Below are 144,179 nucleotides of genomic sequence, written 5' to 3' on the forward strand. Positions count from 1 at the left end.
GTTCCGGTGGCAAAAACTTGTGCTTTGTATGCACCGCGACACCCGTTTTCGGAATGAGTGACGTGCGGCAACGAAATTGCGCGAAACCACCTCAAACATGAGTTTTGGACCTAAAGTAGTGGATTGGGCATGTTCGTTGCGAAAACGAAGAAATGGTTCCAGTGGCAAAAACTCGTGCTTGTATGCACCCCGACACCCATTTTCGGAATGGGTGACGTGCGGCAAGGAAATTGCGCGAAACCACCCCAAACATGTGTTTTGGACCTAAAGTAGTGGATTGGGCTTGTTCGTTGCGAAAAACGAAGAAATGGTTCCGGTGGCAAAAACTCGTGCTTTGTATGCACAGCGACACCCGTTTTTGGAATGAGTGACGTGCGGCAACGAAATTGCGCGAAACCACCCCAAACATTAGTTTTGTACCTAAAGTAGTGGATTGGGCATGTTCGTTGTGAAAAACAAAGAAATGGTTCCGGTGGCAAAAACTCGTTCTTGTATGCACCCCGACACCCGTTTTCGGAATGGGTGACGTGCGGCAACGAAATTGCGCGAAACCACTCCAAACATGTGTTTTGGACCTAAAGTAGTGGATTGTGAGTGTTCGTTGCGAAAAACGAAGAAATGGTTCCGGTGGCAAAAACTCGTTCTTGTATGCACCCGTTTTCGGAATGGGTGACGTGCGGCAACGAAATTGCGCGAAACCACCCCAAACATGTGTTTTGGACCTAAAGTAGTGGATTGGGCATGTTTGTTGCGAAAAACGAAGAAATGGTTCCGGTGGCAAAAACTCTTGCTTTGTATGCAACCCGACACCCGTTTTCGGAATGAGTGACGTGCGGCAACGAAATTGCGCGAAACCACCCTAAACATGAGTTTTGGACCTAAAGTAGTGGATTGGGCATGTTCGTTCCGAAAAACGAAGAAATGGTTCCGGTGGCAAAAACTCGTGCTTGTATGCACCCCGACACCCGTTTTCGGAATGGGTGACGTGCGACAACGAAATTGCGCGAAACCACCCCAAACATGAGTTTTAGACCTAAAGTTGTGGATTGGGCATGTTCGTTGCGAAAAACGAAGAAATGGTTCCGGTGACAAAAACTCGTGCTTGTATGCACCCGACACCCGTTTTCAGAATAGGTGATGATGTAGCTGAGGTGCCCGATCTTTCGGCGAGTAGAGATAATTCCGATTTGGCGGAAGATGACCCTTGCGATCCGACTACGACGAGCAAGCCCGAGGCGCCAATGCAATCGCTGAACCAACTCCCTGTGGTTACCGACCTTGCTGATGCGAGATCGGCCTGATCACGAAGATCGTTTCCTGTGCGCAATCGAAGAACGAACAAGAAAAAGATGCGAGCAATCTAATCTATTACTCGAGGGTGGAGTTCTGGATACACGAAGACAGCGCAGATTTGCGCGTGTTCGAGAGTAGCTAAGGCTAACGTAAAACAAAACTCGGGAAATAAAGGAGGCGCAGCTCCTGAATAAATAGAGAGGGGGCGCAGCCCCTAGGGGCGGCCAACCCTAGGTCGTCCATTATGGGCCGCAATTGGGCTGGTCGTCTATTCTTCCGGGCCTTCGTTCTTTAACAACATGATGTAGTTCAATTCTCTTGCACGGGCCCGAGTCACTGGCCCAGGTGGAAGGGGTGGCGCCTGGGCTAGAGAAGGTGCTGCTGGTGTAGATGTGCTCGTGTTGGTGTTGATGTCCGCATCATCCTCCCCTTCTTGAACTGAAGTCGTCCTCGACGGCAACTCCTCATCTTCTCCCGCATACGGTTTCAAATCTGCAACATTAAAACTAGTGGAAACACCAAAATCCGCAGGTAGGTCGAGGGTATAAGCATTATCATTAATCTTGGTTAGTATCTTAAAAGGACCAGCAGCACGAGGCATCAATTTAGAACGGCGCAAAGTAGGAAAACGATCCTTTCTCAAATGCAACCAAACCATATCACCAGGTTCAAAAGTAACATGTTTTCTTCCTTTACTACCAGCAACCTGATTTTTTGCATTAGTAGCAGCAATGTTCTGTTTCGTTTGTTCATGTATGGTAATCATTTGTTCAACATGTGCAGAAGCATCTACATGTGGGGCGTTCGCAGCATTAAGTGAAATCAAATCAATAGGTGCCCTAGGAATGTAACCATAAACAATCTGGAAAGGGCACATCTTTGTAGAAGAATGCGTGGCATGATTGTAAGCAAATTCAACATGAGGCAAGCAATCCTCCCAACGTCTCAAATTCTTGTCTAAAACAGCCCTAAGCATGGTAGATAAAGTTCTATTTACTACCTCAGTTTGTCCATCAGTCTGAGGGTGACAAGTAGTGCTAAACAACAATTTAGTTCCCAATTTATTCCAAAGAGATCTCCAAAAATGGCTTAGAAACTTAGCATCGCGATCAGAGACTATTGTTTTTGGAATACCATGTAAACGAATAATTTCTCTAAAGAACAATTCAGCAACAATGCTAGCATCATCAGTTTTATGACAAGGTATAAAGTGAGCCATTTTAGAGAATCTATCAACAACCACAAAAATACTATCCCTCCCCTTCTTAGTTCTAGGCAAGCCCAAAACAAAGTCCATAGAGATATCAAGCCAAGGAGAAGAAGGGACAGGCAAAGGCATATACAAACCATGGTTGTTCAACCGTGACTTAGCTTTCTGACAAGTAGTGCAGCGTGCAACAAGGCGCTCCACATCAGCGCGCATCCGAGGCCAAAAGAAGTGGGCAGCCAACACCTCATGTGTCTTGTAGACGCCAAAATGCCCCATGAGACCGCCTCCATGCGCTTCCTGTAACAACAAAAGACGAACCGAGCTAGCTGGAACACACAGCTTGTTAGCGCGAAACAGGAACCCATCCTGTATGTGAAATTTGCCCCATGGTTTCCCATTAATACAATGGCCGAAAGCATCTTTAAAATCAGCATCGTCAACATATTGATCCTTCACAGTGTCCAAACCAAAGATTTTAAAATCTAACTGTGACAGCATGGTATAGCGACGAGACAAAGCATCAGCAATAACATTGTCCTTCCCGTTCTTGTGTTTAATAATGTAAGGAAAGGACTCAATGAATTCTACCCATTTAGCATGACGACGGTTCAGATTTGTTTGGGTACGAATATGTTTTAAAGCCTCATGATCAGAATGGATTATAAACTCACGATGCCAAAGATAGTGCTGCCATGTATGCAAAGTGCGCACTAAAGCGTAAAGCTCCTTATCATAAGTAGAATATTTCAGACTAGCACCGCTTATTTTTTCACTAAAATAAGCAACTGGTTTTCCTTCTTGTAACAAAACAGCACCTAGCCCAATACCGCTAGCATCGCATTCAAGCTCAAACACTTTATTAAAATCAGGCAATTGCAATAGGGGAGCTTGGGTTAACTTATCTTTCAAAGTGCTGAACGCTACCTCCTGCGAATCACTCCAAGCAAACGGCACATCTTTCTTTGTAAGCTCATGTAGAGGCGCTGCAATGGAGCTAAAATCACGAACAAATCTGCGGTAGAAACCGGCAAGTCCAAGAAAGCTCCGAATTTGTGTGACCGTCGTCGGTGTAGGCCACTCCCGAATGGCAGCAATCTTGATGCTATCCACCTCAATGCCCTGCGGAGTAACCACATAACCAAGAAACGAGACACGTTGCGTGCAAAATGTGCACTTTTCCATGTTACCAAACAAGCGAGCAGCACGCAAAGCGTCAAAAACAGCACGCAAATGTTCTAAATGCTCCTCTATAGACTTGCTGTAAATAAGGATATCATCGAAATAAACAACAACAAACAAACCTATGAAGGCCCGTAGAACTTCGTTCATTAAACGCATAAAGGTGCTGGGAGCATTAGTCAATCCAAATGGCATAACCAACCATTCATATAAACCAAATTTCGTTTTAAAAGCCGTTTTCCATTCATCACCGAGTTTCATTCTAATCTGATGGTAACCGCTACGCAAATCAACCTTAGAGAAAATAACGGCACCACTAAGCTCATCTAGCATATCATCAAGGCGTGGAATAGGATATCGATAACGAACTGTGATGTTATTAATAGCACGACAATCTACGCACATACGCCATGACCCATCTTTCTTTGGAACGAGTAAAACAGGAACCGAGCAAGGGCTAAGAGACTCACGAATGTAACCCTTATCAAGCAGCGTCTGCACCTGGCGCTGGATCTCCTTCGTCTCATCTGGATTTGTACGGTACGGGGCGCGGTTCGGAAGAGAAGCGCCGGGGATGAGATCGATCTGATGCTCAATGCCACGGAGGGGAGGAAGACCCGGTGGTAAGTCCGTAGGATAAACATCAGCATACTCCTGCAAAAGGTTAACAACAGCAGGGGGTATATCCAAAGACGGTGCATCATCAAGCGGAACAAGCATTCGCGAGCATACAAGTGCATAACAGGGCATATGAGCTTCATGGAGATCATTAAAATCAGCACGTGTAGCAAGTAAAACAGGAGAGTGCAACTTGATTTTAGATTTAATAGGTGCGGCTGATGTCGATTTGACTTGTTGTGCAGTTTTAGCAGCCCTAGTAAGATCATCTTTCAAAATTTGGTCAGGGGTCATTGGATGTATAATTATTTTCTGGCCTTTAAACATGAAAGAATAATGATTTGAACGACCATGATGTAAACTATCAGTATCATATTGCCAAGGTCGACCTAATAACAAAGAGCATGCTTCCATAGGAATAACATCGCAATCTGCATAATCAGAATAAGAACCCAGCGAAAAGGGGACACGTACCGAACGTGTTACCTTTATTTTACCACCATCATTAAGCCATTGAATGTGATACGGATGTGGATGTGTGCGAGTGGGCAAGGATAATTTCTCTACCAACGCTGTACTTGCCAAATTGTTGCAGCTGCCACTATCGATGATGATGCGAATCGACCGTTCGTGCACGACGCCCTTGGTATGGAATAGAGTGTGTCGCTGATTTTTTTCGGCCTGTGCAACCTGTGTGCTGAGAACACGCTGCACAACAAGACTCTCATACCTATCGGCGTCGATGGGATCAACGTGGACTTCCTCATTTTCTGCATGGTTAGTGGCAATCATAGCATGACTAGTTTCCTCAGAATCACTGGCTGAAGAGTACTCACCATTGTCACGTATAAGCAAGGTACACTTGTTTGGGCAGTCCCGAATCATGTGCCCAAACCCTCTGCAACGATGGCACTGAATATCCCGTGTACGTCCTATGGAAGAAGCGGCGCCTTTGGCAGGGGGCGCCACTGGCTTGGTCGGCCCTGTGCGCGATGTAGTGCTAGGCGTAGGAGGTGCAGGGCTGGAAGGAGTTGAGCTGTGTGTTGGACCCCGGCCTGCAAAAGAGTTAGTATATGTCTTTGATCGTCGTCCCTGCACTTCACGTTCAGCTTTGCAAGCATATTCAAACAATGTGGTTATATCAAAATAATCCTTATAATCAAGTATATCCTGAATTTCCCTGTTCAAACCACCACGAAAACGCGCCATAGCAGCGTCATCTGACTCAACCAAACCACAACGAAGCATACCCTTTTGTAACTCCTGGTAATATTCCTCAACAGATTGTGAACCTTGTTGAAAACGCTGCATTTTGTTAAGCAAATCACGAGCATAATAGAAAGGAACAAATCTGTGGCGCATGGCAGTTTTTAATTGGGTCCAAGTAATGACACTGTTAATGGGAAGTTTTTGTTTATACTCACGCCACCAAATTAAAGCAAAATCAGTAAATTCACTAATGGCAGCCTTCACTTGGCTATTAGCAGGAATATCATGGCATGAAAATTTCTGTTCTACCTCTAATTCCCAATCAAGATATGCAGCAGGATCATATTTACCATTAAAAGATGGAATTTTAAATTTAATCTTAGAAAATAAGTCATTAGGGGGATGACGAACCACACGACGTGCACGACCACGGCGATCTCCATCGTCCTGCTCAGTGTCACCGCCGTATTCTTGCTCCATCTTTGTGGTCAATGCATCAAGGCGTGCCAGGATGGTGTCGAGTGTGGTGCGAGTCGCTGTTTGAGCAAGGTCAAGTTGGTTGAAACGCTCGGTCGTCGAAGTGATCGTTGAATCAAGTCGTTCATGCATCGTCCTAATGTCGGCAGCAAGTCCATCAACTTGTCCCCTTACTTCCTACAACTGGGCATCCACCATGTCGTGTGCTCCTGCCATAGTTAGCGCAAACACCAAAAGGAGAAAAACCAACGACAAAAACAGGGGTGTACTGCTCACAAGGCGCTCACACTAGTGCTGTTATCAAGTTCTTATCCGTTCTTACCAAGCCACAGTGGTGAACCGCAATCAACAGGTGGAACCGGTGAAAGATTGGATGAGCGATTGCGTGGAGAAACAGAAACCTGCTCGTCGTAGAAATATGTGGAGTTGTGGGTAGGTTGCACTCAAGTCAAGGATTAGCACGATCAAACAATAATGCAAAGTTGAATTATAGTGCAAAACACGAAACTATATTGCTGGCCACAGGTGCAAAAGATGGATGGAACTAGTAGAATGGCAGTACCGTAAATATTGTACTAGTGATGCCAAAAAGGCACTAGTAGAAATCACAGGTGATTTTGTTTTTCTTTTTTGTATGATTTTTTTGATATTTTTCTCAGCACAAGAAGCAACAAGATAGGAGCTAGACGAAGTTTTACCTAAAACAGAGATCAGATGTGGTCTACAGAAAATCAGGAAGTTCTCTGAAAAGCGTGCGAGAACTTTGACGGATTTTTTTCTTTATTTTCCTGAATTTTTTTGACAATTTTGTCGAACCCAAACAGACCAAAGGTGAGTTTGGCCGGGCTCAGAATGGTGTCAACAAGCTCCTGTAAAAATTTCAGATTTTTTGGACACCCGAGCGAAAAGTTATGCCCGTTTTACGGAAGGTGCCTCAAGTTATGTTCTAAAAACGACCGGGATGAAAAACAACCGTATCCTTTCTCCTTCGTTATCTTTTTTTTCTGTTTTTTTTTACGTAACCGAAGGAGAAAAATAAGGAAGCGGTCGTTGACTCGGTTTGTTTTTTTTCTGTTTTTTTTTCGTAACCGAAGGAGAAAATCAAGGAAACGGCCGTTGACTCGGTTTGTTTTTTCTGTTTTTTTTTGACGTAACCGAAGGAGAAAAATAAGGAAACGATGTTGACTCGGTTTGTGGCGTGATCAAACGGGAGATGGTGGCGGCGCTAGGGTTTGAATGGTGGAAGAACACAATGCAACCAGCAACAAATGACGCGAAAGCACACAAATTCAACAATGTAGATTATTGAAAGAAAGTGCGAGGCTCAAAAGGGTGCCTGGGTAAGATCTAACCTGAATTTTTATGTGGTTTTGTGGACTGTAGGAAAAAAAACGCTCGATAAACTCACCGATCAACCTGGAAATCTGATACCAATTGATGTAGCTGAGGTGCCCGATCTTTCGGCGAGTAGAGATAATTCCGATTTGGCGGAAGATGACCCTTGCGATCCGACTACGACGAGCAAGCCCGAGGCGCCAATGCAATCGCTGAACCAACTCCCTGTGGTTACCGACCTTGCTGATGCGAGATCGGCCTGATCACGAAGATCGTTTCCTGTGCGCAATCGAAGAACGAACAAGAAAAAGATGCGAGCAATCTAATCTATTACTCGAGGGTGGAGTTCTGGATACACGAAGACAGCGCAGATTTGCGCGTGTTCGAGAGTAGCTAAGGCTAACGTAAAACAAAACTCGGGAAATAAAGGAGGCGCAGCTCCTGAATAAATAGAGAGGGGGCGCAGCCCCTAGGGGCGGCCAACCCTAGGTCGTCCATTATGGGCCGCAATTGGGCTGGTCGTCTATTCTTCCGGGCCTTCGTTCTTTAACAACATGATGTAGTTCAATTCTCTTGCACGGGCCCGAGTCACTGGCCCAGGTGGAAGGGGTGGCGCCTGGGCTAGAGAAGGTGCTGCTGGTGTAGATGTGCTCGTGTTGGTGTTGATGTCCGCATCAGGTGACGTGCGACAACGAAATTGCGCGAAACCACCCCAAACATGAGTTTTGGACCTAAAGTAGTGGATTGGGCATGTTCGTTGCGAAAAACGAAGAAATGGTTCCGGTGGCAAAAACTCGTTCTTTGTATGCACCCCGACACCCGTTTTCGGAATTGGTGACGTGCGGCAATGAAATTGCGCGAAACCACCCCAAACATGTGCTTTGGACCTAAAGTAGAGGATTGGGCATGTTCATTGCGAAAAACAAAGAAATAGTTTCGGTGGCAAAAACTCGTGCTTGTATGCACCCCGACATCCGTTTTCGGAATGGGTGACGTGCGGCAACGAAATTGCGCAAAACCACCCCAAACATTAGTTTTGGACCTAAAGTAGATTGGGCATGTTCGTTGCAAAAAACGAAGAAATGGTTCCGGTGGCAAAAACTCGTGCTTGTATGCACCTGTTTTCGGAATGAGTGACGTGCGACAACAAAATTGCGCGAAACCACCCCAAACATGAGTTTTGGACCTAAATTAGTGGATTGGGCATGTTCGTTGTGAAAAACGAAGAAATGGATCCGGTGGCAAAAACTCGTGCTTTGAATGCAACTCGACACCCGTTTTCGGAATGGGTGACGTGCGGCAACGAAATTGCGCGAAACCACCCCAAACTTGTGTTTTGGACCTAAAGTAGTGGATTGGGCATGTTTGTTGCGAAAAACGAAGAAATGGTTCCGGTGGCAAAAACTCATGCTTTGTATGCACCCCGACACCCGTTTTCGGAATGGGTGACGTGCGGCAACGAAATTGCGCGAAACCACCCCAAACATGTGTTTTGGACCTAAAGTAGTGGATTGGGAATGTTCGTTGCGAAAAACGAAGAAAGTGATCCGGTTGCAAAAACTCGTGCCTTGTATACAACCCGACACCCATTTTCGGAATGGGTGACGTGCGGCAACAAAATTGCGCGAAACCACACCAAACATGAGTTTTGGACCTAAAGTAGTGGATTGAGCATGTTCGTTGCGAAAAACGAAGAAATGGTTCCGGTGGCAAGAACTCATGCTTTGTATGCACCCCGACACCCGTTTTCGGAATGGATGACGTGTGGCAACGAAATTGCGCGAAACCACCCCAAACATGTGTTTTGGACCTAAAGTAGTGGATTGGGCATGTTTGTTGCGAAAAACGAAGAAATGGTTCCGGTGGCAAAAACTTGTGCTTTGTATGCACCGCGACACCCGTTTTCGGAATGAGTGACGTGCGGCAACGAAATTGCGCGAAACCACCCCAAACATGAGTTTTGGACCTAAAGTAGTGGATTGGGCATGTTCGTTGCGAAAACGAAGAAATGGTTCCAGTGGCAAAAACTCGTGCTTGTATGCACCCCGACACCCATTTTCGGAATGGGTGACGTGCGGCAAGGAAATTGCGCGAAACCACCCCAAACATGTGTTTTGGACCTAAAGTAGTGGATTGGGCTTGTTCGTTGCGAAAAACGAAGAAATGGTTCCGGTGGCAAAAACTCGTGCTTTGTATGCACAGCGACACCCGTTTTCGGAATGGGTGACGTGGGACAACGAAATTGCGCGAAACCACCCCAAACATGTGTTTTGGACCTAAAGTAGTGGATTGGGAATGTTCGTTGCGAAAAACGAAAAAATGGTCCCGGTGGCAAAAACTCGTGCTTGTATGCACCCCGACACCCGTTTTCGGAAAGGTGACGTGCGACAACGAAATTACGCGAAACCACCCCAAACATGAGTTTTGGACCTAAAGTATTGGATTGGGCATGTTCGTTGCGAAAAACGAAGAAATGGTTCTGGTGGCAAAAACTCGTGCTTTTTGTATGCACCCCGACACCCGTTTTCGGAATGGGTGACATGCGGCAATGAAATTGCGCGAAACCACCCCAAACATGTGTTTTGGACCTAAAGTAGAGGATTGGGCATGTTCGTTGCGAAAAACGAAGAAATGGTTTCGGTGGCAAAAACTCGTGCTTATATGCACCCCGACATCCGTTTTCGGAATGGGTGACGTGCGGCAACGAAATTGCGCGAAACCACCCCAAACATTAGTTTTTGACCTAAAGTAGTGGATTGGGCATGTTCGTTGCGAAAAACGAAGAAATGGTTCCGGTGGCAAAAACTCGTGCTTGTATGCACCCCGACACCCGTTTTCGGAATGGGTGACGTGTGGCAACGAAATTGCGCGAAACCACCCCAAACATGAGTTATGGACTTAAAGTAGTGGATTGGGCATGTTCGTTGCGAAAAACGAAGAAATGGTTCCGGTGGCAAAAACTCGTGCTTGTATGCACCCCGACACCCGTTTTCGGAATGGGTGACGTGCGGCAACGAAATTGCGCGAAACCACCCCAAACATGAGTTTTGGACCCAAAGTATTGGATTGGGCATGTTTTTTGCGAAAAACGAAGAAATGGTTGCGGTGGCAAAAACTCATGCTTTGTATGCACCCCGACACCCGTTTTCGGAATGGGTGACGTGCGGCAACGAAATTGCGCGAAACCACCCCAAACATGTGTTTTGGACCTAAAGTAGTGGATTGGGCATGTTCGTTGCGAAAAACGAAGAAATGGTTCCGGTGGCAAAAACACATGCTTTGTATGCACCCCGACACCCGGTTTCGGAATGGGTGACGTGCGGCAACGAAATTGCACGAAACCACCCTAAACATGAGTTTTGGACCTAAAGTAGTGGATTGGGCATGTTCGTTCCGAAAAACGAAGAAATGGTTCCGGTGGCAAAAACTCGTGCTTGTATGCACCCCGACACCCGTTTTCGGAATGGGTGACGTGCGGCAACGAAATTGCGCGAAACCACCCCAAACATGAGTTTTAGACCTAAAGTAGTGGATTGAGAATGTTCGTTGCGAAAAATGAAGAAATTGTTCCGGTGGCAAAAACTCGTGCTTGTATGCACCCCGACACCCGTTTTCGGAATAGGTGACGTGCGACAACGAAATTACGCGAAACCACCCTAAACATGAGTTCTGGACCTAAAGTAGTGGATTGGGCATGTTCGTTGCGAAAACGAAGAAATGGTTCCGGTGGCAAAAACTCGTGCTTGTATGCACCCCGACACCCATTTTCGGAATGGGTGACGTGCGGCAAGGAAATTGCGCGAAACCACCCCAAACATGTGTTTTGGACCTAAAGTAGTGGATTGGGCATGTTTGTTGCGAAAAACGAAGAAATGATTCTGGTGGCAAAAACTCGTGCTTTGTATGCACAGCGACACCCGTTTTCGGAATGAGTGACGTGCGGCAACGAAATTGCGTGAAACCACCCCAAACATTAGTTTTGTACCTAAAGTAGTGGATTGGGCATGTTCGTTGTGAAAAACGAAGAAATGGTTCCGGTGGCAAAAACTCGTGCTTGTATGCACCCCGACACCCATTTTCGGAATGGGTGACGTGCGGCAACGAAATTGCGCGAAACCACCCCAAACATGAGTTTTGGACCTAAAGTAGTGGATTGGGCATGTTCGTTGCGAAAAACGAAGAAATAGTTCCGGTGGCAAAAACTCGTGCTTGTATGCACCCCGACACCTGTTTTCGGAATGGGTGACGTGCGACAACGAAATTGCGCGAAACCACCCCAAACATGTGTTTTGACCTAAAGTAGTGGATTGAGAATATTCGTTGCGAAAAACGAAGTAATGGTTCCGGTGGCAAAAACTCGTTCTTGGATGCACCCCGACACCCGTTTTCGGAATGGGTGACGTGCGGCAACGAAATTGCGCGAAACCACCCCAAACATGTGTTTTGGACCTAAAGTAGTGGATTGGGCATGTTCGTTGCGAAAAACGAAGAAATGGTTCCGGTGGCAAAAACTCGTGCTTTGTATGCACCGCGACACCCGCTTTCGGAATGAGTGACGTGCGACAACAAAATTGCGCGAAACCACCCCAAACATGAGTTTTGGAACTAAAGTAGTGGATTGGGCATGTTCGTTGCGAAAAACGAAGAAATGGTTCCGGTGGCAAAAACTCGTGCTTTGAATGCAATCCAACACCCGTTTTCGGAATGGGTGACGTGCGACAACGAAATTGCACGAAACCACCCAAAACATAAGTTTTGGACCTAAATTAGTAGATTGGGCATGTTCGTTGCGAAAAACGAAGAAATGGTTCCGGTGGCAAAAACTCGTGCTTGTATGCACCCCGACACCCGTTTTCGGAATGGGTGACGTGCGGCAACGAAATTGCGCGAAACCACCCCAAACATGTGTTTTGGACCTAAAGTAGTGAATTGTGAGTGTTCGTTGCGAAAAACGAAGAAATGGTTCCGGTGGCAAAAACTTGTACTTGTATGCACCCCGACACCCGTTTTCGGAATAAGTGACGTGCAACAACGAAATTGCGCAAAACCACCCTAAACATGAGTTTTGGACCTAAAGTAGTGGATTGGGCATGTTCGTTGCGAAAAACGAAGAAATTGATCCGGTGGCAAAAACTCGTGCTTTGTATGCAACCCGACACCCGTTTTCGGAATGGGTGACGTGCGGCAACGAAATTGCGCGAAACCACCCCAAACATGAGTTTTGGATCTAAAGTAGTGGATTGGGCATGTTCGTTGTGAAAAACGAAGAAATGGTTCTGGTGGCAAAAACTCATGCTTTGTATGCACCCCGACACCCATTTTCGGAATGGGTGACGTGCGGCAACGAAATTGCGCGAAACCACCCCAAACATGTGTTTTGGACCTAAAGTAGTGGATTGGGCATGTTCGTTGCGAAAATCGAAGAAATGGTTTAGGTGGCAAAAACTCGTGCTTTGTATGCACCGCGACACCCGTTTTCGGAATGAGTGACGTGCGCCAACAAAATTGCGCGAAACTACCCCAAACATGAGTTTTGGACCTAAAGTAGTGGATTGAGCATGTTCGTTGCGAGAAATGAAGAAATGGTTCCGGTGGCAAAAACTCGTGCTTTGAATGCAATCCAACACCCATTTTCGGAATGGGTGACGTGCGGCAACGAAATTGCGCGAAACCACCCCAAACATAAGTTTTGGACCTCAATTAGTGGATTGGGCATGTTCGTTGCGAAAAACGAAGAAATGGTTCCGGTGGTAAAAACTCGTGCTTGTATGCACCCCGACACCCATTTTCGGAATGGGTGACGTGCGGCAACGAAATTGCGCGAAACCACCCCAAACATGAGTTTTAGACCTAAAGTAGTGGATTGGGCATGTTCGTTGCGAAAAACGAAGAAATGGTTCCGGTGACAAAAACTCGTGCTTGTATGCACCCCGACACCCGTTTTCGGAATGGGTGACGTGCGACAACGAAATTGCGCGAAACCACCCCAAACATGTGTTTTGGACCTAAAGTAGTGGATTGAGAATGTTCGTTGCGAAAAATGAAGAAATGGTTCCGGTGGCAAAAACTCGTCCTTGTATGCACCCGACACCCGTTTTCAGAATAGGTGACGTGCGACAACGAAATTGCGCGAAACCACCCCAAACATGAGTTTTGGACCTAAAGTAGTGGATTGGGCATGTTCGTTGCGAAAAACGTAGAAATGGTTCCGGTGGCAAAAACTCGTGCTTTGTATGCACCCCGACACCCGTTTTCGGAATGGGTGACGTGCGGCAATGAAATTGCGCGAAACCACCCCAAACATGTGTTTTGGACCTAAAGTAGAGGATTGGGCATGTTCGTTGCGAAAAACAAAGAAATGGTTTCGGTGGCAAAAACTCGTGCTTGTATGCACCCCGACATCCGTTTTCGGAATGGGTGACGTGCGGCAACGAAATTACGCAAAACCACCCCAAACATTAGTTTTGGACCTAAAGTAGTGGATTGGGCATGTTCGTTGCAAAAAACGAAGAAATGGTTCCGGTGGCAAAAACTCGTGCTTGTATGCACCCGTTTTCGGAATGAGTGACGTGCGACAACAAAATTGCGCGAAACCACCCCAAACATGAGTTTTGGACCTAAATTAGTGGATTGGGCATGTTCGTTGTGAAAAACGAAGAAATGGATCCGGTGGCAAGCTTTGAATGCAACTCGACACCCGTTTTCGGAATGGGTGACGTGCGGCAACGAAATTGCGCGAAACCACCCCAAACATGTGTTTTGGACCTAAAGTAGTGGATTGGGCATGTTTGTTGCGAAAAACGAAGAAATGGTTCCGGTGGCAAAAACTCATGCTTTGTATGCACCCCGACACCCGTTTTCGGAATGGGTGACGTGCGGCAACGAAATTGCGCGAAACCACCCCAAACATGTGTTTTGGACCTAATGTAGTGGATTGGGCATGTTCGTTGCGAAAAACGAAGAAATGGTTCCGGTGGCAAAAACACATGCTTTGTATGCACCCCGACACCCGGTTTCGGAATGGGTGACGTGCGGCAACGAAATTGCGCGAAACCACCCCAAACATGTGTTCTGGACCTAAAGTAGTGGATTGGGCATGTTCGTTGCGAAAAACGAAGAAATGGTTCCGTTGGCAAAAACTCTTGCTTTGTATGCACCCCGACACCTATTTTCGGAATGAGTGATGTGCGGCAACGAAATTGCGCAAAACCACCCGAAACATGAGTTTTGGACCTAAAGTAGTGGATTGGGCATGTTCGTTCCGAAAAACGAAGAAATGGTTCCGGTGGCAAAAACTCGTGCTTGTATGCACCCCGACACCCGTTTTCGGAATGGGTGACGTGCGGCAACGAAATTGCGCGAAACCACCCCAAACATGAGTTTTAGACCTAAAGTAGTGGATTGAGAATGTTCGTTGCGAAAAATGAAGAAATGGTTCCGGTGGCAAAAACTCGTGCTTGTATGCACCCCGACACACGTTTTCGGAATAGGTGACGTGCGACAACGAAATTACGCGAAACCACCCTAAACATGAGTTCTGGACCTAAAGTAGTGGATTGGGCATGTTCGTTGCGAAAACGAAGAAATGGTTCCGGTGGCAAAAACTCGTGCTTGTATGCACCCCGACACCCATTTTCGGAATGGGTGACGTGCGGCAAGGAAATTGCGCGAAACCACCCCAAACATGTGTTTTGGACCTAAAGTAGTGGATTGGGCATGTTCGTTGCGAAAAACGAAGAAATGGTTCTGGTGGCAAAAACTCGTGCTTTCTATGCACAGCGACACCCGTTTTCGGAATGAGTGACGTGCAGCAACGAAATTGCGCGAAACCACCCCAAACATTAGTTTTGTACCTAAAGTAGTGGATTGGGCATGTTCGTTGTGAAAAACGAAGAAATGGTTCCGGTGGCAAAAACTCGTGCTTGTATGCACCCCGACACCCATTTTCGGAATGGGTGACGTGCGGCAACGAAATTGCGCGAAACCACCCCAAACATGAGTTTTGGACCTAAAGTAGTGGATTGGGCATGTTCGTTGCGAAAAACGAACAAATGGTTCCGGTGGCAAAAACTCGTGCTTTGTATGCACCGCGACACCCGTTTTCGGAATGAGTGTCGTGCGACAACAAAATTGCGCGAAACCACCCCAAACATGAGTTTTGGAACTAAAGTAGTGGATTGGGCATGTTCGTTGCGAAAAACGAAGAAATGGTTCCGGTGGCAAAAATTCGTGCTTTGAATGCAATCCAACACCCGTTTTCGGAATGGGTGACGTGCGACAACGAAATTGCACGAAACCACCCAAAACATAAGTTTTGGACCTAAATTAGTAGATTGGGCATGTTCGTTGCGAAAAACGAAGAAATGGTTCCGGTGGCAAAAACTCGTGCTTGTATGCACCCCGACACCCGTTTTCGGAATGGGTGACGTGCGACAACGAAATTGCGCGAAACCACCCCAAACATGTGTTTTGGACCTAAAGTAGTGAATTGTGAGTGTTCGTTGCGAAAAACGAAGAAATGGTTCCGGTGGCAAAAACTTGTGCTTGTATGCACCCCGACACCCGTTTTCGGAATAAGTGACGTGCAACAACGAAATTGCGCGAAACCACCCTAAACATGAGTTTTGGACCTAAAGTAGTGGATTGGGCATGTTCGTTGCGAAAAACGAAGAAATTGATCCGGTGGCAAAAACTTGTGCTTTGTATGCAACCCGACACCCGTTTTCGGAATGGGTGACGTGCGGCAACGAAATTGCGCGAAACCACCCCAAACATGAGTTTTGGATCTAAAGTAGTGGATTGGGCATGTTCGTTGTGAAAAACGAAGAAATGGTTCTGGTGGCAAAAACTCATGCTTTGTATGCACCCCGACACCCATTTTCGGAATGGGTGACGTGCGGCAACGAAATTGCGCGAAACCACCCCAAACATGTGTTTTGGACCTAAAGTAGTGAATTGTGAGTGTTCGTTGCGAAAAACGAAGAAATGGTTCCGGTGGCAAAAACTTGTACTTGTATGCACCCCGACACCCGTTTTCGGAATAAGTGACGTGCAACAACGAAATTGCGCAAAACCACCCTAAACATGAGTTTTGGACCTAAAGTAGTGGATTGGGCATGTTCGTTGCGAAAAACGAAGAAATTGATCCGGTGGCAAAAACTCGTGCTTTGTATGCAACCCGACACCCGTTTTCGGAATGGGTGACGTGCGGCAACGAAATTGCGCGAAACCACCCCAAACATGAGTTTTGGATCTAAAGTAGTGGATTGGGCATGTTCGTTGTGAAAAACGAAGAAATGGTTCTGGTGGCAAAAACTCATGCTTTGTATGCACCCCGACACCCATTTTCGGAATGGGTGACGTGCGGCAACGAAATTGCGCGAAACCACCCCAAACATGTGTTTTGGACCTAAAGTAGTGGATTGGGCATGTTCGTTGCGAAAATCGAAGAAATGGTTTCGGTGGCAAAAACTCGTGCTTTGTATGCACCGCGACACCCGTTTTCGGAATGAGTGACGTGCGCCAACAAAATTGCGCGAAACTACCCCAAACATGAGTTTTGGACCTAAAGTAGTGGATTGAGCATGTTCGTTGCGAGAAATGAAGAAATGGTTCCGGTGGCAAAAACTCGTGCTTTGAATGCAATCCAACACCCATTTTCGGAATGGGTGACGTGCGGCAACGAAATTGCGCGAAACCACCCCAAACATAAGTTTTGGACCTCAATTAGTGGATTGGGCATGTTCGTTGCGAAAAACGAAGAAACGGTTCCGGTGGTAAAAACTCGTGCTTGTATGCACCCCGACACCCATTTTCGGAATGGGTGACGTGCGGCAACGAAATTGCGTGAAACCACCCCAAACATGAGTTTTAGACCTAAAGTAGTGGATTGGGCATGTTCGTTGCGAAAAACGAAGAAATGGTTCCGGTGACAAAAACTCGTGCTTGTATGCACCCCGACACCCGTTTTCGGAATGGGTGACGTGTGACAACGAAATTGCGCGAAACCACCCCAAACATGTGTTTTGGACCTAAAGTAGTGGATTGAGAATGTTCGTTGCGAAAAATGAAGAAATGGTTCCGGTGGCAAAAACTCGTCCTTGTATGCACCCGACACCCGTTTTCAGAATAGGTGACGTGCGACAACGAAATTGCGCGAAACCACCCCAAACATGAGTTTTGGACCTAAAGTAGTGGATTGGGCATGTTCGTTGCGAAAAACGTAGAAATGGTTCCGGTGGCAAAAACTCGTGCTTTGTATGCACCCCGACACCCGTTTTCGGAATGGGTGACGTGCGGCAATGAAATTGCGCGAAACCACCCCAAACATGTGTTTTGGACCTAAAGTAGAGGATTGGGCATGTTCGTTGCGAAAAACAAAGAAATGGTTTCGGTGGCAAAAACTCGTGCTTGTATGCACCCCGACATCCGTTTTCGGAATGGGTGACGTGCGGCAACGAAATTACGCAAAACCACCCCAAACATTAGTTTTGGACCTAAAGTAGTGGATTGGGCATGTTCGTTGCAAAAAACGAAGAAATGGTTCCGGTGGCAAAAACTCGTGCTTGTATGCACCCGTTTTCGGAATGAGTGACGTGCGACAACAAAATTGCGCGAAACCACCCCAAACATGAGTTTTGGACCTAAATTAGTGGATTGGGCATGTTCGTTGTGAAAAACGAAGAAATGGATCCGGTGGCAAAAACTCGTGCTTTGAATGCAACTCGACACCCGTTTTCGGAATGGGTGACGTGCGGCAACGAAATTGCGCGAAACCACCCCAAACATGTGTTTTGGACCTAAAGTAGTGGATTGGGCATGTTTGTTGCGAAAAACGAAGAAATGGTTCCGGTGGCAAAAACTCATGCTTTGTATGCACCCCGACACCCGTTTTCGGAATGGGTGACGTGCGGCAACGAAATTGCGCGAAACCACCCCAAACATGTGTTTTGGACCTAAAGTAGTGGATTGGGCATGTTTGTTGCGAAAAACGAAGAAATGGTTCCGGTGGCAAAAACTCATGCTTTGTATGCACCCCGACACCCGTTTTCGGAATGGGTGACGTGCGGCAACGAAATTGCGCGAAACCACCCCAAACATGTGTTCTGGACCTAAAGTAGTGGATTGGGCATGTTCGTTGCGAAAAACGAAGAAATGGTTCCGTTGGCAAAAACTCTTGCTTTGTATGCACCCCGACACCTATTTTCGGAATGAGTGATGTGCGGCAACGAAATTGCGCAAAACCACCCGAAACATGAGTTTTGGACCTAAAGTAGTGGATTGGGCATGTTCGTTCCGAAAAACGAAGAAATGGTTCCGGTGGCAAAAACTCGTGCTTGTATGCACCCCGACACCCGTTTTCGGAATGGGTGACGTGCGGCAACGAAATTGCGCGAAACCACCCCAAACATGAGTTTTAGACCTAAAGTAGTGGATTGAGAATGTTCGTTGCGAAAAATGAAGAAATGGTTCCGGTGGCAAAAACTCGTGCTTGTATGCACCCCGACACACGTTTTCGGAATAGGTGACGTGCGACAACGAAATTACGCGAAACCACCCTAAACATGAGTTCTGGACCTAAAGTAGTGGATTGGGCATGTTCGTTGCGAAAACGAAGAAATGGTTCCGGTGGCAAAAACTCGTGCTTGTATGCACCCCGACACCCATTTTTGGAATGGGTGACGTGCGGCAAGGAAATTGCGCGAAACCACCCCAAACATGTGTTTTGGACCTAAAGTAGTGGATTGGGCATGTTCGTTGCGAAAAACGAAGAAATGGTTCTGGTGGCAAAAACTCGTGCTTTCTATGCACAGCGACACCCGTTTTCGGAATGAGTGACGTGCGGCAACGAAATTGCGCGAAACCATCCCAAACATTAGTTTTGTACCTAAAGTAGTGGATTGGGCATGTTCGTTGTGAAAAACGAAGAAATGGTTCCGGTGGCAAAAACTCGTGCTTGTATGCACCCCGACACCCATTTTCGGAATGGGTGACGTGCGGCAACGAAATTGCGCGAAACCACCCCAAACATGAGTTTTGGACCTAAAGTAGTGGATTGGGCATGTTCGTTGCGAAAAACGAACAAATGGTTCCGGTGGCAAAAACTCGTGCTTTGTATGCACCGCGACACCCGTTTTCGGAATGAGTGTCGTGCGACAACAAAATTGCGCGAAACCACCCCAAACATGAGTTTTGGAACTAAAGTAGTGGATTGGGCATGTTCGTTGCGAAAAACGAAGAAATGGTTCCGGTGGCAAAAATTCGTGCTTTGAATGCAATCCAACACCCGTTTTCGGAATGGGTGACGTGCGACAACGAAATTGCACGAAACCACCCAAAACATAAGTTTTGGACCTAAATTAGTAGATTGGGCATGTTCGTTGCGAAAAACGAAGAAATGGTTCCGGTGGCAAAAACTCGTGCTTGTATGCACCCCGACACCCGTTTTCGGAATGGGTGACGTGCGACAACGAAATTGCGCGAAACCACCCCAAACATGTGTTTTGGACCTAAAGTAGTGAATTGTGAGTGTTCGTTGCGAAAAACGAAGAAATGGTTCCGGTGGCAAAAACTTGTGCTTGTATGCACCCCGACACCCGTTTTCGGAATAAGTGACGTGCAACAACGAAATTGCGCGAAACCACCCTAAACATGAGTTTTGGACCTAAAGTAGTGGATTGGGCATGTTCGTTGCGAAAAACGAAGAAATTGATCCGGTGGCAAAAACTTGTGCTTTGTATGCAACCCGACACCCGTTTTCGGAATGGGTGACGTGCGGCAACGAAATTGCGCGAAACCACCCCAAACATGAGTTTTGGATCTAAAGTAGTGGATTGGGCATGTTCGTTGTGAAAAACGAAGAAATGGTTCTGGTGGCAAAAACTCATGCTTTGTATGCACCCCGACACCCATTTTCGGAATGGGTGACGTGCGGCAACGAAATTGCGCGAAACCACCCCAAACATGTGTTTTGGACCTAAAGTAGTGGATTGGGCATGTTCGTTGCGAAAATCGAAGAAATGGTTTCGATGGCAAAAACTCGTGCTTTGTATGCACCGCGACACCCGTTTTCGGAATGAGTGACGTGCGGCAACAAAATTGCGCGAAACTACCCCAAACATGAGTTTTGGACCTAAAGTAGTGGATTGGGCATGTTCGTTGCGAAAAACGAAGAAATGGTTCCGGTGGCAAAAACTCGTGCTTTGAATGCAATCCAACACCCATTTTCGGAATGGGTGACGTGCGGCAACGAAATTGCGCGAAACCACCCCAAACATAAGTTTTGGACCTCAATTAGTGGATTGGGCATGTTCGTTGTGAAAAACGAAGAAATGGTTCCGGTGGTAAAAACTCGTGCTTGTATGCACCCCGACACCCATTTTCGGAATGGGTGACGTGCGGCAACGAAATTGCGCGAAACCACCCCAAACATGTGTTTTGGACCTAAAGTAGTGGATTGGGCATTTTCGTTGCGAAAAACAAAGAAATGGTTCCGGTGGCCAAAACTCGTGTTTTGTATGCACTGCGACACCCGTTTTTGGAATGAGTGACGTGCGACAACGAAATTGCGCGAAACCACCCCAAACATGAATTTTGGACCTAAAGTAGTGGATTGGGCATGTTCGTTGCGAAAAACGAACAAATGGTTCCGGTGGCAAAAACTCGTGCTTTGAATGCAACCCAACACCCATTTTCGGAATGAGTGACGTGCGGCAACGAAATTGCGCGAAACCACCCCAAACATGAGTTTTGGACCTAAAGTAGTGGATTGGGCATGTTCGTTGCGAAAAACGAAGAAATTGATCCGGTTGCAAAAACTCGTGCCTTATACGCAACCCGACACCCGTTTTTGGAATGGGTGACGTGCGGCAACGAAATTGCGCGAAACCACCCCAAACATGAGTTTTGGACCTAAAGTAGTGGATTGAGCATGTTCATTGCGAAAAACGAAGAAATGGTTCCGGTGGCAAAAACTCATGCTTTGTATGCACCCCGACACCCGTTTTCGGAATGGGTGACGTGCGGCAACGAAATTGCGCGAAACCACCCCAAACATGTGTTTTGGACTTAAAGTAGTGGATTGGGCATGTTCGTTGCGAAAAACGAAGAAATGGTTCTGGTGGCAAAAACTTGTGCTTTGTATGCACCGCGACACCCGTTTTCGGAATGCGTGACGTGCGGCAACGAAATTGCGCGAAACCACCCCAAACATGAGTTTTAGACCTAAAGTAGTGGATTGAGAATGTTCGTTGCGAAAAACGAAGAAATGGTTCCGGTGGCAAAAACTCGTGCTTTGTATGCACCGCGACACCCGTTTTCGGAATGGGTGACGTGCGACAACGAAATTGCGCGAAACCACCCCAAACATGAGTTTTGGACCTAAATTACTGGATTGGGCATATTCGTTGCGAAAAACGAAGAAATGGTTCCGGTGGCAAAAACTCGTGCTTTGTATGCACCCTGACACCCTTTTTCGGAAAGGGTGACGTGCGGCAACGAAATTGCGCGAAACCGACATGAGTTTTGGACCTAAAGTAGTGGATTGGGCATGTTCGTTGCGAAAAACGAAGAAATGGTTCTGGTGGCAAAAACTCGTGCTTGTATGCACCCCGACACCCGTTTTCGGAATGGGTGACGTGCGACAACGAAATTGCGCGAAACCACCCCAAACATGTGTTTTGGACCTAAAGTAGTGGATTGGGAATGTTCGTTGCAAAAAACGAAAAAATGGTTCCGGTGGCAAAAACTCGTGCTTGTATGCACCCCGACACCCGCTTTCGGAATAGGTGACGTGCGACAACGAAATTGCGCGAAATCACCCCAAACATGACTTTTGAACCTAAAGTAGTGGATTGGGCATGTTCGTTGCGAAAAACGAAGAAATGGTTCCGGTGGCAAAAACTCGTGCTTTGTATGCACCACGACACCCGTTTTCGGAATGGGTGACGTGCGGCAATGAAATTGCACGAAACCACCCCAAACATGTGTTTTGGACCTAAAGTAGAGGATTGGACATGTTCGTTGCGAAAAACGAAGAAATGGTTTCGGTGGCAAAAACTCGTGCTTGTATGAACCCCGACACCCGTTTTCGGAATGGGTGACGTGCGGCAACGAAATTGCGCGAACCCACCCCAAACATTAGTTTTGGACCTAAAGTAGTGGATTGGGCATGTTCGTTGCGAAAAACGAAAAAATGGTTCCGGTGGCAAAAACTCGTGCTTCTATGCACCCCGACACCCGTTTTCGGAATGGGTGACGTGCGGCAACAAAATTGCACGAAACCACCCCAAACATGTGTTTTGGACCTAAAGTAGTGGATTGTGAATGTTCGTTGCGAAAAACGAAGAAATGGTTCCGGTGGCAAAAACTCGTGCTTGTATGCACCCCGACACCCGTTTTCGGAATAGGTGACGTGCGGCAACGAAATTGCGCGAAACCACCCCAAACATGAGTTTTGGACCTAAAGTAGTGGATTGGGCATGTTCGTTGCGAAAACAAAGAAATGGTTCCGGTGGCAAAAACTCGTGCTTGTATGCACCCCAACACCCATTTTCGGAATGGGTGACGTGCGGCAACGAAATTGCAAGAAACCACCCCAAACATGAGTTTTGGACCTAAAGTAGTTGATTGGGCATGTTCGTTGCGAAAAACGAAGAAATTGATCCGGTGGCAAAAACTCGTGCTTTGTATGCAACCCGACACCCGTTTTTGGAATGGGTGACGTGCGGCAACGAAATTGCGCGAAACCACCCCAAACATGAGTTTTGGACCTAAAGTAGTGGATTGGTAGTGGGTTGGGCATGTTCGTTGTGAAAACGAAGAAATGGTTCCGGTGGAAAAAAACTCAAGCTTTGTATGCACCCCGACACCCGTTTTCGGAATGGGTGACGTGCGGCAACGAAATTGCGCGAAACCACCCCAAACATGTGTTTTGGACCTAAAGTAGTGGATTGGGCATGTCCGTTGCGAAAAACGAATAAATGGTTCCGGTGGCAAAAACTCGTGCTTTATATGCACCGCGACACCCGTTTTCGGAATGAGCGACGTGCGGCAACAAAATTGCGCGAAACCACCCCAATCATGAGTTTTGGACCTAAAGTAGTGGATTGGGCATGTTCGTTGCGAAAAACGAAGAAATGGTTCCGGTGGCAAAAACTCGAGCTTGTATGCACCCCGACACCCGTTTTCGGAATGTGATGAGGACATCAACACCAACACGAGTACATCTACACCAGCAGCACCTTCTCCAGCCCAGGCACCATCTTCCCCAGTCCAGGCGCCACCCCTTCCACCTGGGCCAGTGACTCGGGCCCGTGCAAGAGAATTGAACTACATCATGTTGTTAAAGAACGAAGGCCCAGAAGAATAGACGACCAGCCCAATTGCGGCCCATAATGGACGACCTAGGGTTGGCCGCCCCTAGGGGCTGCGCCCCCTCTCTATTTATACAGGAGCTGCGCCTCCTTTATTTTCCGAGTTTTGTTTTACGTTAGCCTTAGCTACTCTCGAACACGCGCAAATCTGCGCTGTCTTCGTGTATTCAGAACTCCACCCTCGAGTAATAGATTAGATTGCTCGCATCTTGTTCTTGTTCGTTCTTCGATTGCGCACAGGAAACGATCTTCGTGATCAGGCCGATCTCGCATCAGCAAGGTCGGTAACCACAGGGAGTTGGTTCAGCGATTGCATTGGCGCCTCGGGCTTGCTCGTCGTAGTCGGATCGCAAGGGTCATCTTCCGCCAAATCGGAATTATCTCTACTCGCCGAAAGATCGGGCACCTCAGCTACATCAATTGGTATCAGATTTCCAGGTTGATCGGTGAGTTTATCGAGTTTTTTTTTCCTACAGTCCACAAAACCACATAAAAATTCAGGTTATACCTTATCCCAGCACCCTTTTGAGCCTCGCACTTTCTTTCAATAATCTGCATTGTTGAATTTGTGTGCTTTCGCGTCATTTGTTGCTGGTTGCATTGTGTTCTTCCACCATTCAAATCCTAGCGCCGCCACCATCTCCCCTTTGATCACGCCACAAACCGAGTCAACATTGTTTCCTTGTTTTTCTCCTTCGGTTACGTCAAAAAAAACAGAAAAAACAAACCGAGTCAACATTGTTTCCTTGTTTTTCTCCTTCGGTTACGTCAAAAAAAAACAGAAAAAAAAAACCGAGTCAACATCGTTTCCTTGTTTTTCTCCTTCGGTTACGTCAAAAAAAACAGAAACAAAAAACAACGAAGGAGAAAGGATACAGTTGTTTCATCCCGGTCGTTTGAAAACATAATTTGAGGTACCTTCCTTAAACCGGGCATAACTTTTCGCTCGGGTGTCCAAAAAATCTGAAATTTTTACAGGAGCTAGTTGACACCATTCTGAGGCCGGCCAAACTGACCTTTGGTCTGTTTGGGTTCGACAAAATTGTCAAAAAAATTCAGGAAAATAAAGAAAAAATCCGTCAAAGTTCTCGCACGCTTTTCAGAGAACTTCCTGATTTTCTGTAGACCACATTTGAACTCTGTTTGAGGTGAAACTTCGTGTAGCTCCTATTTTGTTGCTTCTTGTGCTGAGAAAAATATCAAAAAAATCATACAAAAAAGAAAAACAAAATCACTTGTGATTCCTACTAGTGGCCTCGCTAGTACAATATTTACGGTACTGCCATTCTGCTAGTTCCATCCGTCCTTTGCACTTGTGGCCAGCAATATAGTTTCGTGTTTTGCACTATAATTCAACTTTGCATTATTGTTTGGTCGTGCTAATCCTTGACTTGAGTGCAGCCTACCCAGAACTCCACATATTTCTACGACGAGTAGGTTTCTGTTTCTCCAGGCAATCGCTCATCCAATCTTTCACCGGTTCCACCTGTTGGTTGCAGTTCACCACTGTGGCTTGGTAAGAACGGATAAGAATTTGATAACAGCACTAGTGTGAGCGCCTTGTGAGCAGTACACCCCTGTTTTTGTCGTTTTTTTGGTGTTTTGGTGTTTGCGCTAACTATGGCAGGAGCACATGACACGGTGGATGCCCAGTTGCTGGAAGTAAAGGGACAAGTTGATGGACTTGCTGATGACATTAGGACGATGCATGAACGGCTTGATTCAACGGTCACTTCGATGACCGAGCGTTTCAACCAGCTTGACCTTGCTCAAATGGCGACTCGCACCACACTCGACACCATCCTGGCACGCCTTGATGCGTTGACCACAAAGATGGAGCAGGACTACGGCGGTGACACTGAGTGGGACGATGGAGATCGCCGTGGTCGTGCACGCCGTGTGGTTCGTCATCCCCCTAATGACTTATTTTCTAAGATTAAATTTAAAATTCCACCTTTTAATGGCAAATATGATCCTGCTGCATATCTTGATTGGGAGTTAGAGGTTGAACAAAAATTTTCATGCCATGATATTGCTGCACATTCTCAGGTTAAAGCTGCTATTAGTGAATTTACTGATTTTGCTTTAATTTGGTGGCGTGAGTTTAAAATAAAACATCCCACTACCATTCCAACCACTTGGGATCAGTTGAAAGCTGCGATGCGACATCGATTTGTGCCTTCGTATTATGCTCGTGATTTGCTTAATAAAATGCAGCGTTTTCAGCAAGGTTCTCAATCTGTTGAGGACTATTTCCAGGAGTTACAGAAAGGTATGATTCGTTGTGGGATATTGGAGGACAACGACGCTGCTATGGCACGTTTTCGTGGTGGTTTAAACCGCGAAATCCAAGATATACTTGATTATAAGGAATATTATGATATGACTACTTTATTTGAATATGCTTGCAAAGCTGAACGTGAAGTGCAGGGACGCCGCTCGAAGCCATATTCTAACCCTTTTGCAGGACGAAGCTCGACATCCACCTCAGCACCAGTTCCCCCTGCGCCATCCACGTCCACCACTACTCCACGCGAGAAGACGACCAAACCAGCCAGCACTGCCCCACCCATAGGTCGTACACGGGATATTCAGTGTCAGCGCACTTTACTCATTCGTGACGATGGTGAGTACTCTTCCGCTAGTGATTCTGAAGAAATTGAACATGCACTACTTGCCACTGACCATGCAGCTAAGGCGGAGGTACATGTCAACCCGAGCGACGCTGATAGGTATGAAAGTCTTGTTGTGCAGCGTGTTCTCAGTACACAGGTCGCTTTGCCCGAGAAGAATCAGCGACACACTCTGTTCCATACAAAGGGTGTTGTGCAGGAGCGGTCAATTCGCATCATTATCGACAGCGGCAGTTGCAACAATTTGGCGAGTACCATGCTGGTCGAAAAGTTGTCGTTACCCACTCGTAAGCATCCAAACCCATATCACATTCAATGGCTTAATGATGGTGGTAAAATAAAAATCACGCGTTCCGTGCGAGTTCCTTTCTCCATGGGTGCTTATTCTGATTTTGTTGATTGTGATGTTATTCCCATGGAAGCATGCTCTTTGTTACTTGGTCGACCTTGGCAATATGATACCGATAGCTTGCATCATGGTCGTTCGAATCATTATTCTTTCATTTTTAAGGGTCAGAAAATAATTATACATCCAATGACACCTGAACAAATTGTTAAAGATGATCTTGCCCGAGCTGCTATAACTGCTAAACAACTTGATCGATCGCCCTCTGTTCCTTCTGAAATTAAGTTGAAGGCTCCTGTTTTACTTGCTACACGTGCTGATTTTGCTGATCTACACGGTGCTCATTTGCCATGCTATGCACTGGTATGCTCTAGTGTCCTCATTTCACTTGATGATGCACCATCTTTGGCTATTCCCCCTATGGTTGCTAACCTTTTGCAGGAGTACGCTGATGTCTTTCCCAAAGACTTACCACCGGGTCTCCCACCGCTTCGTGGCATTGAGCACCAGATCGACCTCATTCCCGGTGCACAGCTTCCGAACCGCGCACCATACCGTACAAATCCGGATGAGACGAAGGAGATTCAGCGCCAGGTACAGGCGTTGCTTGACAAAGGATACATTCGTGAGTCTCTTAGCCCTTGCTCTGTTCCTGTGTTACTTGTTCCCAAGAAGGATGGGTCATGGCGTATGTGTGTAGACTGTCGTGTTATTAATAACATCACTATTCGTTATCGCTATCCTATACCACGCCTTGATGATATGCTAGATGAGCTTAGTGGTGCCATTATTTTCACTAAGATTGATTTGCGTAGTGGTTACCACCAGATTAGAATGAAACTAGGTGATGAATGGAAAACAGCCTTCAAAACGAAATTTGGTTTATATGAATGGTTGGTTATGCCGTTTGGATTGACTAATGCTCCCAGCACTTTTATGCGAGTGATGAATGAAGTTCTGAGGCCCTTCATAGGATTGTTTGTGGTTGTTTATTTCGATGATATCCTTATTTACAGCAAATCTAAGAAAGAGCATTTGGAACATTTAAGTGCTGTTTTTGATGCATTGCGTGCCGCCCAGTTATTCGCTAACATGGAAAAATGCATCTTTTGCACACGACGTGTCTCGTTTCTTGGTTATGTTGTTACTCCACAGGGCATTGAGGTGGATAGCAGCAAGATTGCTGCCATTCGGGAGTGGCCTACACCGACGACGGTCACACAAATTCGGAGCTTTCTTGGACTTGCCGGTTTCTACCGCAGATTTGTTCGTGATTTTAGCTCCATTGCAGCGCCTCTACATGAGCTTACAAAGAAAGATGTGCCGTTTGCTTGGAGTGATTCGCAGGAGGAAGCGTTCAGCACTTTGAAAGATAAGTTAACCCAAGCTCCCCTATTGCAATTGCCTGATTTTAATAAAGTATTTGAGCTTGAATGCGATGCTAGCGGTATTGGGCTAGGTGCTGTTTTATTACAAGAAGGAAAACCAGTTGCTTATTTTAGTGAAAAATTAAGCGGTGCTAGTCTGAAATATTCTACTTATGATAAGGAGCTTTACGCGTTAGTGCGCACTTTACATACATGGCAGCACTATCTTTGGCATCGTGAGTTCATAATTCATTCTGATCATGAGGCTTTAAAACATATTCGTACCCAAACAAATCTGAACCGTCGTCATGCTAAATGGGTAGAATTCATTGAGTCTTTTCCTTACATTATTAAACACAAGAACGGGAAGGACAATGTTATTGCTCATGCTTTGTCTCGTCGCTATACCATGCTGTCACAGTTAGATTTTAAAATCTTTGGTTTGCACACTGTAAAAGATCAATATGTTGACGATGCTGTTTTTAAAGATGCTTTCGGCCATTGTATTAATGGGAAACTATGGGGCAAATTTCACATACAGGATGGGTTCCTGTTTCGCGCTAACAAGCTGTGTGTTCCAGCTAGCTCGGTTCGTCTTTTGTTGTTACAGGAAGCACATGGAGGCGGTCTCATGGGGCACTTTGGCGTCTACAAGACACATGAGGTGTTGGCTGCCCACTTCTTTTGGCCTCGGATGCGCGCTGATGTTGAGCGCCTTGTTGCACGCTGCACTACTTGTCAGAAAGCTAAGTCACGGTTGAACAACCATGGTTTGTATATGCCTTTGCCTGTTCCTACTTCCCCTTGGATTGATATTTCGATGGATTTTGTTTTGGGATTGCCTAGAACTAAGAAGGGGAGGGATAGCATTTTTGTGGTTGTTGATCGATTCTCCAAAATGGCTCATTTCATACCTTGTCATAAGACTGATGATGCTAGCAATGTTGCTGAATTGTTTTTTAGAGAGATTATTCGTTTGCACGGTATTCCCAATACAATAGTCTCGGATCGTGATGCCAAGTTTCTGAGTCATTTTTGGAGATCTCTGTGGAATAAATTAGGAACTAAATTGCTGTTTAGCACCACTTGTCACCCTCAGACTGATGGTCAAACTGAGGTAGTTAATCGAACTTTGTCTACCATGCTTAGGGCTGTTTTAGACAAAAATTTGAAACGTTGGGAGGATTGCTTACCTCATGTTGAGTTTGCTTATAATCATGCAACACATTCTTCTACAAAGATGTGCCCTTTTCAAATTGTTTATGGTTACATTCCTAGGGCGCCTATTGCTTTGTTTTCGCTTGATGCTACGGACGCCCCACACATAGATGCTCTTGCACATGTTGAACAAATGATTAATCTCCATGAACAAACTCAACAAAACATTGCTGTTGCTAATGCTAAATATCAGATTACTGGTAGTAAAGGCCGGAAACTAGTTAATTTTGAACCTGGTGATATGGTTTGGTTGCATTTGAGAAAGGATCGTTTTCCTACTTTGCGCCGTTCTAAATTGATGCCTCGTGCTGCTGGTCCTTTTAAGGTACTAACCAAGATTAATGATAATGCTTATATCCTTGACCTACCTGCGGAGTTTGGTGTTTCCACTAGTTTTAATGTTGCAGATTTGAAACCGTATGCGGGAGAAGATGAGGAGTTGCCGTCGAGGACGACTTCAGTTCAAGAAGGGGAGGATGATGAGGACATCAACACCAACACGAGTACATCTACACCAGCAGCACCTTCTCCAGCCCAGGCACCATCTTCCCCAGTCCAGGCGCCACCCCTTCCACCTGGGCCAGTGACTCGGGCCCGTGCAAGAGAATTGAACTACATCATGTTGTTAAAGAACGAAGGCCCGGAAGAATAGACGACCAGCCCAATTGCGGCCCATAATGGACGACCTAGGGTTGGCCGCCCCTAGGGGCTGCGCCCCCTCTCTATTTATACAGGAGCTGCGCCTCCTTTATTTTCCGAGTTTTGTTTTACGTTAGCCTTAGCTACTCTCGAACACGCGCAAATCTGCGCTGTCTTCGTGTATTCAGAACTCCACCCTCGAGTAATAGATTAGATTGCTCGCATCTTGTTCTTGTTCGTTCTTCGATTGCGCACAGGAAACGATCTTCGTGATCAGGCCGATCTCGCATCAGCAAGGTCGGTAACCACAGGGAGTTGGTTCAGCGATTGCATTGGCGCCTCGGGCTTGCTCGTCGTAGTCGGATCGCAAGGGTCATCTTCCGCCAAATCGGAATTATCTCTACTCGCCGAAAGATCGGGCACCTCAGCTACATCAGAATGGGTGACGTGCGACAACGAAATTGCGCGAAACCACCCCAAACATGTGTTTTGGACCTAAAGTAGTGGATTGGGAATGTTCGTTGTGAAAAACGAAAAAATGGTTCCGGTGGCAAAAACTCGTGCTTGTGTGCACCCCGACACCCGTTTTCGGAATAGGTGACGTGCGACAACGAAATTGCGTGAAACCACCCCAAACATGACTTTTGGACCTAAAGTAGTGGATTGGGCATGTTCGTTGCGAAAAATGAAGAAATGGTTCCGGTGGCAAAAACTCGTGCTTTGTATGCACCCCGACACCCGTTTTCGGAATGGATGACGTGCGGCAATGAAATTGCGCGAAACCACCCCAAACATGTGTTTTGGACCTAAAGTAGAGGATTGGGCATGTTCGTTGCGAAAAACGAAGAAATGGTTTCGGTGGCAAAAACTCGTGCTTGTATGAACCCCGACACCCGTTTTCGGAATGGGTGACGTGCGGCAACGAAATTGCGCGAAACCACCCCAAACATTAGTTTTGGACCTAAAGTAGTGGATTGGGCATGTTCATTGCGAAAAACGAAGAAATGGTTCCGGTGGCAAAAACTCATGCTTTGTATGCACCCCGACACCCGTTTTCGGAATGGGTGACGTGCGGCAACGAAATTGCGCGAAACCACCCCAAACATGTGTTTTGGACCTAATGTAGTGGATTGGGCATGTTTGTTGCGAAAAACGAAGAAATGGTTCCGGTGGCAAAAACTCGTGCTTTGTATGCACCGCGACACCCGTTTTCGGAATGAGTGACGTGCGGCAACGAAATTGCGCGAAACCACCCCAAACATGAGTTTTGGACCTAAAGTAGTGGATTGGGCATGTTCGTTGCGAAAAACAAAGAAATGGCCCGGTGGCAAAAACTCGTGCTTTGAATGCAATCCAACACCCATTTTCGGAATGGGTGACGTGCGGCAACGAAATTGCGCGAAACCACCCCAAACATGAGTTTTGGACCTAAATTAGTGGATTGGGCATGTTCGTTGCGAAAAATGAAGAAATGGTTCCGGTGGCGAAAACTCGTGCTTTGTATGCACCGCGACACCCGTTTTCGGAATGGGTGACGTGTGGCAACGAAATTGCGCGAAACCACCCCAAACATGAGTTTTGGACCTAAATTACTGGATTGGGCATGTTCGTTGCGAAAAACGAAGAAATGGTTCCGGTGGCAAAAACTCGTGCTTTGTATGCACCCCGACACCAGTTTTCGGAATGAGTGACGTGCAGCAACGAAATTGCGCGAAACTGACATGAGTTTTGGACCTAAAGTAGTGGATTGAGCATGTTCGTTGCGAAAAACGAAGAAATGGTTCCGGTGGCAAAAACTCGTGCTTATACGCACCCTGACACTCGTTTTTGGAATGGGTGACGTGCGGCAACGAAATTGCGCAAAACCACCCCAAACATGAGTTTTGGACCAAAAGTAGTGGATTGAGAATGTTCGTTGCGAAAAACGAAGAAATGGTTCCGGTGGCAAAAACTCGTGCTTCTATGCACCCGGACACCCGTTTTCGGAATGGGTGATGTGCGACAACGAAATTGCGCGAAACCACCCCAAACATGTGTTTTGGACCTAAAGTAGTGGATTGGGCATGTTCGTTGCGAAAAACAGAGAAATGGTTCCGGTGGCAAAAACTCGTGCTTTGTATGCACCGCGACACCCGTTTTCGGAATGAGTGACGTGCGACAACGAAATTGCGTGAAACCACCCCAAACATGAGTTTTGGACCTAAAGTAGTGGATTGGGCATGTTCGTTGCGAAAAATGAAGAAATGGTTCCGCTGGCGAAAACTCGTGCTTGTATGCACCCCCGACGCCCGTTTTCGGAATGGGTGACGTGCTGCAACGAAATTGCGCGAAACCACCCCAAACATGTGTTTTGGACCTAAAGTAGTGGATTGGGCATGTTCGTTGCGAAAAACGAAGAAATTGATCCGGTGGCAAAAACTCGTGCTTTGTATGCACCCCGACACCCATTTCGCAATGGGTGACGTGCGACAACGAAATTTCGCGAAACCACCCCAAACATGAGTTTTGGACATAAATTAGTGGATTGGGCATGTTCGTTGCGAAAAATGAAGAAATGGTTCCGGTGGCAAAAACTCGTGCTTTGTATGCTCCCCGACACCCATTTTCAGAATGGGTGACGTGCGGCAAGCAAATTGCGCGAAACCACCCCAAACATGTGTTTTGGACCTAAAGTAGTGGATTGGGCATGTTCGTTGTGAAAAACGAAGAAATAGTTCCGATGGAAAAAACTCGCGCTTGTATACACCCCGACACCCGTTTTCGGAATGGGTGACGTGCGGCAACGAAATTGCGCGAAATCACCTTGGGCATGTCCGTTGCGAAAAACGAAGAAATTGATCTGGTGGCAAAAACTCATGCTTTGTATTAGGCCTGGGCAAAAAACCCGTAACCCGATACCCGAACCCGGAATTCCTGAACCCAAACCCATAATATCGGGTACCCGAATTTTATTTGGGAATTTCGGTTACCAACTTATGAAACCCGAAATTATTCTGGGTAATTCGGGTAGCACCTGCCGGTATTCGAATAACCCGAACCCGGAAATCTTAAGCCAGCTACAGGTGCCTACAGCGGTACAACCTTAGCCTACATGCGTACAGGGTCTACAGTGCTACAGTGGTAGAGCCCAACCCACGTCTCACACCAGCCCACCGCCCAGGCCTACACACGGCAATATGACAAACCCTACACACGGCACCAGCTGACCACACGGCACTAGCTGACCTGATCCGTCCGCCGCCACCAAGTGTCCGATGCCGTCCAGGGTCGCCGTGCAGGGTCTTCGTCTACTTGTCAAGGTTTAGCCGTCCAGGGTCTTCGTCTTTGTCTACTCGTCCACGCGTTCAGCCCAACTGCTGAAGAACGCCATCCAACTCCAGCGGTCTAGGGTCGCCGGCCGACCTCACAGCAGCATGTAGACTTCGCCGGTCCATACTCGATACGAGAACCTGAGTCTAGCAGTTCGAGGAGTACTGGAGTCTAGCAGTTCGTGGAGACGGAAGAGCAGTCTAGAAGTTCCTGAGAACCTAATGTATTTTATCGTATCATATTTTTCTTGTGTGCATTTACTAGTGATCTGTGTATGTTTCATGCGGGTAGTAGTGACTATTTTTTAAATCCGGGTACTTCGGGAGTACCCGATACCCGAACCCGAATTATCGGGTACCCAAATTTTCCGGTACTATAATACCCTATGCAATTTCAGGTATGACTTTCCAAAACCCAAAAATTTAATTACCCGAATTACTCCACCCGAATTTTACGGGTAACCCGAACGCCCAGGCCTACTTTGTATGCACCCCGACACCCGTTTTCGGAATGGGTGACATGTGGTAACGAAATTGCACGAAACCATGCCAAACATGAGTTTTGGACCTAAAGTAGTGGATTGGGAATGTTCGTTGCGAAAAACGAAGAAATGGTTCCGGTGGCAAAAACTCGTGCTTGTATGCACCCCGACACCCATTTTCGGAATGGGTGACGTGCGGCAACGAAATTGTGCGAAACCACCCCAAACATGTGTTTTGGACCTAAAGTAGTGGATTGGGCATGTTTGTTGCGAAAAACGAAGAAATTGATCCGGTGGCAAAAACGCGTGCTTTTATGCACCCCGACACCCGTTTTCGGAATGGGTGACGTGCGGCAACGAAATTGCGCGAAACCACCCCGAACATGAGTTTTGGACCTAAAGTAGTGGATTGGGAATGTTCGTTGCGAAAAACAAAGATATTGATCCGGTGGCAAAAACTCATGCTTTGTATCCACCGCGACACCCGTTTTCGGAACGGGTGACGTGCGGCAACGAAATTGCGCGAAACCACCCCAAACATGAGTTTTGGACCTAAATTTGTGGATTGGGCATGTTAGTTGCGTAAAACAAAGAAATTGATCTGTTGGCAAAAACTCGTGCTTTCTATGCACCCCGACACCCGTTTTCGGAATGGGTGACGTGCGGCAACAAAATTGTGCGAAACCACCCCATACATTAGTTTTGGACCTAAAGTAGTGGATTGGGCATGTTCGTTGTGAAAAACGAAGAAACTGTTTTGGTGTCAAAAACTCATGCTTTCTATGCACCGCGACACCCGTTTTCGGAATGAGTGACATGCGACAACGAAATTGCGCGAAACCACCCCAAACATGAGTTTTGGACCTAAAGTAGTGGATTGATTGGACATGTTCGTTGCGAAAAACGAAGAAATGGTTCCGGTGGCAAAAACTCGTGCTTTGAATGCAACCCAACACCCATTTTCGGAATGGGTGACGTGCGGCAACGAAATTGCGCGAAACCAACCCAAACATGAGTTTTGGACCTAAATTAGTGATTTGGGCATGTTCATTATGAAAATCGAAGAAACGGTTCCGGTGGCAAAAACTCGTGCTTTGTTTGCTCCCCTCCCCGACACCCGTTTTCGGAATGGGTGACGTGCGGCAACGAAATTGCGCGAAACCACCCCAAACATGAGTTTTGGACCTAAATTAGTGGATTGGGCATGTTTGTTGCGAAAAACGAAGAAATGGTTCTGGTGGCAAAAACTCGTGCTCGTATGCACCCCGACACCCGTTTTCAGAATGGGTGACGTGTGGCAATGAAATTGCGCGAAACCACCCCAAACATAAGTTTTGGACCTAAATTAGTGGATTGGACATGTTCGTTGCGAAAAACGAAGAAATGGTTCCGGTGGCAAAAACTCGTGCTTTGAATGCAACCCAACACCCATTTTCGGAATGGGTGACGTGCGACAACGAAATTGCGCGAAACCACCCCAAACATGAGTTTTGGACCTAAAGTATTGGATTGGGCATGTTCGTTGCGAAAAAGGAAGAAATGGTTTCGGTGGCAATAATTCGTGCTTTGTATGTAACCCGACGCCCGTTTTCGGAATGAGTGACGTGCTGCAATGAAATTGCGCGAAACCACCCCAAACATGTGTTCTGGACCTAAAGTCGGCCTGTTCGTTATGAAAAAAGAAGAAACGGTTCCAGTGGCAAAAACTCGTGCTTGTATGCACCCCGACACCCGTTTTCGGAATGGGTGACGTGCGGCAACGAAATTGCGCGAAATCACCCCAAACATGTGTTTTGGACCTAAAGTAGCGGATTGGGCATGTCCGTTGCGAAAAACAAAGAAATTGATCCTGTGGCAAAAACTCGTGCTTTGTATGCACCCCGACACCCGTTTTTGGATTGGGTTACATGCGGCAACGAAATTGCGCGAAACCACCTCAAACATGAGTTTTGGACCTAAAGTAGTGGATTGGGCTTGTTCGTTGCGAAAGACGAAGAAACGGTTCCGGTGGCAAAAACTCGTGCTTTGTATGCACCGCGACACCCGTTTTCGGAATGAGTGACGTGCGGCAACAAAATTGCGTGAAACCACCCCAAACATGAGTTTTGGACCTAAAGTAGTGGATTGGGCATGTTTGTTACGAAAAATGAAGAAATGGTTCCGGTGGCAAAAACTCGTGCTTTGAATGCAAACCAACACCCATTTTCGGAATGGGTGACGTGCGGCAACGAAATTGCGCGAAACCACCCCAAACATGAGTTTTGGACCTAAATTAGTGGATTGGGCATGTTCGTTGCGAAAAACAAAGAAATTTCCAGTGGCAAAAACTCGTGCTTTGTATGCACCCCGACACCCGTTTTCGGAATTGGTGACGTGCGGCAACGAAATTGCGCGAAACCATCCCAAACATGAGTTTTGCACCTAAAGTAGTGGATTGAGCATGTTCGTTGCGAAAAACGAAGAAACTGATCCGGTGGCAAAAACTTGTGCTTTGTAAGCACCCCAACACCCGTTTTCGGAATGGGTGACGTGCGCTAACGAAATTGCGCGAAACCACCCCAAACATGAGTTTTGGACCTAAAGTAGTGGATTGGAAATGTTCGTTGTGAAAAACGAAGAAAGGGTTTCGGTGGCAAAAACTCGTGCTTGTATGCACCCGACACCCGTTTTCGGAATGGGTGACGTGCGGCAACGAAATTGCGCGAAACCACCCCAAACATGTGTTTTGGACCTAAATTAGTGGATTGGGCATGTTCCTTGCGAAAACCGAAGAAACGATTCCGGTGGCAAAAACTCGTGCTTGTATGCACCCCAACACCCGTTTTCGGAATGGGTGACGTGCGGCAACGAAATTGCGCGAAACCACCCCAAACATGTGTTTTGGACCTAAAGTAGTGGATTGGTCATGTTCGTTGTGAAAAATGAAGAAATTGATCCTGTGGCAAAAACTCGTGCTTTGTATGCACCCCGACACCCGTTTTTGGATTGGGTTACATGCGACAACGAAATTGCGCGAAACCACGCCAAACATGAGTTTTGGACCTAAAGTAGTGGATTGAGAATGTTCGTTGCAAAAAACGAAGAAATGGTTCCGGTGGCAAAAACTCGTGCTTGTATGCACCCCGACACCCGTTTTCGGAATGGGTGACGCGCGGCAACGAAATTGCGCGAAATCACCCGAAACATGTGTTTTGGACATAAAGTAGTGGATTGGGCATGTCCGTTGCGAAAAACGAAGAAATGGTTCCGGTGGCAAAAACTCGTCTTTGTATGCACCCCGACACCCGTTTTCCGAATGGGCGACGTGCGGCAACAAAATTGCACGAAACCACCCCAAACATGAGTTTTGGACCTAAAGTAGTGGATTGGGCATGTTCGTTGCGAAAAAGGAAGAAATGGTTCCGGTGGCAAAAACTCGTGCTTTGTGTGCAACCCGACACCCGTTTTCGGAATGGGTGACGTGCTGCAACGAAATTGCGCGAAACCACCCCAAACATGTGTTTTGGACCTAAAGTCGGCCTGTTCGTTGCGAAAAATGAAGAAACGATTCCGGTGGCAAAAACTCGTGCGTGTATGCACCCCGACAGCCGTTTTCGGAATGGGTGACGTGCGGCAACGAAATTGCACGAAATCACCCCAAACATGTGTTTTGGACCTAAAGTAGTGGATTCAGCATGTCTGTTGCGAAAAACGAAGAAATTGATCCTGTGGCAAAAACTCGTGCTTTGTTTGCACCCCGACACCCGTTTTTGGATTGGGTTACATTACATGCGGCAACGAAATTGCGTGAAACCACGCCAAACATGAGTTTTGGACCTAAAGTAGTGGATTGGGAATGTTCGTTGCGAAAAACGAAGAAATGGTTCCGGTGGCATAAACTCGTGCTTTGTATGTAACCCAACACCCGTTTTCGGAATGAGTGACGTGCTGCAACGAAATTGCGCGAAACCACCCCAAACATGTGTTTTGGACCTAAAGTCGGCCTGTTCGTTACGAAAAATGAAGAAACGGTTCCAGTGGCAAAAACTCGTGCTTGTATGCACCCCGACACCCGTTTTCGGAATGGGTGACGTGCGGCAACGAAATTGCGCGAAATCACCCCAAACATGTGTTTTGGACCTAAAGTAGTGGATTGGGCATGTCCGTTGCGAAAAACGAAGAAATTGATCGTGTGGCAAAAACTCGTGCTTTGTATGCACCCCGACACCCGTTTTTGGATTGGGTTACATGCGGCAACGAAATTGCGCGAAACCACGCCAAACATGAGTTTTGGACCTAAAGTAGTGGATTGGGAATGTTCGTTGCGAAAAACGAAGAAATGGTTTCGGTGGCATAAACTCGTGCTTGTATGCACCCCGACACCCGTTTTCGGAATGGGTGACGTGCGGCAACGAAATTGCGCGAAACCACCCCAAACATGAATTTTGGGCCTAAATTAGTGGATTGGGCATGTTCGTTGCGAAAAACGAAGAAATGGTTCCGGTGGCAAAAACTCGTCTTTGTATGCACCCCGACACCCGTTTTCCGAATGTGCGACGTGCGGTAACGAAATTGCGCGAAACCACCCCAAACATGAGTTTTGGACCTAAAGTAGTGGATTGGACATGTTCGTTGCGAAAAATGAAGAAATGGTTCCGGTGGCAAAAACTCGTGCTTTGTATGTAACCCAACACCCGTTTTCGGAATGGGTGACGTGCTGCAACGAAATTGCGCGAAACCACCCCAAACATGTGTTTTGGACCTAATGTCAGCCTGTTCGTTGCGAAAAATGAAGAAACGGTTCCGGTGGCAAAAACTCGTGCGTGTATATGCACCCCGACAGCCGTTTTCGGAATGGGTGACATGCGGCAACAAAATTGCACGAAATCACCCCAAACATGTGTTTTGGACCTAAAGTAGTGGATTGGGCATGTCCGTTGCGAAAAACGAAGAAATTGATCCTGTGGCAAAAACTCGTTCTTTGTATGCACCCCGACACCCGTTTTTGGATTGGGTTACATGTGGCAACGAAATTGCGCGAAACCACGCCAAACATGAGTTTTGGACCTAAAGTAGTGGATTGAGAATGTTCGTTGCGAAAAACAAAGAAATGGTTCCGGTGGCATAAACTCGTGCTTGTATGCACCCTGACACCCATTTTCGGAATGGGTGACGTGCGACAACGAAATTGTGCGAAACCACCCCAAACATGAGTTTGGACCTAAATTAGTGGATTGGGCTTGTTGGTTGCGAAAAACGAAGAAATGGTTCCGGTGGCAAAAACTCGTGCTTGTACGCACCCCGACACCCGTTTTCGGAATGGGTGACGTGCGGCAACGAAATTGCGCGAAACCACCCCAAACATGTGTTTTGGACCTAAAGTAGTGGATTGGGCATGTTCGTTGCGAAAAACGAAGAAATTGATCCAGTGGCAAAAACTTGTGCTTTGTATGCACCCTAACACCCGTTTTCGGAATGGATGACGTGCGGCAACGAATTTGCGCGAAACCACCCCGAACATGAGTTTTGGTCCTAAAGTAGTGGATTGGGAATGTTCGTTGCGAAAAACGAAGTAATGGTTTCGGTGGCAAAAACTCGTGCTCGTAAGCACCCTGACACCCGTTTTCGGAATGGGTGACGTGCGGCAACGAAATTACGCGAAATCACCCCAAACATGTGTTTTGGACCTAAAGTAGTGGATTGGGCATGTCCGTTGCGAAAAACGAAGAAATTGATCCTGTGGCAAAAACTCATGCTTTGTATGCACCCCGACACCCGTTTTCGGAATGGGTGACGTGCGGCAACAAAATTGCGCGAAACCACCCAAACATGTGTTTTGGACCTAAAGTAGTGGATTGGGCATGTCCGTTGCGAAAAACGAAGAAATTGATCCTGTGGCAAAAACTCGTGCTTTGTATGCACCCCGACACCCGTTTTCGGAATGGTTTACATGCGGCAACAAAATTGCGCGAAACCACCCCAAACATGAGTTTTGGACCTAAAGTAGTGGATTGGGAATGTTCATTGCGAAAAACGAAGAAATTGATCCAGTGGCAAAAACTCGTGCTTTGTATGCACCCCGACACCCGTTTTGGGAATGGGTGACGTGCGGCAACGAAATTGCGCAAAACCACCTCAAACATGAGTTTTGGACCTAAAGTAGTGGATTGGGCATGTTCGTTGTGAAAGACGAAGCAAAGGTTCCGGTGGCAAAAACTCATGCTTTGTATGCACTGCGACACCCGTTTTCGGAATGAGTGACGTGCGGCAACGAAATTGCGCGAAACCACCCCAAACATGAGTTTTGGACCTAAAGTAGTGGATTGGGCATGTTTGTTGCGAAAAAGGAAGAAATGGTTCCGGTGGCAAAAACTCGTGCTTTGAATGCAAACAAATACCCATTTTCGGAATGGGTGACGTGCGGCAACGAAATTGCGCGAAACCACCCCAAACATGAGTTTTGGACCTAAATTAGTGGATTGGGCATGTTCGTTGCGAAAAACGAAGAAATTTCCAGTGGCAAAAACTCGTGCTTTGTATGCACCCCGACACCCGTTTTCAGAATTGGTGACGTGCGGCAACGAAATTGCGCGAAACCACCCCAAACATGTGTTTTGGACCTAAATTAATGGATTGGGAATGTTCGTTGCGAAAAACGAAGAAATTTCCAGTGGCAAAAACTCGTGCTTTGTATGCACCCCGACACCTGTTTTCAGAATTGGTGACGTGCGGCAACGAAATTGCGCGAAACCACCCCAAACATGTGTTTTGGACCTAAAGTAGTGTATTGAGCATGTTCGTTGCGAAAAACGAAGAAATTGATCCGGTGGCAAAAACTTGTGCTTTGTAAGCACCCCAACACCCGTTTTCGGAATGGGTGACGTGCGCTAACGAAATTGCGCGAAACCACCCCAAACATGAGTTTTGGACCTAAAGTAGTGGATTGGGAATGTTTGTTGTGAAAAACGAAGAAATGGTTCCGGTGGCAAAAACTCGTGCTTGTATGCACCCCGACACCCGTTTTCGGAATGGGTGACGTGCGGCAACGAAATTAGTGGATTGGGTATGTTCATTGTGAAAAACGAAGAAACGGTTCCGGTGGCAAAAACTCGTGCTTGTATGCACCCCAACACCCGTTTTCGGAATGGTAGACGTGTGGCAACGAAATTGCGCGAAACCACCCCAAACATGTGTTTTGGACCTAAAGTAGTGGATTAGGCATGTTCGTTGTGAAAAACGAAGAAATTGATCCGGTGGCAAAAACTCGTGCTTTTTATGCACCCCGACACCCGTTTTTGGAATGGGTGACGTGCGGCAACGAAATTGCGTGAAACCAACCCAAACATGAGTTTTGGACCTAAAGTAGTGGATTGGGAATGTTCGTTGCAAAAAACGAAGAAATGGTTCCGGTGGCAAAAACTCGTGCTTGTATGCACACCGACACCCGTTTTCGGAATGGGTGACGTGCGGCAACGAAATTGCGCGAAATCACCCCAAACATGTGTTTTGGACATAAAGTAGTGGATTGGGCATGTCCGTTGCGAAAAACGAAGAAATTGACCCTGTGGCAAAAACTCGTGCTTTGTATGCACCCCGACACCCGTTTTCGGAATGGTTTACATGCGGCAACAAAATTACGCGAAACCACGTCAAAACATGAGTTTTGGACCTAAAGTAGTGGATTGGGAATGTTCGTTGCGAAAAACGAAGAAATGGTTACGGTGGCAAAAACTCGTGCTTGTATGCACCCCGACACCCGTTTTCGGAATGGGTGACGTGGAATCCAAATTGCGTGAAACCACCCCAAACATGTGTTTTGGACCTAAAGTAGAGGATTGGGCATGTTCGTTGCGAAAAACGAATAAATTGATCCGGTGGCAAAAACTCGTGCTTGTATGCACCCCGACACCCGTTTTCGGAACGGGTGACGTGCGGCAACAAAATTGCGTGAAACCACCCCAAACATGAGTTTTGGACCTAAAGTAGTGCATTGGGAATGTTCGTTGCGAAAAACAAAGAAATTGATCCGGTGGGAAAAACTCGTGCTTTGTATGCACCGCGACACCCGTTTTCGGAACGGGTGACGTGCGACAACGAATTTGCGCGAAACCACCCGAAACATGAGTTTTGGACCAAAATTAGTGGATTGGGCATGTTCGTTGCGTAAAATGAAGAAATTGATCCGGTGGCAAAACTCGTGCTTTCTATGCACCCCGACACCCGTTTTCGGAATGGGTGACGTGCGGCAACGAAATTGCGCGAAACCACCCCAAACATGAGTTTTGGACATAAATTAGTGGATTGGGCATGTTGGTTGCGAAAAACGAAGAAATGGTTCCGGTGGCAAAAACTCGTGCTTGTATGCACCCCGACACCCGTTTTCGGAATGGGTGACGTGCGGCAATGAAATTGCGCGAAACCACCCCAAACATGTGTTTTGGACCCAAAGTAGTGGATTGGGCATGTTCGTTGTGAAAAACGAAGAAATTGATCCAGTGGCAAAAACTCGTGCTTGTATGCACCCCGACACCCGTTTTCGGAATGGGTGACGTGCGGCAACGAAATTACGCGAAATCACCCCAAACATGTGTTTTGGACCTAAAGTAGTGGATTGGCATGTCCGTTGCGAAAAACGAAGAAATTGATCCTGTGGCAAAAACTCGTGCTTTGTATGCACCCCGACACCCGTTTTCGGAATGGTTTACATGTGGCAACGAAATTGCGCGAAACCACATCAAAACATGAGTTTTGGACCTAACGTAGTGGATTGGGAATGTTCGTTGCGAAAAACAAAGAAATGGTTCCGGTGGCAAAAACTCGTGCTTGTATGCACCCCGACACCCGTTTTCGGAATGGGTGACGTGCGGCAACGAAATTGCGCGAAACCACCCCAAACATGTGTTTTGGACCTGAAGTAGAGGATTGGGCATGTTCGTTGCGAAAAACGAATAAATTGATCCGGTGGCAAAAACTCGTGCTTGTATGCACCCCGACACCCACCCCGACACCCGTTTTCGAAACGGGTGACGTGCGGCAACGAAATTGCGTGAAACCACCCCAAACATGAGTTTTGGACCTAAAGTAGTGGATTGGGAATGTTCGTTGCGAAAAACGAAGAAATTGATCCGGTGGCAAAAACTCGTGCTTTGTATGCACCGCGACACCCGTTTTCGGAACGGTTGACGTGCGGCAACGAAATTGCGCGAAACCACCCCAAACATGAGTTTTGGACCAAAATTAGTGGATTGGGCATATTCGTTGCGTAAAACGAAGAAATTGATCCGGTGGCAAAAACTCGTTCTTTCTATGCACCCCGACACCCGTTTTCGGAATGGGTGACGTGCGGCAACGAAATTGCGCGAAACCACACCAAACATGAGTTTTGGACCTAAAGTAGTGGATTGGGCATGTTCGTTGTGAAAAACGAAGAAACGGTTCCGGTGGCAAAAACTCGTGCTTTGTATGCACCGCGACACCCGTTTTCGGAATGAGTGACGTGCGGCAACGAAATTGCGTGAAACCACCCCAAGCATGAGTTTTGGACCTAAAGTAGTGGATTGGGCATGTTCGTTGCGAAAAACGAAGAAATGGTTCCGGTGGCAAAAACTCATGCTTTGAAGCAACCCAACACCCATTTTCGGAATGGGTGACGTGCTGCAACGAAATTACGCGAAACCACCCCAAACATGAGTTTTGGACCTAAATTAGTGGATTAGGCATGTTCGTTGCGAAAAAACGAAGAAATGGTTCCGATGGCAAAAACTCGTGCTTTGTATGCACCCCGACACCCGTTTTTTAATGGGTGACGTGCGGCAACGAAATTGCGCGAAACCACCCCAAACATGAGTTTTGGACCTAAAGTAGTGGATTGGGCATGTTCGTTGTGAAAAACGAAGAAACAGTTTCGGTGGCAAAAACTCGTGCTTTGTATGCAACCCAAGACCCATTTTCGGAATGAGTGACGTGCGGCAACGAAATTACGCGAAACCACCCCAAACATGAGTTTTGGACCTAAAGTAGTGGATTGGGCATGTTTGTTGCGAAAAACGAAGAAATTGATCCGGAGGCAAAAACTCGTGCTTTGTATGCACCCCGACACCCATTTTCGGAATGGGTGACCGGCAACGAAATTGCGCGAAACCACCCCAAACATGTGTTTTGGACCAAAAGTAATGGATTGGGATTGTACGTTGCGAAAAACGAAGAAATTAATCCGGTGGCAAAAACTCGTGCTTTGTATACAACCCGACACCTATTTTCGAAAGGGGTGACGTGCGGCAACGAAATTGCCCGAAACACCCCAAACATGAGTCTTGGACCTAAAGTAGTGAATTGGGCATGTTTGTTGCGAAAAACGAAGAAATGGTTCCGGTGGCAAAAACTCGTGCTTGTATGCACCCCGACGCCCGTTTTCGGAATGGGTGACGTGCGGCAACGAAATTGCGCGAAACCACCCCAAACATGGGTTTTGGACCTAAAGTAGTGGACTGGGCATGTTCTGATGTGCACCCGTTGGGTGATTGCCCGATCTTTCGATGAGAGGGTGTGGAATAACTCGATTGGGGGAGGAGACGACGTTCATGGCCCGACTACAGCCTTCCAAAGACGCTGCGCCTTAGCAACCGATACACCACCTCCTATGGCTGTCACGATCTTGTGGAGCGTTACACCCTGGCCACTAGGGCACTCGTTCTGCAAGCAATCGAAGAACTAGTAAGAACAAGTAGAACAAGTACTGAATTACCAGATCTAAATCTAGGTTTCAAAATCAAACTCCAATATGGTGGGGTTCCGAAGACAAGAAGACGGGCGGCTGAACCAGCACGCGCGCTTACAAGCAAGTAGCGAGAGCTAAACTTGATCTAAACAAAACCCGCTGTTCTTGGTGGCGGCTAGGGGGTTTATAAACATGGGAGGACGACCACAAGGGTATTGGGGTCGTGCTGCAACCCTAGGATGCGTCCCTAATGGATCCAACTTGATACACGACCCATTGGGGCAAAATAGGGTCACGCAGCACCATGGGCAGAAAAGGCATGAAATGTCTCGGTAAGGAAACAATGATTACGGCGGCCTCAGAACAGATAGGCTTTCCATGTTGTGCTTGAACATTCCAATCCGAGCCCGCATGTGACCGTGGTGACCGTCACAAGTTGGTGTTCTTCTGCAGTCCGAATCCAGCATGTTCAAATCCTTTTCCCTTTCGGTCTTCTCCCTGGTTCCTAAGCAAAACAAGAGTGCACGGGTCTCCATGGTCTAAATATGATGGACATGCATTGAAGAGTGTAATCACCTGATGGTTGAGTTGACGAGCACGAGCGCGAGTAATGGGACCAGAAGTAATGGGACCAGAAATTGGTACTTGTATTGGCATAGATGTATCAGTAGTGTGGATGTCTTCATCATTCTCCCCTTCTTGCATTTGAGTCGTCCTCGATTCAAGCTCAACTTCCTCTCCCAAGTAGGGCTTTAAATCTGCAATGTTAAATGTGGGGCTAACCCCAAAGTCTGCAGGCAGATCTAGCCTATATGCATTGTCGTTAATTTTCTCTAGCACTTTAAACGGTCCATCGGCTCGAGGCAACAATTTAGATTTTCGCAATTCAGGAAACCTTTCCTTTCTCAAATGCAACCAAACTAAATCTCCAGGTTCAAAATTTATTTCCTTTCTACCTTTATCACTAGCAAACTTATATCTAGCATTCATACGCTCTATGTTTTCTTTAGTAGTTTCATGCAGTTTTAACATCAATTCAGCACGCCTAGTAGCATCAAAATTTAGTTTTTCAGAAGATGGCAAAGGCATTAAATCAATAGGAGCACGAGGCAACAAACCATATACAATTTGAAATGGGCACATCTTTATAGTAGAATGCAATGATCGATTATAAGCAAATTCAACATCAGGCAAACAGTCCTCCCACATCTTAATATTCTTCTTTAGAACCGCCCTTAACATAGTAGACAAAGTTCTATTCACAACTTCAGTTTGACCATCAGTTTGAGGATGACATGTAGTAAAAAATAAATGCTTAGTCCCCAATTTTGCCCACAAAGTCCTCCAAAAATGACTAAGAAATTTAGCATCACGATCAGAAACGATTGTGTTGGGCACACCATGCAAGCGAACAATTTCACGAAAGAACAAATCAGCAATATGAGTAGCATCGTCAGTTTTATGACATGGTATGAAATGTGCCATCTTAGAAAATCTATCAACAACTACAAACACACTATCACGTCCCTTCCTAGTCCTAGGCAATCCCAGCACAAAATCCATAGAAATATCTTCCCAAGGAGCACTAGGAACGGGTAGAGGCAAATACAAACCGTGTGGATTTAACCGTGACTTCGCCTTTTGACATGTCGTGCAACGAGCAACCAATCTCACCACATCTCTTCTCATCTTGGGACAAAAGAAATGACCAGCAAGTATGTCCTCCGTTTTCTTTGCTCCAAAATGTCCCATTAAGCCACCTCCATGTGCTTCCTGTAAGAACAACAAACGAACGGAGCTAGCTGGAATGCATAGCTTGTTAGCTCTAAATACAAACCCATCACTAACGATATATTTGTTCCATCCTTTTCCATCTTTACAATGCAGCAACACATCTTTAAAATCAGCATCATGAATATATTGGTCTTTAATCGTCTCTAATCCAAAGATTTTGTAGTCAAGTTGATTCAGCAAAGTATATCTCCTAGACAAAGCATCAGCAATGATATTCTATTTTCCTTTCTTGTGCTTAATAACATAAGGAAACGATTCGATAAATTCAACCCACTTAGCATGTCTACGGTTCAGTTTTCCTTGACTACGAATATGTTTCAATGATTCATGATCAGAATGAATAACAAACTCTTTGGGCCACAAATAATGCTGCCATGTTTCTAATGTTCGCACAAGAGCATATAATTCCTTATCATAAGTAGAATAATTTAGAACAGACCCACTCAATTTTCCACTAAAATATGCAACAGGTTTGCCTTCTTGTAACAAAACACCATCCAATCCAATTCCACTAACATCACATTCAAGCTCAAAAGTCTTATTAAAATCAGGAAGTTGGAGGAGAGGTGGATGTGTCAACTTATCTTTCAACACGTTGAAAGAGTGCTCTTGTACTTTGCCCCAACTAAAATGCACTCCCTTCTTCGTAAGCTCATTCAAAGGTGCAGCAATGGTGCTAAAGTCCTTCACAAAACGGCGATAGAAGCCGGCAAGTCCTAGGAAACTCTGCACCTGTGTGATAGTCTTTGGCATAGGCCATCCATGTATCGCTTCTACCTTGGCTTGATCAACCTCAATTCCCTGTGGAGTCACAACATAACCAAGAAACGAAACTCGATCGGTGCAAAATGTGCACTTCTCAAGGTTACCAAATAAACGTGCATCTCGTAAAGCATTAAAAACAGCACGCATGTGATCAACATGTTCATCCATAGATTTGTTGTAGATCAATATGTCATCAAAGTATACTACCACAAATTTTTCAATGAAGGCACGCAAAACCTCGTTCATTAATCTCATGAAAGTGCTAGGTGCATTAGTTAACCCAAAAGGCATGACTAACCACTCATACAATCTGAACTTAGTTTTGAAAGTAGTTTTCCATTCATCTCCCAATTTAATACGAATCTGGTGGTACCCACTACGCAAATCAACTTTAGAAAAGACGATGGCACCACTCAATTCATCAAGCATATCATCTAAACGTGGAATAGGGTGTCGATACCGTATCGTGATATTATTAATAGCCCTACAATCAACACACATACGCCATGTTCCATCTTTTTTAGGCACTAAAATAACCGGAACAGCACACGGATTAAGAGACTCACGCACGTAACCTTTGTCGAGTAGTTCTTGAACTTGTCGCTGAATTTCTTTTGTTTCCTCCGGATTTGTCCTATATGGAGCACGATTTGGCAAAGATGCACCAGGAATAAGATCAATTTGGTGCTCAATCCCTCGTATAGGTGGCAGCCCTCTGGTATCTCACTTGGAAATACATCAGAATACTCCTGCAAAATGTTAGTAACAACAGGAGGCAAAGAATGCTGCATATCTTGAATTGAAATCAAAGCATCCTTGCATACCAAGGCGTAGGCAACAGAAGTGGAAGCAAATAATTCATTAACATCAGTTTTTGTTGCAAGCAAGCAATGTTCTTTCAATTTTATCCCATCTTTGTTATTACCAACAACTTTAATATTCTTGTTGTTCTCAGTTTTAGTTTTGGTAGCTTTAGCAACATCATCACGCACAATAGCCTCAGGGGACATGGGAAGCAAAATAATTTTCTTATCATGGTGTATGAGAGAATATTGATTTGATCTACCATGATGCATACAATCTGAATCAAATTGCCATGGTCTACCTAGCAGAATATTACAAGCATCCATAGGCACAACATCACAGTCAACAACATCACGATATGAACCAATAGCAAAATTAATTCGTACCAGCTTGGTTACCTTGACCTTACCACTATTGTTAAGCCATTGAATGTGATATGGATGCGGGTGCAGTTTGGTCGTAAGTGCAAGCTTCTCCACCATGTCGCTGCTAGCCAAGTTGTTGTAGCTACCTCCATCAATGATCAAACGACATGAACGCTCCTTAATGACACACTTTGTTTGAAACAACGTATGTCACTGATTCTGCTCTGCCTTCTCCATTTGTGCAGTAAGCACACGCTGAACAATGAGGCTCTCATAATGCTCTGCGTCATCTGCACCAATCTGTTCTTCGGGTGGTTCCTTAGTGCCTGCATCATCATCCGCAAGCAAAGCAAGTGTAGCTTCATCCAAATCACTAGCAGAGGAATACCCACCATCGTCTTTTACCACCAAAACACGCTGATTAGGACAATCACGCTGCACGTGTCCATAGCCCTTGCATCGATAACACAGAACATCTCTTGTTCTACCTGTGGAGGCTACTGAAGAGGCACTACCTGCTGGTTTCTGGGCAGATTTGGTTGCTGAATTTGTGGAAGATGCACGTGGTTTGTCGCCGGAGGAAGGCGGTGGTGCTGGTCGACTCGGCGAGGGAGTTGGTGCTGGTGTACGACCGGTCATGGATGTAGTCGTGCGCTGTTGCCATGGTGTAGATTTTCCTGCAGAAACATTAGACCTTGCACTAGCACGTCGTCCCTTTACTTGCCTTTCAGCTTTGCAAGCAAGATGAAACAATCGGGTTACATTAGCATAATCTTTATAAGCAAGGATGTCCTGAATTTCCCTATTTAACCCGCCCAAAAATCTAGCCATAGCAGATTCCTCACCCTCCTCTATGTTATAACGCAGCATACCCATTTGTAAATCCTGATAATATTCTTCTACACTTTTAGTACCCTGTCTCAATTGTTGCAACTTGTTTAGCATATCACGTGCATAATAAGAAGGAACAAATCTAGCCCGCATGACCCGTTTCAACGCATCCCAAGTTTGTGGCATGTTATTAGGATTCTTCTTACCATGTTCTATCCACCAAACAGAAGCAAATTCAGTAAACTCACTAGTAGCAGCTCTAACCCGCGCATTCTCAGAAAATTCATGGCATGCAAACTTTTGATCAACCGCAATCTCCCAAGTAATGTAAGCATCAGGGTCATATTTACCATCAAAAGGAGGTATTTTAAATTTAACCTTACTAAAAGCATCATCATTACCATGTACCTCACGTTAGAGAAAACCACCCATACCTCTACGGTTAGTACGTAGTCGCCGGCGATTAGGTGCTTCTTGGTCATCTTGTTCAGTATCAGCAACATAGTCATCCCAGTTACCTTCGGCGCCCTCATCACGCCCACCATTGGTATTAGCATGCATCTCATCAAATCGCCTCAAGAGTGCGACAAGGCTCTTGTCAATATGAGCAACTGTCATTTCCACATTTGCAAGTTTGGTGTTTGTGTCGATCTGTGTGGCCTCCAATTGCCCCATCTTTTCATTCGTCACCTGCATGTCATTATCAAGACCTTCCGTGTGCGTCTTCACCAGCCTTACAAAGTGTTGTATGATACCCTTGTTGCGAGGAGAGTGTGGCATATTATGAGAAGCATCATCAACCTCCAATCCTGCCATGGTTAGACGAACAGAGGCAACAAGAAAAAAACGTGAAGGAATAAAAACTCTACAACTATTAGGATGTAGCTACTGCAAGGCGCTCACTCTCAAATTGCCACACAAGCTCTTACCAATTCTTACCTTGCACAACAGGAGGGGTCAGCAACCAACAAGTATGCAGCCGTGGAATAAGTGTATCGGTGCCGCAGCGACACGACCTGTCAAACTCTAGTCGAAATATGTAGAGTTGTAGGTGGGCTGAATCAAGGAATACACTAGTACGACGTTAGTTACAAAAGCAAGCTGAATAATCGTTCAACGGTGGTACTGTGCTGGTCCTAGGCTAAACCATGCTAGAGACGTGAGCCTAGATACAAAGGTAGTCACTGAAAAAGAACAACTAGCACAGCACAAAGAGAAACAACAGATTTAGAGATTCAGCCCCCTTCTTTCTTCTTCTTTTCCTTTTTTTTCTTTTCTTTTTTCTTCTTCTTCTTTTTTTTGCAGGGGCCTAACCCTTTTTTCACTATGACAACCCAAACAATAAGGATATTGCTAACAGCCCCTTTAAATCAGATTTAACAAATCTTGTTAATATAGAAAGTCCAGAAATTTCTACGATGATTGTGGAGCGCTCAGAATGAATTTTGAGACAAGGTCAGATCCGTTGTAAAGAAGATAAGATAAGCTTTCCAGATTGTATTTAAACTTCCAAATCGGACATGAGATGTATCCGTGGTGGCAAAAAACGAACCAGAGATGTTTATGGTGATGGTGGATCTCGTGGTGACCAAAACGTGGTAGAACTCAAAACTCTAAAGGAATAAACTAAGACCAGCAACTCGACACAACCGATGCAACCAAAAACTAAACAAGCCTTAGCTAAGTAGTACTAGTAAATGCTCAATGGTTTATAGGATTGCGGTAAAACTAATCTACTATTTTTTGGCTTTTTCTGGACTATAGGAGATAAGAAAACAGCGAAGAAATGTAAATCTCTCACCGATAAACCTTGCTCTGATTACCAACTGATGTGCACCCGTTGGGTGATTGCCCGATCTTTCGATGAGAGGGTGTGGAATAACTCGATTGGGGGAGGAGACGACGTTCACGGCTGTAACACCCCACTGATCCCACACAATGGATGATACCAAAAAAACCTTTCTACAAAACTTATGCAACACATAGAGAAAGAAAGTATTGCAAAATCCGGCAGCACCTCCCTTGAAAGTAGCATAACAAGGGAAGCATATAGTTTATACAGGATATAAAAAAAAGATAATTGACATAGTATAATCAAAATGCAACGGTAGAAAAGAACATTCATGACCAGACAAAAGATAGACATCTCAGCCCACCAAACTAAACAGTTCAACTACCATGAAAGATTAGAATGTAATAATTCCCTAGACTTGACCCTTCCTGTTTAACATCATTAATAATCAGTTATTCCTTTATTTAAAAGTGTGGTGGCCGTGCTGCTACATCCCTTCTTTCCCAAAGCAAAGATCAGGTGCCTGCATCAGACAATGCAAGAGTGAGATGACACATCTCAGCAAGTAAAAAAAACAAACAACAGTTGGACAATGCAAGCCAACCGTGCATAAGCAACCACATGGTTCCCAACTTCTTCCTTAAATATTAATTTGCAGCAAGTAAGCAAGTAATCAATTACTCAATGCCAAGATGAATTACAAAGTAAAGATCCACCTTATCCACATCACCAAAATAGGTTCCACACTTCACCCATGAATGCACATGGCTACAGATGCAACATGACTTCTGCCTTCATACCTCTAAGGATATGAAGCTGCATCATACCCCTTCTCGGGAAACATATGATGCTCATTGTACCGGTACGGTCGGACCATAAGATCGCGACGAAAACTTCAATGCAATGGATGATGAATGCATTATGCATGTCAACAACATGAGTTCTTCCCAAATAAGATGTGCTAGACATATAATCAATAAAGCATGAATAATTTCAAACGATGGTACCCAATTAGGAATATGGATACGAACACAAATAGCACAAACATAATCAAGTATGAGACTCTTCAATCAAAAGACGAAATAACCATCACTGTTTTACTTGCCTTTACCGAAGTTCGGGCAAAATCCCTAAGAACGATCCGGAAGTCCACCACCTGTTTTTGACACCCAACTTAGTGCACCAAATTCTCATGAAAAAAACTCAAAGACAACACCGCACCTACGTGCAATCTCAACCCCCGCCGCGGTAACAATTCTCCCCTCACTAACCAAACTGCAGCGGCGCTGCTTAACCATTCCATAACTTAAAATTTAGGACAGCAGTGATGATAAACAAAAACTTCAGAGACAACTACATAAAATTCCCCACAAGTTTTGTATACAACTCATGATTGAATTCTAACATCTACTTACCTCTAAACGGTCCTCAAAATAAACCCTGCAATCTGTTTTTTTTTTCCTGATTTGAGCAGCGACATACGCGGATTCAAACAGCGATAACTTTTAAAATATAATTCCGATTTGAACGCATAAGTACTTGTTGGAAAGATAAGAAAAAGCCCTACATGATTCTTATACTGATTAACACTAATTACTCCCGAAACATCCCCAGAAACTGCTAACACTGCTGCTGTTCATCACTCTGAAAAATCTGTTTTCTGGACAGCCACATACCCGGATTCAAACGATGATAACTTTTAATTTATAACTCCAAATTGAGCGCATAAATACTCGTTGGAAAGATAAAACAAAGTTCTACAAGATTCTCATACTGATTAACACTAATTGCTCCCAAAAAATCCCCAGAAACTGCTAACACTGCTGCTGTTCATCACTCTGAAAAATCTGTTTTCTGGACAGCCACATACCCGGATTCAAACGATGATAACTTTTAATTTATAACTCCAAATTGAGCGCATAAATACTCGTTGGAAAGATAAAACAAAGTTCTACAAGATTCCCAAATTGATCCCCATTAAATCTTCACGAAAAAAACTAAAAACTGCTGGAACTACCGCTGTTCATCCACCACGCAAAATTCTGGACAGCCCCCCTCTATCTAATCGCAAACGCAACATCTAATCAATTGAATCGCAGCGCAAATGAACAAGGGATGAACACAAAAGAAAAATCACCTTGGGTTCTCCCCTTTTCCTTCCTCCCTTCTTCCTTCCACCAAAACGATTGGAGATTCGCACCAAAAGACGATGATATATCCGAGCGGCACGGAGTAGCACCTAGGGAGGAGGGGATTGGGGGGGGGGGGCTAGGGTTTTGGTGGCTGCAACAATGGAGGGAGGAGGAGGTGGGCAGGGGGGGGCGGCGGCCAAGGGGAAAGGAGGAGTGGGGGGGGGGGGGGGCGGCTGCACATGGGGGGGTAGTTAGGAGGGTGGCGGCTAGGGTTTGGGAGGGCTAATGGGCCGAAACACCAATTGTGGCCCAACTAACCCACGCGACAGCTCCCGACCGTAACGCAAACGTCAAACCAAATAAATTCTACTGCCCTAGTTGCGAATGTTGTTCACAAAATTCCAAATCCCCAAAACAACAACTGGATGAGGGAAAAAAACAAAAAGAACAACCCCCAACTTCTCTTCTTTGCAAACCGGGTATCACATTCTACCCCTCTTAAAAAGAATTCGACCTCGAATTCTGACGCTTCTATCGGAATGACACAAGAAAAGATTAGCGAATCAACAACACTTACCCACAACGAAAAGTTCCGGGTACTTCTGCCGCATCAACTCCTCAAGTTCCCACGTAGCCTCGCGCTCTGACTGATTAGACCATAAGACCTTGACATACTTAATTGATCTCTTCCTCAACACACGCTCCGAGAATTCCAATATACGCACCGGACGGCACTCCAGAGTCAGATCCTGCTGCACCGCAATTGGTTCCATCTCAATCTGATGGTCCGGATCCCGCAAGAACTTCCTCAACATAGAGACATGAAAAACCGGGTGTACCCCTGCCATGGAGTCCGGCAGCAGCAAGCGATAAGCCAGGCTGCCCACTCGGGCCAAGATAGTGAACGGTCCAATGTATCTTGGGCTGAGCTTCCCAGAGACACCGAACCGAACAACTCCCTTAGTGGGTGATACCCTGAGAAGGACTTGGTCTCCCACAGCAAATTCCAGATCCCGCCTCCTCACATCAGCATAACTCTTCTGACGACTCTGAGCTGCCAAAATATTCTGACGAATTTCCCGAACCTTTTCAGAAGTTTGCTGAACCCAATCAGGACCAACCAGGGATCTCTCTCCCAAAGTCTCCCAGCACAGAGGAGAGATACACCGCCTGCCATACAAAGCCTCAAATGGTGCCATCTTGATGCTAGCTTGGTAGCTGTTGTTATACGCAAACTCTGCCAGAGCAAGATGGTCCTCCCAGCTACCCTTCCATGACAGAACACAAGCACGCAACATATCCTCCAAGGTTTGGATTGTTCGCTCTGACTGACCATCCGTCTGAGGGTGAAAAGCGACACTAAGCGAAAGCTTGGTGCCCAATGCACTGTGGAGACTCTCCCAGAATTTGGATACAAATTTGGAGTCTCGATCAGAAACAATAGACTTAGGTACCCCGTGAAGCCTGACTACTTCCTTCATATACAAGGGAACCAAATCTGAAGCTGAATTCGTGGTCTTCATGGGAATAAAATGTGCAGACTTAGTCAAGCGATCCACTACCACCCAAATAGCATCCCTGCCACGAGGGGAACGAGGTAGACCCACCACAAAATCCATGGTGATATGCTCCCATTTCCACTCTGGAATTTCCAATGGCTTCAGCAAACCTGCAGGCCGCTTATGTTCGGCCTTCACGCGCTGACATACTTCACAGGCGGCCACATACTTAGAAATGTCAACCTTCATCCGCTTCCACCAGAAGTTTTGCTTCAAATCTCGGTACATTTTGGTTTTGCCAGGATGGACGGTGTAAGGCGTTTTATGAGCTTCTCGCAGGATATCCAGCTTCACCTCTGGTTTCTGAGGCACACAAAGACGGCCCCTGAAACGAACCAAATCATTCTCATCAATGGTGAACTCCCGCGGTTTACCATCACCAACCCTCCTTCGGGCTTCCTGCAAAAGACGATCCTGCTGCTGAGCCGCACGCACTCTCTCTATAAGAGAGGATTGAATAAGCATCTGAGTCTCCTTGCTAGCGGTGCCGACATAACACAAAGCGATCCCCAAACGGTCCAGATCAGCGACCAACGGCAAGGCCACCTTTGGAACCCCGGACCTGCTAAGGGCATCCGCCACCACATTAGCCTTCCCCGGGTGATAATGAATGGACAAATCATAATCTTTAATCAATTCTAGCCACCGACGCTGCCTCAAATTCAGCTCCTTCTGAGTAAAAATATACTTGAGACTTTTGTGACCAGTGAAAATGTCACAAGCCTCGCCATAAAGGTAATGCCTCCACGACTTTAGAGCAAAAACCACCGCAGCCAATTCCAGATCATGAGTTGGATAATTCCCCTCATGCTTCCTCAACTTCCTTGAGCCATAAGCAATCACCCTGCCTTCCTGCATTAGCACACAGCCAAGACCAATACGCGAAGCATCCGTATAAACTGTGAAACGCTTACTGCTCTCAGGCAAAGCTAGGATAGGGGCGTCCACCAACTTGCTCTTCAATGACTGATAACTGATCTCACAATCGCCGGACCAGACGAAGGGAACATCCTTCCCCAAGAGCCTAGTCAAAGGCTTAGCAATGCTGGAAAAATTTGGTACGAAACGCCGATAATACCCAGCAAGCCCCAAGAAACTTCGGATTTCAGAGACACTAGAAGGTCTCTTCCACTCCACTACAGCCGCAACATTCTTGGGGTCAACCGCAATACCCTGCTGCACGTGCCCCAGGAAAGCCACTTCAGATAGCCAAAAGGCACACTTCTTCAACTTGCCATAGAATTGATTCTTCCTTAGGGCACCCAGAACGAGACGGAGATGCTGATCATGCTCGGCCTCGGTCTTTGAATAAATCAAAATATCATCTAGGAATACGACCACAAAATCGTCCAAGAATTCATGCAGCATCCTATTCATTGCTTCCATAAACGCAGCAGGGGCATTAGTTAAGCCAAAGGACATGACTATGAACTCATAATGCCCATACCTGGTGCAGAAGGCAGTCTTCTTAATATCCTCCTCACGAATCCTCAATTGATGATAACCAGAGTTCAAATCAATTTTGGAGAACACCTCGGCACCCCTCAACTGCTCAAAGAGGACCTCAATTCGGGGAAGCGGATATTTATTCTTGATTGTCACTTGATTCAAAGCGCGATAATCCACACACAGCCGCTTGCTTTTATCCTTCTTCTCAACAAACAATACTGGGGAAGCCCATGGAGACCTGCTAGGCCTAATGAAGCCCTTAGCCAGCAGATCATCCAATTGCCGCTTTAATTCAATCTGCTCCTTTGGAGCCATTCGATACGGGGCCTTATGAATAGTGATGAACCCAACGGGTAGAAGGGTGCCCGATCTTTCGATGAGAGATGATGGAGGTGGAAAACTTGTTGGAGAACGACGTTGGCTGCCCGACTACCACAACCAAGATGGTGTGGCGCCTTGAGCAACAGGTACACCGTCTCCTGATAACTACGATTTGGGGTGGAGGTCAACGTTGTGCTATCCGACTACAACAACCACAAGGGTGCTGCGCCTTAGCGATAGTTACACCGGCTCCTGTTGTTGCTGCTCTTGCCGTGCCAAGAACAGCCTTGAACCTGCAAGCAATCGAGAACAAGCAAGAACAAGATAACAAGCAAACACGCACGGATCTGATAAAGTTGGGGTCCCGTTTCAAGTATTCGGGTGGTCTAGCCGACACACGCGTTTACAAGGAAGTAGCAAAGGCTAAACTTACATCAAACAAAACCCAAGTTCTTTGGTGGCTGCTAGTTGCTTAAATAGAGAAATAGGAAGAAGGAATTCTGGTGGAGTCATGAAGTTCCCTCGGCAGTTTCTGGACGCCTCGGGTGTAGTCTCCCATTAATTCTTGATCCACCAGCAAGTAGACGAAGGGAGCTTTCCAACAAGTATTTATTTGCATTAAACGGCCTTGGAAGTTGGAAGATATGCCCCATTTAAACTTGTACTTGGTGCTGTTACGAAATCCTCTCGGGTGCAGCAGCCTTTATTGCCTTGTTGCCTTCTCCAGTCCAAGATGGTTCACCTCCCAAACACCTGAGCATAATAAAGTCATCGCAAGGCTTTAATACCTCATTTAAAGAAGAATTAGCTTCAATAGCAAAGAACGAGTTCACCTGATAATTAAGTTTACGTGCACGGGCTCGTGTCATTGGTCCTTGATTAGCTACGAATGGTGAAGTGGTCACTGGTATGGTTGTATCAATGATAGTGATGTCCTCATCATCCTCCCCTTCTTGCAACAAAGTCGTCCTCGACTCAAACGTGTCATTCTCTCCCAAGTATGGTGTTAAATCTGCAATGTTAAAAGAGGAACTGACCCCAAAATCTGCAGGCAACTGAACTTTATATGCATTATCATTAATTTTGTGAAGCACTTTGAAGGGTCCAGCAGCTCTTGGTTGTAATTTAGATTTGCGCATATCAGGGAATCTATCTTTCCTTAAATGCACCCATACTAAATCACCAGGTTCAAAGGTAATATGCTTTCTACCCTTGCTACCTGCTTCTTCATACTTAGCATTCATGGCTTTAATATTTGCTTTAGTTTGTTCATGCAGCTTTATAATCAGTTCAGCACGACGAGAAGCATCAAAATTCATTATTTCAGAATGTGGGATGGCGATAAGATCAATAGGAGCACGAGGGACAAAACCATACACAATTTTAAAAGGGCATAGTTTAGTTGTAGAATGCTGAGAACGATTATAAGCAAATTCAATATGAGGCAAACATTCTTCCCACAATTTGATGTTATGTTTCAGAACAGCCCTAAGCATGGTAGATAAACTACGGTTTACGACTTCGGTTTGTCCATCGGTTTGAGGGTGACAAGTAGTAGAAAAGAGCAATTTAGTTTCCAACTTAGCCCATAACGTTTTCCAAAAATGACTAAGAAATTTGGTATCCCGATCGGACACAATAGTGTTTGGAACCCCATGCAAACGAACAACTTCACGAAAGAACAAATCAGCAACATGGGTAGCGTCATCAGTTTTGTGACATGGTATAAAGTGTGCCATTTTTGAAAATCTGTCCACAACAACAAAAATACTATCCCTCCCCTTCTTTGTTCTAGGTAGTCCTAAAACAAAGTCCATAGAAATATCCTCCCATGGTGCACTGGGAACTGGGAGAGGCATGTATAAACCATGTGAATTAAGGCGAGACTTAGCTTTTTGACATGTAGTGCAGCGAGCAACAAATCGCTCCACGTCTCTTCTCATCTTCGGCCAAAAGAAATGGCTGGCCAGGATGTCTTCTGTCTTCTTCACACCAAAGTGTCCCATCAACCCACCGCCATGTGCTTCCTGTAATAATAATATACGCACGGAACCAGCTGGAATGCATAATTTGTTAGCCCGAAACACAAAGCCATCAGTGAGAACAAATTTGTTCCATGTCCTTCCTTCTTTACAATGTAATAGCACATCTTTGAAATCAGCATCGAAAACATATTGTTGTTTAATTGTTTCCAAGCCAAAAATCTTAAAATCAAGTTGAGACAGCATGGTATAACGGCGAGACAAGGCATCTGCAATGACATTATCTTTTCCTTTCTTATGTTTGATGACATAGGGAAAAGATTCAATAAATTCGACCCACTTGGCATGCCTACGGTTCAGATTTGTTTGGCTCCTTAGATGCTTTAAAGATTCATGATCAGAATGTATAACAAATTCTTTAGGCCATAAGTAGTGTTGCCATGTTTCCAAAGTTCGAACTAAGGCATATAATTCTTTATCATAAGTGGAATAGTTCAGATTGGGTCCATTCAGTTTCTCACTAAAATAATCAACAGGCTTCCCTTCTTGCAACAAGACACCACCCAAACCAATACCACTAGCATCACATTCCAATTCAAAAGTCTTACTGAAATCAGGTAATTGGAGAAGGGGTGTATGAGTTAACCTATCCTTCAATGTTTCAAATGCAACCTCTTGCGCCTTGCCCCAAGAAAATGGAGCACCCTTCTTAGTAAGCTCGTGCAATGGCCCTGCGATGGTGCTGAAATCTTTCACAAATCGACGATAGAACCCCGGAAGCCCGAGAAAGCTTCGGACTTGCGTGACCGTGGTAGGGACTGGCCAGCTATGTATGGCCTCCACCTTAGCTTGATCAACTTCAATTCCCTGCGGTGTCACAACATAGCCAAGAAAAGAGACACGGTCTGTGCAAAATGTGCACTTGTCAAGGTTACCAAATAAGCGTGCTTCACGTAAAGCATTGAAAACAGCACGTAGATGATCAAGATGGTCTACTAGACATTTGCTATAGATCAAGATGTCATCGAAGTAGACGACCACAAATCTTCCAATGAAAGCACGTAAAACCTCATTCATTAATCTCATGAAAGTACTAGGTGCATTAGTGAGACCAAAAGGCATGACTAACCACTCATACAAACCAAACTTGGTTTTAAAAGACGTTTTCCATTCATCCCCTAGCTTCATGCGAATTTGGTGATATCCACTACGTAAGTCAATTTTAGAGAAAATCATTGAGCCACTAAGTTCATCCAGCATATCATCTAACCTAGGGATAGGATGACGATATCTGATGGTAATGTTATTAATTGCTCGACAATCTACACACATGCGCCATGAGCCATCTTTCTTTGGGACTAATAAAACAGGGACAGAGCAAGGACTAAGGGACTCACGCACATAACCTTTATCGAGTAATTCTTGTACTTGTCGCTGAATCTCCTTGGTTTCTTCCGGGTTTGTCCTGTATGGCGCTCGGTTTGGCAAGGAAGCCCCTGGGATGAGGTCAATCTGATGCTCAATTCCTCTTATCGGTGGCAGGCCAGGTGGCACTTCGTTTGGAAATACATCAGCATATTCCTGCAAAAGATTAGTGACAGTAGAAGGCAAAGTAGATGGTATGTTGTGAAGTGAGAACAAAGCATCCTTGCAAATAAATACATAGCAGATTGAAGCAACATCATTTAATTCAAGCAAATCAGATTTGGAAGCAAGAAAACAAGCACTTTTCAGTTGTATTTCTGTCTTCCTCACTTGAGTAGATTTAGAATTGTCACTCTTATGTTGTACCAACTCCTTTGCAGCACCTGGATTTTTATTATGAACAGATTTATTTTTCTCTTTGCAAGCTCTAGCAACTTCATCCTTCAAAATAGCATCGGAGGACATGGGGTGCAATACAAGCTTCTTCTCATTATGCATAAAAGAGTAGTGATTTGTTTTACCATGATGCACGGTGTCCTTATCAAATTGCCATGGTCTACCAAATAACATAGAGCAAGCTTGCATAGGTACCACATCACAATCAATATAATCATGGTATGAACCAATTGTAAATTCCACACGGACCATACGTGTTACCTTAAGCTCACCACTGTCGTTGAACCATTGGATGTAGTAGGGGTGTGGATGTGGAAGCGTTTTTAGCCCAAGCTTCTCTACCATGGTGGTGCTTGCTAAGTTGTTGCAGCTTCCTCCATCAATTATAATACGACAAGATCGTTCCAAAACTACACATTTAGTTTGGAACAAATTGTGTCGCTGGTTTTGTTCAGCTTTAATAATTTGGGCACTCAAGACACGTCTTACAACGAGGCTCTCATAGTGTTCAGCATGTTCAGCCCCAATATGCTCTTCATCATCATGCTCCTTTTCAGCATCTTGGGCAGCAAGCATGGCATATGTATCATTATCTAAATCGCTGGCTGATGAGTACTCACCATTTTCTCTTATAATTAGTACACGCTTGCTTGGGCAGTCCCTTCGAATGTGCCCAAATCCTTTGCATTGGAGGCATTGGATGTCCTTTGTTCTTCCCGTGGAAGCAATAGAAGAAGATTTGGCTACAGCTTGGGAGGATCCTTTCCCTGTCTCAATAGCACGAGAAGGTGCTGATTTCGATGGTGTTGTGGATGATCTATTGGAAGCATCTCCCTGAAACACATGGTTAGAGCTAGCAGCACTAGTGCGGGGCTGCCAAGATGTATTGCGACCTGCATAAGTGTTAGTTCTCAAGCATCGTCCCTGGACTTCTCTTTCAGCCTTACAAGCAAGATGAAATAAGCGAGTAACATTAGTGTATTCCTTGTAAGCTAATATATCCTGAATTTCTCTTGTCAAACCACCCATGAACCTAGCCATTGCAGCTTCTTCATTTTCTACGAGGCCACACCTCAACATGCCTATTTGTAATTGTTGATAATACTCTTCAACAGATTTGTTGCCTTGTCTAAGCTGTTGTAATTTATGTAATAAATCACGAGCATGATAGGAAGGAACAAAACGACTACGCATGATTCTTTTTAAAGCATTCCAAGTTTGCGGTATGGTAGCTGGATGTGTAGTTTGGTACTCATGCCACCAAATAGAAGCAAAATCAGTGAATTCACTCGTAGCAGCTCGAACATTTTTATCATCAGAAAAATCATAGCATGCAAATTTTTGATCTACCGACAATTCCCATGTTAGATATGCATCAGGATCATATTTTCCATCAAACGATGGTATGGAGAATTTAATTCTTCCTAGAGAATCATCATTTTCACGTACCTCACGTCGTGGAGGTCGACCACCCAAGCCATGGCGATCACGTCGTTGGTGTCGTCGGTGCCTAATAGATCGGTCATCACGCTCGGTGTCTGTTGAATACTCCGTAGCATCATCTCTTGCGGTACCAGCAATGGAACCATAGCCATCATCATCACCTTGTTGCCTACCTTCACGCCCAACTTGGTCCATCCTATCTAAGCGCTCAATAATTGCTGCAAGAGAGGTGTTAGTAGCAGCAACTGTTCGTTCCAAAGTGGTCAATGTGTTGTTGGTAACAATTTGTGCTGTTTCTAATTGACCAATGCGCTCATTGGTGACTTGAACATCTTCATTGAGGGCATCTGTGTGCAACCTTACTTGACGTTCGAAATGTTGAATGATGCCCACTGTTCGTGGAGAATGTGGAGGTCGCGCATTTGCATCCTCTGCCATGGTTAGTGCAAAAGAGATACAAAAACAAGTAATGCAGCCTAGTAGTTGCTATGATGTGGATGGATAAACACTGCCTCACTAGCAAGAAATCAAGCTCTTACAAGTTCTCACCACGCAAAGCAAGTGGCGCTGGCAAACAGCAAGAACAACAACAGTGGCTGCTAGCACAACCTGGTGGTGTTGTAGAAAAATTTGTGGATTTATAGGTGGCTGCTAAAACAATAGTTCCAAGGAATAGCTAGTACCACATTAGCCACAACAAGTTGAATAAACGTTCCACAATGGTGTTGTGCTGGTCCTAGTCCAAACCGTAATAGAGACGCGAGCCGTTACACAAATGATATCACCAAATACTCAAAACAGCAAGCTGACTTAGAAAATTGTCAAACGGTGGCACACAAACTGTCTTTGTTTTGTTGCACATGGAATTTTATCTACCAATATTCTTACTGCGATTTTTTTTCTCTTTTTTGTACGTGCTTTTTTTTATCAGCGCGACTTTTTTTGTGCACTTGCCTTTTCCTTTTCCTTGTTTTTTTTGAACTACAGCTAGAGAACAGCTAGAGAACTAAAAATGGTGATCTAAACAAGGTGGCACGAACTCGAAACTCTAGTAGCAAGAAACTTTGGACCAGCAACTCGACACAAATGCAGCAACCGTGAATTCAACAAGTCGAAAACTAAGTAGTAAAGCAAAGGCTCAAAATGTTTTTAGGTGATTTTCTGCTCTAAATATATCTTTGGCAAAAGTGGACTGTAGGTAAATAAAATAAGGAAGATGGAGATCTCTCACCGAGCAACCTGAAATTTGATACCACTTGATGAACCCAACGGGTAGAAGGGTGCCCGATCTTTCGATGAGAGATGATGGAGGTGGAAAACTTGTTGGAGAACGACGTTGGCTGCCCGACTACCACAACCAAGATGGTGTGGCGCCTTTAGCGACAGGTACACCGTCTCCTGATAACTACGATTTGGGGTGGAGGTCAACGTTGTGCTATCCGACTACAACAACCACAAGGGTGCTGCGCCTTAGCGATAGTTACACCGGCTCCTGTTGTTGCTGCTCTTGCCGTGCCAAGAACAGCCTTGAACCTGCAAGCAATCGAGAACAAGCAAGAACAAGATAACAAGCAAACACGCACGGATCTGATAAAGTTGGGGTCCCGTTTCAAGTATTCGGGTGGTCTAGCCGACACACGCGTTTACAAGGAAGTAGCAAAGGCTAAACTTACATCAAACAAAACCCAAGTTCTTTGGTGGCTGCTAGTTGCTTAAATAGAGAAATAGGAAGAAGGAATTCTGGTGGAGTCATGAAGTTCCCTCGGCAGTTTCTGGACGCCTCGGGTGTAGTCTCCCATTAATTCTTGATCCACCAGCAAGTAGACGAAGGGAGCTTTCCAACAAGTATTTATTTGCATTAAACGGCCTTGGAAGTTGGAAGATATGCCCCATTTAAACTTGTACTTGGTGCTGTTACGAAATCCTCTCGGGTGCAGCAGCCTTTATTGCCTTGTTGCCTTCTCCAGTCCAAGATGGTTCACCTCCCAAACACCTGAGCATAATAAAGTCATCGCAAGGCTTTAGTACCTCATTTAAATAAGAATTAGCTTCAATAGCAAAGAACGAGTTCACCTGATAATTAAGTTTACGTGCACGGGCTCGTGTCATTGGTCCTTGATTAGCTACGAATGGTGAAGTGGTCACTGGTATGGTTGTATCAATGATAGTGATGTCCTCATCAAATAGGCTGCGTACCCGGGATCAGCTTAATCTCAAAAGCTGCATCGCGCTCCGGAGGAATGCCTGGAAGCTCTGCTGGAAACACGTCAGCAAAGTCACACACCACCCGGATGTCCTGCACCCGCAAGGCAGCCTCGCCCTCCACCACCATAGAGAAAAAGATCCCCGACTTCCTTGACCAGCGATCAGGAAGCAATTGCGCCAACAAGGATAATGTGAACTTCGGAGAACTTCCCAAGAATACCACCTCCTTACCCGACTGCGCCTGCAATAACACTGTCTTCCAGAAGCAGGATATAACCGCGCGATACTGGGATAACCAATCCATACCCAAGATAACATCGAATGCCCCCAAGGAAATCACCACCAGATTAGCCGAAAAAACCTCATCAGCAAGAATGACGGAACACCCCTGACAAACTGAACAGCTACTAATGGATCCATTAGCAGAACTGACCAAAATTGGGTGACCCAACCTCTGCACCGAAAGACCAGCCCGCGACACAAAATCCTCCGAAACAAACGAATAGCTAGCGCCAGAGTCAAAAAGAGCATGGGCTGCAAATGAATCAACTGAAATCGTACCTGTCACCACGTCTCCTTGCTCCCTGCCATCCGTAGCGGGTAGCACATAAGCTCCAGAAATACCCGCAGAAGAGGAAGCTCCCGGAGTGAAATTAACAGAAGAACCCCACTGAGCCACCGGAGGAGGCTGGCGCGGAGCTCCAAACTGAGACAGCACAGGGGTAGACGGCGCAGGAGTAGGCACAACCTGATTCTGCGGAAAACCTTGCATCGGCACGAACTGAGAAGTCCCGGGCACATAAAGCTGCTGTGGAGGAAGAGGAACTGAAAACTGCTGCTCAGCACTTGACATCATATTGATAGTGCCCTGAGAAGAGGAGGAAGCTATCGGCTCCCATCTGAGCTTCCCATTGGGATTCCTCCTACACACCACATCCTTGTGGTCCTGACTGCAGATAGAACACCTGCCACTCCACTGACACTCTGCACGGCGATGCGCATCTCCACAGCGGAAACACACCAGCCCCAACCCGGGCTTAGGAACGGCCCGAAACCTCTGAGTACTTCCTCCTGAAGTACCTGAGTCAGAAGATTTGCCACGGTAAGGATGGTGGCGCTGATGCTGAGACTTGCCCCTCTTGTGAGCTGGACCTCCAGTGTTGCCCCTCCTCGTGTTCTGGCTACGAGGTTGATCAACACCCGAAGACTTCTGCGACTCCATGGTGTACTGGTGTTGCATCTCCACACCCAGCGCCTGCTCCACTGTGGTACGGAAGTCCACCAACGGAAAGGCCCCCAGAGCATGCCTGATAGAAGGCTTCAGACCCTGACGGAATTGGCTCGCCTTCTCCATCTCATTATAAGCCACATGAGGGACAAAGCGGACCATTTTTTGGAAGCCCACCTCATACTCTGTGACAGACTTCTTCTCCTGCTTGTAGGATTGCAAGTCAATCTTCATTTTCTCCAGAAAGGTGACCGGGTAGAATCTCCTTTCGAACTGCATGATGAAAACATCCCATGATAGGACTCCTGGTGAGGAGGAGTGCGCTGCCTGCACGCCTCTCCACCAAATCTGCGCCTCACCCTTCAGCAGCTGAGTGCCAAAGCGAACCCGATCTTCATAAGCAATCTCGAAGACATTCATCTTATCCTCCACATAAGTCAGCCAATCTGCCGCCTCGACCGGAGTACCACTGCCATCAAAAGAATCCAACTTCATGCCCATCCACTGCATCAGAGAAAGACCACTGACTGGAAGAGGCACCCCGGCCCCGCCACCAGGAACAGCACCCGCAGGGACAGCGCCCCCGGGCACTTCTCCACCTCCAGCTCCCTGAGTAGCACCTGCAGGGGCGACAGGAATGGCTTGCCTCAGAAGGGCCAACTCCTGCTGCATGGCCTGCATCGCGGCTAACATTGCCGCCGGACTCATCGAGTCCCCACTAGGAGCTTGCGGACTACCCCGAGCTCTACGAGGCGGCATAGTTGTATCCACAGGGATGAGAATAATAAGTATATGAGATAAGCATAGCATCTCTCTAGATAATGTCAAAACTAGCATAGAGAATAACATAATCATATCAATAGCAAGACCGAAAACCCATCCTACATGTGCAGTGTGTCAATTTATTACTACTCCACTTGCTAGGACCTACAGCCTATGCTTTGATACCAACTGTAACACCCCACTGATCCCACACAATGGATGATACCAAAAAAAACCTTTCTACAAAACTTATGCAACACATAGAGAAAGAAAGTATTGCAAAATCCGGCAGCACCTCCCTTGAAAGTAGCATAACAAGGGAAGCATATAGTTTATACAGGATATAAAAAAAAGATAATTGACATAGTATAATCAAAATGCAACGGTAGAAAAGAACATTCATGACCAGACAAAAGATAGACATCTCAGCCCACCAAACTAAACAGTTCAACTACCATGAAAGATTAGAATGTAATAATTCCCTAGACTTGACCCTTCCTGTTTAACATCATTAATAATCAGTTATTCCTTTATTTAAAAGTGTGGTGGCCGTGCTGCTACATCCCTTCTTTCCCAAAGCAAAGATCAGGTGCCTGCATCAGACAATGCAAGAGTGAGATGACACATCTCAGCAAGTAAAAAAAACAAACAACGGTTGGACAATGCAAGCCAACCGTGCATAAGCAACCACATGGTTCCCAACTTCTTCCTTAAATATTAATTTGCAGCAAGTAAGCAAGTAATCAATTACTCAATGCCAAGATGAATTACAAAGTAAAGATCCACCTTATCCACATCACCAAAATAGGTTCCACACTTCACCCATGAATGCACATGGCTACAGATGCAACATGACTTCTGCCTTCATACCTCTAAGGATATGAAGCTGCATCATACCCCTTCTCGGGAAACATATGATGCTCATTGTACCGGTACGGTCGGACCATAAGATCGCGACGAAAACTTCAATGCAATGGATGATGAATGCATTATGCATGTCAACAACATGAGTTCTTCCCAAATAAGATGTGCTAGACATATACTTCCACCCATTTCACATCAATAACCACATGGGTAACATGATCAAACCACACCCTCCACATGTATAATCAATAAAGCATGAATAATTTCAAACGATGGTACCCAATTAGGAATATGGATACGAACACAAATAGCACAAACATAATCAAGTATGAGACTCTTCAATCAAAAGACGAAATAACCATCACCGTTTTACTTGCCTTTACCGAAGTTCGGGCAAAATCCCTAAGAACGATCCGGAAGTCCACCACCTGTTTTTGACACCCAACTTAGTGCACCAAATTCTCATGAAAAAAACTCAAAGACAACACCGCACCTACGTGCAATCTCAACCCCCGCCGCGGTAACAATTCTCCCCTCACTAACCAAACTGCAGCGGCGCTGCTTAACCATTCCATAACTTAAAATTTAGGACAGCAGTGATGATAAACAAAAACTTCAGAGACAACTACATAAAATTCCCCACAAGTTTTGTATACAACTCATGATTGAATTCTAACATCTACTTACCTCTAAACGGTCCTCAAAATAAACCCTGCAATCTGTTTTTTTTCCTGATTTGAGCAGCGACATACGCGGATTCAAACAGCGATAACTTTTAAAATATAATTCCGATTTGAGCGCATAAGTACTTGTTGGAAAGATAAGAAAAAGCCCTACATGATTCTTATACTGATTAACACTAATTACTCCCAAACATCCCCAGAAACTGCTAACACTGCTGCTGTTCATCACTCTGAAAAATCTGTTTTCTGGACAGCCACATACCCGGATTCAAACGATGATAACTTTTAATTTATAACTCCAAATTGAGCGCATAAATACTCGTTGGAAAGATAAAACAAAGTTATACAAGATTCTCATACTGATTAACACTAATTGCTCCCGAAAAATCCCCAGAAACTGCTAACACTGCTGCTGTTCATCACTCTGAAAAATCTGTTTTCTGGACAGCCACATACCCGGATTCAAACGATGATAACTTTTAATTTATAACTCCAAATTGAGCGCATAAATACTCGTTGGAAAGATAAAACAAAGTTCTACAAGATTCCCAAATTGATCCCCATTAAATCTTCACGAAAAAAAACTAAAAACTGCTGGAACTACCGCTGTTCATCCACCACGCAAAATTCTGGACAGCCCCCCTCTATCTAATCGCAAACGCAACATCTAATCAATTGAATCGCAGCGCAAATGAACAAGGGATGAACACAAAAGAAAAATCACCTTGGGTTCTCCCCTTTTCCTTCCTCCCTTCTTCCTTCCACCAAAACGATTGGAGATTCGCACCAAAAGACGATGATATATCCGAGCGGCACGGAGTAGCACCTAGGGAGGAGGGGATTGGGGGGGGGGGGGCGGCTAGGGTTTTGGTGGCTGCAACAATGGAGGGAGGAGGAGGTGGGCAGGGGGGGCGGCGGCCAAGGGGAAAGGAGGAGTGGGGGGGCGGCTGCACATGGGGGGGTAGTTAGGAGGGTGGCGGCTAGGGTTTGGGAGGGCTAATGGGCCGAAACACCAATTGCGGCCCAACTAACCCACGCGACAGCTCCCGACCGCAACGCAAACGTCAAACCAAATAAATTCTACTGCCCTAGTTGCGAATGTTGTTCACAAAATTCCAAATCCCCAAAACAACAACTGGATGAGGGAAAAAAACAAAAAGAACAACCCCCAACTTCTCTTCTTTGCAAACCGGGTATCACAACGGCCCGACTACAGCCTTCCAAAGACGCTGGGCCTTAGCAACCGATACACCACCTCCTATGGCTGTCACGATCTTGTGGAGCGAGACACCCTGACCACTAGGGCACTCGTCCTGCAAGCAATCGAAGAACTAGCAAGAACAAGTAGAACAAGTACTGAATTACCAGATCTAAATGTAGGTTTCAAAATCAAACTCCAATATGGTGGGGTTCCGAAGACAAGAAGACGGGCGGCTGAACCAGCACGCGCGCTTACAAGCAAGTAGCGAGAGCTAAACTTGATCTAAACAAAACCCGCTGTTCTTGGTGGCGGCTAGGGGGTTTATAAACATGGGAGGACGACCACAAGGGTATTGGGGTTGTGCTGCAACCCTAGGATGCGTCCCTAATGGACCCAACTTGATACACGACCCATTGGGCCAAAATAGGGTCACGCAGCACCATGGGCAGAAAAGGCAGAAAATGTCTCGATAAGGAAACAATGATTACGGCGGCCTCAGAACAGATATGACTATAATTCCGGATCCATATAAAAGTAGACTTGATAGGCTTTCCATGTTGTGCTTGAACATTCCAATCCGAGCCCGCATGTGACCGTGGTGACCGTCACAAGTTGGTGTTCTTCTGCAGTCCGAATCCAGCATGTTCAAATCCTTTTCCCTTTCGGTCTTCTCCCTGGTTCCTAAGCAAAACAAGAGTACACGGGTCTCCATGGTCTAAATATGATGGACATGCATTCAAGAGTGTAATCACCTGATGGTTGAGTTGACGAGCACGAGCGCGAGTAATGGGACCAGAAGTAATGGTACCAGAAATTGGTACTTGTATTGGCATAGATGTATCAGTAGTGTGGATGTCTTCATCATGTTCGTTGCGAAAAACGAAGAAATGGTTCCGGTGGCAAAAACTCGTGCTTTGTATGCAACCCAAAATCCATTTTCAGAATGGGTGACATGCGGCAACGAAATAGCACGAAACCACCCCAAACATGTGTTTTGGACCTAAACTAGTGGATTGGGCATGTTCATTGTGAAAAACGAAGAAACAGTTCCGGTGGCAAAAACACGTGCTTGTATGCACCCCGACACCCGTTTTCGGAATGGGTGATGTGCGGCAATGAAATTGCGCGAAACCACCCCAAACATGTGTTTTGGACCTAAAGTAGTGGATTGGGCATGCTCGTTGCGAAAAACGAAGAAATTGATCCGGTGGCAAAAACTCGTGCTTTGTATGCACCCCGACACCCATTTTCGGAATGGGTGACGTGCGGCAACGAAATTGCGCGAAACCACCCCAAACATGAGTTTTGAACCTAAATTAGTGGATTGGGCATGTTGGTTGCGAAAAACGAAGAAATGGTTCCGGTGGCAAAAACTCGTGCTTGTATGCACCCCGACACCCGTTTTCGGAATGGGTGACGTGCGGCAACGAAATTGCGCGAAACCACCCCAAACATGTGTTTTGGACCTAAAGTAGTGGATTGGGCATGTTCGTTGCGAAAAACGAAGAAATTGATCTAGTGGCAAAAACTTGTGCTTTGTATGCACCCCAACACCCGTTTTCGGAATGGATGACGTGCGGTAACGAAATTGCGCGAAACCACCCCAAACATGAGTTTTGGAACTAAAGTAGTGGATTGGGAATGATCATTGCGAAAAACGAAGTAATGGTTCCGGTGGCAAAAACTCGTGCTTGTATGCACCCCGACACCCGTTTTCGGAATAGGTGACGTGCGACAACGAAATTATGCGAAATCACCCCAAACATGTGTTTTGGACCTAAAGTAGTGGATTGGGCATGTCCGTTGCGAAAAACGAAGAAATTGATCCTGTGACAAAAACTCGTGCTTTGTATGCACCCCGACACCCGTTTTCGGAATGGTTTACATGTGGCAACGAAATTGCGCGAAACCACGTCAAAACATGAGTTTTGGACCTAATGTAGTGGATTGGGAGTGTTCGTTGCGAAAAACGAAGAAATGGTTCCGGTGGCAAAAACTCGTGCTTGTATGCACCCCGACACCCGTTTTTGGAATGGGTGACGTGCGGCAACGAAATTGCGCGAAACTACCCCAAACATGTGTTTTGGACCAAAAGTAGTGGATTGGGCATGTTCGTTGCGAAAAACGAAGAAATTGATCCGGTGGGAAAACTCGTGCTTTGTATGCAACCCGACACCTGTTTTCGGAAGGGGTGACGTGCGGCAACGAAATTGCGCGAAACCACCCCAAACATGAGTTTTGGACCTAAATTAGTGAATTGGGCATGTTCATTGCGAAAAACGGTTCCGGTGGCAAAAACTCGTGCTTTGTATGCACCCCGACACCCGTTTTCGAATGGGTGACGTGCGGCAACAAAATTGCGCGAAACCACCCCAAACATGAGTTTTGGACCTAAAGTAGTGGATTGGGCATGTTCGTTGTGAAAAATGAAGAAATTGATGCGGTGGCAAAACTCGTGCTTTGTATGCACCCCGACACCCGTTTTCGAAATGGGTGGCGTGCGGCAACGAAATTGCGCGAAACCACCCCAAACATGAGTTTTGGACCTAAAGTAGTGGATTGGGCATGTTCGTTGTGAAAAATGAAGAAATTGATCCGGTGGCAAAAACTCGTGCTTGTATGCACCCCGACACCCATTTTCGGAATGGGTGACGTGCGGCAACGAAATTGCGAGAAATCACCCCAAACATGTGTTTTGGACCTAAAGTAGTGGATTGGGCATGTCCGTTGCGAAAAACGAAGAAATTGATCCTCTGGCAAAAACTCGTGCTTTGTATGCACCCCGACACCCGTTTTCGGAATGGGTGACATGCGGCAACGAAATTGCGCGAAACCACGTCAAACATGAGTTTTGGACCTAAAGTAGTGGATTGGGAATGTTCGTTGCGAAAAACGAAGAAATGGTTCCGGTGGCAAAAACTCGTGCTTGTATGCACCCCGACACCCGTTTTCGGAATGGGTTACGTGCGGCAATGAAATTGCGAGAAACCACACCAAACAAGTGTTTTGGACCTAAAGTAGTGGATTGGGCATGTTCGTTGCGAAAAATGAAGAAATTGATCCGGTGACAAAAACTCGTGCTTGTATGCTCCCCGACACCCGTTTTCGGAACAGGTGACGTGCGGCAATGAAATTGCGCGAAACCATCCCAAACATGAGTTTTGGACCTAAAGTAGTGGATTGGGAATGTTCGTTGCGAAAAACGAATAAATTGATCCGGTGGCAAAAACTCGTGCTTTGTATGCACCGCGACACCCGTTTTCGGAACGGGTGACGTGCGGCAACGAAATTGCGCGAAACCACCCAAACATGAGTTTTGGACCTAAATTAGTGGATTGGGCATGTTCGTTGCATAAAACGAAGAAATTGATTCGGTGGCAAAAACTCGTGCTTTCTATGCACCCCGACACCCATTTTCGGAATGGGTGACGTGCGACAACGAAATTGCGCGAAACCACCCCAAACATGAGTTTTGGACCTAAAGTAGTGGATTGGGCATGTTCGTTGTGAAAAAAGAAGAAACGGTTATGGGGGCAAAAACTCGTGCTTTGTATGCACCGCGACACCCTTTTTCGGAATGAGTGACGTGCGGCAACGAAATTGATGAGAACATCACTATGAGTACGACTACACCAGCAACACCTCCACATCAAGCGCCACTTCCTTCATTAGCTGGGCCAATCACTCGGGCTCGTGCTAGAGATCTTAACTTCGTCATGCTACTGAAGAATGAGGGCCCAAAAGAATAGACGACCAGCCCAACTGCGGCCCATAGTGGACGACCTAGGGTTGGCCGCCCTAGGGGCTGCGTCCCCTCTCTCTATTTATCTAGGAGCTGCGCCTCCTTTGTTCTTCAAGTTTTGTTTTACATCTAGCTTTAGCTACCCTAGAACACGCACAAATACGTGTTGTCCTCTGTGATTCAGAACTCCACCTCGAGTGATATTAAGATTGCTCGTATCTTTTTCTTGTTCGTTCTTCGATTGCGCACAGGAAACGATCTTCGTGATCAGGCCGATCTCGCATCAGCAAGGTCGGTAACCATTGGGAGTTGGTTCAGCGATTGCATTGGCGCTTCGGGTTCGCTCGTCGTAGTCGGATCGTGAGGGTCTACTTCCACCAAATCGGAATTATCTCCACTCACCGAAAGATCGGGCACTCCAGCTCTATCAAGTGGTATCAGATTTCCAGGTTGATCGGTGAGTTTATCGAGTGTTTTTTTTCTCCTACAGTCCACAAAACAACATAAAAATTTAGGTTAGATCTTATCCCAGCACCCTTTTGAGCCTCACACTTTCTTTCAATAATCTGCATTGTTGAATTTGTGTGCTTTCACGTCATTTGTTGCTTGTTGCATTGTGTTATTCCACCATTCAAACCCTAGTGCGCCGCCACCATATTACGTTTGATCACGCCACAAACCGAGTCAACGTCGCTTCCTTATTTTTCTCCTTCGGTTACGTAAAAAAACAGAAAAAACAAACCGAGTCAACGCCGCTTCCTTGTTTTTCTCCTTCGGTTACGTAAAAAAACAGAAACAAAAAAAAGAAAACGAAGGAGAAAGAATACAAAGCGGTTGTCTCATCTCGGTCGTTTTAAACATACCTTCCTTAAACCGGGCATAACTTTTCGCTCGGTTGTTCAAAAAATCTGAAATTTTTACAGGAGCTTGTTGACACCATTCTGAGGCCGGCCAAACTCACCTACGGTCTGTTTGAGTTTCGATAAAATTGTCAAAAAATTCAGGAAAATAAAGAAAAAATTCGTCAAAGTTCTCACACGCTTTTGAGAGAACTTCCTGATTTTCTGTAGACCACATCTGAACTCTGTTTTAGGTGAAACTTCGTATAGCTCCTATTTTGTTGCTCCTTGAGCTGAGAAAAATATCAAAAAAATCATACAAAAAAAGAAAAACAAAATCACTTGTGATTCCTACTAGTGCCTTTTTGGCCTCGCTAGTACAATATTTACGGTACTGCCATTCTGCTAGTTCCATCCGTACTTTGCACTTGTGGCCAGCAATATAGTTTCGTGTTTTGCACTATAATTCAACTTTGCATTATTGTTTGATCGTGCTAATCCTTGACTTGAGTGCAGCCTACCCAAAACTCCACATATTTCTACAACGAGAAGGTTTCTGTTTCTCCAGGGAATCGCTCATCCAATCTTTCACCGGTTCCACCTGTTGGTTGCAGTTCACCACTGTGGCTTGGTATGAACGGATAAGAACTTGATAACAACATTCCATTGAGCGAGTTGTCACCACCATTTTCCTGTTGTCGTCGGTTTTTCTCCTTTTGGTGTTTTGGTGTTTGCGCTAACTATGGCAGGAGCACACGACACGGTGGATGCCCAGTTGCTGGAAGTAAGGGGACAAGTTGATGGACTTGCTGCTGACATTAGGACGATGCATGAACGGCTTGATTCAACGGTCACTTCGACGACCGAGCGTTTCAACCAGCTTGACCTTGCTCAAACGGCGACTCGCACCACACTCGACACCATCCTGGCACGCCTTGATGCGTTGACCACAAAGATGGAGCAGGACTACGGCGGTGACACTGAGCAGGACGATGGAGATCGTCGTGGTCGTGCACGCCGTGTGGTTCGTCATCCCCCTAATGACTTATTTTCTAAGATTAAATTTAAAATTCCACCTTTTAATGGCAAATATGATCCTGCTGCATATCTTGATTGGGAGTTAGAGGTTGAACAAAAATTTTCATGCCATGATATTGCTGCACATTCTCAGGTTAAAGCTGCTACTAGTGAATTTACTGATTTTGCTTTAATTTGGTGGCGTGAGTTTAAAATAAAACATCCCACTGCCATTCCAACCACTTGGGATCAGTTGAAAGCTGCGATGCGACATCGATTTGTGCCTTCGTATTATGCTCGTGATTTGCTTAATAAAATGCAGCGTTTTCAGCAAGGTTCTCAATCTGTTGAGGACTATTTCCAGGAGTTACAAAAAGGTATGATTCGTTGTGGGATATTAGAGGACAACGATGCTGCTATGGCACGTTTTCGTGGTGGTTTAAACCGCGAAATCCAAGATATACTTGATTATAAGGAATATTATGATATGACTACTTTATTTGAATATGCTTGCAAAGCTGAACGTGAAGTGCAGGGACGCCGCTCGAAGCCATATTCTAACCCTTTTGCAGGACGAAGCTCGACATCCACCTCAGCACCAGTTCCCCCTGTGCCATCCACGTCCACCACTACTCCACGCGAGAAGACGACCAAACCAGCCAGCACTGCCCCACCCGCAGGTCGTACACGGGATATTCAGTGTCATCGCTGTAGAGGATTTGGCCATGTGATTCGGGACTGCCCAAACAAGCGCACTTTGCTCATTCGTGACGATGGTGAGTACTCTTCCGCTAGTGATTCTGAAGAAATTGAACATGCACTACTTGCCACTGACCATGCAGCTAAGGTGGAGGTACATGTCAACCCGAGCGATGCTGATAGGTATGAAAGTCTTGTTGTGCAGCGTGTTCTCAGTACACAGGTCGCTTTGCCCGAGAAGAATCAGCGACACACTCTGTTCCATACAAAGGGTGTTGTGCAGGAGCGGTCAATTCGCATCATTATCGACAGTGGCAGTTGCAACAATTTGGCGAGTACCATGCTGGTCGAAAAGTTATCGTTACCCACTCGTAAGCATCCAAACCCATATCACATTCAATGGCTTAATGATGGTGGTAAAATAAAAATCACACGTTCCGTGCGTGTTCCTTTCTCCATGGGTGCTAATTCTGATTTTGTTGATTGTGATGTTATTCCCATGGAAGCATGCTCTTTGTTACTTGGTCGACCTTGGCAATATGATACTGATAGCTTGCATCATGGTCGTTCGAATCATTATTCTTTCATTTTTAAGGGTCAGAAAATAATTATACATCCAATGACACCTGAACAAATTGTTAAAGATGATCTTGCCCGAGCTGCTATAACTGCTAAACAACTTGATTCATCGCCCTCTGTTCCTTCTGAAATCAAGTTGAAGGCTCCTGTTTTACTTGCTACACGTGCTGATTTTGATGATCTACACGGTGCTCATTTGCCATGCTATGCACTTATATGCTTTAGTGTCCTCATTTCACTTGATGATGCACCATCTTTGGCTATTCCCCCTATGGTTGCTAACCTTTTGCAGGAGTACGCTGATGTCTTTCCCAAAGACTTACCACCGGGTCTCCCACCACTTCGTGGCATTGAGCACCAGATCGATCTCATTCCCGGCGCACAGCTTCCGAACCGCGCACCGTACCGTACAAATCCGGATGAGACGAAGGAGATTCAGCGCCAGGTACAGGCGTTGCTTGACAAGGGATACATTCGTGAGTCTCTTAGCCCTTGCTCTGTTCCTGTGTTACTTGTTCCCAAGAAAGATGGGTCATGGCGTATGTGTGTAGACTGTCGTGCTATTAATAACATCACTATTCGTTATCGATATCCTATACCACGCCTTGATGATATGCTAGATGAGCTTAGTGGTGCCATTATTTTCACTAAGATTGATTTGCGTAGTGGTTACCACCAGATTAGAATGAAACTGGGTGATGAATGGAAAACGGCTTTTAAAACGAAATTTGGTTTATATGAATGGTTGGTTATGCCGTTTGGATTGACTAATGCTCCCAGCACTTTTATGCGAGTGATGAATGAAGTTCTAAGGCCCTTCATAGGATTGTTTGTGGTTGTTTATTTTGATGATATTCTTATTTACAGCAAATCTAAGAAAGAGCATTTGGAACATTTACGTGCTGTTTTTGATGCATTGCGTGCTGCCCAGTTATTTGCTAACATGGAAAAATGCATCTTTTGTACACGACGTGTCTCGTTTCTTGGTTATGTTGTTACTCCACAGGGCATTGAGGTGGATAGCAGCAAGATTGCTGCCATTCGGGAGTGGCCTACACCGACGACGGTCACACAAATTCGGAGCTTTCTTGGACTTGCCGGTTTCTACCGCAGATTTGTTCGTGATTTTAGCTCCATTGCAGCGCCTCTACATGAGCTTACAAAGAAAGATGTGCCGTTTGCTTGGAGTGATTCGCAGGAGGTAGCGTTCAGCACTTTGAAAGATAAGTTAACCCAAGCTCCCCTATTGCAATTGCCTGATTTTAATAAAGGGTGACAAGTTTTGGGATTGCCTAGAACTAAGAAGGGGAGGGATAGCATTTTTGTGGTTGTTGATCGATTCTCCAAAATGGCTCATTTCATACCTTGTCATAAGACTGATGATGCTAGCAATGTTGCTGAATTGTTTTTTAGAGAGATTATTCGTTTGCACGGTATTCCCAATACAATAGTCTCGGATCGTGATGCTAAGTTTCTGAGTCATTTTTGGAGATCTCTGTGGAATAAATTGGGAACTAAATTGCTGTTTAGCACCACTTGTCACCCTCAGACTGATGGTCAAACTGAGGTAGTTAATCGAACTTTGTCTACCATGCTTAGGGTTGTTTTAGACAAAAATTTGAAACGTTGGGAGGATTGCTTGCCTCATGTTGAGTTTGCTTATAATCATGCAACCCATTCTTCTACAAAGATGCGCCCCCTCTCTATTTATCCAGGAGCTGCGCCTCCTTTATTTCTTGAGTTTTGTTTTACGTTAGCCTTAGCTACTCTCGAACACGCGCAAATCTGCGCTGTCTTCGTGTATTCAGAACTCCACCCTCGAGTAATAGATTAGATTTCTCGCATCTTTTTCTTGTTCGTTCTTCGATTGCGCACAGGAAACGATCTTCGTGATCAGGCCGATCTCGCATCAGCAAGGTCGGTAACCACAGGGAGTTGGTTCAGCGATTGCATTGGCGCCTCGGGCTTGCTCGTCGTAGTCGGATCGCAAGGGTCATCTTCCGCCAAATCGGAATTATCTCTACTCGCCGAAAGATCGGGCACCTCTGATGCGGACATCAACACCAACACGAGCACATCTACACCAGCAGCACCTTCTCCAGCCCAGGCGCCACCCCTTCCACCTGGGCCAGTGACTCGGGCCCGTGCAAGAGAATTGAACTACATCATGTTGTTAAAGAACGAAGGCCCGGAAGAATAGACGACCAGCCCAATTGCGGCCCATAATGGACGACCTAGGGTTGGCCGCCCCTAGGGGCTGCGCCCCCTCTCTATTTATACAGGAGCTGCGCCTCCTTTATTTCCTGAGTTTTGTTTTACGTTAGCCTTAGCTACTCTCGAACACGCGCAAATCTGCGCTGTCTTCGTGTATTCAGAACTCCACCCTCGAGTAATAGATTAGATTGCTCGCATCTTGTTCTTGTTCGTTCTTCGATTGCGCACAGGAAACGATCTTCGTGATCAGGCCGATCTCGCATCAGCAAGGTCGGTAACCACAGGGAGTTGGTTCAGCGATTGCATTGGCGCCTCGGGCTTGCTCGTCGTAGTCGGATCGCAAGGGTCATCTTCCGCCAAATCGGAATTATCTCTACTCGCCGAAAGATCGGGCACCTCAGCTTCATCAATTGGTATCAGATTTCCAGGTTGATCGGTGAGTTTATCGAGCGTTTTTTTTCCTACAGTCCACAAAACCACATAAAAATTCAGGTTAGATCTTATCCCAGCACCCTTTTGAGCCTCGCACTTTCTTTCAATAATCTGCATTGTTGAATTTGTGTGCTTTCGTGTCATTTGTTGCTGGTTGCATTGTGTTCTTCCACCATTCAAACCCTAGCGCCGCCACCATCTCCCGTTTGATCACGCCACAAACCGAGTCAACATCGTTTCCTTATTTTTCTCCTTCGGTTACGTCAAAAAAAACAGAAAAAACAAACCGAGTCAACGGCCGTTTCCTTGATTTTCTCCTTCGGTTACGAAAAAAAAACAGAAAAAAAACAAACCGAGTCAACCTTCCTTGTTTTTCTCCTTCGGTTACGTCAAAAAAACAGAAAAAAAAGATAACGAAGGAGAAAGGATACGGTTGTTTCATCCCGGTCGTTTTTAGAACATAACTTGAGGTACCTTCCGTAAACCGGGCATAACTTTTCGCTCGGGTGTCCAAAAAATCTGAAATTTTTACAGGAGCTAGTTGACACCATTCTGAGGCCGGCCAAACTCACCTACGGTCTGTTTGGGGTTCGACAAAATTGTCAAAAAAATTCAGGAAAATAAAGAAAAAAATCCGTCAAAGTTCTCGCACGCTTTTCAGAGAACTTCCTGATTTTCTGTAGACCACATCTGATATCTGTTTTAGGTGAAACTTCGTGTAGCTCCTATCTTGTTGCTTCTTGTGCTGAGAAAAATATCAAAAAAATCATACAAAAAAGAAAAACAAAATCACCTGTGATTTCTACTAGTGCCTTTTTGGCATCACTAGTACAATATTTACGGTACTGCCATTCTGCTAGTTCCATCCATCCTTTGCACCTGTGGCCAGCAATATAGTTTCGTGTGTTGCACTATAATTCAACTTTGCATTATTGTTTGATCGTGCTAATCCTTGACTTGAGTGCAGCCTACCCACAACTCCACATATTTCTACGACGAGCAGGTTTCTGTTTCTCCACGCAATCGCTCATCCAATCTTTCACCGGTTCCACCTGTTGGTTGCAGTTCACCACTGTGGCTTGGTAAGAACGGATAAGAACTTGATAACAGCACTAGTGTGAGCGCCTTGTGAGCAGTACACCCCTGTTTTTGTCGTTGGTTTTTCTCCTTTTGGTGTTTGCGCTAACTATGGCAGGAGCACACGACATGGTGGATGCCCAGTTGCAGGAAGTAAGGGGACAAGTTGATGGACTTGCTGCTGACATTAGGACGATGCATGAACGGCTTGATTCAACGATCACTTCGACGACCGAGCGTTTCAACCAACTTGACCTTGCTCAAACGGCGACTCGCACCACACTCGACACCATCCTGGCACGCCTTGATGCACTGACCACAAAGATGGAGCAGGAATACGGCGGTGACACTGAGCAGGACGATGGAGATCGCCGTGGTCGTGCACGTCGTGTGGTTCGTCATCCCCCTAATGACTTATTTTCTAAGATTAAATTTAAAATTCCATCTTTTAATGGTAAATATGATCCTGCTGCATATCTTGATTGGGAATTAGAGGTAGAACAGAAATTTTCATGCCATGATATTCCTGCTAATAGCCAAGTGAAGGCTGCCATTAGTGAATTTACTGATTTTGCTTTAATTTGGTGGCGTGAGTATAAACAAAAACTTCCCATTAACAGTGTCATTACTTGGACCCAATTAAAAACTGCCATGCGCCACAGATTTGTTCCTTCCTATTATGCTCGTGATTTGCTTAACAAAATGCAGCGTTTTCAACAAGGTTCACAGTCTGTTGAGGATTATTACCAGGAGTTACAAAAGGGTATGCTTCGTTGTGGTTTAGTTGAGTCGGATGACGCTGCTATGGCGCGTTTTCGTGGTGGTTTGAACAGGGAAATTCAGGATATACTTGATTATAAGGATTATTTTGATATAACCACATTGTTTGAATATGCTTGCAAAGCTGAACGTGAAGTGCAGGGACGACGATCAAAGACATATACTAACTCTCTTGCAGGCCGGGGTCCAACACACAGCTCAACTCCTTCCAGCCCTGCACCTTCTACGCCTAGCACTACATCGCGCACAGGGACGACCAAGCCAGTGGCGCCCCCTGCCAAAGGCGCCGCTTCTTCCACAGGACGTACACGGGATATTCAGTGCCATCGTTGCAGAGGGTTTGGGCATATGATTCGGGACTGCCCAAACAAGCGTACCTTGCTTATACGTGACAATGGTGAGTACTCTTCAGCCAGTGATTCTGAGGAAACTAGTCATGCTATGATTGCCACTAACCATGCAGAAAATGAGGAAGTCCACGTTGATCCTATCGACGCCGATAGGTATGAGAGTCTTGTTGTGCAGCGTGTTCTCAGCACACAGGTTGCCCAGGCCGAAAAAAATCAGCGACACACTCTATTCCATACCAAGGGCGTCGTGCACGAACGGTCGATTCGCATCATCATCGATAGTGGCAGCTGCAACAATTTGGCAAGTACAGCGTTGGTAGAGAAATTAACCTTGCCCACTCGCACACATCCACATCCGTATCACATTCAATGGCTTAATGATGGTGGTAAAATAAAGGTAACACGTTCGGTACGTGTCCCCTTTTCGCTGGGTTCTTATTCTGATTATGCTGATTGCGATGTTATTCCTATGGAAGCATGCTCTTTGTTATTAGGTCGACCTTGGCAATAGGATACTGATAGTTTATATCATGGTCGTTCAAATCATTATTCTTTCATGTTTAAAGGCCAGAAAATAATTATACATCCAATGACCCCTGACCAAATTTTGAAAGATGATCTTACTAGGGCTGCTAAAACTGCACAACAAGTCAAATCGACATCAGCCGCACCTGTTAAATCTGAAATCAAGTTGCACTCTCCTGTTTTACTTGCTACACGTGCTGATTTTGATGATCTCCATGAAGCTCATATGCCCTGTTATGCACTTGTATGCTCGCGAATGCTTGTTCCGCTTGATGATGCACCGTCTTTGGATATACCCCCTGCTGTTGTTAACCTTTTGCAGGAGTATGCTGATGTTTATCCTACGGACTTACCACCGGGTCTTCCTCCCCTCCGTGGCATTGAGCATCAGATCGATCTCATCCCCGGCGCTTCTCTTCCGAACCGCGCCCCGTACCGTACAAATCCAGATGAGACGAAGGAGATCCAGCGCCAGGTGCAGACACTGCTTGATAAGGGTTACATTCCTGAGTCTCTTAGCCCTTGCTCGGTTCCTGTTTTACTCGTCCCAAAGAAAGATGGGTCATGGCGTATGTGCGTAGATTGTCGTGCTATTAATAACATCACAGTTCGTTATCGATATCCTATTCCACGCCTTGATGATATGCTAGATGAGCTTAGTGGTGCCGTTATTTTCTCTAAGGTTGATTTGCGTAGCGGTTACCATCAGATTAGAATGAAACTCGGTGATGAATGGAAAACGGCTTTTAAAACGAAATTTGGTTTATATGAATGGTTGGTTATGCCATTTGGATTGACTAATGCTCCCAGCACCTTTATGCGTTTAATGAACGAAGTTCTACGGGCCTTCATAGGTTTGTTTGTTGTTGTTTATTTCGATGATATCCTTATTTACAGCAAGTCTATAGAGGAGCATTTAGAACATTTGCGTGCTGTTTTTGACGCTTTGCGTGCTGCTCGCTTGTTTGGTAACATGGAAAAGTGCACATTTTGCACGCAACGTGTCTTGTTTCTTGGTTATGTGGTTACTCCGCAGGGCATTGAGGTGGATAGCAGCAAGATTGCTGCCATTCGGGAGTGGCCTACACCGACGACGGTCACACAAATTCGGAGCTTTCTTGGACTTGCCAGTTTCTACCGCAGATTTGTTCGTGATTTTAGCTCCATTGCAGCGCCTCTACATGAGCTTACAAAGAAAGATGTGCCGTTTGCTTGGAGTGATTCGCAGGAGGTAGCGTTCAGCACTTTGAAAGATAAGTTAACCCAAGCTCCCCTATTGCAATTGCCTGATTTTAATAAAGTGTTTGAGCTTGAATGCGATGCTAGCGGTATTGGGCTAGGTGCTGTTTTGTTACAAGAAGGAAAACCAGTTGCTTATTTTAGTGAAAAATTAAGCGGTGCTAGTCTGAAATATTCTACTTATGATAAGGAGCTTTACGCTTTAGTGCGCACTTTGCATACATGGCAGCACTATCTTTGGCATCGTGAGTTTATAATCCATTCTGATCATGAGGCTTTAAAACATATTCGTACCCAAACAAATCTGAACCGTCGTCATGCTAAATGGGTAGAATTCATTGAGTCCTTTCCTTACATTATTAAACACAAGAACGGGAAGGACAATGTTATTGCTGATGCTTTGTCTCGTCGCTATACCATGCTGTCACAGTTAGATTTTAAAATCTTTGGTTTGGACACTGTGAAGGATCAATATGTTGACGATGCTGATTTTAAAGATGCTTTCGGCCATTGTATTAATGGGAAACCATGGGGCAAATTTCACATACAGGATGGGTTCCTGTTTCGCGCTAACAAGCTGTGTGTTCCAGCTAGCTCGGTTCGTCTTTTGTTGTTACAGGAAGCGCAGGGAGGCGGTCTCATGGGGCATTTTGGCGTCTACAAGACACATGAGGTGTTGGCTGCCCACTTCTTTTGGCCTCGGATGCGCGCTGATGTGGAGCGCCTTGTTGCACGCTGCACTACTTGTCAGAAAGCTAAGTCACGGTTGAACAACCATGGTTTGTATATGCCTTTGCCTGTCCCTTCTTCTCCTTGGCTTGATATCTCTATGGACTTTGTTTTGGGCTTGCCTAGAACTAAGAAGGGGAGGGATAGTATTTTTGTGGTTGTTGATAGATTCTCTAAAATGGCTCACTTTATACCTTGTCATAAAACTGATGATGCTAGCATTGTTGCTGAATTGTTCTTTAGAGAAATTATTCGTTTACATGGTATTCCAAAAACAATAGTCTCTGATCGCGATGCTAAGTTTCTAAGCCATTTTTGGAGATCTCTTTGGAATAAATTGGGAACTAAATTGTTGTTTAGCACTACTTGTCACCCTCAGACTGATGGACAAACTGAGGTAGTAAATAGAACTTTATCTACCATGCTTAGGGCTGTTTTAGACAAGAATTTGAGACGTTGGGAGGATTGCTTGCCTCATGTTGAATTTGCTTACAATCATGCCACGCATTCTTCTACAAAGATGTGCCCTTTCCAGATTGTTTATGGTTACATTCCTAGGGCACCTATTGATTTGATTTCACTTAATGCTGCGAACGCCCCACATGTAGATGCTTCTGCACATGTTGAACAAATGATTACCATACATGAACAAACGAAACAGAACATTGCTGCTACTAATACAAAAAATCAGGTTGCTGGTAGTAAAGGAAGAAAACATGTTACTTTTGAACCTGGTGATATGGTTTGGTTGCATTTGAGAAAGGATCGTTTTCCTACTTTGCGCCGTTCTAAATTGATGCCTCGTGCTGCTGGTCCTTTTAAGATACTAACCAAGATTAATGATAATGCTTATACCCTCGACCTACCTGCGGAGTTTGGTGTTTCCACTAGTTTTAATGTTGCAGATTTGAAACCGTATGCGGGAGAAGATGAGGAGTTGCCGTCGAGGACGACTTCAGTTCAAGAAGGGGAGGATGATGCGGACATCAACACCAACACGAGCACATCTACACCAGCAGCACCTTCTCCAGCCCAGGCGCCACCCCTTCCACCTGGGCCAGTGACTCGGGCCCGTGCAAGAGAATTGAACTACATCATGTTGTTAAAGAACGAAGGCCCGGAAGAATAGACGACCAGCCCAATTGCGGCCCATAATGGACGACCTAGGGTTGGCCGCCCCTAGGGGCTGCGCCCCCTCTCTATTTATACAGGAGCTGCGCCTCCTTTATTTCCTGAGTTTTGTTTTACGTTAGCCTTAGCTACTCTCGAACACGCGCAAATCTGCGCTGTCTTCATGTATTCAGAACTCCACCCTCGAGTAATAGATTAGATTGCTCGCATCTTGTTCTTGTTCGTTCTTCGATTGCGCACAGGAAACGATCTTCGTGATCAGGCCGATCTCGCATCAGCAAGGTCGGTAACCACAGGGAGTTGGTTCAGCGATTGCATTGGCGCCTCGGGCTTGCTCGTCGTAGTCGGATCGCAAGGGTCATCTTCCGCCAAATCGGAATTATCTCTACTCGCCGAAAGATCGGGCACCTCAGCTTCATCAACCTCAGCTACATCACTCTGTTCCTTCTGAAATCAAGTTGAAGGCTCCTGTTTTACTTGCTACACGTGCTGATTTTGATGATCTACACGGTGCTCATTTGCCATGCTATGCACTTGTATGCTCTAGTGTCCTCATTTCACTTGATGATGCACCATCTTTGGCTATTCTTCCTATGGTTGCTAACCTTTTGCAGGAGTACGGTGATGTCTTTCCCAAAGACTTACCACCGGGTCTCCCACCGCTTCGTGGCATTGAGCACTAGATCGACCTCATCCCCGACGCACAGCTTCCGAACCGCGCACCGTACCGTACAAATCCGGATGAGACGAAGGAGATTCAGCGCCAGGTACAGGCGTTTCTTGATAAGGGATACATTCGTGAGTCTCTTATCCCTTGCTCTGTTCCTATGTTACTTGTTCCCAAGAAAGATGGGTCATGGCGTACGTGTGTAGACTGTCGTGTTATTAATAACATCACTATTCATTATCGATATCCTATACCACACCTTGATGATATGCTAGATGAGCTTAGTGGTGCCATTATTTTCACTAAGATTGATTTGCGTAGTGGTTACCACCAGATTAGAATGGAAAACAGCTTTTAAAACGAAATTTGGTTTATATGAATGGTTGGTTATGCCGTTTGGATTGACTAATGCTCCCAGCACTTTTATGCGAGTGATGAATGAAGTTCTGAGGCCCTTCATAGGATTGTTTGTGGTTGTTTATTTTGATGATATCCTTATTTACAGCAAATCTAAGAAAGAGCATTTGGAACATTTAAGTGCTGTTTTTGATGCATTACATGCTGCCCAGTTATTTGCTAACATGGAAAAATGCATCTTTTGCACACGACGTGTCTCGTTTCTTGGTTATGTTGTTACTCCACAGGGCATTGAGGTGGATAGCAGCAAGATTGCTGCCATTGGGGAGTGGCCTACACCGACGACGGTCACACAAATTCGGAGCTTTCTTGGACTTGCCGGTTTCTACCGCAGATTTGTTCGTGATTTTAGCTCCATTGCAGCGCCTCTACATGAGCTCACAAAGAAAGATGTGCCGTTTGCTTGGCGTGATTCGCAGGAGGTAGCGTTCAGCACTTTGAAAGATAAGTTAACCCAAGCTCCCTTATTGCAATTGCCTGATTTTAATAAAGTGTTTGAGCTTGAATGTGATGCGAGCGGTATTGGGCTAGGTGCTGTTTTGTTACAAGAAGGAAAACCAGTTGCTTATTTCAATGAAAAATTAAGCGGTGCTAGTCTGAAATATTCTACTTATGATAAGGAGCTTTACGCTTTAGTGCGCACTTTGCATACATGGCAGCACTATCTTTGGCATCGTGAGTTCATAATTCATTCTGATCATGAGGCTTTAAAACATATTCGTACCCAAACAAATCCCGTCGTCATGCTAAATGGGTAGAATTCATTGAGTCTTTTCCTTACATTATTAAACACAAGAACGGGAAGGACAATGTTATTGCTGATGCTTTGTCTCGTCGCTATACCATGTTGTCACAGTTAAATTTTAAAATCTTTGGTTTGCACACTGTGAAAGATCAATATGTTGACGATGCTGATTTTAAAGATGCTTTCGGCCATTGTATTAATGGGAAACCATGGGGCAAATTTCACATACAGGATGGGTTCCTGTTTCGCGCTAACAAGCTGTGTGTTCCAGCTAGCTCGGTTCGTCTTTTGTTGTTACAGGAAGAGCATGGAGGCGGTCTCATGGGGCACTTTGCCGTCTACAAGACACATGAGGTGTTGGCTGCCCACTTCTTTTGGCCTCGGATGCACGCTGATGTTGAGCGCCTTGTTGCACGCTGCACTACTTGTCAGAAAGCATGGTTTGTATATGCCTTTGCCTGTTCCCACTTCCCCTTGGTTTGTATATGCCTTTGCCTGTTCCCACTTCCCCTTGATCTGATGTTGAGCGCCTTCTTGAACAACCATGGTTTGTATATGCCTTTGCCTGTTCCCACTTCCCCTTGGATTGATATTTCGATGGATTTTGTTTTGGGATTGCCTAGAACTAAGAAGGGGAGGGATATCATTTTTGTGGTTGTTGATCGATTCTCCAAAATGGCTCATTTCATACCTTGTCATAAGACTGATGATGCTAGCAATGTTGCTGAATTGTTTTTTAGAGAGATTATTCGTTTGCACGGTATTCCCAATACAATAGTCTCGGATCGTGATGCTAAGTTTCTCAGTCATTTTTGGAGATCTCTGTGGAATAAATTGGGAACTAAATTGCTGTTTAGCACCACTTGTCACCCTCAGACATATGGTCAAACTGAGGTAGTTAATCGAACTTTGTCTACCATGCTTAGGGCTGTTTTAGACAAAAATTTGAAACGTTGGGAGGATTGCTTGCCTCATGTTGAGTTTGCTTATAATCATGCAACACATTCTTCTACAAAGATGTGCCCTTTTCAAATTGTTTATGGTTACATTCCTAGGGCGCCTATTGCTTTGTTTTCGCTTGATGCTGCGGACGCCCCACACATAGATGTTGTTGCACATGTTGAACAAATGATTAACCTCCAGAACAAACTCAACAAAACATTGCTGCTACTAATGCAAAAAATCAGGTTGCTGGTAGTAAAGGAAGAAAACTTGTTACTTTTGAGCCAGGTGATATGGTTTGGTTGCACTTGAGAAAGGATCGGTTTCCTACTTTGCGCCGTTCTAAATTAATGCCTCGTGCTGCTGGTCCTTTTAAGGTGCTAACAAAGATTAATGATAATGCTTATATCCTTGACCTGCCTGCGGAATTTGGTGTTTCCACTAGTTTTAATGTTGCAGATTTGAAACCATATATGGCCGAGGATGAGGAGTTGCCGTCGAGGACGACTTCACTTCAAGAAGGGGAGGATGATGAGGACATCACTATGAGTACGACTACACCAGCAGCACCTCCACATCAAGCGCCACTTCCTTCATTAGCTGGGCCAATCACTCAGGCTCGTGCCAGAGATCTTAACTTCGTCATGCTACTGAAGAATGAGGGCCCAAAAGAATAGACGACCAGCCCAACTGCGGCCCATAGTGGACGACCTAGGGTTGGCCACCCTAGGGGCTGTGCCCCCTCTCTCTATTTATCTAGGAGCTGCGCCTCCTTTGTTCTTCGAGTTTTGTTTTACATCTAGCTTTAGCTACCCTAGAACACGCACAAATATGTGCTGTCCTCTGTGATTCAGAACTCCACCTCGAGTGATATTAAGATTGCTCGCATCTTTTTCTTGTTCGTTCTTCGATTGCGCACAGGAAACGATCTTCGTGATCAGGCCGATCTCGCATCAGCAAGGTTGGTAACCATTGGGAGTTGGTTCAACGATTGCATTGGTGCTTCGGGTTTGCTCGTCGTAGTCGGATCGTGAGGGTCTACTTCCACCAAATCGGAATTATCTCCACTCACCGAAAGATCGGGCACTCCAGCTCTATCAGAAATTGCGTGAAACCACACCAAACATGAGTTTCTGACCAAAAGTAGTGGATTGGGCATTTTCGTTGCGAAAAACAAAGAAATGGTTCCGGTGGCAAAAACTCGTGCTTTGAATGGAACCCAACATCCATTTTTCGGAATGGGTGTCGTGTGGCAACGAAATTGCGCGAAACCACCCCAAACATGAGTTTTGGACCTAAATTAGTGGATTGGACATGTTCGTTGCAAAAAACGAAGAAATGGTTCCGGTGGCAAAAACTTGTGCTTTGTATGCACCTAGACACCCATTTTCGAATGGGTGACATGCGGCAACGAAATTGCACGAAACCACACCAAACATGAGTTTTGGACCTAAAGTAGTGGATTGGGCATGTTCGTTGCAAAAAAACGAAGAAATGGTTCCGGTGGCAAAAACTCATGCTTCGTATGCACCCCGACACCCGTTTTCGGAATGGGTGACGTGCGGCAACGAAGTTGCGCAAAATCACCCCAAACATGTGTTTTGGACCTAAAGTAGTGGATTGGGCATGTCCGTTGCAAAAAACGAAGAAATTGATCCTGTGGCCAAAACTCGTGCTTTGTATGCACCCCGACACCCGTTTTCGGAATGGGTGACATGTGGCAACGAAATTGCGCGAAACCACGTCAATCATGAGTTTTGGACCTAAAGTAGTGGATTGGAAATGTTCGTTGCGAAAAACGAAGAAATGGTTCCGGTGGCAAAAACTCGTGCTTCTATGCACCCCGACACCCGTTTTCGGAATGGGTGACGTGCGGCAACAAAATTGCGCGAAACCACCCCAAACATGTGTTTTGGACCTAAAGTAGTGGATTGGGCATGTTCGTTGCGAAAAACGAAGAAATTGATCCGGTGGCAAAAACTCGTGCTTGTATGCACCCCCGACACCCGTTTTCGGAACGGGTGACGTGCGGCAACGAAATTGCGCGAAACCACCCCAAACATGAGTTTTGGACCTAAAGTAGTGGATTGGGAATGTTCGTTGTGAAAAACGATGAAATTGATCCGGTGGCAAAAACTCGTGCTTTGTATGCACCGCGACACCCGTATTCGGAACGGGTGACATGCGGCAACGAAATTGCGCGAAACCACACCAAACATGAGTTTTGGACCTAAATTAGTGGATTGGGCATGTTCGCTGCATAAAACGAAGAAATTGATCCGGTGGCAAAAACTCGTGCTTTCTATGCACCCCGACACCCGTTTTCGGAATGGGTGACGTGCGGCAACAAAATTGCGCGAAACCACCCCAAACATGAGTTGTGGACCTAAAGTAGTGGATTGGGCATGTTCGTTGTGAAAAACGAAGAAACAGTTCCGGGGGCAAAAACTCGTGCTTTGTATGCACCGCGACACCCGTTTTCGGAATGGGTGACGTGCGGCAACGAAATTGCGTGAAACCTCACCAAACATGAGTTTTGGACCTAAAGTAGTGGATTGGGCATGTTCGTTAAGAAAAACGAAGAAATTGATCTGGTGGCAAAAATTCGTGCTTTGAATGCAACCCAACATCCATTTTCGGAATGGGTGACGTGCGGCAACGAAATTGCGCGAAACCACCCCAAACATGAGTTTTGGACCTAAATTAGTGGATCGGGCATGTTCGATGCGAAAAACGAAGAAATGGTACCGGTGGCAAAAACTCGTGCTTGTATGCACCCTGACACCCGTTTTCGGAATGGGTGACGTGCGGCAACGAAATTGCGCGAAACCACCCGAAACATGTGTTTTGGACCTAAATTAGTGGATTGGGCATGTTCATTGCGAAAAACGAAGAAACGGTTCCGGTGGCAAAAACTCGTGCTTGTATGCACCCCGACACCTATTTTCGAATGGGTGACGTGCGGCAACGAAATTGCACGAAACACTCCAAACATGAGTTTTGGACCTAAAGTAGTGGATTGGGCATGTTCGTTGCGAAAAACGAAGAAATGGTTCCGGTGGCAAAAACTCATGCTTCGTATGCACCCCGACACCCGTTTTCGGAATGTGTGACGTGTGGCAACGAAATTGCGCGAAACCACCCCAAACATGAGTTTTGGACCTAAATTAGTGGATTGGGCATGTTCGTTGCGAAAAACGAAGAAATTGATCCGGAGGCAAAAACTCGTGCTTTGTATGCACCCCGACACCCGTTTTCGAATGGGTGACGTGCGGCAACGAAATTGCACGAAACCACCCCAAACATGAGTTTTGGACCTAAAGTAGTGGATTGGGCATGTTCGTTGCGAAAAACGAAGAAATGGTTCCGGTGGCAAAAACTCATGCTTCGTATGCACCCCGACATCCGTTTTCGGAATGGGTGACGTGCGGCAACGAAATTGCGCGAAACCACCCCAAACATGAGTTTTGGACCTAAAGTAGTAAATTGGGCATGTTCGGTGCGAAAAACGAAGAAATTGATCCGATGGCAAAAACTCGTGCTTTGTATGCACCCCGACACCCGTTTTCGGAATGGGTGACGTGCGACAACGAAATTGCGCGAAACCACCCCAAACATGTGTTTTGGACCAAAAGTAGTGGATTGGGCATGTTCGTTGCGAAAAACGAAGAAATTAATCTGGTGGCAAAAACTCGTGCTTTGTATGCAACCCGACACCTGTTTTCGGAAGTGGTGACGTGCGGCAACGAAATTGCGCGAAACCACCCCAAACATGAGTATTGGACCTAAAGTAGTGGATTAGGCATGTTTGTTGCGAAAAACGAAGAAATGGTTCCAGTGGCAAAAACTGGTGCTTGTATGCACCCCGACACCCGTTTTCGGAATGGGTGACGTGCGGCAACGAAATTGCGCGAAACCACCCAAACATGGGTTTTGGACCTAAAGTAGTGGACTGGGCATGTTCGTTGCGAAAAACGAAGAAATGGTTCCGGTGGCAAAAACTTGTGCATTGTATGCAACCCAAAACTCATTTTTAGAATGGGTGACGTGCGGCAACGAAATTGCGCGAAACCACCCCAAACATGTGTTTTGGACCTAAAGTAGTGGATTGGGCATGTTCATTGCGAAAAACGAAGTAACGGTTCCGGTGGCAAAAACTCGTGCTTGTATGCACCCCGACACCCGTTTTCGGAATGGGTGACGTGCGGCAATGAAATATCGCAAAACCACCCCAAACATGTGTTTTGGACCTTAAGTAGTGTATTGGGCATGCTCGTTGCGAAAAACGAAGAAATTGATCCGGTGGCAAAAACTTGTGCTTTGTATGCACCCCGACACCCGTTTTCGGAATGGGTGACGTGCGGCAACGAACTTTCGCGAAACCACCCCAAACATGAGTTTTGGACCTAAAGTAGTGGATTGGGAATGTTCGTTGCGAAAAACGAAGAAATGGTTCCGGTGGAAAAAACTCGTGCTTGTATGCACCCCGACACCCGTTTTCGGAATGGGTGACGTACGACAACGAAATTGCGCGAAACCACCCCAAACATGTGTTTTGGACCTAAAGTAGTGGATTGGGCATGTTTGTTGCGAAAAACGAAGAAATTGATCCGGTGGCAAAAACTTGTGCTTTGTATGCACCCCGACACCCGTTTTCGGAATGGGTGACGTGCGGCAACGAAATTGCGCGAAACCACTCCAAACATGAGTTTAGGACCTAAAGTAATGGATTGGGCATGTTCGTTGAGAAAAAACTAAGAAATGGTTCCGGTGGCAAAAACTCATGCTTCGTATGCACCCCGACACCCATTTTCGAAATGGGTGACGTGCGGCAACGAAATTGCGCAAAACCACCCCAAACATGAGTTTTGGACCTAAATTAGTGGATTGGGCATGTTCGTTGCGAAAAACGAAGAAATGGTTCCGGTGGCAAAAACTCGTGCTTTGTATGCACCCCGACACCCGTTTTCGAATGGGTGACGTGCGGCAACGAAATTGCACGAAACCACCCCAAACATGAGTTTTGGACCTAAAGTAGTGGATTGGGCATGTTCGTTGCGAAAAACGAAGAAATGGTTCCGGTGGCAAAAACTCATGCTTCGTATGCACCCCGACACCCGTTTTCGGAATGGGTGACGTGCGGCAACGAAATTGCGCGAAACCACCCCAAACATGAGTTTTGGACCTAAAGTAGTGGATTGGGCATGTTCGTTGTGAAAAACTAAGAAATTGATCCGGTGGCAGAAACTCGTGCTTTGTATGCACCCCGACACCCGTTTTCGGAATGGGTGACGTGCGGCATCGAAATTGCGCGAAACCACCCCAAACATGTGTTTTGGACCTAAAGTAGTGAATTGGGCATGTTCGTTGCGAAAAACGAAGAAATTGATCCGATGGCAAAAACTCGTGCTTTGTATGCAACCCGACACCTATTTTCGGAAGGGGTGACGTGCGGCAACGAAATTGCACGAAACCACCCCAAACATGAGTTTTGGACCTAAATTAGTGGATTGGGCATGTTCATTGCGAATAACGAAGAAACGGTTCCGGTGGCAAAAACTCGTGCTTGTATGCACCCCGACCCACGTTTTCGAATGGTTGATGTGCGGCAACGAAATTGCACGAAACCACTCCAAACATGAGTTTTGGACCTAAAGTAGTGGATTGGGCATGTTCGTTGCGAAAAAACGAAGAAATGGTTCCGGTGGCAAAAACTCATGCTTCGTATGCACCCCGACACCCGTTTTCGGAATGGGTGACGTGCGGCAACGAAATTGCGCGAAACCACCCCAAACATGAGTTTTGGACCTAAATTAGTGGATTGGACATGTTCGTTGTGAAAAACGAAGAAATGGTTCCGGTGGCAAAAACTCGTGCTTTGTATGCACCCCGACACCCGTTTTCGAATGGGTGACGTGCGGCAACAAAATTGCACGAAACCACCCCAAACATGAGTTTTGGATCTAAAGTAGTGGATTGGGCATGTTCGTTGCGAAAAACGAAGAAATGGTTCCGGTGGCAAAAACTCATGCTTCGTATGCACCCCGACACCCGTTTTCGGATGGGTGACGTGCGGCAACGAAATTGCGCGAAACCACCCCAAACATGAGTTCTGGACCTAAATTAGTGGATTAGGCATGTTTGTTGCGAAAAACGAAAAAGTGGTTCCGGTGGCAAAAACTCGTTCTTGTAAGCACCCGACACCCGTTTTCGGAATGGGTGACGTGCGGCAACGAAATTGCGCGAAACCACCCCAAACATGGGTTTTGGACCTAAAGTAGTGGACTGGGCATGTTCGTTGCGAAAAACGAAGAAATGGTTCCGGTGGCAAAAACTCGTGCTTTGTATGCAACCCAAAACCCATTTTCAGAATGGGTGACGTGCGGCAACGAAATTGCGCGAAACCACCCCAAACATGTGTTTTGGACCTAAAGTAGTGGATTGGGCATGTTCATTGCGAAAAACGAAGAAACGGTTCCCGTGGCAAAAATTCGTGCTTGTACGCACCCCGACACCCGTTTTCGGAATGGGTGACGTGCAGCAATGGAATTGCGCGAAACCACCCCAAACACGTGTTTTGGACCTTAAGTAGTGTATTGGGCATGCTCGTTGCGAAAAAACGAAGAAATTGATCCGGTGGCAAAAACTCGTGCTTTGTATGCACTCGACACCCATTTTCGGAATGGGTGACGTGCGGCAACGAAATTGCGCGAAACCACCCCAAACATGAGTTCTGGACCTAAATTAGTGGATTGGGCATGTTCGTTGCGAAAAACAAAGAAATGGTTCCAGTGGCAAAAACTCGTGCTTGTATGCACCCCGACACCCGTTTTCGGAATGGGTGACGTGCGGCAACGAAATTGCGTGAAACCACCCCAAACATGTGTTTTGGAGCTAAAGTAGTGGATTGGGCATGTTCGTTAAGAAAAACGAAGAAATTGATCTGGTGGCAAAAACTTGTGCTTTGTATGCACCCCGACACCCGTTTTCGGAATGGGTGACGTGCGGCAACGAAATTGCGCGAAACCACCCCAAACATGAGTTTTGGACCTCAAGTAGTGGATTGGGAATATTCGTTGCGAAAACCGAAGAAATGGTTCCGGTGGCAAAAACTCGTGCTTGTATGCACCCCGATACCCGTTTTCGGAATGGGTGACGTGCGGCAACGAAATTGCGCGAAACCCCCCCAAACATGTGTTTTGGACCTAAATTAGTGGATTGGGCATGTTCATTGCGAAAAACGAAGAAACGGTTCCGGTGGCAAAAACTCGTGCTTGTATGCACCCCGACACCTGTTTTTGAATGGGTGACGTGCGGCAACGAAATTGCACGAAACAACTCGAAACATGAGTTTTGGACCTAAAGTAGTGGATTGGGCATGTTCGTTGCGAAAAAACGAAGAAATGGTTCCGGTGGCAAAAACTCATGCTTCGTATGCACCCCGACACCCGTTTTCGGAATGGGTGACGTGCGGCAACGAAATTGCGCGAAACCACCCCAAACATGAGTTTTGCACCTAAATTAGTGGATTGGGCATGTTCGTTGCGAAAAACGAAGAAATGGTTCCGGTGGCAAAAACTCGTGCTTTGTATGCACCTCGACACCCGTTTTCGAATGGGTGACGTGCGACAACGAAATTGCACGAAACCACCCCAAACATGAGTTTTGGACCTAAAGTACTGGATTGGGCATGTTCGTTGCGAAAAACGAAGAAATGGTTCCGGTGGCAAAAACTCATGCTTCGTATGCACCCCGACACCCGTTTTCGGAATGGGTGACGTGCGGCAACGAAATTGCGCGAAACCACCCCAAACATGAGTTTTGCACCTAAATTAGTGGATTGGGCATGTTCGTTGCGAAAAACGAAGAAATGGTTCCGGTGGCAAAAACTCGTGCTTTGTATGCACCTCGACACCCGTTTTCGAATGGGTGACGTGCGACAACGAAATTGCACGAAACCACCCCAAACATGAGTTTTGGACCTAAAGTACTGGATTGGGCATGTTCGTTGCGAAAAACGAAGAAATGGTTCCGGTGGCAAAAACTCATGCTTCGTATGCACCCCGACACCCGTTTTCGGAATGGGTGACGTGCGGCAACGAAATTGCGAGAAACCACCCCAAACATGAGTTTTGGACCTAAAGTAGTGGATTGGGCATGTTCGTTGCGAAAAACTAAGAAATTGATCCGGTGGCAAAAACTCGTGTTTTGTATGCACCCCGACACCCGTTTTCGGAATGAGTGACGTGCGGCATCAAAATTGCGCGAAACCACCCCAAACATGTGTTTTGGACCTAAAGTAGTGGATTGGGCATGTTCGTTGCAAAAAACGAAGAAATTGATCCGGTGGCAAAAACTCGTGCTTTGTAAGCAACTCGACACCTGTTTTCGGAAGGGTTGACGTGCGGCAACGAAATTGCGCGAAACCATCCCAAACATGAGTTTTGGACCTAAATTAGTGGATTGGGCAGGTTCATTGCGAATAACGAAGAAACGGTTCCGGTGGCAAAAACTCGTGCTTGTATACACCCCGACACCCATTTTCGAATGGTTGATGTGCGGCAACGAAATTGCCCGAAACCACTCCAAACATGAGTTTTGGACCTAAAGTACTGGATTGGGCATGTTCGTTGCGAAAAACGAAGAAATGGTTCCAGTGGCAAAAACTCATGCTTCGTATGCACTCCGACACCCGTTTTCGGAATGGGTGACGTGCGGCAACGAAATTGCGCGAAACCACCCCAAACATGAGTTTTGGACCTAAAGTAGTGGATTGGGCATGTTCGTTGCGAAAAAACGAAGAAATGGTTCCGGTGGCAAAAACTCATGCTTCGTATGCACCCCGACACCCGTTTTCGGAATGGGTGACGTGCGGCAACGAAATTGCACGAAACCACCCCAAACATGAGTTTTGCACCTAAATTAGTGGATTGGGCATGTTCGTTGCGAAAAACGAAGAAATGGTTCCGGTGGCAAAACTCGTGCTTTGTATGCACCTCGACACCCGTTTTCGAATGGGTGACGTGCGGCAACGAAATTGCACGAAACCACCCCAAACATGAGTTTTGGACCTAAAGTACTGGATTGGGCATGTTCGTTGCGAAAAACGAAGAAATGGTTCCGGTGGCAAAAACTCATGCTTCGTATGCACCCCGACACCCGTTTTCGGAATGGGTGACGTGCGGCAACGAAATTGCGCGAAACCACCCCAAACATGAGTTTTGGACCTAAAGTAGTGGATTGGGCATGTTCGTTGCGAAAAACTAAGAAATTGATCCGGTGGCAAAAACTCGTGTTTTGTATGCACCCCGACACTCGTTTTCGGAATGGGTGACGTGCGGCATCAAAATTGCGCGAAACCACCCCAAACATGTGTTTTGGACCTAAAGTAGTGGATTGGGCATGTTCGTTGCGAAAAACGAAGAAATTGATCCGGTGGCAAAAACTCGTGCTTTGTAAGCAACCCGACACCTGTTTTCGGAAGGGTTGACGTGCGGCAACGAAATTGCGCGAAACCATCCCAAACATGAGTTTTGGACCTAAATTAGTGGATTGGGCAGGTTCATTGCGAATAACGAAGAAACGGTTCCGGTGGCAAAAACTCGTGCTTGTATACACCCCGACACCCGTTTTCGAATGGTTGATGTGCGGCAACGAAATTGCACGAAACCACTCCAAACATGAGTTTTGGACCTAAAGTAGTGGATTGGGCATGTTCGTTGCGAAAAAACGAAGAAATGGTTCCGGTGGCAAAAACTCATGCTTCGTATGCACCCCGACACCCGTTTTCGGAATGGGTGACGTGCGGCAACGAAATTGCGCGAAACCACCCCAAACATGAGTTTTGGACCTAAATTAGTGGATTGGACATGTTCGTTGTGAAAAACGAAGAAATGGTTCCGGTGGCAAAAACTCGTGCTTTGTATGCACCCCGACACCCGTTTTCGAATGGGTGACGTGCGGCAATGAAATTGCACGAAACCACCCCAAACATGAGTTTTGGACCTAAAGTACTGGATTGGGCATGTTCGTTGCGAAAAACGAAGAAATGGTTCCAGTGGCAAAAACTCATGCTTCGTATGCACCCCGACACCCGTTTTCGGAATGGGTGACGTGCGGCAACGAAATTGCGCGAAACCACCCCAAACATGAGTTTTGGACCTAAAGTAGTGGATTGGGCATGTTCGTTTCGAAAAACTAAGAAATTGATCCAGTGGCAAAAACTCGTGTTTTCTATGCACCCCGACACCCGTTTTCGGAATGGGTGACGTGCGGCATCGAAATTGCGCGAAACTACCCCAAACATTTGTTTTGGACCTAAAGTAGTGGATTGGGCATGTTCGTTGCGAAAAACGAAGAAATTGATCCGGTGGCAAAAACTCGTGCTTTGTATGCAACCCGACACCTGTTTTCGGAAGGGGTGACGTGCGGCAACGAAATTGCGCGAAACCACCCCAAATATGAGTTTTGGACCTAAATTAGTGGATTGGGCATGTTCATTGCGAATAACGAAGAAACGGTTCCGGTGGCAAAAACTCGTGCTTGTATGCACCCCGACACCCGTTTTCGAATGGTTGATGTGCGGCAACGAAATTGCATGAAACCACTCCAAACATGAGTTTTGGACCTAAAGTAGTGGATTGGGCATGTTCGTTGCGAAAAAACGAAGAAATGGTTCCGGTGGCAAAAACTCATGCTTCGTATGCATCCCGACACCCGATTTCGGAATGGGTGACGTGCGTCAACGAAATTGCGTGAAACCACCCAAACATGAGTTTTGGACCTAAATTAGTGGATTGGACATGTTTGTTGTGAAAAACGAAGAAATGGTTCCGGTGGCAAAAACTCGTGCTTTGTATGCACCCCGACACCCGTTTTCGAATGGGTGACGTGCGGCAACGAAATTGCACGAAACCATCCCAAACATGAGTTTTGGACCTAAAGTAGTGGATTGGGCATGTTCGTTGCGAAAAACGAAGAAATGGTTCCGGTGGCAAAAACTCATGCTTCGTATGCACCCCGACACCCGTTTTCGGATGGGTGACGTGCGGCAACGAAATTGCGCGAAACCACCCCAAACATGAGTTTTGGACCTAAAGTAGTGGATTGGGCATGTTCGTTGCGAAACACGAAGAAATTGATCCGGTGGCAAAAACTCGTGCTTTGTATGCACCCCGACACCCGTTTTCAGAATGGGTGACGTGCGGCAACAAAATTGCGCGAAACCACCCCAATCATATGTTTTGGACCCAAAGTAGTGGATTGGGCATGTTCGTTGCGAAAAACGAAGAAATTGATCCGGTGGCAAAATCTCGTGCTTTGTATGCAACCCGACACCTGTTTTCGGAAGGGGTGACGTGCGGCAAAGAAATTGCGCGAAACCACCCAAAACATGAGTTTTGGACCTAAAGTAGTGTCTTAGGCATGTTTGTTGCGAAAAACGAAGAAATGGTTCCGGTGGCAAAAACTCGTTCTTGTGAGCACCCGACACCCGTTTTCGGAATGGGTGACGTGCGGCAACGAAATTGCGCGAAACCACCCCAAACATGGGTTTTGGACCTAAAGTAGTGGACTGGGCATGTTCGTTGCGAAAAACGAAGAAATGGTTCCGGTGGCAAAAACTCGTGCTTTGTATGCAACCCAAAACCCATTTTCAGAATGGGTGACGTGCGACAACGAAATTGCGCGAAACCACCCCAAACATGTGTTTTGGACCTAAAGTAGTGGATTGGGCATGTTCATTGCGAAAAACGAAGAAACGGTTCCCGTGGCAAAAATTCGTGCTTGTATGCACCCCGACACCCGTTTTCGGAATGGGTGACGTGCGGCAATGAAATTACGCGAAACCACCCCAAACATGTGTTTTGGACCTTAAGTCATGCTCGTTGCGAAAAAACGAAGAAATTGATCTGGTGGCAAAAACTCGTGCTTTGTATGCACCCCTACACCCATTTTCGGAATGGGTGACGTGCGGCAACGAAATTGCGCGAAACCACCCCAAACATGATTTCTGGACCTAAATTAGTGGATTGGGCATGTTCGTTGCGAAAAACGAAGAAATGGTTCCGGTGGCAAAAACTCGTGCTTGTATGCACCCCGACACCCGTTTTCGGAATGGGTGACGTGCGGCAACGAAATTGCGAGAAACCACCCCAAACATGAGTTTTGGACCTAAAGTAGTGGATTGGGCATGTTCGTTGCGAAAAACTAAGAAATTGATCCGGTGGCAAAAACTCGTGTTTTGTATGCACCCCGACACCCGTTTTCGGAATGAGTGACGTGCGGCATCAAAATTGCGCGAAACCACCCCAAACATGTGTTTTGGACCTAAAGTAGTGGATTGGGCATGTTCGTTGCAAAAAACGAAGAAATTGATCCGGTGGCAAAAACTCGTGCTTTGTAAGCAACTCGACACCTGTTTTCGGAAGGGTTGACGTGCGGCAACGAAATTGCGCGAAACCATCCCAAACATGAGTTTTGGACCTAAATTAGTGGATTGGGCAGGTTCATTGCGAATAACGAAGAAACGGTTCCGGTGGCAAAAACTCGTGCTTGTATACACCCCGACACCCATTTTCGAATGGTTGATGTGCGGCAACGAAATTGCACGAAACCACTCCAAACATGAGTTTTGGACCTAAAGTAGTGGATTGGGCATGTTCGTTGCGAAAAAACGAAGAAATGGTTCCGGTGGCAAAAACTCATGCTTCGTATGCACCCCGACACCCGTTTTCGGAATGGGTGACGTGCGGCAACGAAATTGCGCGAAACCACCCCAAACATGAGTTTTGGACCTAAATTAGTGGATTGGACATGTTCGTTGTGAAAAACGAAGAAATGGTTCCGGTGGCAAAAACTCGTGCTTTGTATGCACCCCGACACTCGTTTTCGAATGGGTGACGTGCGGCAACGAAATTGCACGAAACCACCCCAAACATGAGTTTTGGACCTAAAGTACTGGATTGGGCATGTTCGTTGCGAAAAACGAAGAAATGGTTCCAGTGGCAAAAACTCATGCTTCGTATGCACTCCGACACCCGTTTTCGGAATGGGTGACGTGCGGCAACGAAATTGCGCGAAACCACCCCAAACATGAGTTTTGGACCTAAAGTAGTGGATTGGGCATGTTCGTTGCGAAAAAAACGAAGAAATGGTTCCGGTGGCAAAAACTCATGCTTCGTATGCACCCCGACACCCGTTTTCGGAATGGGTGACGTGCGGCAACGAAATTGCACGAAACCACCCCAAACATGAGTTTTGCACCTAAATTAGTGGATTGGGCATGTTCGTTGCGAAAAACGAAGAAATGGTTCCGGTGGCAAAACTCGTGCTTTGTATGCACCTCGACACCCGTTTTCGAATGGGTGACGTGCGGCAACGAAATTGCACGAAACCACCCCAAACATGAGTTTTGGACCTAAAGTACTGGATTGGGCATGTTCGTTGCGAAAAACGAAGAAATGGTTCCGGTGGCAAAAACTCATGCTTCGTATGCACCCCGACACCCGTTTTCGGAATGGGTGACGTGCGGCAACGAAATTGCGCGAAACCACCCCAAACATGAGTTTTGGACCTAAAGTAGTGGATTGGGCATGTTCGTTGCGAAAAACTAAGAAATTGATCCGGTGGCAAAAACTCGTGTTTTGTATGCACCCCGACACTCGTTTTCGGAATGGGTGACGTGCGGCATCAAAATTGCGCGAAACCACCCCAAACATGTGTTTTGGACCTAAAGTAGTGGATTGGGCATGTTCGTTGCGAAAAACGAAGAAATTGATCCGGTGGCAAAAACTCGTGCTTTGTAAGCAACCCGACACCTGTTTTCGGAAGGGTTGACGTGCGGCAACGAAATTGCGCGAAACCATCCCAAACATGAGTTTTGGACCTAAATTAGTGGATTGGGCAGGTTCATTGCGAATAACGAAGAAACGGTTCCGGTGGCAAAAACTCGTGCTTGTATACACCCCGACACCCGTTTTCGAATGGTTGATGTGCGGCAACGAAATTGCACGAAACCACTCCAAACATGAGTTTTGGACCTAAAGTAGTGGATTGGGCATGTTCGTTGCGAAAAAACGAAGAAATGGTTCCGGTGGCAAAAACTCATGCTTCGTATGCACCCCGACACCCGTTTTCGGAATGGGTGACGTGCGGCAACGAAATTGCGCGAAACCACCCCAAACATGAGTTTTGGACCTAAATTAGTGGATTGGACATGTTCGTTGTGAAAAACGAAGAAATGGTTCCGGTGGCAAAAACTCGTGCTTTGTATGCACCCCGACACCCGTTTTCGAATGGGTGACGTGCGGCAATGAAATTGCACGAAACCACCCCAAACATGAGTTTTGGACCTAAAGTACTGGATTGGGCATGTTCGTTGCGAAAAACGAAGAAATGGTTCCAGTGGCAAAAACTCATGCTTCGTATGCACCCCGACACCCGTTTTCGGAATGGGTGACGTGCGGCAACGAAATTGCGCGAAACCACCCCAAACATGAGTTTTGGACCTAAAGTAGTGGATTGGGCATGTTCGTTTCGAAAAACTAAGAAATTGATCCAGTGGCAAAAACTCGTGTTTTCTATGCACCCCGACACCCGTTTTCGGAATGGGTGACGTGCGGCATCGAAATTGCGCGAAACTACCCCAAACATTTGTTTTGGACCTAAAGTAGTGGATTGGGCATGTTCGTTGCGAAAAACGAAGAAATTGATCCGGTGGCAAAAACTCGTGCTTTGTATGCAACCCGACACCTGTTTTCGGAAGGGGTGACGTGCGGCAACGAAATTGCGCGAAACCACCCCAAATATGAGTTTTGGACCTAAATTAGTGGATTGGGCATGTTCATTGCGAATAACGAAGAAACGGTTCCGGTGGCAAAAACTCGTGCTTGTATGCACCCCGACACCCGTTTTCGAATGGTTGATGTGCGGCAACGAAATTGCATGAAACCACTCCAAACATGAGTTTTGGACCTAAAGTAGTGGATTGGGCATGTTCGTTGCGAAAAAACGAAGAAATGGTTCCGGTGGCAAAAACTCATGCTTCGTATGCATCCCGACACCCGATTTCGGAATGGGTGACGTGCGTCAACGAAATTGCGTGAAACCACCCAAACATGAGTTTTGGACCTAAATTAGTGGATTGGACATGTTTGTTGTGAAAAACGAAGAAATGGTTCCGGTGGCAAAAACTCGTGCTTTGTATGCACCCCGACACCCGTTTTCGAATGGGTGACGTGCGGCAACGAAATTGCACGAAACCATCCCAAACATGAGTTTTGGACCTAAAGTAGTGGATTGGGCATGTTCGTTGCGAAAAACGAAGAAATGGTTCCGGTGGCAAAAACTCATGCTTCGTATGCACCCCGACACCCGTTTTCGGATGGGTGACGTGCGGCAACGAAATTGCGCGAAACCACCCCAAACATGAGTTTTGGACCTAAAGTAGTGGATTGGGCATGTTCGTTGCGAAACACGAAGAAATTGATCCGGTGGCAAAAACTCGTGCTTTGTATGCACCCCGACACCCGTTTTCAGAATGGGTGACGTGCGGCAACAAAATTGCGCGAAACCACCCCAATCATATGTTTTGGACCCAAAGTAGTGGATTGGGCATGTTCGTTGCGAAAAACGAAGAAATTGATCCGGTGGCAAAATCTCGTGCTTTGTATGCAACCCGACACCTGTTTTCGGAAGGGGTGACGTGCGGCAAAGAAATTGCGCGAAACCACCCAAAACATGAGTTTTGGACCTAAAGTAGTGTCTTAGGCATGTTTGTTGCGAAAAACGAAGAAATGGTTCCGGTGGCAAAAACTCGTTCTTGTGAGCACCCGACACCCGTTTTCGGAATGGGTGACGTGCGGCAACGAAATTGCGCGAAACCACCCCAAACATGGGTTTTGGACCTAAAGTAGTGGACTGGGCATGTTCGTTGCGAAAAACGAAGAAATGGTTCCGGTGGCAAAAACTCGTGCTTTGTATGCAACCCAAAACCCATTTTCAGAATGGGTGACGTGCGACAACGAAATTGCGCGAAACCACCCCAAACATGTGTTTTGGACCTAAAGTAGTGGATTGGGCATGTTCATTGCGAAAAACGAAGAAACGGTTCCCGTGGCAAAAATTCGTGCTTGTATGCACCCCGACACCCGTTTTCGGAATGGGTGACGTGCGGCAATGAAATTACGCGAAACCACCCCAAACATGTGTTTTGGACCTTAAGTCATGCTCGTTGCGAAAAAACGAAGAAATTGATCTGGTGGCAAAAACTCGTGCTTTGTATGCACCCCTACACCCATTTTCGGAATGGGTGACGTGCGGCAACGAAATTGCGCGAAACCACCCCAAACATGATTTCTGGACCTAAATTAGTGGATTGGGCATGTTCGTTGCGAAAAACGAAGAAATGGTTCCGGTGGCAAAAACTCGTGCTTGTATGCACCCCGACACCCGTTTTCGGAATGGGTGACGTGCGGCAATGAAATTGCGCTGTTGGGGACTTGTTCTCAAATGCTATGAATCAAGAACAAGGCAACATAAAATGTTAATTCCCTTCGTCCAATGAAGCATTATTCCCTTAAGGATTAATGAACTTTGGACGAAGGTTAAAGACAATATGATTACGAAGGTTAAATCTTCGTAATTGAATTCTAACAGATTGAATAAAGTAATATAAAATATGAAGCGTCAAAGGTGAATAAATTATAAACGAACAACATTACTTTTTTATTATATCTATTTAATATATTTAAGCATTGAATACAGTAATACCTCTGCCTTGGCGAAAGGTTGATTCTCGAATGGTGCGATCACTATTACAGGAATGCGTGAACAGTAAAGGAATACTGTTCACTATTTATAGGCACAGGACACTGCCTGTGAGGAATTACAATCATGCCCCTCATAAGGGATTACAACAGCGATTCAATCATTTATGGACTAAAAGGTCATTCTACTTTTATGTCGGTTTGTAATTCCGAAGCTTCATGAAGAGGAACCTTCGGTCATCACATGCGGACAGCTTCAGCCGAAGCTGTTTCTTCCTACCAGACCTTCGGCGATGAAGCATAGTCCCAACAGTAGCCCCTTTGCGGTGCTAGATCGTTTTTCGTAACGAGCCTGATCCGTGAAAAAAGTATCTTAGGCTTCAGGAAGCCGAAGGTCCAAAAAACACCTTCCCTGAGCTCGTTGTCGAGAAACGATTCAGTTTCCGAGCACGTAACGGTCCCACCTTGCAGAGTTACTATTTGGTCTCTGCGGTCCACCGCGCAGCGGGTGCGAGCAGCTGTTCGCCTGGTGTAATAATCCTGGCGATTCACCTTCTTACCTGCGTCACTATATAAACAGACGGGTAGGTGTGAAGTTACCACAGCATTCATTGCTATTTGCACTGTTTTGCTGCCAAAATTTTTAACCATAGCCGAAGCTTTACTCTCGAAACCAAACGAAGCTCCAGCTTGAAGCCTACTTCGTTAGAAGAAGAAAAACTTCGGAAGAAAAGTATTTAATTCCCAAAAAATCCAGAATTAAATGGCTAGAGTGCGCTCTACTGCTAGGGTTGAGCGTGAGGGAGGCGAAGCTGAAGAATCGGAGACTGTTCCCATGTCTGAAGCGATGCAACGATCCGGACTGGTAATCCCGGAAGAAATTCCCACTGCTGAAACAGAACAGGCAACTGCCGAAGCGGAAGAAGGAGACATTGAGGAAACTGATTCTGAAGATGATTATCATATTGCCATGCCCAGTAAGCCCAGCCACTTGGACTTCGGAAAGTCGACTGTCTCTAAGGCTGATCTCTCCAAGATGGTGAAGTCGGGTTATTTCAGTGAGAGTCAGAAGAAGCTACTTCGCTTCGGGGGGAAGAAACTACTTCGAAGCCGGAGAAGGATGAAATAGTCATTTTCAAGAGCTTTCTAAAGGCTGGGTTGAGATTCCCCCTTCATGGGATTATTGCAGATGTATTGAAGAAGTTTGGGATCTACTTCCATCAGCTGACTCCTAACGCTATCGTTAGGCTTAGTGTTTATATATGGGCCCTCCGAAGCCAAGCGGTGGAGCCGTTTGCCGACAACTTTTGTCGAGTTCATGAGCTGCACTACCAGACGAAGGCTAGAAAAGATGGATTGCATGATAACTTTGGTTGCTATAACTTTGCTTATCGGAAAACCACAAAATTTCCTGTAATCAGCTACCGAAGCAAATGGCCGGCAGGCTGGAAGTCGGAATGGTTTTATGTGAAAGTTGACGAAGACAAAGAGAAGCTGGTACAAAGCCCTCTTGAATTGATCTTCGGAGAAACAAGACCGCGATGCCAAATGTCATTAGAAGGTCCCACTTGGGATGCACTGGCTGAGTTTAAAATTATTTCAGAGCATATCAGCACAAGAGACCTGGTTCAAGAGTTCTTGGCCTTCAGGGTTTTTCCTACTTTAAAAGAATGGGAAATGCCGAAGCTAGAGGGGGAGAAGAAAGAAGGGGAACTTATGCGGTTACCTTACTATTACAAGTTTAAGAAATACTTTAAAACACCTTGCCAAGAGTGGCTGGACACAATTGAAATAATGTGTAATGAAATACTCGGTAAATACTCCAAAAAAGAAGATCAGTTGATGACTGCGGCCTTCGGTACCCGTCCGAAGCGAAGACTGAATCGAGTGCTGGACGCCTTGGGTTTTGAATACCCTGATTACGAACAACTGAATAAAGGTGTCGAAGGCCAGAAAAGGAAAAGGGTAGCCGAAGCTTTAAATGAAGATGAGAAAGAACCACCAAAAAAGAAGAAAATTCCGAAGAAGGGAAAAGTATCATCTCCGAAGCGAAAAGTATCCGACGAAGAAGAGACTCTCGCATCACGCTCTGCCACTGACGTGGAAGAGATTTTGAAGGTAATGACTGAATCCCTGCCTGTGAAGCTAAGTCCATTAGGGCCTCAACTGACGAAGTTTTTTCAGAAGGAAAAGGAGCCCGAAAAAACGAAGGAAACAACTAAAACAAAGAGACAAAGAATCATCACAGTGACAGAAGTCATTGACAAGACACCACCGAGAGCCTCAGCTCGGAAGGTACCAGCGGCTGAGGAAATAACAAATATTGAAGTCGCACCTTCGGAGATCGCGGCTACCGAAGCTACCTCAACCGAAGATTTCAACTTGGAAACCACAATCGAACATATCGACAAATTACTGCTAAACATGGCCACGGAAGAAGCTACGACTGCCGCCGAGGAGACCATGGCCGCAGTGTCTGGGAAAGAAAAGGAAGTCTCTGACGAAACTTCAGAGGACGAAGCCTTCATGTTTCAAAATTTAGTTGGACAAGAACTGTCAAGAACCGAAATAGAAGAGCTTAAAGAATATGCCAAATCTTGTGGATATAAACCAGGAGCACTCCTCTTCGGGGGTATTGACGATGAAAAATTAGACTGTATCCGGGATCAAACTGGGGCTAAGATTATCGGTACTCTATCAAAGAGTATCGGTTTTCCGAAGCTAGAAACGAATATTAGCCGCTACCACCGACAACATATCGTTGGTAGTTTATTCTATTCCAATTTCAAGGTGAACTATTTTTCCCTTGACTTTTATTGTTTTTAATAACGAAGACATTTCTAACGAAGGTTGTTTATGTGCAGAGTATGCTGTTGAGTAAAGCCTTGAAAATGCAGCAGGATCTGGAAGACAAAAAACACGAGGTTATAATTGAAAATTTAGAGAGCAAATTAAAAGAGCAATCAGATACTATTGAAAAGAAAAACTTCGAGCTTCAGACAACTGAAGGCTTATTGGCAGAAGCCGAAGCTAAAATAGCAGAATTGAATACGAAGCTTCTCTGCCAATCTGAACAGTTTGAACAAGAAAAGCAAGAACTTAATGCGAAACTTGAAGCCGAAGTCCAACAAAATTCAGATTTGAAAAAATTATTGTCAAGCCTTCAAGACAAATGTTTGGAGTTTAGCAATAAATGTATTCAACGACTGAGAAAAATCTTCCACTCAGTCGGGGCTAGCAGTGGGAAGTTCACCCCGTCAACTGAAGATTTACCAAAAACCTTCGAACATATTGAGGGTGAAATTGATGAGCTTGACGAAGTTATAGCCGGGCACGGTGACTTCTGCGCCTGGGTAGCTTCTCGGGGCACTGCTGCAGCTTTTCTGAAAGCTAGCTGCGACCATGGAAAAATTGTTAATAGGCCCAATTTCACTCTATCACCATCAATTTTAGATGATATTCCGGACCTCGCCCGAAGCATTTCTAATAGATTTGTAAAGATGATATGGACAAAAGGCGGGCGAGAAAAGGCTGGAGACGAAGCTCGGAGTCATCTTGAACCAGTAAGAAATCATACCTTGTGCTTACCTTTTCCTTCAAACTTGGTTTTGACTCTCAACAACTTAATTCATGTAGGATGACGAAGCCGAGACCGATGCTTAGAGTACGACGCCAAAGCTGAGGCCCCATGAAGATCAGTAGGAGTAGACTGTAGAAAAACTCAAGAAACTTTTGAAATAACTTTTGTAAATATGGCTAAACAGCTCTTAATGAACTTTGTTCATACCTTGTAATATGCTCTTACCCTTCCATTAATGTATGAGGTGCTTTGATGTGGACGAAATTATTTTTTTTGAGACGAAGGCGAAAAAACACCTTCCCTTCTTTTCGTACACAGCGAAGCATAAAAAACAGCTTTTTCTTTTTGCCGAAGCTCTTCTTTTCGTACACAACGAAGTGCAAAAGACAGTTTTTTCCTTTTTTGCCGAAGCAACCACTTATGCTATGACGATGGTTATCCTACATATGCCTGGATGAATGTTTATGAATGCAAATGTTATGATGTAATGTGGTGTGCAAATGAATGTCCAAACACATGTCCGAAGCCATAATCACAACCGTTATTTCCTTAGAAACAATCACATATCAGCGCTGACTTTTCGCTGTAAGCCTCCCTTAGGAGCTTCTTCGCCTTTTACTTCAGCGGAATCAGCGTTGACTTTTCGCTGTAAGCCTCCCTTAGGAGCTTCTTCGCCTTTTACTTTCGGCGGTATCAGCGTTGACTTTTCGCTGTAAGCTCTGCATTCCCTTTGGAACGACTTCTGAGCAGAAAACTTACACTGCGCTCCCTTTGGAGCGACTTCTTTAGTAGCTTCGTCGTGCTCCGCATCCCCTTAGGGACGGCTTTCAAGCTTCTTCCCTGTTTCTTTTCGGCACTCGATGGTGCGTTCTCAGACTTTACATTTACATCTTTGGGGGATTTTGCTCTTATAGAGCTAAAAAAGGAAATTACATGTGATGGCCCCATTAAAAACCTTTCTCCCCCTTCAGAAAGGAAAAGGGTGCCATAAAATAAAAATAAAAAATTACATCGAGTTATACATAATATCGCCGAAGCTCATCCGCATTCCAAGATCTAGGAATGTCGTTGCCGTTCATATCCTTCAATCTGTATGAACCGGGTCTTGACGAAGATACTACCAAAAAAGGTCCCTCCCATTTCAACTGCAACTTGCCCACTGTATCTGGGTTAGCCACTCTCCGAAGCACCAAATGTCCTGGCTCAATATTCTTTAGCCGAACCTTTCTATCACGCCATTTGATTGTTTCGGCTTGATATTTATTGATGTTCTCCACAGCTTGAAGCCTGATCCCTTCTATAGCATCTTTTTCCACAGAATGATCAGCTTCAGAATCTGATAATGCCGAAGCTACTACTCTTATTGATCCAGTTTTAGCTTCCTCCGGAGTTATTGCTTCGTCACCAAACAATAATTTGAATGGAGTAAAGCCTGTTGACCTTGATGTTGTTGTGTTGTGGCTCCATACCACTTTGATTAATTGATCTGGCCACTTTCCCCTGGGTTGATTGAAGACTAACTTCATTATTCCTGTCATTATGATGCCATTGGCTCTTTCAACAAGTCCATTTGACTCCGAATGCCTGACTGATGCAAAATGGATCTTCGTGCCAATCTGATCACAGAATTCTCTGAAAGCTTCGGAGTCGAATTGTGTTCCATTATCTACAGTGATGGCCTTTGGTACCCCGAAACGACAAACAATATTCTGCCAGAAAAACTTTTGAATGGTGGCCGAAGTTATCGTGGCTAAAGGCTTTGCCTCAATCCATTTAGAAAAATATTCCACAGCCACTACAATATATCTTAAGTTTCCTTGGGCCGGTGGTAACGGACCTAACAAGTCAAGGCCCCACCTTTGCAATGGCCAGATGGGTTGTATCAGCTGAGTTAGAGACGAAGGTTGTTTTTGATCTCTTGCACATTTCTGACAACCTTCGCACTTTTGAACTAATTCCGCTGCATCCGAAGCTGCCTTCGGCCAATAAAACCCTTGACGGAAAACTTTTCCAAGTAACGGCCTAGACCCAATGTGAGATCCACATAGGCCTGCATGTATTTCTTTCATCAATTCTATGCCTTCGGCTCTAGATAAACACTTGAGTAATGGAGCACAAACTCCATGTTTGTACAACTCCCCTTCTATCATGACATATGGACGAGCTCTTGCCTCTATCCTCCTGTTATAAGTTTCGTCATCTGAAAGGAATTTACCCTGAAGGTAAGAGATGATCTCAGTTCTCCAGTCTTCACTAAAAACAGGAGATATATTGAGGACTGCTCTTTCAAGAAGTTCCACTGAAGGTGCCTTTATTGTTTCGAAGAACACATCCGAAGGTAAGGGCAGCCCCTGTGCTGCTGACTTAGCTAGCAAATCAGCATGCTCATTTTGTCCTCGAGGGATATTTTTGACAGAAAATCCTTCGAAGGAAGCTTCAATCCTTCGGACCGTGTCTAGATATTTTTCAAGCTTCGGATCTTTAGCCTTACAACTCTTGTCGATATGACCCGAAACAACCTGGGAATCAGTTTTAAGAATGGCCCTTCTGATTCCCATTGCTTTTAACTTTCGAAGGCCCAAAAGCAGGGCTTCGTACTCAGTAATATTGTTTGTACAACTAAAATCGAGTCTTGCCGCATAACAAGTTTTAACTTTGGATGGTGAGACCAACACAGCGGCTGCTCCTGCTCCGAAGGTTCCCCAAGACCCATCGCAAAACACTGTCCATACTTCGGCATCTTTATTTGTTTCTTCATCCTGAGCCCCTAGCGTCCAGTCAGCAATGAAATCTGCCAACACTTGAGACTGGATCGAAGATCTATGCACATAATCAATGCAAAATTCATTGAGCTCTGCAGCCCATTTTCCAATCCGTCCAGTAGCTTCTCTATTTCTCATAATATCCTTCAGCGGTTGCGAAGAAGGAACAACAATATTGTATGCTTGAAAGTAATGCCGAAGCTTCCTGGATGCCATCAAAACAGCATATAACACCTTCTCCAATTCTGTATAGTTTTTCTTCGATAAACTAAGAACCTCAGATACAAAATATACTGGGACCTGCTTCTTGACTTGGCCATCAAGCTTCTCCTGGACCAGTGCTGCACTTACCGCTGAGTGCGAAGCTGCCACATATAATAACAAAGGAGCCCCTGGTGTTGGTGGAGTTAATGTTGTTAAATCTATCAAATATTGCTTCAGTTCCTCGAAGGCTTTTTGTTGGCTTGGTCCCCATTGAAAGACTTCGGCTGATTTCAGCACTTCGAAGAATGGTAAATTTCTCTCTGTTGATCTGGATATGAATCTATTGAGAGATGCCAGCCTCCCCGTCAATCTTTGGGCCCCCTTTTTTGTATTTGGTGGCTCCATTCGAAGTATAGCTTCAATTTTACTTGGATTAGCTTCAATTCCCTTTGTTGAAACCAAACATCCAAGAAATTTCCCCTTCTTTACTCCAAAGACACATTTTTCTGGATTCAGCTTCAGACCAGCTTGTCTAAAACTGGCGAAGGTCTCCTGCAAATCAGCAATGTGATTTTCTTGTTTCGTGCTTTTTACAATGATATCATCAACATAAGTTAGCACATTTCTGCCTATTTGAGACTGAAGAACCTTCGCAGTCATTCGGCTGAAACTTCCTCCAGCGTTCTTGAGCCCCTCGGGCATCCGAAGGTAACAATATGTTCCACTGGGGGTTATGAAACTGGTCTTCGGCTCATCCTCCTTCTTCATCCAAATTTGATGATAGCCTGAATAACAATCTAGAAGACTCATAAGCTCTGACAAAGTTGCTGCATCAACTAAGGAGTCTATCCTTCGCAATGGGAATTCGTCCTTCGGAGAGGCCTTGTTAAGATCCGTAAAGTCGATACACATTCGCCATTTGCCATTGGCCTTTTTTACCATAACAGTGTTAGCTAGCCATTCTGGGTACTTTACTTCTCTGATAACTCCTGCACTGAGGAGTCTTTTGACTTCGTTCCGAGCCCCTTCGGCCTTGTCTTCAGACATTTTCCGAAGCCTCTGCTTTCTGGGTCTAAAGGATGGGTCAACATTGAGCGAGTGTTCAATAACATCCCTGTTAACTCTGCAAAGATCATTGGCTGACCATGCAAAAACATCTTTGTTGTTGAACAAAAACCGTATCAAGGTTTTCTCCTGTTCTTCGGATAATTGAGAGCCCAACAACACCTTCTGTTCTGCTATGTCCTCACATAAGAGCATGGGCTTCGGCTGATCTGCCGAAGCTGCTTTCTCCCTTCTGAATTTGTACTGTTCACAAGCTTCAGCTCCATCTATATTATGGATTGCTTTTGAATCAGTCCAGTTTCCCTCGGCCCTTCTGGCAGCTTCCTGACTTCCATGAATAGCAATGGGTCCTTGATCCGAAGGTATCTTCATGCAAAGGTAAGCAGGATGAAGAATTGCTTCGAAAGCATTGATGGTGCCACGACCAATAATTGCATTGTAAGGGTATTCCATGTCAACAATGTCAAACACAACTTGCTCAGTTCTGGTGTTGTTGATGAATCCGAAGGTCACTGGCATGGTGATTTTGCCCAGTGCTACAATCTGTCTTCCTCCGAAGCCACAGAGAGGGTGCGTAGCATCATGAATCTTATCTTCTGGCTCTTGCATTTGTCTGAAGGCCTTAGCAAATATAATATCAGCTGCACTGCCTGTATCAACTGATGTAGCTGAGGTGCCCGATCTTTCGGCGAGTAGAGATAATTCCGATTTGGCGGAAGATGACCCTTGCGATCCGACTACGACGAGCAAGCCCGAGGCGCCAATGCAATCGCTGAACCAACTCCCTGTGGTTACCGACCTTGCTGATGCGAGATCGGCCTGATCACGAAGATCGTTTCCTGTGCGCAATCGAAGAACGAACAAGAACAAGATGCGAGCAATCTAATCTATTACTCGAGGGTGGAGTTCTGAATACACGAAGACAGCGCAGATTAGCGCGTGTTCGAGAGTAGCTAAGGCTAACGTAAAACAAAACTCAGGAAATAAAGGAGGCGCAGCTCCTGAATAAATAGAGAGGGGGCGCAGCCCCTAGGGGCGGCCAACCCTAGGTCGTCCATTATGGGCCGCAATTGGGCTCGTCGTCTATTCTTCCGGGCCTTCGTTCTTTAACAATATGATGTAGTTCAATTCTCTTGCACGGGCCCGAGTCACTGGCCCAGGTGGAAGGGGTGGCGCCTGGGCTGGAGAAGGTGCTGCTGGTGTAGATGTGCTCGTGTTGGTGTTGATGTCCGCATCATCCTCCCCTTCTTGAACTGAAGTCGTCCTCGACGGCAACTCCTCATCTTCTCCCGCATACGGTTTCAAATCTGCAACATTAAAACTAGTGGAAACACCAAACTCCGCAGGTAGGTCGAGGGTATAAGCATTATCATTAATCTTGGTTAGTATCTTAAAAGGACCAGCAGCACGAGGCATCAATTTAGAACGGCGCAAAGTAGGAAAACGATCCTTTCTCAAATGCAACCAAACCATATCACCAGGTTCAAAAGTAACATGTTTTCTTCCTTTACTACCAGCAACCTGATTTTTTGTATTAGTAGCAGCAATGTTCTGTTTCGTTTGTTCATGTATGGTAATCATTTGTTCAACATGTGCAGAAGCATCTACATGTGGGGCGTTCGCAGCATTAAGTGAAATCAAATCAATAGGTGCCCTAGGAATGTAACCATAAACAATCTGGAAAGGGCACATCTTTGTAGAAGAATGCGTGGCATGATTGTAAGCAAATTCAACATGAGGCAAGCAATCCTCTCAACGTCTCAAATTCTTGTCTAAAACAGCCCTAAGCATGGTAGATAAAGTTCTATTTACTACCTCAGTTTGTCCATCAGTCTGAGGGTGACAAGTAGTGCTAAACAACAATTTAGTTCCCAATTTATTCCAAAGAGATCTCCAAAAATGGCTTAGAAACTTAGCATCGCGATCAGAGACTATTGTTTTTGGAATACCATGTAAACGAATAATTTCTCTAAAGAACAATTCAGCAACAATGCTAGCATCATCAGTTTTATGACAAGGTATAAAGTGAGCCATTTTAGAGAATCTATCAACAACCACAAAAATACTATCCCTCCCCTTCTTAGTTCTAGGCAAGCCCAAAACAAAGTCCATAGAGATATCAAGCCAAGGAGAAGAAGGGACAGGCAAAGGCATATACAAACCATGGTTGTTCAACCGTGACTTAGCTTTCTGACAAGTAGTGCAGCGTGCAACAAGGCGCTCCACATCAGCGCGCATCCGAGGCCAAAAGAAGTGGGCAGCCAACACCTCATGTGTCTTGTAGACGCCAAAATGCCCCATGAGACCGCCTCCATGCGCTTCCTGTAACAACAAAAGACGAACCGAGCTAGCTGGAACACACAGCTTGTTAGCGCGAAACAGGAACCCATCCTGTATGTGAAATTTGCCCCATGGTTTCCCATTAATACAATGGCCGAAAGCATCTTTAAAATCAGCATCGTCAACATATTGATCCTTCACAGTGTCCAAACCAAAGATTTTAAAATCTAACTGTGACAGCATGGTATAGCGACGAGACAAAGCATCAGCAATAACATTGTCCTTCCCGTTCTTGTGTTTAATAATGTAAGGAAAGGACTCAATGAATTCTACCCATTTAGCATGACGACGGTTCAGATTTGTTTGGGTACGAATATGTTTTAAAGCCTCATGATCAGAATGGATTATAAACTCACGATGCCAAAGATAGTGCTGCCATGTATGCAAAGTGCGCACTAAAGCGTAAAGCTCCTTATCATAAGTAGAATATTTCAGACTAGCACCGCTTAACTTTTCACTAAAATAAGCAACTGGTTTTCCTTCTTGTAACAAAACAGCACCTAGCCCAATACCGCTAGCATCGCATTCAAGCTCAAAAACTTTATTAAAATCAGGCAATTGCAAAAGGGGAGCTTGGGTTAACTTATCTTTCAAAGTGCTGAACGCTACCTCCTGCGAATCACTCCAAGCAAACGGCACATCTTTCTTTGTAAGCTCATGTAGAGGCGCTGCAATGGAGCTAAAATCACGAACAAATCTGCGGTAGAAACCGGCAAGTCCAAGAAAGCTCCGAATTTGTGTGACCGTCGTCGGTGTAGGCCACTCCCGAATGGCAGCAATCTTGCTGCTATCCACCTCAATGCCCTGCGGAGTAACCACATAACCAAGAAACGAGACACGTTGCGTGCAAAATGTGCACTTTTCCATGTTACCAAACAAGCGAGCAGCACGCAAAGCGTCAAAAACAGCACGCAAATGTTCTAAATGCTCCTCTATAGACTTGCTGTAAATAAGGATATCATCGAAATAAACAACAACAAACAAACCTATGAAGGCCCGTAGAACTTCGTTCATTAAACGCATAAAGGTGCTGGGAGCATTAGTCAATCCAAATGGCATAACCAACCATTCATATAAACCAAATTTCGTTTTAAAAGCCGTTTTCCATTCATCACCGAGTTTCATTCTAATCTGATGGTAACCGCTACGCAAATCAACCTTAGAGAAAATAACGGCACCACTAAGCTCATCTAGCATATCATCAAGGCGTGGAATAGGATATCGATAACGAACTGTGATGTTATTAATAGCACGACAATCTACGCACATACGCCATGACCCATCTTTCTTTGGGACGAGTAAAACAGGAACCGAGCAAGGGCTAAGAGACTCACGAATGTAACCCTTATCAAGCAGCGTCTGCACCTGGCGCTGGATCTCCTTCGTCTCCTCTGGATTTGTACGGTACGGGGCGCGGTTCGGAAGAGAAGCGCCGGGGATGAGATCGATCTGATGCTCAATGCCACGGAGGGGAGGAAGACCCGGTGGTAAGTCCGTAGGATAAACATCAGCATACTCCTGCAAAAGGCTAACAACAGCAGGGGGTATATCCAAAGACGGTGCATCATCAAGCGGAACAAGCATTCGTGAGCATACAAGTGCATAACAGGGCATATGAGCTTCATGGAGATCATCAAAATCAGCACGTGTAGCAAGTAAAACAGGAGAGTGCAACTTGATTTCAGATTTAATAGGTGCGGCTGATGTCGATTTGACTTGTTGTGCAGTTTTAGCAGCCCTAGTAAGATCATCTTTCAAAATTTGGTCAGGGGTCATTGGATGTATAATTATTTTCTGGCCTTTAAACATGAAAGAATAATGATTTGAACGACCATGATGTAAACTATCAGTATCATATTGCCAAGGTCGACCTAATAACAAAGAGCATGCTTCCATAGGAATAACATCGCAATCAGCATAATCAGAATAAGAACCCAGTGAAAAGGGGACACGTACCGAACGTGTTACCTTTATTTTACCACCATCATTAAGCCATTGAATGTGATACGGATGTGGATGTGTGCGAGTGGGCAAGGATAATTTCTCGACCAACGCTGTACTTGCCAAATTGTTGCAGCTGCCACTATCGATGATGATGCGAATCGATCGTTCGTGCACGACGCCCTTGGTATGGAATAGAGTGTGTCGCTGATTTTTTTCGGCCTGGGCAACCTGTGTGCTGAGAACACGCTGCACAACAAGACTCTCATACCTATCGGCGTCGATGGGATCAACGTGGACTTCCTCATTTTCTGCATGGTTAGTGGCAATCATAGCATGACTAGTTTCCTCAGAATCACTGGCTGAAGAGTACTCACCATTGTCACGTATAAGCAAGGTACGCTTGTTTGGGCAGTCCCGAATCATGTGCCCAAACCCTCTGCAACGATGGCACTGAATATCCCGTGTACGTCCTGTGGAAGAAGCGGCGCCTTTGGCAGGGGGCGCCACTGGCTTGGCCGGCCCTGTGCGCGATGTAGTGCTAGGCGTAGGAGGTGCAGGGCTGGAAGGAGTTGAGCTGTGTGTTGGACCCCGGCCTGCAAAAGAGTTAGTATATGTCTTTGATCGTCGTCCCTGCACTTCACGTTCAGCTTTGCAAGCATATTCAAACAATGTGGTTATATCAAAATAATCCTTATAATCAAGTATATCCTGAATTTCCCTGTTCAAACCACCACGAAAACGCGCCATAGCAGCGTCATCTGACTCAACCAAACCACAACGAAGCATACCCTTTTGCAACTCCTGGTAATATTCCTCAACAGATTGTGAACCTTGTTGAAAACGCTGCATTTTGTTAAGCAAATCACGAGCATAATAGGAAGGAACAAATCTGTGGCGCATGGCAGTTTTTAATTGGGTCCAAGTAATGACACTGTTAATGGGAAGTTTTTGTTTATACTCACGCCACCAAATTAAAGCAAAATCAGTAAATTCACTAATGGCAGCCTTCACTTGGCTATTAGCAGGAATATCATGGCATGAAAATTTCTGTTCTACCTCTAATTCCCAATCAAGATATGCAGCAGGATCATATTTACCATTAAAAGATGGAATTTTAAATTTAATCTTAGAAAATAAGTCATTAGGGGGATGACGAACCACACGACGTGCACGACCACGGCGATCTCCATCGTCCTGCTCAGTGTCACCGCCGTATTCCTGCTCCATCTTTGTGGTCAATGCATCAAGGCGTGCCAGGATGGTGTCGAGTGTGGTGCGAGTCGCCGTTTGAGCAAGGTCAAGTTGGTTGAAACGCTCGGTCGTCGAAGTGATCGTTGAATCAAGCCGTTCATGCATCGTCCTAATATCAGCAGCAAGTCCATCAACTTGTCCCCTTACTTCCTGCAACTGGGCATCCACCATGTCGTGTGCTCCTGACATAGTTAGCGCAAACACCAAAAGGAGAAAAACCTACGACAAAACAGGGGTGTACTGCTCACAAGGCGCTCACACTAGTGCTGTTATCAAGTTCTTATCCGTTCTTACCAAGCCACAGTGGTGAACTGCAATCAACAGGTGGAACCGGTGAAAGATTGGATGAGCGATTGCGTGGAGAAACAGAAACCTGCTCGTCGTAGAAATATGTGGAGTTGTGGGTAGGCTGCACTCAAGTCAAGGATTAGCACGATCAAACAATAATGCAAAGTTGAATTATAGTGCAAAACACGAAACTATATTGCTGGCCACAGGTGCAAAAGATGGATGGAACTAGCAGAATGGCAGTACCGTAAATATTGTACTAGTGATGCCAAAAAGGCACTAGTAGAAATCACAGGTGATTTTGTTTTTCTTTTTTGTATGATTTTTTCGATATTTTTCTCAGCACAGGAAGCAACAAGATAGGAGCTACACGAAGTTTCACCTAAAACAGATATCAGATGTGGTCTACAGAAAATCAGGAAGTTCTCTGAAAAGCGTGCGAGAACTTTGACGGATTTTTTTCTTTATTTTCCTGAATTTTTTTGACAATTTTGTCGAAACCAAACAGACCGAAGGTGAGTTTGGCCGGGCTCAGAATGGTGTCAACTAGCTCCTGTAAAAATTTCAGATTTTTTGGACACCCGAGCGAAAAGTTATGCCCGATTTACGGAAGGTACCTCAAGTTATGTTCTAAAAACGACTGGGATGAAACAACCGTATCCTTGCTCCTTCGTTTTCCCTTTTTTTTGTTTCTGTTTTTTTTTTGATGTAACCGAAGGAGAAAAACAAGGAAGCGGTCGTTGACTCGGTTTGTTTCTTTTTTTTCTGTTTTTTTTTTCGTAACCGAAGGAGAAAATCAAGGAAACGACCGTTGACTCGGTTTGTTTTTTCTGTTTTCTTTTTGACGTAACCGAAGGAGAAAAACAAGGAGACGATGTTGACTCGGTTTGTGGCGTGATCAAACGGGAGATGGTGGCGGCGCTAGGATTTGAATGGTGGAAGAACACAATGCAACCAGCAACAAGGAAACGCGAAAGCACACAAATTCAACAATGCAGATTATTGAAAGAAAGTGCGAGACTCAAAAGGGTGCTGGGATAAGATCTAACCTGAATTTTTATGTGGTTTTGTGGACTGTAGGAAAAAAAAACGCTCGATAAACTCACCGATCAACCTGGAAATCTGATACCAATTGATGTAGCTGAGGTGCCCGATCTTTCGGCGAGTAGAGATAATTCCGATTTGGCGGAAGATGACCCTTGCGATCCGACTACGACGAGCAAGCCCGAGGCGCCAATGCAATCGCTGAACCAACTCCCTGTGGTTACCGACCTTGCTGATGCGAGATCGGCCTGATCACGAAGATCGTTTCCTGTGCGCAATCGAAGAACGAACAAGAACAAGATGCGAGCAATCTAATCTATTACTCGAGGGTGGAGTTCTGAATACACGAAGACAGCGCAGATTAGCGCGTGTTCGAGAGTAGCTAAGGCTAACGTAAAACAAAACTCAGGAAATAAAGGAGGCGCAGCTCCTGAATAAATAGAGAGGGGGCGCAGCCCCTAGGGGCGGCCAACCCTAGGTCGTCCATTATGGGCCGCAATTGGGCTCGTCGTCTATTCTTCCGGGCCTTCGTTCTTTAACAATATGATGTAGTTCAATTCTCTTGCACGGGCCTGAGTCACTGGCCCAGGTGGAAGGGGTGGCGCCTGGGCTGGAGAAGGTGCTGCTGGTGTAGATGTGCTCGTGTTGGTGTTGATGTCCGCATCATCAACCAAAACATTGTGGACCAGAAACCCTTTGATAACACAAGAAATAACCATAGCATCGTTATGAGGAAAATCCTTGAGCTGAAGGTCCTCTTGGGAGAAGGTGATTGGAATATGAGACCATCTTGACTTGATGAAGGGTCCCTGCACTCCAACATGTTGTACCCTTCTCTGCGCCTCTTTCTTCTGCTTTTTGTTGGCTGGTTCTGAGCACGAACCACCTATTATCGGGAGCACCAGCTTCGGGGCCGAAGCAGCTCCAACTTGATCGTTAATCGAAGCCATCAGCTCAAAAAGTGGAAGTGAGTTGACCGGAGGTGGGCGCCAATGTTGGGGACTTGTTCTCAAATGCTATGAATCAAGAACAAGGCAACATAAAATGTTAAATGTTAATGCCCTTCGTCCAATGAAGCATTATTCCCTTAAGGATTAATGAACTTTGGATGAAGGTTAAAGACAATATGATTACGAAGGTTAAATCTTCGTAATTGAATTCTAACAAATTGAATAAAGTAATATAAAATATGAAGCGTCAAAGGTGAATAAATTATAAACGAACAACATTACTTTTTTATTATATCTATTTAATATATTTAAGCATTGAATACAGTAATACCTCTGCCTTGGCGAAAGGTTGATTCTCGAATGGTGCGATCACTATTACAGGAATGCGTGAACAGTAAAGGAATACTGTTCACTATTTATAGGCACAGGACACAGCCTGTGAGGAATTACAATCATGCCCCTCATAAGGGATTACAACAGCGATTCAAACATTTATGGACTAAAAGGTCATTCTACTTTTATGTCGGTTTGTAATTCCGAAGCTTCATGAAGAGGAACCTTCGGTCATCACATGCGGACAGCTTCAGCCGAAGCTGTTTCTTCCTACCAGACCTTCGGCGACAAGCATAGTCCCAACATGCGCGAAACCACCCTAAACATGAGTTTTGGACCTAAAGTAGTGGATTGGGCATGTTCGTTGTGAAAAACGAAGAAATTGATCCGGTGGCAAAAACTTGTGCTTTGTATGCACCCGACACCCGTTTTCGGAATGGGTGACGTGCGGCAACGAAATTGCGCGAAACCACCCCAAACATGAGTTTTGGACCTAAAGTAGTGGATTGGGAATGTTCGTTGCGAAAACCGAAGAAATGGTTCCGGTGGCAAAAACTAGTGCTTGTATGCACCCCGACACCCGTTTTCGGAATGGGTGACGTGCGACAACAAAATTGCGCGAAATCACCCCAAACATGTGTTTTGGACCTAAATTAGTGGATTGGGCATGTTCATTGCGAAAAACGAAGAAACGGTTCCGGTGGTAAAAACTCGTGCTTGTATGCACCCCGACACCCGTTTTCGGAATGGGTGACGTGCGGCAACGAAATTGCACGAAACCACTACAAACATGTGTTTTGGACCTAAAGTAATGGATTGGGCATGTTCGTTGCGAAAAAACGAAGAAATGGTTCCGGTGGCAAAAACTCATGCTTCGTATGCACCCCGACACCCGTTTTCGGAATGGGTGACGTGCGGCAACGAAATTGCGCGAAACCACCCCAAACATGAGTTTTGGACCTAAATTAGTAGATTGGGAATGTTGGTTGCGAAAAACGAAGAAATGGTTCTGGTGGCAAAAACTCGTGATTTGTATGCATCCCGACACCCGTTTTCGAATGGGTGACGTGCAGCAACGAAATTGCACGAAACCACCCCAAACATGAGTTTTGGCCCTAAAGTAGTGGGTTGGGCATGTGGTTCCGGTGGCAAAAACTCATGCTTCGTATGCACCCCGACACCCGTTTTCGGAATGGGTGATGTGCGGCAACGAAATTGCGCGAAACCACCCCAAACATAAGTTTTGGACCTAAAGTAGTAAATTGGGCATGTTCATTGCGAAAAACGAAGAAATTGATCCGGTGGCAAAAACTCGTGCTTTGTATGCACCCCGACACCCGTTTTCGGAATGGGTGACGTGCGGCAACGAAATTGCGCGAAACCACACCAAACATGTGTTTTGGACCAAAAGTAGTGGATTGGGCATGTTCGTTGCGAAAAACGAAGAAATTGATCTGGTGGCAAAAACTCGTGCTTTGTATCAACCCGACACCTGTTTTCGGAAGGGGTGATGTGCGGCAACGAAATTGCGCGAAACCACCCCAAACATGAGTATTGGACCTAAAGTAGTGGATTAGGCATGTTTGTTGCGAAAAATGAAGAAATGGTTCTGGTGGCAAAAACTCGTGCTTGTATGCACCCCGACACCCGTTTTCGGAATGGGTGACGTGCGGCAACGAAATTGCGCGAAACCACCCCAAACATGGGTTTTGGACCTAAAGTAGTAGACTGGGCATGTTCGTTGCGAAAAACGAAGAAATTGTTCCGGTGGCAAAAACTTGTGCTTTGTATGCAACCCAAAACTCATTTTCAGAATGGGTGACGTGCTGCAACGAAATTGCGCGAAACCACCCCAAACAAGTGTTTGGAACCTAAAGTAGTGGATTGGGCATGTTCATTGCGAAAAACAAAGAAACGGTTCCGGTGGCAAAAACTCGTGCTTGTATCCACCCCGACACCCGTTTTCGGAATGGGTGACGTGCGGCAATAAAATTGCGCGAAACCACCCCAAACATGTGTTTTGGACCTTAAGTAGTGTATTGGGCATGCTCGTTGCGAAAAACGAAGAAATTGATTCTGTGGCAAAAACTTGTGCTTTGTATGCACCCCGACACCCGTTTTCGTAATGGCTGACGTGCGGCAACAAAATTGCGCGAAACCACCCCAAACATGAGTTTTGGACCTAAAGTAGTGGATTGAGAATGTTCGTTGCGAAAAACGAAGAAATGGTTCCGGTGGAAAAAACTCGTGCTTGTATGCACCCCGACACCCGTTTTCGGAATGGGTGACGTACGACAACGAAATTGCACGAAACCACCCCAAACATGTGTTTTGGACCTAAAGTAGAGGATTGGGCATGTTTGTTGCGAAAAACGAAGAAATTGATCCGGTGGAAAAAACTTGTGCTTTGTATGCACCCCGACACCCGTTTTCGGAATGGGTGACGTGCGGCAACGAAATTGCGCGAAACCACTCTAAACATGAGTTTAGGACCTAAAGTAGTGGATTGGGCATGTTCGTTGCGAAAAACGAAGAAATGGTTCCGGTGGAAAAAACTCATGCTTCGTATGCACCACGACACCCGTTTTCGGAATGGGTGACGTGCGGCAACGAAATTGCGCGAAACCACCCCAAATATGAGTTTTAGACCTAAATTAGTGGATTGGGCATGTTCGTTGCGAAAACCGAAGAAATGGTTCCGGTGGCAAAAACTCGTGCTTTGTATGCACCCCGACACCCGTTTTCGAATGGGTGACGTGCGGCAACGAAATTGCACGAAACCACCCCAAACATGAGTTTTGGACCTAAAGTACTGGATTGGGCATGTTCGTTGCGAAAAACGAAAAAATGGTTCTGGTGGCAAAAACTCATGCTTCGTATGCACCCCGACACCCGTTTTCGGAATGGGTGACGTGCGGCAACGAAATTGCGCGAAACCACCCCAAACATGAGTTTTGGACCTAAAGTAGTGGATTGGGCATGTTCGTTGCGAAAAACTAAGAAATTGATCCGGTGGCAAAAACTCGTGCTTTGTATGCACCCCGACACCCGTTTTCGGAATGGGTGACGTGCGGCATCGAAATTGCGCGAAACCACCCCAAACATGTGTTTTGGACCTAAAGTAGTGGATTGGGCATGTTCGTTGCGAAAAACGAAGAAATTGATCCGGTGGCAAAAACTCGTGATTTGTATGCAACCCGACACCTGTTTTCGGAAGGGGTGACGTGCGGCAACGAAATTGCGCGAAACCACCCCAAACATGAGTTTTGGACCTAAATTAGTGGATTGGGCATGTTCATTGCGAATAACGAAGTAACGGTTCCGGTGGCAAAAACTCGTGCTTGTATGCACCCCGACACCCGTTTTCGAATGGTTGATGTGCGGCAACGAAATTGCACGAAACCACTCCAAACATGAATTTTGGACCTGATGAAGACATCCACACTACTGATACATCTATGCCAATACAAGTACCAATTTCTGGTCCCATTACTTCTGGTCCCATTACTCGCGCTCGTGCTCGTCAACTCAACCATTAGGTGATTACACTTTTGAGTGCATGTCCATCATATTTAGACCATGGAGACCCGTGCACTCTTGTTTTGCTTAGGAACCAGGGAGAAGACCAAAAGGGAAATAGATTTGAACATGCTGGATTCGGACTGCAGAAGAACACCAACTTGTGACGGTCACCACGGTCACATGCGGGCTCGGATTGGAATGTTCAAGCACAACATGCAAAGCTTATCAAGTCTACTTTCATATGGATCCGGAATTATAGTCATATCTGTTCTGAGGCCGCCGTAATCATTGTTTCCTTACCGAGACATTTCCTGCCTTTTCTGCCCATGGTGCTGCGTGACCCTATTTTGGCCCAATGGGTCGTGTATCAAGTTGGGTCCATTAGGGACACATCCTAGGGTTGCAGCACGACCCCAATACCCTTGTGGTCATCCTCCCATGTTTATAAACCCCCTAGCCGCCACCAAGAACAGCGGGTTTTGTTTAGATCAAGTTTAGCTCTCGCTACTTGCTTGTAAGCGCGCGTGCTGGTTCAGCCGCCCGTCTTCTTGTCTTCGGAACCCCACCATATTGGAGTTTGATTTTGAAACCTACATTTAGATCTGGTAATTCAGTACTTGTTCTACTTGTTCTTGCTAGTTCTTCGATTGCTTGCAGGACGAGTGCCCTAGTGGCCAGGGTGTCACGCTCCACAAGATCGTGACAGCCATAGAAGGTGGTGTATCGGTTGCTAAGGCGCAGCGTCTTTGGAAGGCTGTAGTCGGGCCGTGAACGTCGTCTCCTCCCCCAATCGAGTTATTCCACACCCTCTCATCGAAAGATCGGGCAATCACCCAACGGGTGCACATCAGTTGGTAATCAGAGCAAGGTTTATCGGTGAGAGATTTACTTTTCTTCGCTGTTTTCTTATCTCCTATAGTCTAGAAAAAGCCAAAAAATAGTAGATTAGTTTTACCGCAATCCTATAAACCATTGAGCATTTACTAGTACTACTTAGCTAGGGCTTGTTGAGTTTTTGGTTGCATCGGTTGTGTCGAGTTGCTGGTCTTAGTTTATTCCTTTAGAGTTTTGAGTTCTACCACGTTTTGGTCACCACGAGATCCACCATCACCATAAACATCTCTGGTTCGTTTTTGCCACCACGGATACGTCTCATGTCCGATTTGGAACTTTAAATACAATCTGGAAAGCTTATCTTATCTTCTTTCCAACGGATCTGACCTTGTCTCAAAATTCATTCTGAGCGCTCCGCAATCATCGTAGAGATTTCTGGAGTTTCTATATTATCAAGATTTGTTAAATCTGATTTAAGGGGCTGTTAGCAATATCCTTATTGTTTGGATTGTCATAGTGAAAAAAGGGTTTAGGCCTCTGCAAAAAAAGAAGAAAAAAAAGAAAAGAAAAGAAAAAAAAGGAAAAGAAGAAGAAAGAAGGGGGCTGAATCTCTAAATCTGTTGTTTCCCTTTGTGCTGTGCTAGTTGTTCTTTTTCAGTGACTACCTTTGTGCCTAGGCTCACGTCTCTAGCATGGTTTAGCCTAGGACCAGCACAGTACCACTGTTGAATGATTATTCAGCTTGCTTTTGTAACTAACGTGGTACTAGTGTATTCCTTGATTCAGCCCACCTACAACTCTACATATTTCGACTACAGTTTGACAGGTCGTGTTGCTGCGGCACCGATACACTTATTCCACGGTTGCAGACTTGTTGGTTGCTGACCCCTCCTGTTGTGCAAGGTAAGAATTGGTAAGAGCTTGTGTGGCAGGTTGAGAGTGAGCGCCTTGCAGTAGCTACATCCTAATAGTTGTAGAGTTTTTATTCCTTCACGTTTTTTTTTCTTGTTGCCTCTGTTCGTCTAACCATGGCAGGATTGGAGGTTGATGATGCTTCTCGTAATATGCCACACTCTCCTCGCACCAAGGGTATCATACAACACTTTGTAAGGCTGGTGAAGACGCACACGGAAGGTCTTGATAATGACATGCAGGTGACGAATGAAAAGATGGGGCAATTGGAGGCCACACAGATCGACACAAACACCAAACTTGCAAATGTGGAAATGACAGTTGCTCATATTGACAAGAGCCTTGTCGCACTCTTGAGGCGATTTGATGAGATGCATGCTAATACCAATGGTGGGCGTGATGAGGGCGCCGAAGGTAACTGGGATGACTATGTTGCTGATACTGAACAAGATGACCAAGAAGCACCTAATCGCCGGCGACTACATACTAACTGTAGAGGTATGGGTGGTTTTCGCCGACGTGAGGTACATGGTAATGATGATGCTTTTAGTAAGGTTAAATTTAAAATACCTCCTTTTGATGGTAAATATGACCCTGATGCTTACATTACTTGGGAGATTGCGGTTGATCAAAAGTTTGCATGCCATGAATTTCCTGAGAATGCGCGGGTTAGAGCTGCTACTAGTGAGTTTACTGAATTTGCTTCTGTTTGGTAGATAGAACATGGTAAGAAGAATCCTAATAACATGCCACAAACTTGTGATGCGTTGAAACGGGTCATGCGGGCTAGATTTGTTCCTTCTTATTATGCACGTGATATGCTAAACAAGTTGCAACAATTGAGACAGGGTACTAAAAGTGTAGAAGAATATTATCAGGAATTACAAATGGGTATGCTGCGTTGTAACATAGAGGACGGTGAGGAATCTGCTATGGCTAGATTTTTGGGCGGGTTAAATAGGGAAATTCAGGACATCCTTGCTTATAAAGATTATGCTAATGTAACCCGATTGTTTCATCTTGCTTGCAAAGCTGAAAGGGAAGTGCAGGGACGACGTGCTAGTGCAAGGTCTAATGTTTCTGCAGGAAAATCTACACCATGGCAACAGCGCACGACTACGTCCATGACCGGCCATACACCAGCACCAACTCCCTCGCCGAGTCGACCAGCACCACCGCCTTCCTCCAGCGACAAACCACGTGCATCTTCCACAAATTCAGCAACCAAATCTGCCCAGAAACCAGCAGGTAGTGCCTCTTCAGTAGCCTCCACGGGTAGAACAAGAGATGTTCTGTGTTATCGATGCAAGGGCTATGGACACGTGCAGCGTGATTGTCCTAATCAGCGTGTTTTGGTGGTAAAAGACGATGGTGGGTATTCCTCTGCTAGTGATTTGGATGACGCTACACTTTCTTTGCTTACGGCTGATGATGCAGGCACTAAGGAACCACCCGAAGAACAGATTGGTGCAGATGATGCAGAGCATTATGAGAGCCTCATTGTACAGTGTGTGCTTAGTGCACAAATGGAGAAGGCAGAGCAGAATCAGCGATATACGTTGTTTCAAACAAAGTGTGTCATTAAGGAGCGTTCATGTCGTTTGATCATTGATGGAGGTAGCTGCAACAACTTGGCTAGCAGCGACATGGTGGAGAAGCTTGCACTTACGACCAAACCGCACCCGCATCCATATCACATTCAATGGCTTAATAATAGTGGTAAGGTCAAGGTAACCAAGCTGGTACGAATTAATTTTGCTATTGGTTCATATCGTGATGTTGTTGACTGTGATGTTGTGCCTATGGATGCTTGTATTATTCTGCTAGGTAGACCATGGCAATTTGATTCAGATTGTATGCATCATGGTAGATCAAATCAATATTCTCTCATACACCATGATAAGAAAATTATTTTGCTTCCCATGTCCCCTGAGGCTATTGTGTGTGATGATGTTGCTAAAGCTACCAAAACTAAAACTGAGAACAACAAGAATATTAAAGCTGTTGGTAATAACAAAGATGGGATAAAATTGAAAGGACATTGCTTGCTTGCGACAAAAACTGATGTTAATGAATTATTTGCTTCCACTTCTGTTGGCTACGCCTTGGTATGCAAGGATGCTTTGATTTCAATTCAAGATATGCAGCATTCTTTGCCTCATGTTGTTACTAACATTTTGCAGGAGTATTCTGATGTATTTCCAAGTGAGATACCAGAGGGGCTGCCACCTATATGAGGGATTGAGCACCAAATTGATCTTATTCCTGGTGCATCTTTGCCAAATCGTGCTCCATATAGGACAAATCCGGAGGAAACAAAAGAAATTCAGCGACAAGTTCAAGAACTACTCGACAAAGGTTACGTGCGTGAGTCTCTTAGTCCATGTGCTGTTCCGGTTATTTTAGTGCCTAAAAAAGATGGAACATGGCATATGTGTGTTGATTGTAGGGCTATTAATAATATCACGATACGGTATCAACACCCTATTCCACGTTTAGATGATATGCTTGATGAATTGAGTGGTGCCATCGTCTTTTCTAAAGTTGATTTGCGTAGTGGGTATCACCAGATTCGTATGAAATTGGGAGATGAATGGAAAACTGCTTTCAAAACTAAGTTCGGATTGTATGAGTGGTTCGTCATGCCTTTTGGGTTAACTAATGCACCTAGCACTTTCATGAGATTAATGAACGAGGTTTTGCGTGCCTTCATTGGAAAATTTGTGGTAGCATACTTTGATGACATATTGATCTACAGCAAATCTATGGATGAACATGTTGATCACATGCGTGCTGTTTTTAATGCTTTACGAGATGCACGTTTATTTGGTAACCTTGAGAAGTGCACATTTTGCACCGATCGAGTTTCGTTTCTTGGTTATGTTGTGACTCCACAGGGAATTGAGGTTGATCAAGCCAAGGTAGAAGCGATACATGGATGGCCTATGCCAAAGACTATCACACAGGTGCGGAGTTTCCTAGGACTTGCCGGCTTCTATCGCCGTTTTGTGAAGGACTTTAGCACCATTGCTGCACCTTTGAATGAGCTTACGAAGAAGGGAGTGCATTTTAGTTGGGGCAAAGTACAAGAGCACTCTTTCAACGTGTTGAAAGATAAGTTGACACATGCACCTCTCCTCCAACTTCCTGATTTTAATAAGACTTTTGAGCTTGAATGTGATGCTAGTGGAATTGGATTGGGTGGTGTTTTGTTACAAGAAGGCAAACCTGTTGCATATTTTAGTGAAAAATTGAGTGGGTCTGTTCTAAATTATTCTACTTATGATAAGGAATTATATGCTCTTGTGCGAACATTAGAAACATGGCAGCATTATTTGTGGCCCAAAGAGTTTGTTATTCATTCTGATCATGAATCTTTGAAACATATTCGTAGTCAAGGAATACTGAACCGTAGACATGCTAAGTGGGTTGAATTTATCGAATCGTTTCCTTATGTTATCAAGCACAAGAAAGGAAAAGAGAATATCATTGCTGACGCTTTGTCTAGGAGATATACTTTGCTGAATCAACTTGACTACAAAATCTTTGGATTAGAGACGATTAAAGACCAATATGTTCATGATGCTGATTTTAAAGATGTGTTGCTACATTGTAAAGATGGGAAAGGATGGAACAAATGATGCGGACATCAACACCAACACGAGCACATCTACACCAGCAGCACCTTCTCTAGCCCAAGCGCCACCCCTTCCACCTGGGCCAGTGACTCGGGCCCGTGCAAGAGACTTGAACTACATCACGTTGTTAAAGAACGAAGGCCCGGAAGAATAGACGACCAGCCCAATTGCGGCCCATAATGGACGACCTAGGGTTGGCCGCCCCTAGGGGCTGCGCCCCCTCTCTATTTATTCAGGAGCTGCGCCTCCTTTATTTTCTGAGTTTTGTTTTACGTTAGCCTTAGCTACTCTCGAACACGCGCAAATCTGCGCTGTCTTCGTGTATTCAGAACTCCACCCTCGAGTAATAGATTAGATTGCTCGCCTCTTTTTCTTGTTCGTTCTTCGATTGCGCACAGGAAACGATCTTCGTGATCAGGCCGATCTCGCATCAGCAAGGTCGGTAACCACAGGGAGTTGGTTCAGCGATTGCATTGGCGCCTCGGGCTTGCTCGTCGTAGTCGGATCGCAAGGGTCATCTTCCGCCAAATCGGAATTATCTCTACTCGCCGAAAGATCGGGCACCTCAGCTACATCAATTGGTATCAGATTTCCAGGTTGATCGGTGAGTTTATCGAGCGTTTCTTTTTCCTACAGTCCACAAAACCACATAAAAATTCAGGTTAGATCTTATCCCAGCACCCTTTTGAGCCTCGCACTTTCTTTCAATAATCTGCATTGTTGAATTTGTGTGCTTTCGCGTTTCCTTGTTGCTGGTTGCATTGTGTTCTTCCACCATTCAAATCCTAGCGCCGCCACCATCTCCCGTTTGATCACGCCACAAACCGAGTCAACATCGTCTCCTTGTTTTTCTCCTTCGGTTACGTCAAAAAGAAAACAGAAAAAACAAACCGAGTCAACGGTCGTTTCCTTGATTTTCTCCTTCGGTTACAAAAAAAAACAGAAAAAAAAAACAAACCGAGTAAAACGACCGCTTCCTTGTTTTTCTCCTTCGGTTACATCAAAAAAAAAAACAGAAACAAAAAAAAAAGAAAACGAAGGAGAAAGGGATTCATCCCGGTCGATTTTAAAACATCATTTGAGGTACCTTCCGTAAACCGGGCATAACTTTTCGCTCGAGTGTCCAAAAAAATCTGAAATTTTTACAGGAGCTTGTTGACACCATTCTGAGCCCGGCCAAACTAACCTTCGGTCTGTTTGGTTTCGACAAAATTGTCAAAAAAATTCAGGAAAATAAAGAAAAAAATTCATCAAAGTTCTCGCACGCTTTTCAGAGAACTTCCTGATTTTCTATAGACCACATCTGATATCTGTTTTAGGTGAAACTTCGTGTAGCTCCTATCTTGTTGCTTCTTGTGCTGAGAAAAATATCAAAAAAATCATACAAAAAAGAAAAACAAAATCACCTGTGATTTCTACTAGTGCCTTTTTGGCATCACTAGTACAATATTTACGTTACTGCCATTCTGCTATTTCCATCCATCCATCCTTTGCACCTGTGGCCAGCAATATAGTTTCGTGTTTTGCACTATAATTCAACTTTGCATTATTGTTTGATCGTGCTAATCCTTGACTTGAGTGCAGCCTACCCACAACTCCACATATTTCTACGACGAGCAGGTTTCTGTTTCTCCACGCAATCGCTCATCCAATCTTTCACCGGTTCCACCTGTTGATTGCAGTTCACCACTGTGGCTTGGTAAGAACGGATAAGAACTTGATAACAGCACTAGTGTGAGCGACTTGTGAGCAGTACACCCCTGTTTTTGTCGTTGGTTTTTTTTTCTCCTTTTGGTGTTTTGGTGTTTGCACTAACTATGGCAGGAGCACACGACATGGTGGATGCCCAGTTGCAGGAAGTAAGGGGACAAGTTGATGGACTTGCTGCTGACATTAGGACGATGCATGAACGGCTTGATTCAACGATCACTTCGACGACCGAGCGTTTCAACCAACTTGACCTTGCTCAAACGGCGACTCGCACCACACTCGACACCATCCTGGCACGCCTTGATGCCTTGACCACAAAGATGGAGCAGGAATACGGCGGTGACACTGAGCAGGACGATGGAGATCGCCGTGGTCGTGCACGTCGTGTGGTTCGTCATCCCCCTAATGATTTATTTTCTAAGATTAAATTTAAAATTCCATCTTTTAATGGTAAATATGATCCTGCTGCATATCTTGATTGGGAATTAGAGGTAGAACAGAAATTTTCATGCCATGATATTCCTGCTAATAGCCAAGTGAAGGCTGCCATTAGTGAATTTACTGATTTTGCTTTAATTTGGTGGCGTGAGTATAAACAAAAACTTCCCATTAACAGTGTCATTACTTGGACCCAATTAAAAACTGCCATGCGCCACAGATTTGTTCCTTCCTATTATGCTCGTGATTTGCTTAACAAAATGCAGCGTTTTCAACAAGGTTCACAGTCTGTTGAGGATTATTACCAGGAGTTACAAAAGGGTATGCTTCGTTGTGGTTTAGTTGAGTCGGATGACGCTGCTATGGCACGTTTTCGTGGTGGTTTGAACAGGGAAATTCAGGATATACTTGATTATAAGGATTATTTTGATATAACCACATTGTTTGAATATGCTTGCAAAGCTGAACGTGAAGTGCAGGGACGACGATCAAAGACATATACTAACTCTCTTGCAGGCCGGGGTCCAACACACAGCTCAACTCCTTCCAGCCCTGCACCTTCTACGCCTAGCACTACATCGCGCACAGGGACGACCAAGCCAGTGGCGCCCCCTGCCAAAGGCGCCTCTTCTTCCACAGGACGTACACGGGATATTCAGTGCCATCGTTGCAGAGGGTTTGGGCACATGATTCGGGACTGCCCAAACAAGCGTACCTTGCTTATACGTGACAATGGTGAGTACTCTTCAGCTAGTGATTCTGAGGAAACTAGTCATGCTATGATTGCCACTAACCATGCAGAAAATGAGGAAGTCCACGTTGATCCCATCGACGCCGATAGGTATGAGAGTCTTGTTGTGCAGCGTGTTCTCAGCACACAGGTTGCCCAGGCCGAAAAAAATCAGCGACACACTCTATTCCATACCAAGGGCGTCGTGCACGAACGGTCGATTCGCATCATCATCGATAGTGGCAGCTGCAACAATTTGGCAAGTACAGCGTTGGTAGAGAAATTATCCTTGCCCACTCGCACACATCCACATCCATATCACATTCAATGGCTTAATGATGGTGGTAAAATAAAGGTAACACGTTCGGTACGTGTCCCCTTTTCGTTAGGTTCTTATTCTGATTATGCTGATTGCGATGTTATTCCTATGGAAGCATGCTCTTTGTTATTAGGTCGACCTTGGCAATATGATACTGATAGTTTACATCATGGTCGTTCAAATCATTATTCTTTCATGTTTAAAGGCCAGAAAATAATTATACATCCAATGACCCCTGACCAAATTTTGAAAGATGATCTTACTAGGGCTGCTAAAACTGCACAACAAGTCAAATCGACATCAGCCGCACCTATTAAATCTGAAATCAAGTTGCACTCTCCTGTTTTACTTGCTACACGTGCTGATTTTGATGATCTCCATGAAGCTCATATGCCCTGTTATGCACTTGTATGCTCGCGAATGCTTGTTCCGCTTGATGATGCACCGTCTTCGGATATACCCCCTGCTGTTGTTAACCTTTTGCAGGAGTATGCTGATGTTTATCCTACGGACTTACCACCGGGTCTTCCTCCCCTCCGTGGCATTGAGCATCAGATCGATCTCATCCCCGGCGCTTCTCTTCCGAACCGCGCCCCGTACCGTACAAATCCAGATGAGACGAAGGAGATCCAGCGCCAGGTGCAGACGCTGCTTGATAAGGGTTACATTCGTGAGTCTCTTAGCCCTTGCTCGGTTCCTGTTTTACTCGTTCCAAAGAAAGATGGGTCATGGCGTATGTGCGTAGATTGTCGTGCTATTAATAACATCACAGTTCGTTATCGATATCCTATTCCACGCCTTGATGATATGCTAGATGAGCTTAGTGGTGCCGTTATTTTCTCTAAGGTTGATTTGCGTAGCGGTTACCATCAGATTAGAATGAAACTCGGTGATGAATGGAAAACGGCTTTTAAAACGAAATTTGGTTTATATGAATGGTTGGTTATGCCATTTGGATTGACTAATGCTCCCAGCACCTTTATGCGTTTAATGAACGAAGTTCTACGGGCCTTCATAGGTTTGTTTGTTGTTGTTTATTTCGATGATATCCTTATTTACAGCAAGTCTATAGAGGAGCATTTAGAACATTTGCGTGCTGTTTTTGATGCTTTGCGTGCTGCTCGCTTGTTTGGTAACATGGAAAAGTGCACATTTTGCACGCAACGTGTCTCGTTTCTTGGTTATGTGGTTACTCCGCAGGGCATTGAGGTGGATAGCAGCAAGATTGCTGCCATTCGGGAGTGGCCTACACCGACGACGGTCACACAAATTCGGAGCTTTCTTGGACTTGCCGGTTTCTACCGCAGATTTGTTCGTGATTTTAGCTCCATTGCAGCGCCTCTACATGAGCTTACAAAGAAAGATGTGCCGTTTGCTTGGAGTGATTCGCAGGAGGTAGCGTTCAGCACTTTGAAAGATAAGTTAACCCAAGCTCCCCTCTTGCAATTGCCTGATTTTAATAAAGTTTTTGAGCTTGAATGCGATGCTAGCGGTATTGGGCTAGGTGCTGTTTTGTTACAAGAAGGAAAACCAGTTGCTTATTTTAGTGAAAAATTAAGCGGTGCTAGTCTGAAATATTCTACTTATGATAAGGAGCTTTACGCTTTAGTGCGCACTTTGCATACATGGCAGCACTATCTTTGGCATCGTGAGTTCATAATTCATTCTGATCATGAGGCTTTAAAACATATTCGTACCCAAACAAATCTGAACCGTCGTCATGCTAAATGGGTCGAATTCATTGAGTCCTTTCCTTACATTATTAAACACAAGAACGGGAAGGACAATGTTATTGCTGATGCTTTGTCTCGTCGCTATACCATGCTGTCACAATTAGATTTTAAAATCTTTGGTTTGGACACTCTGAAGGATCAATATGTTGACGATGCTGATTTTAAAGATGCTTTCGGCCATTGTATTAATGGGAAACCATGGGGCAAATTTCACATACAGGATGGGTTCCTGTTTCGCGCTAACAAGCTGTGTGTTCCAGCTAGCTCGGTTCGTCTCTTGTTGTTACAGGAAGCACATGGAGGCGGTCTCATGGGGCACTTTGGCGTCTACAAGACACATGAGGTGTTGGCTGCCCACTTCTTTTGGCCTCGGATGCGCGCTGATGTTGAGCGCCTTGTTGCACGCTGCACTACTTGTCAGAAAGCTAAGTCACGGTTGAACAACCATGGTTTGTATATGCCTTTGCCTGTCCCTTCCTCTCCTTGGCTTGATATCTCTATGGACTTTGTTTTGGGCTTGCCTAGAACTAAGAAGGGGAGGGATAGTATTTTTGTGGTTGTTGATAGATTCTCTAAAATGGCTCACTTTATACCTTGTCATAAAACTGATGATGCTAGCATTGTTGCTGAATTGTTCTTTAGAGAAATTATTCGTTTACATGGTATTCCAAAAACAATAGTCTCTGATCGCGATGCTAAGTTTCTAAGCCATTTTTGGAGATCTCTTTGGAATAAATTGGGAACTAAATTGTTGTTTAGCACTACTTGTCACCCTCAGACTGATGGACAAACTGAGGTAGTAAATAGAACATTATCTACCATGCTTAGGGCTGTTTTAGACAAGAATTTGAGACGTTGGGAGGATTGCTTGCCTCATGTTGAATTTGCTTACAATCATGCCACGCATTCGTCTACAAAGATGTGCCCTTTCCAGATTGTTTATGGTTACATTCCTAGGGCACCTATTGATTTGATTTCACTTAATGCTGCGAACGCCCCACATGTAGATGCTTCGGCACATGTTGAACAAATGATTACCATACATGAACAAACGAAACAGAACATTGCTGCTACTAATGCAAAAAATCAGGTTGCTGGTAGTAAAGGAAGAAAACATGTTACTTTTGAACCTGGTGATATGGTTTGGTTGCATTTGAGAAAGGATCGTTTTCCTACTTTGCGCCGTTCTAAATTGATGCCTCGTGCTGCTGGTCCTTTTAAGGTACTAACCAAGATTAATGATAATGCTTATATCCTTGACCTGCCTGCGGAGTTTGGTGTTTCCACTAGTTTTAATGTTGCAGATTTGAAACCGTATGCGGGAGAAGATGAGGAGTTGCCGTCGAGGACGACTTCAGTTCAAGAAGGGGAGGATGATGCGGACATCAACACCAACACGAGCACATCTACACCAGCAGCACCTTCTCTAGCCCAAGCGCCACCCCTTCCACCTGGGCCAGTGACTCGGGCCCGTGCAAGAGACTTGAACTACATCACGTTGTTAAAGAACGAAGGCCCGGAAGAATAGACGACCAGCCCAATTGCGGCCCATAATGGACGACCTAGGGTTGGCCGCCCCTAGGGGCTGCGCCCCCTCTCTATTTATTCAGGAGCTGCGCCTCCTTTATTTTCTGAGTTTTGTTTTACGTTAGCCTTAGCTACTCTCGAACACGCGCAAATCTGCGCTGTCTTCGTGTATTCAGAACTCCACCCTCGAGTAATAGATTAGATTGCTCGCCTCTTTTTCTTGTTCGTTCTTCGATTGCGCACAGGAAACGATCTTCGTGATCAGGCCGATCTCGCATCAGCAAGGTCGGTAACCACAGGGAGTTGGTTCAGCGATTGCATTGGCGCCTCGGGCTTGCTCGTCGTAGTCGGATCGCAAGGGTCATCTTCCGCCAAATCGGAATTATCTCTACTCGCCGAAAGATCGGGCACCTCAGCTACATCAACAAATATATCGTTAGTGATGGGTTTGTGTTTAGAGCTAACAAGTTATGCATTCCAGCTAGCTCCGTTCGTTTGTTGTTGTTACAGGAAGCACATGGAGGTGGCTTAATGGGACATTTTGGAGCAAAGAAAACGGAGGACATACTTGCTGGTCATTTCTTTTGGCCCAAGATGAGAAGAGATGTGGTGAGATTGGTTGCTCGTTGCACGACATGTCAAAAGGCGAAGTCACGGTTAAATCCACACGGTTTGTATTTGCCTCTTCCCGTTCCTAGTGCTCCTTGGGAAGATATTTCTATGGATTTTGTGCTGGGATTGCCTAGGACTAGGAAGGGACGTGATAGTGTGTTTGTGGTTGTTGATAGATTTTCTAAGATGGCACATTTCATACCATGTCATAAAACTGACAATGCTACTCATATTGCTGATTTGTTCTTTCGTGAAATTGTTCGCTTGCATGGTGTGCCCAACACAATCGTTTCTGATCGTGATGCTAAATTTCTTAGTCATTTTTGGAGGACTTTGTGGGCAAAATTGGGGACTAAGCTTTTATTTTCTACTACATGTCATCCTCAAACTGATGGTCAAACTGAAGTTGTGAATAGAACTTTGTCTACTATGTTAAGGGCGGTTCTAAAGAAGAATATTAAGATGTGGGAGGACTGTTTGCCTCATGTTGAATTTGCTTATAATCGATCATTGCATTCTACTACAAAGATGTGCCCATTTCAGATTGTATATGGTTTGTTGCCTCGTGCTCCTATTGATTTAATGCCTTTGCCATCTTCTGAAAAACTAAATTTTGATGCTACTAGGCGTGCTGAATTAATGTTAAAACTGCATGAAACTACTAAAGAAAACATAGAGCGTATGAATGCTAGATATAAGTTTGCTAGTGATAAAGGTAGAAAGGAAATAAATTTTGAACCTGGAGATTTAGTTTGGTTGCATTTGAGAAAGGAAAGGTTTCCTGAATTGTGAAAATCTAAATTGTTGCCTCGAGCCGATGGACCGTTTAAAGTGCTAGAGAAAATTAACGACAATGCATATAGGCTAGATCTGCCTGCAGACTTTGGGGTTAGCCCCACATTTAACATTGCAGATTTAAAGCCCTACTTGGGAGAGGACGTTGAGCTTGAGTCGAGGACGACTCAAATGCAAGAAGGGGAGAATGATGAAGACATCCACACTACTGATACATCTATGCCAATACAAGTACCAATTTCTGGTTCCATTACTTCTGGTCCCATTACTCGCGCTCGTGCTCGTCAACTCAACCATCAGGTGATTACACTCTTGAGTGCATGTCCATCATATTTAGACCATGGAGAGCCGTGCACTCTTGTTTTGCTTAGGAACCAGGGAGAAGACCGAAAGGGAAAAGGATTTGAACATGCTGGATTCGGACTGCAGAAGAACACCAACTTGTGACGGTCACCACGGTCACTTGCGGGCTCGGATTGGAATATTCAAGCACAACATGCAAAGCTTATCAAGTCTACTTTCATATGGATCCGGAATTATAGTCATATCTGTTCTGAGGCCGCCGTAATCATTGTTTCCTTACCGAGACATTTCCTGCCTTTTCTGCCCATGGTGCTGCGTGACCCTACTTTGGCCCAATGGGTCGTGTATCAAGTTGGGTCCATTAGGGACGCATCCTAGGGTTGCAGCATGACCCCAATACCCTTGTGGTCATCCTACCATGTTTATAAACCCCCTAGCCGCCACCAAGAACAGCGGGTTTTGTTTAGATCAAGTTTAGCTCTCGCTACTTGCTTGTAAGCGCGCGTGCTGGTTCAGTCGCCCGTCTTCTTGTCTTCAGAACCCCACCATATTGGAGTTTGATTTTGAAACCTACATTTAGATCTGGTAATTCAGTACTTGTTCTACTTGTTCTTGCTAGTTCTTCGATTGCTTGCAGGACGAGTGCCCTAGTGGCCAGGGTGTCACGCTCCACAAGATCGTGACAGCCATAGGAGGTGGTGTATCGGTTGCTAAGGCGCAGCGTCTTTGGAAGGCTATAGTCGGGTCGTGAACGTCGTCTCCTCCCCCAATCGAGTTATTCCACACCCTCTCATCGAAAGATCGGGCAATCACCCAACGGGTGCACATCAGGACCTAAAGTAGTGGATTGGGCATGTTCGTTGCGAAAAAACGAAGAAATGGTTCCGATGGCAAAAACTGATGCTTCGTATGCACCCCGACACCCGTTTTCGGAATGGGTGACGTGCGGCAACGAAATTGCGCGAACCACCCCAAACATGAGTTTTGGATCTAAATTAGTGGATTGGACATATTCGTTATGAAAAACGAAGAAATGGTTCCGGTGGCAAAAACTCGTGCTTTGTATGCACCCCGACACCCGTTTTCGAATGGGTGACGTGCGGCAACGAAATTCCACGAAACCACCCCAAACATGAGTTTTGGACCTAAAGTAGTGGATTGGGCATGTTCTGATGAGGACATCACTATGAGTATGACTACACCAGCAGCACCTCCACATCAAGCGCCACTTCCTTCATTAGCTGGGCCAATCACTCGGGCCCGTGCCAGAGATCTTAACTTCGTCATGCTACTGAAGAATGAGGGCCCAGAAGAATAGACGACCAGCCCAACTGTGGCCCATAGTGGACGACCTAGGGTTGGCCACCCTAGGGGCTGTGCCCCTCTCTATTTATCCAGGAGCTGCGCCTCCTTTGTTTGAGAGTTTTGTTTTACGTTAGCCTTAGCTACTCTCGAACACGCGCAAATCTGCGCTGTCTTCGTGTATTCAGAACTCCACCCTCGAGTAATAGATTAGATTGCTCGCATCTTTTTCTTGTTCGTTCTTCGATTGCGCACAGGAAACGATCTTCGTGATCAGGCCGATCTCGCATCAGCAAGGTCGGTAACCACAGGGAGTTTGTTCAGCGATTGCATTGGCGCCTCGGGCTTGCTCGTCGTAGTCGGATCGCAAGGGTCATCTTCCGCCAAATCGGAATTATCTCCTCTCGCCGAAAGATCGGGCACCTCAGCTACATCAATTGGTATCAGATTTCCAGGTTGATCGGTGAGTTTATCGAGTGTTTTTTTCCTACAGTCCACAAAACCACATAAAAATTCAGGTTAGGACTTATCCCAGCACCCTTTTGAGCCTCGCACTTTCTTTCAATAATCTGCATTGTTGAATTTGTGTGCTTTCGCGTCATTTGTTGCTGGTTGCATTGTGTTCTTCCACCATTCAATCCCTAGCGCCGCCACCATCTCCCGTTTGATCACGCCACAAACCGAGTCAACATCGTTTCCTTGTTTTTCTCCTTCGGTTACGTAAAAAAAAACAGAAAAAACAAACCGAGTCAACGGTCGTTTCCTTGTTTTTCTCCTTCGGTTACGAAAAAAACAGAAAAAAAACAAACCGAGTCAACGGTCGCTTCCTTGTTTTTCTCCTTCGGTTACGTAAAAAAACAGAAACAAAAAAAAAGAAAACGAAGGAGAAAGGATACGGTTGTTTCATCCCGGTCGTTTTAAAACATAACTTGAGGTACCTTCCGTAAAACGGGCATAACTTTTCGCTCGGGTGTCCAAAAAATCTGAAATTTTTACAGGAGCTTGTTGACACCATTCTGAGGCCGGCCAAACTCACCTACGGTCTGTTTGGGTTTCGACAAAATTGTCAAAAAAATTCAGGAAAATAAAGAAAAAAATTCATCAAAGTTCTCGCACGCTTTTCAGAGAACTTTCTGATTTTCTGTAGACCACATCTGAACTCTGTTTTAGGTGAAACTTCGTGTAGCTCCTATTTTGTTGCTTCTTGTGCTGAGAAAAATATCAAAAAAATCATACAAAAAAATAAAAACAAAATCACTTGTGATTCCTACTAGTGGCCTCGCTACTACAATATTTACGGTACTGCCATTCTGCTAGTTCCATCCGTCCTTTGCACTTGTGGCCAGCAATATAGTTTCGTGTTCTGCACTATAATTCAACTTTGCATTATTGTTTGATTGTGCTAATCATTGACTTGAGTGCAGCCTACCCAAAACTCCACATATTTCTACGACGAGAAGGTTTCTGTTTCTCCAGGCAATCGCTCATCCAATCTTTCACCGGTTCCACCTGTTGGTTGCAGTTCACCACTGTGGCTTGGTAAGAACGGATAAGAACTTGATAAGAGCACTAGTGTGAGCGCCTTGTGAGCAGTACACCCCTGTTTTTGTCGCTGGTTTTTTTTCTCCTTTTGGTGTTTGCGCTAACTATGGCAGGAGCACACGACATGGTGGATGCCCAGTTGCAGGAAGTGAGGGAACAAGTTGATGGACTTGCTGCTGACATTAGGACGATGCATGAACGACTTGATTCAACGATCACTTCGACGACCGAGCGTTTCAACCAACTTGACCTTGCTCAAACGGCGACTCGCACCACACTCGACACCATCCTGGTACGCCTTGATGCATTGACCACAAAGATGGAGCAGGAATACGGCGGTGACACTGAGCAGGACGATGGAGATCGCCGTGGTCGTGCACGTCGTGTGGTTCGTCATCCCCCTAATGACTTATTTTCTAAGATTAAATTTAAAATTCCATCTTTTAATGGTAAATATGATCCTGCTGCATATCTTGATTGGCAATTAGAGGTAGAACAGAAATTTTCATGCCATGATATTCCTACTAATAGCCAAGTGAAGGCTGCCATTAGTGAATTTACTGATTTTGCTTTAATTTGGTGGCGTGAGTATAAACAAAAACTTCCCATTAACGGTGTCATTACTTGGACCCAATTAAAAACTGCCATGCGCCACAGATTTGTTCCTTCCTATTATGCTCGTGATTTGCTTCCAGCCCTGCACCTTCTACGCCTAGCACTACATCGCGCACAGGGACGACCAAGCCAGTGGCGCCCCCTGCCAAAGGCGCCGCTTCTTCTACAGGACGTACACGGGATATTCAGTGCCATCGTTGCAGAGGGTTTGGGCACATGATTCGGGATTGCCCAAACAAGTGTACCTTGCTTATACGTGACAATGGTGAGTACTCTTCAGCCAGTGATTCTGAGGAAACTAGTCATGCTATGATTGCCACTAACCATGCAGAAAATGAGGAAGTCCACGTTGATCCCATCGACGCCGATAGGTATGAGAGTCTTGTTGTGCAGCGTGTTCTCAGCACACAGGTTGCCCAGGCCGAAAAAAATCAGCGACACACTCTATTCCATACCAAGGGCGTCGTGCACGAACGGTCGATTCGCATCATCATCGATAGTGGCAGCTGCAACAATTTGGCAAGTACAGCGTTGGTAGAGAAATTATCCTTGCCCACTCGCACACATCCACATCCGTATCACATTCAATGGCTTAATGATGGTGGTAAAATAAAGGTAACACGTTCGGTACGTGTCCCCTTTTCGCTGGGTTCTTATTCTGATTATGCTGATTGCGATGTTATTCCTATGGAAGCATGCTCTTTGTTATTGGGTCGACCTTGGCAATATGATACTGATAGTTTACATCATGGTCGTTCAAATCATTATTCTTTCATGTTTAAAGGCCAGAAAATAATTATACATCCAATGACCCCTGACCAAATTTTGAAAGATGATCTTACTAGGGCTGCTAAAACTGCACAACAAGTCAAATCGACATCAGCCGCACCTATTAAATCTGAAATCAAGTTGCACTCTCCTGTTTTACTTGCTACACGTGCTGATTTTGATGATCTCCATGAAGCTCATATGCCCTGTTATGCACTTGTATGCTCGCGCATGCTTGTTCCGCTTGATGATGCACCGTCTTTGGATATACCCCCTGCTGTTGTTAACCTTTTGCAGGAGTATGCTGATGTTTATCATACGGACTTACCACCGGGTCTTCCTCCCCTCCGTGGCATTGAGCATCAGATCGATCTCATCCCCGGCGCTTCTCTTCCGAACCGCGCCCCATACCGTACAAATCCAGAGGAGACGAAGGAGATCCAGCGCCAGGTGCAGACGCTGCTTGATAAGGGTTACATTCGTGAGTCTCTTAGCCCTTGCTCGGTTCCTGTTTTACTCGTTCCAAAGAAAGATGGGTCATGGCGTATGTGCGTAGATTGTCGTGCTATTAATAACATCACAGTTCGTTATCGATATCCTATTCCACGCCTTGATGATATGTTAGATGAGCTTAGTGGTGCCGTTATTTTCTCTAAGGTTGATTTGCGTAGCGGTTACCATCAGATTAGAATGAAACTCGGTGATGAATGGAAAACGACTTTTAAAACGAAATTTGGTTTATATGAATGGTTGGTTATGCCATTTGGATTGACTAATGCTCCCAGCACCTTTTTGCGTTTGATGAACGAAGTTCTACGGGCCTTCATAGGTTTGTTTGTTGTTGTTTATTTCGATGATATCCTTATTTACAGCAAGTCTATAGAGGAGCATTTAGAACATTTGCGTGCTGTTTTTGATGCTTTGTGTGCTGCTCGCTTGTTTGGTAACATGGAAAAGTGCACATTTTGCACGCAACGTGTCTCGTTTCTTGGTTATGTGGTTACTCCGCAGGGCATTAAGGTGGATAGCAGCAAGATTGCTGCCATTCGGGAGTGGCCTACACCGACGACGGTCACACAAATTCGGAGCTTTCTTGTACTTGCCGGTTTCTACCGCAGATTTGTTCGTGATTTTAGCTCCATTGCAGCGCCTCTACATGAGCTTACAAAGAAAGATGTGCCGTTTGCTTGGAGTGATTCGCAGGAGGTAGCGTTCAACACTATGAAAGATAAGTTAACCCAAGCTCCCCTCTTGCAATTGCCTGATTTTAATAAAGTTTTTGAGCTTGAATGCGATGCTAGCGGTATTGGGCTAGGTGCTGTTTTGTTACAAGAAGGAAAACCAGTTGCATATTTTAGTGAAAAATTAAGCGGTGCTAGTCTGAAATATTCTACTTATGATAAGGAGCTTTACTCTTTAGTGCGCACTTTGCATACATGACAGCACTATCTTTGGCATCGTGAGTTCATAATTCATTCTGATCATGAGGCTTTAAAACATATTCGTACCCAAACAAATCTGAACCGTCGTCATGCTAAATGGGTCGAATTCATTGAGTCCTTTCCTTACATTATTAAACACAAGAACAGGAAGGACAATGTTATTGCTGATGCTTTGTCTCGTGGCTATACCATGCTGTCACAATTAGATTTTAAAATCTTTGGTTTGGACACTGTGAAGGATCAATATGTTGACGATGCTGATTTTAAAGATGCTTTCGGCCATTGTATTAATGGGATACCATGGGGCAAATTTCACATACAAGATGGGTTCCTGTTTCGCGCTAACAAGTTGTGTGTTCCAGCTAGTTCGGTTCGTCTTTTGTTGTTACAGGAGGCGCATGGAGGCGGTCTCATGGGGCATTTTGGCGTCTACAAAACGCATGAGGTGTTGGCTGCCCACTTCTTTTGGCCTCGGATGCGCGCTGATGTTGAGCGCCTTGTTGCACGCTGCACTACTTGTCAGAAAGCTAAGTCACGGTTGAACAACCATGGTTTGTATATGCCTTTGCCTGTCCCTTCTTCTCCTTGGCTTGATATCTCTATGGACTTTGTTTTGGGCTTGCCTAGAACTAAGAAGGGGAGGGATAGTATTTTTGTGGTTGTTGATAGATTCTCTAAAATGGCTCACTTTATACCTTGTCATAAAACTGATGATGCTAGCATTGTTGCTGAATTGTTCTTTAGAGAAATTATTCGTTTACATGGTATTCCAGAAACAATAGTCTCTGATCGCGATGCTAAGTTTCTAAGCCATTTTTGGAGATCTCTTTGGAATAAATTGGGAACTAAATTGTTGTTTAGCACTACTTGTCACCCTCAGACTGATGAACAAACTAAGGTAGTAAATAGAACTTTATCTACCATGCTTAGGGCTGTTTTAGACAAGAATTTGAGACGTTGGGAGGATTGCTTGCCTCATGTTGAATTTGCTTACAATCATGCCACACATTCTTCTACAAAGATGTGCCCTTTCCAGATTGTTTATGGTTACATTCCTAGGGCACCTATTGATTTGATTTCACTTAATGCTGCGAACGCCCCACATGTAGATGCTTCTGCACATGTTGAACAAATGATTACCATACATGAACAAACGAAACAGAACATTGCTGCTACTAATGCAAAAAATCAGGTTGCTGGTAGTAAAGGAAGAAAACATTTTACTTTTGAGCCAGGTGATATGGTTTGGTTGCACTTGAGAAAGGATCGGTTTCCTACTTTGCGCCGTTCTAAATTAATGCCTTGTGCTGCTGGTCCTTTTAAGGTGCTAACAAAGATTAATGATAATGCTTATATCCTTGACCTGCCTGCGGAATTTGGTGTTTCCACTAGTTTTAATGTTGCAGATTTGAAACCATATATGGCCGAGGATGAGGAGTTGTCGTCGAGGACGACTTCACTTCAAGAAGGGGAGAATGATGAGGACATCACTATGAGTACGACTACACCAGCAGCACCTCCACATCAAGCGCAACTTCCTTCATTAGCTGGGCCAATCACTAGGGCCCGTGCCAGAGATCTTAACTTCGTCATGCTACTGAAGAATGAGGGTCCAGAAGAATAGACGACCAGCCCAACTGTGGCCCATAGTGGACGACCTAGGGTTCGCCGCCCCTAGGGGGCGCGCCCCCTCTATTTATCCAGGAGCCGCGTCTCCTTTATTTTGGAGTTTTGTTTTACGTTAGCCTTAGCTACTCTCGAACACGCGCAAATCTGCGCTGTTTTCGTGTATTCAGAACTCCACCCTCGAGTAATAGATTAGATTGCTCGCATCTTTTTCTTGTTCGTTCTTCGATTGCGCACAAGAAACGATCTTCGTGATCAGGCCGATCTCGCATCAGCAAGGTCGGTAACCACAGGGAGTTGGTTCAGCGATTGCATTGGCGCCTCGGGCTTGCTCGTCGTAGTTGGATCGCAAGGGTCATCTTCCGCCAAATCGGAATTATCTCTACTCGCCGAAAGATCGGGCACCTCAGCTACATCAGCTACTCTCGAACACGCGCAAATCAGCGCTGTCTTCGTGTATTCAGAACTCCACCCTCAAGTAGTAAATTAGATTGCTTGCATCTTTTTCTTGTTCGTTCTTCGATTGCGCACAGGAAATGATCTTCGTGATCAGGCCGATCTCGCATCAGCAAGGTCGGTAACCACAGGGAGTTGGTTCAGCGATTGCATTGGCGCCTCGGGCTTGCTCGTCGTAGTCGGATCGCAAGGGTCATCTTCCGCCAAATCAGAATTATCTCCACTCACCGAAAGATCGGGCACCTCAACTATATCAAGTGGTATCAGATTTCCAGGTTGATCGGTGAGTTTATCGAATGTTTTTTTCTCCTACAGTCCAC

Source organism: Zea mays, chromosome 5 (assembly GCF_902167145.1).
Source record: "Zea mays cultivar B73 chromosome 5, Zm-B73-REFERENCE-NAM-5.0, whole genome shotgun sequence".
In the NCBI taxonomy this organism is placed as follows: Eukaryota; Viridiplantae; Streptophyta; class Magnoliopsida; order Poales; family Poaceae; genus Zea; species Zea mays.